Source organism: Oncorhynchus clarkii, unplaced genomic scaffold (assembly GCF_045791955.1).
Source record: "Oncorhynchus clarkii lewisi isolate Uvic-CL-2024 unplaced genomic scaffold, UVic_Ocla_1.0 unplaced_contig_13931_pilon_pilon, whole genome shotgun sequence".
Lineage (NCBI taxonomy): Eukaryota > Metazoa > Chordata > Actinopteri > Salmoniformes > Salmonidae > Oncorhynchus > Oncorhynchus clarkii.
The window spans coordinates 1-132,453 of NW_027261068.1; the positions used below are offsets into that span (position 1 = coordinate 1).

Sequence of the window (132,453 nt, forward strand, 5' to 3'; positions counted from 1 at the left end):
GTAGTGTGGTGGTTTAATATTATAGTGTGGTGGTTTAATATTATAGTCTGTAGTGTGGTGGTTTAATATCATAGTGTGGTGGTTTAATATCATAGTGTGGTGGTTTAATATTATAGTGAATTGTTTTTTTTTTCTTTATAAAGACATCTGATTTACAGAACAGTTCAGAGGGGTGGGACAATACATCTGATTTACAGAACATCAGAGTGGTGGGACATACCATTTGGTAACCTAATAACCTAATTTTACCCTTTTATGATTCCGGTCGGAATAATGTCTGTGTTGTCTGACAAAAATTACAACATATATCTTCAGCACTCCTTTGAAAACCCATCTTTCAGTAATCTAGTTATTTTTCATCAGCGAGAGGACAACATTGTTTAAAAAACAAGGTTAGAAGCTTAGCCACAAGCCTTTTTAAGAGGACAACATTGTTTAGGTTAGAAGCTTAGCCGCAAGCCTTTTTAAGAGGACAACATTGTTTAGGTTAGAAGCTTAGCCACAAGCCTTTTTAAGAGGACAAAAGGAGTAATGTTGACGACTGTACCACTCCCCACAAAAAATTCAAAGTCACTGTTAATATGGATGTGAGCCTGAAAGCCCCTTTCATGATGAGACAGAACTAATCAACATGCTGCTACTCCCAGGGCTCATGTTTTAGACAAGCAAGACTAATCACTGTCAGCCCCTAATCTCCCATCCCATCACAGGGTGAAGTAACAGCAGATGTCTCTGACATGGGAAAACACAGATGTGGGTGCTTTTACATGTTCTGATATCAATTTAAAAAGCAGATTTTTCACAAAAAAAGGGGATTTTATTTGTTATGCACATGAATGGTTACGTTGAAGTGACAAGTGTATTAGGATGTATCAAGTACATGTAGCGTATACATCTATACCTGACCATAACAGTATACACAGTCTATACCTGACCATAACAGTATACAGCTAAGAGTCTATACCTGACCATAACACTATAAGACTAAGAGTCTATACCTGACCACAACACTATACAGCTAAGAGTCTATACCTGACCACAACACTATACAGCTAAGAGTCTATACCTGACCACAACACTATACAGCTAAGAGTCTATACCTGACCATAACACTATACAGCTAAGAGTCTATACCTGCCCACAACACTATACAGCTAAGAGTCTATACCTGACCATAACACTATAAGACTAAGAGTCTATACCTGACCACAACACTATACAGCTAAGAGTCTATACCTGACCACAACACTATACAGCTAAGAGTCTATACCTGACCACAACACTATACAGCTAAGAGTCTATACCTGACCATAACACTATACAGCTAAGAGTCTATACCTGACCAAAACACTATACAGCTAAGAGTCTATACCTGACAACAACACTATACAACTAAGAGTCTATACCTGACCACAACACTATACAGCTAAGAGTCTATACCTGACCATAACACTACACAGCTAAGAGTCTATACCTGACCATAACACTATACAGCTAAGAGTCTATACCTGACCATAACACTATACAGCTAAGAGTCTATACCTGACGATAACACTATACAGCTAAGAGTCTATACCTGTCAACCTGAATACTATACAGCTAAGAGTCTATACCTGACCACAACACTATACAGCTAAGAGTCTATACCTGACCATAACACTATAAGACTAAGAGTCTATACCTGACCACAACACTATACAGCTAAGAGTCTATACCTGACCACAACACTATACAGCTAAGAGTCTATACCTGACCATAACACTATACAGCTAAGAGTCTATACCTGACAACAACACTATACAACTAAGAGTCTATACCTGACCACAACACTATACAGCTAAGAGTCTATACCTGACCATAACACTATACAGCTAAGAGTCTATACCTGACCACAACACTATACAGCTAAGAGTCTATACCTGACCACAACACTATACAGCTAAGAGTCTATACCTGTCAACCTGAATACTCTAACCACTGTATACAGATACAACAAACACTAACTTTTGTCCTCACCCTCTCTCTCTCTCTCTCTGTATTCTCTCTCTCTGTCTTCTCTCTCTGTCTTCTCTCTCTCTCTCTCTCTCTCTCTCTGTCTTCTCTCTCTGTCTTCTCTCTCTCTCTCTCTCTCTCTCTCTCTCCTCTGTCTTCTCTCTCTCTCCCCACCCCTCCTTCTCTATTCCCCTCTCCTCTCTCTCATGTTGCTCAAGCCTCCCTGTGCAGTAGTTACAGTGTTGTTGTTCTCCCCAACACCAGCCCTTCTATAGGTATTCTGTTCCAATTATCCTAAGTGTTAACTCCTACCGCCATGCTGGGGAATATTCATATTTGATATACCTCATTAAACATGGTGAGCTGCTTGCTTCTTCTTCTTCTATGGTTTCTCAGCTGCTTAAGCTCTGCATGAACTCCCACTGACTCCCATTTTCATGCTAAAATAGCAACTCTTTATTGGATTGTCTTCTATGGTCTTTGAATCAAGCTGGCAGAGAGTGATCTTTTTCTCTGTATTCAATAGACTGTGGTGTTACAGGCTTTTGTCCCCAAGGGTTAAAACTAGTGCACTATATAGGGAAAGGTTGCCATTTGGGACACAGACTGAGTCATTTCACAGCAGTGTGCCTTTCTGAGTGAACGTTGGATTCCATCTCAACCGCCTTCAAGGGCTCTGGGAACTTAGGAACAAAAACACAGACGCTGTGATCGAATGAAAGAACGCGATACACTAACAAAATAAAAATGCTTAGGGACAAAAACGATCAACATTCAACCACTAAGAGGATGATTTCTAGCCAGTGAGGGATTGTTGTATTATGAACAAGATGTGGTAGTGTAAAGCTGGTTTAAACACGGTGGTTGTCTGAACAACATGGCTCATACACCAACACGATGCAGCAGTCATAACTGTGTTTTGTGTCGTTTTTCTTTCATCACAATGATAGAAGAGGCTTTAATCAGCAGGTACCAACCTTTACAACTGAACAAGGCTGGCCTGAATGACAGAGGGAATGACAGAGGGCATATCCAACAGATTATTGTCTCGGCTGTGAATCCTCCTCTCTTCTGTCCTTCTCCTCATATGTCCTTCTCTTACAGGTGACAGTACTTTAGTTCATCGTTAGCTCATCAACCAACCTTGTATAATACATGTGTATTAACGTTGCATTGCTAGTTGTCCTTCAGCTGTACAAACAACAATGATAAATGTTCCCTTTCTACATTAAAAAAAAACTCTTAACGATCCAATAATTGGATGATAATTATGGGCTGTGACGATGAAGGCATAATTAATGGAATATTGTCATAGTCATTAGCTGGCCCTAATCTGTCATTAACTCACTATTAGAGACAACAACAAAAAATAACGTTCTCCCATCTCAAGAGGTTACATTGCAAAAAAATACCACAGTAACTGCCTATTAGGTGCAAATAAAGTAACAGGGTTGACCGTAACAGGGTTGACCGTAACAGGGTTGACCATAACAGGGTTGACAATAACAGGGTTGACCGTAACAGGGTTGACCGTACCAGGGTTGACAATTTCTTCTTAAATCAGCCATAAATCCCCTTGTGACAGGGGGAATTGAAGCTTGTTGTGAGCAACAGCGAGGGAGTGGCAATTTAATGCAATTTCTAGCCTGTCTATCTATGGGTAACATGGTTGACGAGTCAGGCTCGACCCACTCAGTTTCCCACCACAAAACTCCAGAAAATGGCTAGAAGCAGTTCAGCTGGTTTTACACTATGATTTGACTATTAGATGTTCAATGTTTCCTTTGAAAAAAACAAACATCTAAAAAGAAATACCTTCAGCATATTAAAATGAGAGTTTAGTTCACGTGACAGGATCTCCTTAAAATGAGAGTTTAGTTCACGTGACAGGATCTCCTTAAAATGAGAGTTTAGCTCACGTGACAGGATCTCCTTAAAATGAGAGTTTAGCTCACGTGACAGGATCTCCTTAAAATGAGAGTTTAGCTCACGTGACAGGATCTCCTTAAAATGAGAGTTTAGTTCACGTGACAGGATCTCCTTAAAATGAGAGTTTAGCTCACGTGACAGGATCTCCTTAAAATGAGGGACACATGTAAATGAATCACTCCATGAAATAAGTCATAATCTTCAGAAGGGACAGGGTTGATGAAGGGACATGTCAAAATGATGAATTTTGGCACTTTAGCAAGCCCAGATTTATTCAATTCTCCACGTGGTCTATATTAAAGGGCACTTCCTTTTATATTACAGGCTTTTAAAATGCAATATTGGTGCACAACTTCTACTGAAAATATCAAAGGGACATAAAAGGCACCCATTTTGTGGAAGGACCCAATTATAACGGATGACATCGGCTTGAAATAAAACAAATCAATTAAATGTATAGATGTAAGGTGTACTCAATGTGATTCATCTCTGTCTCCCATCGCTTATAGAAGGTGACCCAGCAGCACTAACTCTGTGCCCTTATCTGTGGTCATTTCGGATGGTCTCCACCCCGTTAGGTCAGAGTTCAGCTCACACCATGAGAACAAGTCCATCCTAATTGGCTCAGCCACATTCAAGTCTTCAGAGTGTTGTGTTCTCATTATGGAGCCCGTGGATCCTGACCCCTGGACACAGAAAGACAAGCGGGCTGTCACTCTCTATGACAGTCTGAGGTTCCCCGGATAGAAGACTGAAAAAAAACTGTTGAGCCATCTAGCAATTACAGAGAGAGAGAATAGTAATAATCTTCTTGGCGTGGGCTTCGTCTGTGTCCTCATCAGTTCTTTCATGCCCTTTTCACACTACTGAGTCAAGCCGAGCTGAACTCTGCGCTGTCCAGGTCACGAAACTACCATCATTCATATTATATTAGGGTCCCCATTAGCTGTTGCCAAGGCAGCAGCTACTCTTCCTGGGGTCCAAACTGAAATAAAACATTACATCATACAAAAACATTGTGCATCATACACATTTACATTGCTCCATTATTACATTACAATTTTACATTACATTACTAAGAATAATGTGTGTGTGTGTGTGTGTGTGTGTGTGTGTGTGTGTGTGTGTGTGTGTGTGTGTGTGTGTGTGTGTGTGTGTGTGTGTGTGTTGTGCCGCAAGGTGTTGTTTTAGTAGATTTTCAAATCTGATTTTATTGGTAGCTTGAGTTACCTGAGGTGGCAGAGAGTACCATGTAGTCATGGCTCTATATAGTACTGTGCATCTCCCAGGCTCTGTTGAAGAGACCGCTTGTCTTGTGGGGTATTTATGGTTATCTGAGCTGTCTGTTAACCGATTGAACAGACAGTTTGCTACTTTCAATATGTCAATACCTCTCACAAAGGCCTGTAGTGATTGTCAATCTCTCCTCTACTTTGAGCCAGGAGAGACTGACATGCCTGTTGCTGATGTTATCTCTCCTCTACTTTGAGCCAGGAGAGACTGACATGCCTGTTGCTGATGTTATCTCTCCTCTACTTTGAGTCAGGAGAGACTGACATGCCTGTTGCTGATGTTATCTCTCCTCTACTTTGAGCCAGGAGAGACTGACATGCCTGTTGCTGATGTTATCTCTCCTCTACTTTGAGCCAGGAGAGACTGACATGCATGTTGCTGATGTTATCTCTCCTCTACTTTGAGTCATGAGAGACTGACATGCCTGTTGCTGATGTTATCTCTCCTCTACTTTGAGTCAGGAGAGACTGACATGCCTGTTGCTGATGTTATCTCTCCTCTACTTTGAGTCAGGAGAGACTGACATGCCTGTTGCTGATGTTATCTCTCCTCTACTTTGAGCCAGGAGAGACTGACATGCCTGTTGCTGATGTTATATCTCCTCTACTTTGAGTCAGGAGAGACTGACATGCCTGTTGCTGATGTTATCTCTCCTCTACTTTGAGTCAGGGCCTGACATGCATGTTGCGGATGTTATCTCTCCTCTACTTTGAAGGGCCAGACGTGCATGTTGCTGATGTTATCTCTCCTCTACTTTGAAGGGCCAGACGTGCATGTTGCTGATGTTATCTCTCCTCTACTTTGAAGGGCCAGACGTGCTCTGTTATGGCCCAACTGTAATATGTCTATGTTCTCCTTTAGTAGTTTCTGTAACAGCGCTGAAAGGACATTTTGAAGAGAAGATATCAGAGGCAGCACAGTGGGTTTGGGCCGGCACAATAGTATGAAATGAGTTCAGTTCACAGAGCCTTACAACAGAGCCTCCTGTCACAGCGTCCATTTAAACACCTTTTTCAGCTGCATGTGAACCATTCACTTTGCTCTACTGTTCCGTCAGAGGTTCAAAGAGAAGCAGATTAAAGAGAACCACAGCACCAGGGGTTTCATCAGTGTCTGATGGATTCACGGTAGCTAGCTACGTAGTTCAATTCAACTGTTGGAATTTGAGTTTGAATGTGACAGATCTGGGTAAGAAGGGAGACAGAGAAAGGGTGTGAAGAGTCAAATTCACATTTTCAACCCAAATATCCAACTGGGAGTGGGGCCTCACTGTAAGAGCCAATCAGAAGCTGGGAGTAATGGTTAATAATGACCTGTACAGCCGGTCTCTGAGGGTGGGGCCTCACTGTAAGAGCCAATCAGAAGCTGGGAGTAATGGTTAATAATGACCTGTACAGCCGGTCTCTGAGGGTGGGGTCTCGCTGTAAGAGCCAATCAGAAGCTGGGAGTAATGGTTAATAATGACCTGTACAGCCGGTCTCTGAGGGTGGGGTCTCACTGTAAGAGCCAATCAGAAGCTGGGAGTAATGGTTAATAATGACCTGTACAGCCGGTCTCTGGGGGTGGGGCCTCACTGTAAGAGCCAATCAGAAGCTGGGAGTAATGGTTAATAATGACCTGCACAGCCGGTCTCTGAGGGTGGGGCCTCACTGTAAGAGCCAATCAGAAGCTGGGAGTAATGGTTAATAATGACCTGTACAGCCGGTCTCTGAGGGTGGGGTCTCACTGTAAGAGCCAATCAGAAGCTGGGAGTAATGGTTAATAATGACCTGTACAGCCGGTCTCTGAGGGTGGGGCCCTCACTGTAAGAGCCAATCAGAAGCTGGGAGTAATGGTTAATAATGACCTGTACAGCCGGTCTCTGAGGGTGGGGTCTCACTGTAAGAGCCAATCAGAAGCTGGGAGTAATGGTTAATAATGACCTGTACAGCCGGTCTCTGAGGGTGGGGTCTCACTGTAAGAGCCAATCAGAAGCTGGGAGTAATGGTTAATAATGACCTGTACAGCCGGTCTCTGAGGAGTGAGTCGGTAAAAGCTTTCCATATTTTCCATTTCACATTTGTGTAACTGTAGTTAAGTACTGTACCTGGTATATTTAAGTAATAATGTAGGAGGGGTGTGGTTATGGCCAATATACCACGGCTAAGGGCTGTTCTTAGGCATGACCCACAGCCCTTAGCCGTGGTATATTGGCCATATACCACAAACCCCCGAGGTGCCTTATTTCTATTATAAACTGGTTACCAATGTAATTAGAGCAGTAAAAATAAATGTTTTGTCATACCCGTGGTATACAGTCTGATACGGTCTGATAAAGCCAAGGCTAGCTTTTTCAAGCAGAAATTTGCTTCCTGCAACACAAACTCAAAAAAGTTCTGGGACACTGTAAGGTCCTTGGAGAATAAGAACACCTCCTCCCAGCTGCCCACTGCACTGAGGATAGGAAACACTGTCACCACTGATAAATCCACTATAATTGAGAATTTCAATAATAATTTTTCTACGGCTGGCCATGCTTTCCACCTGGCTACCCCTACCCCGGTCAACACCACTGCACCCCCCACAGGAACTCGCCCAAGCCTTCCCCATTTCTCCTTCTCCCAAATCCAGTCAGCTGTTGTTCTGAAAGAGCTGCAAAATCTGGACCCCTACAAATCAGCCGGGCTAGACAATCTGGACCCTTTCTTTCTAAAATTATCTGCCGAAATTGTTACAACCCCTATTACTAGCCTGTTCAACCTCTCTTGGATTGGAAAGCAGCTGCGGTCATCCCCCTCTTCAAAGACACTCTTGACCCAAACTGCTACAGACCTATATCTATCCTACCCTGCCTTTCTAAGGTCTTCGAAAGCCAAGTCAACAAACAGATTACCGACCATTTTGAATCCCACCATACCTTCTCCGCTATGCAATCTGGTTTCACAGCTGGTCATGGGTGCACCTCAGCCACGCTCAAGGTCCTAAACGATATCTTAACAGCCATCGATAATAAACAATACTGTGCAGCCGTATTCATTGACCTTGCCAAGGCTTTCGACTCTGTCAATCACCAGACTCGATAGCCTTGGTTTCTCAAATGATTGCCTCACCTAGTTCATCAACTACTTCTCTGATAGAGTTCAGTGTGTCAAATCGGAGGGCCTGTTGTCTCTATGGGGGTGCCACAGGGTTCAATTCTTGGACCGACTCTCTTCTCTGTATACATCAATGATGTCGCTCTTTCTGCTGGTGAGTCTCTGATCCACCTCTACGCAGACGACACCATTCTGTATACTTCTGGCCCTTCTTCGGACACTGTGTTAACAAACCTCCAGACGAGCTTCAATGCCATACAACTCTCCTTCCGTGGCCTCCAATTGCTCTTAAATACAAGTAAAACTAAATGCATGCTCTTCAACCGATTGCTACCTGCACCTGCCCGACCGGCTAGCATCACTACCCTGGACGGTTCTGACTTAGAATATGTGGACAACTACAAATACCTAGGTGTCTGGCTAGACTGTAAACTCTCCTTCCAGACTCACATCAAACATCTCCAATCCAAAGTTAAATCTAGAATTGGCTTCCTATTTCGCAACAAAGCATCCTTCACTCATGCTGCCAAACACACCCTTGTAAAACTGACCATCCTACCGATCCTCGACTTCGGCGATGTCATTTACAAAATAGCCTCCAATACCCTACTCAATAAATTGGATGCAGTCTATCACATTGCAATCCGTTTTGTCACCAAAGCCCCATATACTACCCACCACTGCGACCTTGGGCCAGTGGTCGCTTCATACTTGTCGCCAAACCCACTGGCTCCAGGTCATCTACAAGACCCTGCTAGGTAAAGTCCCCCCTTATCTCAGCTCGCTGGTCACCATAGCAGCACCCACCTGTAGCATGCGCTCCAGCAGGTGTATCTCTCTGGTCACCCCCAAAACCAATTCTTCCTTTGGCCGCCTCTCCTTCCATTTCTCTGCTGCCAATGACTGGAACGAACTACAAAAATCTCTGAAACTGGAAAAACGTATCTCCCTCACTAGCTTTAAGCACCAGCTGTCAGAGCAGCTCACAGATTATTGCACCTGTACATAGCCCATCTATAATTTAGCCCAAACAACTACCTCTCCCCCTAAAATATATGTATGTATTTATTTTGCTCCTTTGCACCCCATTATTTCTATCTCTACCTTGCACATTCTTCCACTGCAAATCTACCATTCCAGTGTTTTACTTGCTATATTGTATTTACTTTGCCACCATGGCCTTTTTTGCCTTTACCTCCCTTATCTCACCTCATTTGCTCACATTGTATATAGACTTCTTTTTCTACTGTATTATTGACTGTATGTTTGTTTTACTCCATGTGTAACTCTGTGTCGTTGTATGTGTCGAACTGCTTTGCTTTATCTTGGCCAGGTTGCAGTTGTAAATGAGAACTTGTTCTCAACTTGCCTACCTGGTTAATAAATAAAGGTGAAATAAACAAAAATAAAATAATTTACCACGTCTGTCAGCTAATCAGCATTCAGAGCTCGAGCCACCCAGCTTATAAAACAGAATATAATATATAATATTACCATCAGGTAATCATTAACAAACCTTCTTCCTATATGAGGTGTGATAAGTATGACTGTGTGTTTTGACATGTGGAGGCTGATTTCCCGTAGCTAGTCATTTACCTTGTCGACTGTAGTTTTCTCTGTTCATTTGTTCACACACTTCCAATAAATCCTGACAGACAGACTGACAGACAGACTGATAGGCAGATTGACAGACAGACTGATAGGCAGACTGATAGACAGACTAGGTAAAGTGGGATTGGGATGGGGTCGGGAGCGTGGGGATGCCTGTCCATTTAGTGATAGAGAAGATCAAAGGCATCCCATCCAATATTAAAAGCATTAGGAGAGAGAAAGAGATCCCCCCCGTCCCTGTCAATCTCCTCTGTCTGTCTTCAGTTCATGAGAGATACCGGACACACCCCAATGCTGGTCCATTGAACATGACATTACCTCAGGTAAGTACTGCGTCTTCCTCTCCTGCTCTCTCTCTCTCTCTCTCTCTCTCTCTCTCTCTCTCTCTCTCTCTCTCTCTCTCTCTCTCTCACACACACACACTCTCTGTCTTTTTTCTCTCTCTCTCTCTCTCTCTCTCTCTCTCTCACACACACACACTCTCTGTCTTTCTCTCTCTCTCTCTCTCTCTCTCTCTCTCTCTCTCTCTCTCTCTCTCTCTCTCAATTCAGTTTCGATTTAAGTGCTTTATTGACATGGGAAACATATGTTTACATTGCCAAACAAGTGAAATATATAATAAACAAAGTTATATTAACAATACAAAATTAACAGTAAACATTACAAGTTCCAAAATAATAACGACATCTCAAATGTCATATTATGTCTACATATAGTGTTGTTAAAGTACAACATTGTTAAAGTTCAAAATTGAAAATAAATAAACATAAAGGGCTCCCGAGTGGCGCAGCGGTCTAAGGCACTGTATCTCAGTGCAGAGGCTTCACTACAGACCATGGTTCGATTCCAGACTGTATCACAGCGGTCTGAGGCACTGCATCTCAGTGCAGAGGCTTCACTACAGACCATGGTTCGATTCCAGACTGTATCACAGCGGTCTGAGGCACTGCATCTCAGTGCAGAGGCTTCCCTACAGACCATGGTTCAATTCCAGACTGTATCACAGCGGTCTGAGGCACTGCATCTCAGTGCAGAGGCTTCCCTACAGACCATGGTTCGATTCCAGACTGTATCACAGCGGTCTGAGGCACTGCATCTTAGTGCAGAGGCTTCACTACAGACCATGGTTCGATTCCAGACTGTATCACAGCGGTCTGAGGCACTGCATCTCAGTGCAGAGGCTTCACTACAGACCATGGTTCGATTCCAGACTGTATCACAGCGGTCTGAGGCACTGCATCTCAGTGCAGAGGCTTCACTACAGACCATGGTTCGATTCCAGACTGTATCACAACTGGCCGTGATTGGGAATCCCATAGGGTGGCACGCAATTGGCCCAGCGTTGTCCGGGTTAGGGTTTGGCCGGGGTAGGCTGTCATTGTAAATAATAATTCGTTCTTAACTGACTTGCCAAGTTAAATAAAGGTTAAATAAATAAATATAGCTTGTATTTACAATGGTGTTTGTTCTTCACTGGTTGCCCTTTTCTTGTGGCAGCAGATCACAAATCTTCCTGCTGTGATTGTATGCTGTTACTCTCCGTAGCGCAGCCATTAGTAAGTCAGTCTGATTCGGTGGCAGTCAGTGGCAGTGGAAATGTGGAATTATGGCACACAGTATTATTAATGATTCAGCACCAATGTGCTACCAAAGATAATTGAATACATTTGGTCTGTGGATCAGGATCTGTCACAGTCCAGAAGCAACGCCTAGCCAACCATTTACACAGACCAGAAGCAACGCCTAGACCACCATTTACACAGACCAGAAGCAACGCCTAGCCAACCATTTACACAGACCAGAAGCAACGCCTAGCCAACCATTTACACAGTCCAGAAGCAACGCCTAGCCAACCATTTACACAGACCAGAAGCAACGCCTAGCCAACCATTTACACAGACCAGAAGCAACGCCTAGACCACCATTTACACAGACCAGAAGCAACGCCTAGCCAACCATTTACACAGACCAGAAGCAACGCCTAGCCCACCATTTACACAGACCAGAAGCAACGCCTAGCCAACCATTTACACAGACCAGAAGCAACGCCTAGACCACCATTTACACAGACCAGAAGCAACGCCTAGCCAACCATTTACACAGACCAGAAGCAACGCTTAGCCAACCATTTACACAGACCAGAAGCAACGCCTAGCCGACCATTTACACAGACCAGAAGCAACGCCTAGACCACCATTTACACAGACCAGAAGCAACGCCTAGCCAACCATTTACACAGACCAGAAGCAACGCTTAGCCAACCATTTACACAGACCAGAAGCAACGCCTAGCCGACCATTTACACAGACCAGAAGCAACGCCTAGACCACCATTTACACAGACCAGAAGCAACGCCTAGCCAACCGTTTACACAGACCAGAAGCAACGCCTAGACCACCATTTACACAGACCAGAAGCAACGCCTAGCCAACCATTTACACAGTCCAGAAGCAACGCCTAGCCAACCATTTACACAGACCAGAAGCAACGCCAAATGGTTGGACTGTGGCTTCATTCAAATCCTTCTGCTGTCAGTAAATAGGGCCAAATGAATCAGGTGGAGAATTTCCAAATCCAATCTCCTTCAAATCTAATTTGAAATTGAGAAATATATTAAATAAATACAAATTCATCCAAATGAAACAACAACAACAAAAACATTAAGCGCTTAAAATGTCAACGATAATGTGGTGAGAATACTTTGTGACATTTCTAAATGGAAGCAATCTGAGAACAAGAGGTTGAGAGCGTTGGGCTCAGTCATTCTTTCTCCCAATCCTCAACCTCTCATAGAAAGACAGTTTCTATCTAATCTAACCAACATCCACTCCAAGGTGACTGACGGAATGACTCCTCTGTTGCTGACGTTCTCCCCTTCTGGCTCCAATATCTCTGTCAGAATCAGCTGAAGGATGCTGTGACCTGTAGAATCTCTTTAAAGGAGACCAACCACATCAGAAAACCAATGACCTTGTGTTGGACAGCCTGTGTACTCACAGTACGATGCGTCACAAGACAGAGTTCAGACTCTGAGCACTGACGTGAATAAGCATGCCGTTCAGAGCTGGGCGGCGAGTGGCTGTAGCACTACAGAGAAAGAGCGTTGCTCTATTTCAACCGTCAGTGTTCTGTCAACAGAGGATTCAATGAACCTCTTAGAAGCCTTTTACTTGATGCTCTTTCTGTCACGAATTGACTGTGACTTCTGAGTAGTCATTCATCTATAATTCTGTAGATTGTGCCAGAAAGTCTTGGTGTTTACTCTCTAAATGTGTATTTATATCCATGTGCAGTATGTATCATATACAGAATAACTCACTTCTAACAAATAATTGACTTGAATTGATTTGTATCTACGTGAATACAAGAAGCATACACAATGAGGTCACTTCCTGGCATCCTGATCATGAAAGCCATAATATTTTCCTCATGTGTTACTGAAAACCAAACACACACCACCAGAACTGATTCTGAATGCCTTCTATTCTTCCACATGATGTAGGTGTGTTTATCCTTCAGGTGATGTGAGACGCAGCTGCTGCGTTTCAACTGCATAATGAAACAGCTTCCTGGTGCAACAGGGACACTGAGCAGAGATGATAGGGTCATGATATTACTCTGACACTTCCTGGTGCAACAGGGACACTGAGCAGAGATGATAGGGTCATGATATTACTCTGACACTTCCTGGTGCAACAGGGACACTGAGCAGAGATGATAGGGTCATGATATTACTCTGACACTTCCTGGTGCAACAGAGACACTGAGCAGAGATGATAGGGTCATGATATTACTCTGACACTTCCTGGTGCAACAGGGACACTGAGCAGAGATGATAGGGTTGTGATATTACTCTGACACTTCCTGGTGCAACAGGGACACTGAGCAGATATGATAGGGTCATGATATTACTCTGACACTTCCTGGTGCAACAGGGACACTGAGCAGAGATGATAGGGTTGTGATATTACTCTGACACGCATGTCAACCTCCATGTTTCAAACGTGACGAGAACGGGATACATGCCAGTGCTTTTGAGAGCCAGAGGCGTTTGCAGCTGGTGTGGTCTGAGCATCAGGGCTTGATAACTAGAGCTGGTGGAGTTTGTCCCAAAATGGCTGACTGACCTCTCATAGCAACATTATGGATGAAGTAGATGCTGAATGAGATGTGGGAGGATGCTGATTGCCCTCTCATAGCAACGTTATGGATGAAGTAGATGCTGAATGAGATATGGGAGGATGCTGATTGACCTCTCATAGCAACGTTATGGATGAAGTAGATGCTGAATGAGATATGGGACGATGCTGATTGGAATATTATGACGTGTAACCAGGAAATGCATCCAACCAACCACAATACAATAATTTGTTTCATAAAGATAAACAATAATTTATTCACATTTCCTTTGCAAAAATCACAATTAGCACACATTGACCTGCCTATGAAGTTACCAACTACCGATTACTGGAAAGAAGACGATAAACACTGAGCAAAGATAGAAGAGCCGTGTACAATGAAAAGCACCCGTTTGAAGACCCACCAAATGCCAGAAAGGACTGTTAGGTGAAATATAATGCGTTAGAGACAATAACTTGTGTTATTTTTGACAATACAAAGAGATCTTCAGACAGGTCCGAAAATATGCAGAATATACTAATAAATGTACACTAATTGAAAATGAGCAATACAAAATAATAAATATGTTTTGTATTTATAAATTACATTTAATGTATTCGGGGAACAATCAAATCACTTGAATTAATTATTTAATCAGTAAGAAATGCACTTTTTTCATTAGTGATACTGATTTACCATTGATGAGAAACATTGAGATCACTTTTGCAATGAGATGCTGGGGAAAAACTGTTGACTAGTGAACCTTCCCTTCAAGACTGTTTTAAACTGAGAAACTGTTGACTAGTGAAACCTTCCTTCAAGACTGTTTTAAACTGGGAAACTGTTGACTAGTGAACCCCTCCTTCAAGACTGTTTTAAACTGAGAAACTGTTGACTAGTGAACCTTCCCTTCAAGACTGTTTTAAACTGAGAAACTGTTGACTAGTGAACCCTCCTTCAAGACTGTTATAAACTGAGAAACTGTTGACTAGTGAACCCCTCCTTCAAGACTGTTTTAAACTGAGAAACTGTTGACTAGTGAACCCTCCTTCAAGACTGTTTTAAACTGAGAAACTGTTGACTAGTGAACCCTCCTTCAATACTGTTTTAAACTGAGAAACTGTTGACTAGTGAACCCTCCTTCAAGACTGTTATAAACTGAGAAACTGTTGACTAGTGAACCCTCCTTCAAGACTGTTTTAAACTGAGAAACTGTTGACTAGTGAACCCCTCCTTCAATACTGTTTTAAACTGAGAAACTGTTGACTAGTGAACCCTCCTTCAAGACTGTTTTAAACTGAGAAACTGTTGACTAGTGAACCCTCCTTCAAGACTGTTTTAAACTGAGACACTGTTGACTAGTGAACCTTCCTTCAAGACTGTTATAAACTCAGAAACGGTTGACTAGTGAACCCCTCCTTCAAGACTGTTTTAAAAAGAGAAACTGTTGACTAGTGAACCCTCCTTCAAGACTGTTTTAAACTGAGAAACTGTTGACTAGTGAACCTTCCTTCAAGACTGTTATAAACTGAGAAACTGTTGACTAGTGAACCCCTCCTTCAAGACTGTTTTAAACTGAGAAACTGTTGACTAGTGAACCCCTCCTTCAAGACTGTTTTAAACTGAGAAACTGTTGACTAGTGAACCCTTCCTTCAAGACTGTTTTAAACTGAGAAACTGTTGACTAGTGAACCTTCCCTTCAAGACTGTTTTAAACTGAGAAACTGTTGACTAGTGAACTCTCCTTCAAGACTGTTTTAAACTGAGAAACTGTTGACTAGTGAACGTTCCGTTCAAGACTGTTTTAAACTGAGAAACTGTTGACTAATGAACCCTCCTTCAAGACTGTTTTAAACTGAGAAACTGTTGACTAGTGAACCCTTCCTTCAAGAAAGACTGTTATAAACTGAGAAACTGTTGACTAGTGAACCTTTCCTTCAAAATTGTTTTAAACTGAGAAACTGTTGACTAGTGAACCTAGTGAACCCTCCTTCAAGACTTGAGAAACAAGACTGTTTTAAACTGAGAAACTGTTGACTAGTGAACCTTCCCTTCAAGACTGTTTTAAACTGAGAAACTGTTGACTAGTGAACCTTCCCTTCAAGACTGTTTTAAACTGTTTTAAACTGACTGAGAAACTGTTGACTAGTGAACCCCTCCTTCAAGACTGTTTTAAACTGAGAAACTGTTGACTAGTGAACCCTTCCTCCAAGAAAGACTGTTATAAACTGAGAAACTGTTGACTAGTGAACCTTTCCTTCAAAACTGTTTTAAACTGAGAAACTGTTGACTAGTGAACCCTTCCTTCAAGAAAGACTGTTTTAAACTGAGAAACTGTTGACTAGTGAACCCTTCCTTCAAGAAAGACTGTTATAAACTGAGAAACTGTTGACTAGTGAAACTTCCCTTCAAGACTGTTTTAAACTGAGAAACTGTTGACTAGTGAACCCTTCCTTCAAGAAAGACTGTTTTAAACTGAGAAACTGTTGACTAGTGAACCCTTCCTTCAAGAAAGACTGTTTTAAACTGAGAAACTGTTGACTAGTGAAACTTCCCTTCAAGACTGTTTTAAACTGAGAAACTGTTGACTAGTGAACCCTTCCTTCAAGAAAGACTGTTTTAAACTGAGAAACTGTTGACTAGTGAAACTTCCCTTCAAGACTGTTATAAACTGAGAAACTGTTGACTAGTGAAACTTCCCTTCAAGACTGTTATAAACTGAGAAACTGTTGACTAGTGAAACTTCCCTTCAAGACTGTTTTAAACTGAGAAACTGTTGACTAGTGAACCCTTCCTTCAAGAAAGACTGTTTTAAACTGAGAAACTGTTGACTAGTGAAACTTCCCTTCAAGACTGTTATAAACTGAGAAACTGTTGACTAGTGAAACTTCCCTTCAAGACTGTTATAAACTGAGAAACTGTTGACTAGTGAAACTTCCCTTCAAGACTGTTTTAAACTGAGAAACTGTTGACTAGTGAAACTTCCCTTCAAGACTGTTTTAAACTGAGAAACTGTTGACTAGTGAACCCTTCCTTCAAGAAAGACTGTTATAAACTGAGAAACTGTTGACTAGTGAAACTTCCCTTCAAGACTGTTTTAAACTGAGAAACTGTTGACTAGTGAAACTTCCCTTCAAGACTGTTTTAAACTGAGAAACTGTTGACTAGTGAACCCTCCTTCAAGACTGTTTTAAACTGAGAAACTGTTGACTAGTGAAACTTCCCTTCAAGACTGTTTTAAACTGGGAAACTGTTGACTAGTGAACCTTCCTTCAAGACTGTTTTAAACTGAGAAACTGTTGACTGAACCTTTTAAGACTGTTTTAAACTGAGAAACTGTTGACTAGTGAACCTTCCTTCAAGACTGTTTTAAACTGAGAAACTGTTGACTAGTGAACCCTTCCTTCAAGACTGTTTTGACTAAACTGAGAAACTGTTGACTAGTGAAACTTCCCTTCAAGACTGTTTTAAACTGAGAAACTGTTGACTAGTGACTTCCCTTCAAGACTGTTTTAAACTGAGAAACTGTTGACTAGTGAACCCTTCCTTCAAGACTGTTTTAAACTGGGAAACTGTTGACTAGTGAACCTTCCCTTCAAGACTGTTTTAAACTGGGAAACTGTTGACTAGTGAACCTTCCCTTCAAGACTGTTTTAAACTGAGAAACTGTTGACTAGTGAAACTTCCCTTCAAGACTGTTTTAAACTGAGAAACTGTTGACTAGTGAAACTTCCCTTCAAGACTGTTTTAAACTGGGAAACTGTTGACTAGTGAACCTTCCTTCAAGACTGTTTTAAACTGAGAAACTGTTGACTAGTGAACCTTCCCTTCAAGACTGTTTTAAACTGAGAAACTGTTGACTAGTGAAACTTCCCTTCAAGACTGTTTTAAACTGAGAAACTGTTGACTAGTGAAACTTCCCTTCAAGACTGTTTTAAACTGAGAAACTGTTGACTAGTGAACCCTTCCTTCAAGACTGTTTTAAACTGGGAAACTGTTGACTAGTGAACCTTCCCTTCAAGACTGTTTTAAACTGGGAAACTGTTGACTAGTGAACCTTCCCTTCAAGACTGTTTTAAACTGAGAAACTGTTGACTAGTGAACCCTTCCTTCAAGACTGTTTTAAACTGGGAAACTGTTGACTAATGAACCCCTCCTTCAAGACTGTTATAAACTGGGAAACTGTTGACTAGTGAAACTTCCCTTCAAGACTGTTTTAAACTGGGAAACTGTTGACTAGTGAACCTTCCTTCAAGACTGTTTTAAACTGAGAAACTGTTGACTAGTGAACCTTCCCTTCAAGACTGTTTTAAACTGAGAAACTGTTGACTAGTGAAACTTCCCTTCAAGACTGTTTTAAACTGAGAAACTGTTGACTAGTGAAACTTCCCTTCAAGACTGTTTTAAACTGAGAAACTGTTGACTAGTGAACCTTCCCTTCAAGACTGTTTTAAACTGAGAAACTGTTGACTAGTGAAACTTCCCTTCAAGACTGTTTTAAACTGAGAAACTGTTGACTAGTGAAACTTCCCTTCAAGACTGTTTTAAACTGAGAAACTGTTGACTAGTGAAACTTCCCTTCAAGACTGTTTTAAACTGAGAAACTGTTGACTATTGAACCTTCCCTTCAAGACTGTTTTAAACTGAGAAACTGTTGACTAGTGAAACTTCCCTTCAAGACTGTTTTAAACTGAGAAACTGTTGACTAGTGAACCTTCCCTTCAAGACTGTTTTAAACTGAGAAACTGTTGACTAGTGAACCTTCCCTTCAAGACTGTTTTAAACTGGGAAACTGTTGACTAGTGAACCTTCCCTTCAAGAAAGACTGTTATAAACTGAGAAACTGTTGACTAGTGAACCTTCCCTTCAAGACTGTTTTAAACTGAGAAACTGTTGACTAGTGAACCTTCCCTTCAAGACTGTTTTAAACTGAGAAACTGTTGACTAGTGAACCTTCCCTTCAAGACTGTTTTAAACTGAGAAACTGTTGACTAGTGAACCTTCCCTTCAAGCCTGTTTTAAACTGGGAAACTGTTGACTAGTGAACCTTCCCTTCAAGACTGTTTTAAACTGAGAAACTGTTGACTAGTGAACCTTCCCTTCAAGACTGTTTTAAACTGAGAAACTGTTGACTAGTGAAACTTCCCTTCAAGACTGTTTTAAACTGAGAAACTGTTGACTAGTGAACCTTCCCTTCAAGACTGTTTTAAACTGGGAAACTGTTGACTAGTGAACCTTCCCTTCAAGAAAGACTGTTATAAACTGAGAAACTGTTGACTAGTGAACCTTCCCTTCAAGACTGTTTTAAACTGGGAAACTGTTGACTAGTGAACCTTCCCTTCAAGAAAGACTGTTATAAACTGGGAAACTGTTGACTAGTGAACCCTCCTTCAAGACTGTTTTAAACTGAGAAACTGTTGACTAGTGAACCCCTCCTTCAAGACTGTTTTAAACTGAGAAACTGTTGACTAGTGAACCCCTCCTTCAAGACTGTTTTAAACTGAGAAACTGTTGACTAGTGAACCCCTCCTTCAAGACTGTTATAAACTGAGAAACTGTTGACTAGTGAACCCTCCTTCAAGACTGTTATAAACTGGGAAACTGTTGACTAGTGAACCTTCCCTTCAAGAAAGACTGTTATAAACTGAGAAACTGTTGACTAGTGAACCTTCCCTTCAAGACTGTTTTAAACTGGGAAACTGTTGACTAGTGAACCTTCCCTTCAAGAAAGACTGTTATAAACTGGGAAACTGTTGACTAGTGAACCCTCCTTCAAGACTGTTTTAAACTGAGAAACTGTTGACTAGTGAACCCCTCCTTCAAGACTGTTTTAAACTGAGAAACTGTTGACTAGTGAACCCCTCCTTCAAGACTGTTTTAAACTGAGAAACTGTTGACTAGTGAACCCCTCCTTCAAGACTGTTATAAACTGAGAAACTGTTGACTAGTGAACCCTCCTTCAAGACTGTTATAAACTGGGAAACTGTTGACTAGTGAACCTTCCCTTCAAGACTGTTATAAACTGAGAAACTGTTGACTAGTGAACCCTCCTTCAAGACTGTTATAAACTGAGAAACTGAAAGCCTCTGAGACACCACTGAATTATTGACATTCTCAGGACTTCAGAATTCTCCAAGAGAACTCTGAGTTGACATTCTCAGAAATGATGAAAGCTCCTTCAGAGATTTAGTGGTGTCTTGACTCGCAAGGCCAGCTTGGCATATTGAATGGGTCTTAGAGGGTTGTGCAGTTATATGGTCGAACCTCAGTAAAAGAGGAGGAGGATTCTGCACAAGAGTCAAGTGTCTGTTCTCAGGTGTATGGTACATTTCTGACCACTACAGTTAATCACTGCCATGCTGGATAAACAATGCAAACATGATAACGTACCACGATGTCTTTGACTTGATTGATGATGATGTGGTTTACAGATAATTCTGATTTTGATAGAAACATGTTTCATGACATCATAAATGAGCAACTGCAGAAAACATTTCACAGTGCATCGACAACCAGTGTAAAAAAAAGAGTTTACAAAATGTTACTGAGTTTACAAAGTGTGAAAAATATAGGATTTTACCCATTATAAAAAATGCCACATTGAACGAGGCAAGTAAGGTCATACCGCATGGACGCGATGAGAGAGAGAGAGAGATGGGGCAAGGTTGTCCCTAGACACTGCTCTGAGGTCAGTTTTTCATTATCGTCCAAATGGTACTCCTCACAAGCATTTCGCTACACTCGCATTAACATCTGCTAACCATGTGTATGTGACAAATAAAATTTGATTTGATTTGGTTAATGCCCGACCCGGGTAGTTTTAAATGATCCTAGATCTGTGTGTACAGGGTAACTTCTACCCGAAGCTGTGGTCCTATACTGTAGTAACAGACAGGAAGGCATTGTGTACTTGTTTAGTCCCCTGGTCCTCAGGTGCTCTGGCCCCGTGACTCATTAGTTCCTGTATGGTCATCCAGTTATCCAGGATCTTCTTGTTGCGTTTCTTCATCATCTTCTTGTGGCTGAGTTCCAGGATGTTGACCTCTTTACGGCCCTCGGCCCCGCTCCCAGGGCCCTCTCTGAGACACTCCAGCCGGCTCCTCTGCATGTACTCCCTCCTCCTCCTCTGCTCCCTGGCTCTGGCCAGCTGCTGCTTTCTCTCCTCTTTACTCCAGTACCGCCCCATCTTCATCTCGGACATAGTGTCGTCGTCCGTGGTCATCCCTCCACTACGCTCCTCCCTGATCCTCAGCGCCCGTTCTCGTAGAATCCGGTCCCTCGCCGGTCGCCGGGCTACATACTTCGTCCCGTCGGCTCGAACTTTGACCTTCCATTCGAGGCGTGGTTCCCCCGGGCGAGTGGAGCGGTCTCGGCAGACGCTGAGGAGGCTGAGCTGGGACTGGGAGTAGGTCTCCAGACTGGAGGTCTGCTGGAGGAGCTGCTGCATGTAGCTCTGAAGGTGTCTGGCGTGGGCTGGAGAGGCGCCCTGCTGGGGGGCTGTGTGGTAAGGGGACGGGTAGGGAGGGGCCCTGCGTGGCCCCCGGTGGCTCCTGGTGCGGTCGCAGCGCTCGTCGTCTGCAGGCAGGGCCGGGTCTGACTCGGAGGGGGAAGGGTTGGACTGGTCGGGGCTGCTGGAGATGACCGTGGTTCCAGGGCTGGGGTTGGGATCCTGTCGGCTGTGTGTGGTGGTCCCGGTCGAGGTCTCACTCATGAGCTCTCTGAAAAGAAGATTAGAATAATACATTATTATCCATTTTCTAAAATAGAAACGTCAGACCCAGGATTGGAACCGGCAACCCTCCGGCTGCTGGCCCACCTTTCTAAACTCAAGGCTAAAAAGGGCTTAATAAAACACATTTGATTGATTGTCTACATACCTGTCTGGGATGGGGATGGAGATGGACTGGCCGGAGACTGCCATGGTGCTCCGGAGGTTCTTCTGGTTGGTGAGGCTGATGCGTCTCTGTAGAGAGTGGTCTGGGGATCTCTCCATGCCTAGAGGAGTGGACCTGGCGCTCTCAGCCGTGTTATAGGCACTGGAGCTGTCCTTGTCCCCCCTTAGCTTGTCGCTGTCCCACTGCCTCTCCCCTGGATGCTCGTTGATATCGGCCAGCTTGGCATGCTGCTCACGCCCATGTTTGGGGCTTCGTCCTGGGGAGCACATAGGGGTGCAGGGGGGATCCCTTTGGTTCTTACGGAGCTGGTGGGCCTGCATGATGCTCTGACACTCCAGCTCGATACTCCTCAGCTCATCGTTCAACATCCTCAGCTCCTGTTCCATCCCTCCACCACCACTGACCCCCACCCCGCTCTGCTCCGTCAGGCTGCACTCGATGGTGCTTCTCCTGCTATAGTACACACCACACTCCCCGCTGTTACGGATCTGGCACTTGAGCTCCAGGAGCTGCTTGAAGCGGCTGTCACACTCCAGTCCTAACCCCACTCCACCCTCACCCTCCTGGGCTTGGATCAGACCCCTGGGTCCCTGGGTGTCCGAGGGTACCACCACCCTCCTGCCCAGCCCCTGGCCATGCTTGGCCCTCCATCGGTCTCTCAGGCCCTGGGCAGGCCTCCGGTGGACACGGGCTAGGAGGACTTCCTGTTCGGAGCTCTCCTCGTTGCGCCCCGTCCCCAAGCCGCTGTCTTTGTCCTGAGTATTGGAGGAACACGTGGCCGTGTCTGTCATGACGTCATCCTCCTCCAGCTGTTTGGCCTGGAAAGAGAACAAAGAGTTGTGGTAGAGAAGATGGAAGATATTCTACAACACTAGAGCCTATCAACATGCATCAGCCCACATCATAGTACCAGCTCTTAAGCATTTAGAATAGCAATACCTGGATATGTGTACTGTCTAGAATTGCAATATCTGGACATGTGTATTGTCTAGAATATCAATATCTGGACATCTGTACTGTTAGAATATCAATATCTGGACATGTGTATTGTCTAGAATAGCAATATCTGGACATGTGTATTGTCTAGAATAGCAATATCTGGACATCTATACTCTCAACATTGAAATATGATCTATTTGGGAGGAGTGCAACGCAATATTAGGAAAGTGTTCCTAATGTTTTGAACTCTTAAGTATATAATGGACAAATAATATGTCCATCTCATATTATATTCCCCAGGCTGTTCTCACCTGCTCCTCTCCTCCTCCTGTCTTCTGCACCTCCTCGTTCCTCCTCTCCTCAAGGATCTCCATCTTCAGCTCCTCTAGGAGTTCATTGTGCTCCTCATCCAACCACGCCTCCTCTGGTCTGGTCACCAGGAGAACGATACTCCTGGACTCCTCATTGGACAGGAGAGTGAAAGCTTCCTGCCTGTCCTGTACGTCACAGCCATTGATCTGGTAACACGCACGTAAAGAGATGAGAAAATATATAGTCCACACATACTGATTAAGAAAGAGATCCTGTTACACTCACTGACAACTAAACTCCATCACGGAAGAAGAATTAATGAAGAAATGATGTAAAACACATACACAAAGAGATTAGAAAGTACTGTATCTTGTACACAAAGATATTAGAAAGTACTGTATCTTGTACACAAAGAGATTAGAAAGTACTGTATCTTGTACACAAAGATATTAGAAAGTACTGTATCTAGTACACAAAGATGTTAGAAAGTACTGCATCTAGTACACAAAGAGATTAGAAAGTAATGTATCTTGTACACAAAGATATTAGAAAGTACTGTATCTAGTACACAAAGATGTTAGAAAGTACTGCATCTAGTACACAAAGAGATTAGAAAGTACTGCATCTAGTACACAAAGATATTAGAAAGTACTGTATCTAATACACAGAGAGATAAGAAAGTACTGTATCTAGTACACAAAGAGATGAGAAAGTACTGTATCTAGTACACAAAGAGATTAGAAAGTTCTGTATCTAGTATACAAAGAGATTAGAAAGTACTGTCTCCAGTACACACTCACTCACATATTGTACATACAGCGATTAAACTGACTGACGAAACCATCCCCCTTTAAATGACTTCCTTCCGCCTCTATACAGTGCACATCACAGTCATTCACTTAACTCCTCCATCACAGAAGATGGAGTGTTTGAGGAAACCATCCCCCTTTTAATCTCTCCCTCCACCTCTCCGTCTCTCTGAGAAAAGCACCTCCAGTCAATTATGAATTCACACTTTCACAGGCAGGCAGAGGATGTCTGGTCTGCTCTGTGTCCTGTCTTCTCTGCATTGATTAAAGATGGAGGGCAGTGGGGGCCAGCCACGGCCATGGGAGAGAGAGCGAGAGAGAGCGAGAGAGAGCGAGAGAGAGAGAGAGAGAGCTGCACGGTGTTCATGAAAGGCTGGTCTCAGCGGAGCACTGCGCCCATCCAGACATACAATTAACTGTACTGTGACAGGTGGCGTTCATCTTTCCCCTGCAGAGTAATGGGCTTGTCACAGAGAGATAATGGGACCCAGAGAACACCAGGGCTCAGCCCTCCAATCAGAATACAACCGGGGCTTAGCCCTCCAATCAGAAGAGACTGTGCAGTGTTTGGGTCCACCAGTCACCTAACATCATTACTGCTACTACTGGGAGAGTGTAGAAATCACTGACTACTACTTCTAATCTCTGTTCACACCTAACACAGCTAACACACACCGCACACACACACACACACACACGCACGTTTAATTTACTATCCAAGTGGGTACCAAACAATTGATTCCTATTCAAAATTATATTTTCCCTAAACCCTTTACCTAACCCTAAATGTAACCCTAACACTGACTCAAAGTCTAACCCTAATCTTAATTGTAACCCTAACCCTAAACCTAACCCCTAAAACCTAAAATAGCCGTTTTCCTTGTGGGGATCAACGAAATGTCCCTACTTGTCCACATGTTCCTTGATTTACTATCTTTGTGAGGACTTCTGGTCCCCACAAGGATAGTAAAACTAGAAGCACACACACACACACACTCTCACACTCAAACCCACTTCCACACTCCTTTCTCTCCCTCTGATGTGACCCGCCAGGTGGCTCTACAGTTCTCAGAGAGCGAGAGAGACCCGCCAGGTGGCTCTACAGTTCTCAGAGAGAGAGAGAGACCCACCAGGTGGCTCTACAGTTCTAAGGGAGAGAGAGAGAGACCCGCCAGGTGGCTCTACAGTTCTCAGAGAGAGAGAGAGAGACCCGCCAGGTGGCACTATAGTTCTCAGAGAGAGAGTGAGACCCGCCAGGTGGCTCTACCGTTCTCAGAGAGAGAGAGAGAGACCCGCCAGGTGGCTCTACAGTTCTCAGAGAGAGAGAGAGAGACCCACCAGGTGTCTCTACAGTTCTCAGAGAGAGAGAGAGAGAGAGACCCGCCAGGTGGCTCTACAGTTCTCAGAGAGAGAGAGAGAGACCCGCCAGGTGGCTCTACAGTTCTCAGAGAGAGAGAGAGAGACCCACCAGGTGGCTCTACAGTTCTCAGAGAGAGAGAGAGAGAGACCCGCCAGGTGGCTCTACAGTTCTCAGAGAGAGAGAGAGAGAGACCCGCCAGGTGGCTCTACAGTTCTCAGAGAGAGAGAGAGAGACCCACCAGGTGTCTCTACAGTTCTCAGAGAGAGAGAGAGAGAGACCCGCCAGGTGGCTCTACAGTTCTCAGAGAGAGAGAGAGAGACCCACCAGGTGGCTCTACAGTTCTCAGAGAGAGAGAGACCCGCCAGGGAGGATGTGGTGCTGCTGTGTGAAAACAACACTAAGGACTTTCATTTTCCAGCTTAAGTGTAGCCATTAAATATGCATATGATCTGTAGCCCGAAGACAACAACAGCTCTGCTCCTAGAAGAGAGCTTACAGGGAGGGTGCCTTTGAGTGTGTGTGCTTGCGTGTGTGTATGTGTGTGTGAGTGTGTGTGTGTGTGTGAGAGAGTGTGTGTGTGGTTGCGTGTGTGTGTGTGTGTGTGGTTGCGCTCATGTAATTGTTCTTGAGATGAAAATACGTACCTGTAATATTCGATCTCCTTCCCTAATGCGCCCGTCCCTGGCAGCAATGCTGTTGGGTCCAACCTGAACAAACAAAACAACAAATCAATCCAGACGCCATACACACACGTTACTACTGTTGCCATGTCATTGTCTGCTAGAACAGGCAGCTGGATACCCAAGTCACTACTGTTGCCATGTCACTGTCTGCTAGAACAGGCAGCTGGATACCCAAGTCACTACTGTTGCCATGTCACTGTCTGCTAGAACAGGCAGCTGGATACCCAAGTCACTACTGTTGCCATGCCACTGTCTGCTAGAACAGGCAGCTGGATACCCAAGTCACTACTGTTGCCATGCCACTGTCTGCTAGAACAGGCAGCTGGATACCCAAGTCACTACTGTTGCCATGCCACTGTCTGCTAGAACAGGCAGCTGGATACCCAAGTCACTACTGTTGCCATGTCACTGTCTGCTAGAACAGGCAGCTGGATACCCAAGTCACTACTGTTGCCATGCCACTGTCTGGTGGATCATTATCAAACACCTTCATTGCTTTCTCTTCTTGTGAAGATCCCCATCTGAAGATATTAGTTCAACAATACAACGCCGAGCATCCAACCATTCCTCAAAACTTCCATTGAGCTCATATGGTAATAGGATGTGTGTCCCCAATGGCACCCTATTCCCTAAATAGTGCACTACTTTTGAGCATGGTCCATAGGGCTCTAGTAGTGTACTATATAGAGTATAGGGTGCCATTTGGGTCGCAAGATATAGTTTGAAATATGACAGTATGGATTGTAGTTTATTAGTGTGGTAGCTGTCCACCATGATAACACTGATGTTGGTGTCAACAACCATCTTCCCGCCTGGTTTAAGAAAAGGGAATGAATCTTCATGAGAAAACTCATTTCAACATTTATTGATTTTCTCATTATTTTGTTTTCAGTTTTTGGGGAGTGCTTGTATCGAATCTCAAATCGTTCCCTTGACGATATGTGTTCAGAGTTTTTTCTTCCTACCTTTGAATTTCAGTTACAAAAAACAAGCATTTCTTTCATCAAAGAACTGAACATCAAAATAAGGAGCTCAGCAAGAGAGAATTAACATTGGAAGTGTATTAATAAGTCAGGAATGATTCAGCTGAAAATGTGTAGACATTTCTAATTTCAATAATAACATTTCATATTTTTCACAGGCAATCCCTGTGGATACGTTTTTGAGGGAATCTAATCTACTTGGTATGATTTCAGTACCGCTTCCATTTCTCTGCAATTACTTCAAACGCTTTGTAGTTCTCAGAGTCAAGATCAAGAGCCCTACGTAGGTGTTCAAAACCAACCGGGAAAACAGACCTGTGCTTCCATAAGGAAAGTGACACCAACACAGAAATACATTTGAATGAGGCTCATTAGCATGTTCTGGAATGAAAATATATATAGATATGCTGTTTAGGTTTATTACATGATGTTAGAGGGGTATGAGGCAACTGCAGGTGCTGTTCCTACTTTACCTGAGGTAACGCTTCAGCTTATTGAAGAGGAAGCTGGTGTAAGAGCAAGGCAATACCGCACACACACACACACACACACCCCCCCCCCCCCCCCCCCCAGACACCACCAGAATGAGAGCTTTAGCTTTACTTTAGTCTGAGAGACATTATTTCCACTCAGCTGTCTCTCTGCTCTTTGTTTTCATCTTTGGTATGCAGAGGCGGTGGTGGGAATATGTGTCATTTTACACTCTGCAGGAGACGAGAAGGAAGGGTGTCACTCACTGTGGACTAATTAAAATCCTCAATTAGAATATTGAACAGAACGAGGGGAGTATTTCAAACTTCACTTGCTTTCCTCTCCTCTAGCTCCATGCATGGTTCATTTGGAGCAAAATATATGTTATTGGCAAACATTCAAACACCTCCTCATTCCTTAACACCTTCTAATTCAGTTGAAGTCAGTCAATATTCCACAACATTATATGATATCAAATGGGAATTCACAGTTATCTTTTAATTGCTTCTGACTGTAAAAGGTAATTGATATGTGGTGGGATTCCTTGTTTTATTTATTCTAACACACCGTGTCTCTTCCCTTCCTGTTAACCAAGCCCTTCCTGTTAACCAAGCCCTCCCTGTTAACCAAGCCCTTCCTATTAACCAAGCCCTCCCTGTTAACCAAGCCCTTCCTGTTAACCAAGCCCTTCCTGTTAACCAAGCCCTTCCTGTTAACCAAGCCCTTCCTGTTAACCAAGCCCTTCCAGTTAACCAAGCCCTTCCTGTTAACCAAGCCCTTCCTGTTAACCAAGCCCTTCCTGTTAACCAAGCCCTTCCTGTTAACCAAGCCCTTCCAGTTAACCAAGCCCTTCCAGTTAACCAAGCCCTTCCTGTTAACCAAGCCCTTCCTGTTAACCAAGCCCTTCCAGTTAACCAAGCCCTTCCTCTTAACCAAGCCCTTTCTGTTAACCAAGCCCTTCCTGTTAACCAAGCCCTTCCTGTTAACCAAGCCCTTCCAGTTAACCAAGCCCTTCCTGGGGGCATGGATAGATCTGTGTCCCACCAAACAGGACACTTCTCTGGGGAAGATTGAGTCTCCTAACGGGGAATTCCGACCAGAGTTAAGCGCGCATTCATGGAACATAAATTCCCTTTTTTTATGCACTTTTCTCTCCATGCGTATTTAAGCATGAGCATAGCACGCTCTTCATTCGCTATTTGTTCGTGTGTAAGATGAAAGAAATGAAGGTGTAGCGGAGGTGTGTCTACAGATACACCGTATTCTGACCTTGACATAATTCCCTCACAATTCCACCACCCTTATGCACCACGAAATGAATGAATGTGGTCGAGCAACTTGTCAGTTCCAAGTGTAAAAACATCTACTTTCTTTGTTCAGATAGAAATAACACCATTCCCCACGTACGGTCATGTACTACTTGATTAGACCTTTTGATAACACTTATTGAAAAGACCTATTGATAAGACCTATTGATAATATCTATTGATAAGACCTATTGATAAGACCTATTGATAATATCTATTGATAAGACCTATTGATAAGACCTATTGATAATATCTATTGATAAGACCTATTGATAAGACCTATTGATAATATCTATTTATAAGACCTATTGATAAGACCTATTGATAATACCTATTGATAATATCTATTGATAAGACCTATTGATAAGACCTATTGATAATACCTATTGATAATATCTATTGATAAGACCTATTGATAAGACCTATTGATAATATCTATTGATAAGACCTATTGATAAGACCTATTGATAATATCTATTTATAAGACCTATTGATAAGACCTATTGATAATACCTATTGATAATATCTATTGATAAGACCTATTGATAAGACCTATTGATAATACCTATTGATAATATCTATTGATAAGACCTATTGATAAGACCTATTGATAATATCTATTGATAAGACCTATTGATAAGACCTATTGATAATATCTATTGATAAGACCTATTGATCATATCTATTGATACGACCTATTGCCGTTTGGTGTTTCAGGCTGGGTTTCTGTGTAGCACTTTGTGACATCGGCTGATGTAAAAAGGGCTTTATAAATACATTTGATTGATCGGAATTTGATTGATAAGAGCTAGGTCATTTTTTTAAATGTTCATTTATTTTATTTCACCTTTATTTAACCAGGTAGGCTAGTTGAGAACAAGTTCTCATTTACAACTGTGACCTGGCCAAGATAAAGCAAAGCAGTTCGACACAAACAACAACACAGAGTCACACATAAACAAACATACAGTCAATAACACAAAATAATAGAAAAATCTATGTACAGTGTGTGCAAATGTAGAAGAGTAGGGAGGTAGGCAATAAACAGGCTCTAGGGGAGAAAATAATTACAATTTAGCATTAATACTGGAGTGATAGATGTGCAGATGATGATGTGCAAGTAGAGATACTGGGGTGCAAAAGAGCAAGAGGGTAAGTAACAATATGGGGATGAGGTATTTGGGTGGGCTATTTACAGATTGGCTGTGTACAGGTACAGTGATCGGTAAACTGCTCTGACAGCTGATGCTTAAAGTTAGCGAGGGAGATATAAGACTCCAGCTTCAGAGATTTTTGCAATTCGTTCCAGTCATTGGCAGCAGAGACCTGGAAGAAAAGGTGGCCAAAGGAGGTGTTGGCTTTGGTGTATATAGTGAAATATATCTGCTGGAGCGTGTGCTACGGGTGGGTGTTGCTATGGTGACCAGTGAGCTGAGATAAGGTGGGGCTTTACCTAGCAAAGACTTATAGATGACCTGGAGCCAGTGGGTTTGGCGATGGATATGCAGTGAATGAATAAGCCATTTGGAAAAGGGGATTTCAAATATACCATTGTTTTAGTTCTATTTCACCTTATGATCACTGGAGACAAATGTGAAACCAGTCATATGGCAGCAAACTGAAACATAACTACCGAGTTGATTTCTAGAATGTTTTAATTATATGCCTGGACTGTTCACTGTGTTTTTTGCAACTTGTATCATGTTAAATATGAATGACTATCGGTAGTCACCTTCAGGTAAACTCACATTCATTTATAACTGTCCCTTTAGTGTTTGTTTCCTTACATTTTGCATCATTCCACTACGTCGTTAGTTTACCTTCCTCTGTCACATTCATGTGTTTGTTCCTGAGGATTGCTAGCAACAGTAGAGCATATTAGGCTAACGTATTACAAGCTGTGCAGTAATTTAGGACGTAGCCTATTTTAATCAATTCTGGAACTCAGAGCACACGTAGCAGGTTAAACCTGGACCCTGGTGCACGGTTCACCACGACTGGACCGCCGTCATCACGGTTCTATGATCAGTGAGGATTATTACAGTAGATTTATAGGACTACTGTTCCACCCCTGTTGTACACTTTTCTCACCTTTCAATATGTCATGAATTGAACAAGTGAATATGGAAACTTTAAGAATGAATCAAACCACTGTATTTTTGATTCACCAATATATGTTGTGCGTAAAGACTCGCCAAACTTTTATGAAATTATTCATAAATACTTTCCTAACCCTAAATAATATACAAGATCAGAGTATTTTCAAATCAACCAATTGGTGGTGAACAGGACACGAATATGCATGTATTTACAATATATGGTTTTCTTTCATTGATTCCTAATATTCTGAACCGTTCTCTCCATCTATTCTAGTGAGCCTGTCGAGAAAATTATAATATAAGGTACACCAACTTTAAAGGAATGGTTATACATAAATGTACTGAAACCCCTATTAAACGAAAACTCCACAGGAAAATCTGATGGACAGCAAGTGGGAGTTTTTTTCAGCAGTTGAATTAAATGTATTCAGCTAGGAAGCCACGCCTGCAAAGCCTGTTAACACCTGCATGAAGTCTGATTATCAGCTACTGAGAAGTGCGTAGGAAAGCCGTACATTTCCTAAGTCTGAATTGGGCCCATGGCTCCTAAGGATGCTGATGGTGGTGGTGGTTCTTACGTGGCTGACGTAGATAGCTGTATCCTCTTCATCATCAGTCCGATAGCACAGCGTCAGACCCAACTTCTCCTGACTGTTGAGCCGACAGAGCTCTACCTGCTGTAGAGACAGAACAGAGACAGAATTCACAATGGAGAGGAGAGGAGGAGAGCAGAGAAGGAGGAGAGGAGGAGGAGAGCAGAGAAGGAGGAGAGGAGGAGGAGAGCAGAGAAGGAGGAGAGCAGAGAAGGAGGAGAGGAGAGAAGGATGAGAGGAGAAGGAGGAGAGGAGAGGAGAGGGAGGAGAGGAGGAGGAGAGGAGAGGAGGAGGAGAGGAGAGGAGGAGGAGAGTCCAACAGAGATGTGTTACCGGCACAGACTTCATAATGACCTTGTTCTTTTCAAGTTCAAGAGCTGATTCCAAAAACGTCTCAGCGTAGGAGTGCTGATCTAGGATCAGTTTAGGCTTTCAGTTTATAATGAATGGGCAGGGGGGATCTGATCCTAGATCAGCCCTCTCTGAAATGCTTTATGAATACTCTGAGCTTACTCTCTGAGAATTGTCACTGAGCTTGTTGCCAAGAACATACGGTACTGACTTCATTCATCGTATAGGAAGTAGGTTAGTGACACAGAAGGGTGAATTATCCTTTTCAAAAGTGAGATAAGTATGAGATAATTATACAGAAGCACTGAAAATCGGACGCTTTCAACATTAAGGCCTTCTGGTCATTTTTACTGAGGATATTCAGCTTGGAGCCAGTGTAGATCCCCGTTGCTGAGTAGGCTGTGGTTACCACAGTGATGAAATATTCACCATTCACTCTAGTGGGGTTCAGACTCCAGTCCCTTCAAGCCTTGTTCCAGTTGTTCATGAAAGGGGAATGTCACCCTGGACTTGCCATGGCATATAGCCATGACTATATTAACAACATGATGTTTTCATCATAAACATCACAATTATCCAAACCACAAGCTAGAACTCGGGCATTTTCATTTCACTGTTAATATCGGGAAGTTTTGACTTAATGTGTATTGTCTGCTCATAGCGAACTACAAAGTCCAGCATTCATAGCGAATGCTGATACCGCCTGCTAGGTAGAGGGGGCGTGCCCACAAACTTGAATAATGCCATTGTTTACCTCGAATGACCAACACAGAGTAATCTCAGAAGATTACTTTGTAAACTTTTGTTTTTCACTATTGTTTGTCATCATGCCCATGTGGCGTTCTGTGCCTGGCTGTGCTCATTACAACAAACGCAAAAATGTGTTACCTTCACTGTTCTACCTACCAGATATTCACCCTGATTCTCCTAGTGGCTTGCGGCTATCAAGAATGATGCGGTGACCAAAGATTACCAGAGGGATTATCAGACTGGACTGTTAGGAAATCCATTTTGACGCCAGCTGAGACGTGATGAGATACCATTGATTTTTTTCCCTTCACAGCAAAACGGATTATTCTCAATTAGAAGTAAAAATAGAATTGTTGATATAGTATCTTTAAAAAAAAAAACTTATTGGAGGAGGAACAGGAGCCAGACCACGAAGCACCACCCAACACAAGTTGTAGTCTTTACGAGACTGGAAACAATGCTTGTATATTTAACAATGAATCGGACGATAGGAACATCGCTGAAAGACGTCCACTGGCCCTGTCCAACAAGGACAACCACATCTACATCCACAAAAACATACAGTGTGATCAGTTTAACATAGAGCCTTATAGTGTGATCAGTTTAACATAGAGCCTTATAGTGTGATCAGTTTAACACAGAGCCTTATAGTGTGATCAGTTTAACATAGAGCCTTACAGTGTGATCAGTTTAACATAGAGCCTTATAGTGTGATCAGTTTAACATAGAGCCTTATAGTGTGATCAGTTTAACATAGAGCCTTCATGAAACACCACAAAGTAGGATTACATTCATTTTCAGATTTCGCCCCCCCAACCCCCCCCCCGCCCACCATCAATACACCGGAAGCTGTCATAGGGTGTATCATTCAGAGTGTGATGCCCTGACCTGCCTTCCTCCTGGGCAGTTATGTGTGAAACACATATCACTGTCCTAGAAATGCCTCAGACATGATGAAAACAAGCCCAGATTCCCCCAGGGGGAAATCCCCCTTTAACTGACACATACTTTGGTGCCTCAACTTTACCAAGACCAACATGTTGATCAACAGCTCATAGGGAGTAACACACAGTTCTCCAGTAAGTCTCTGCAAAGGGTGAAATAATATGTGTGTGTGTGTGTAACGGATCTCGTCCTCCTCTTCTGAGGAGTGTGTGTGTGTGTGTGTGTGTGTGTGTGTGTGTGTGTGTGTGTGTGTGTGTGTGCGTGCGTGCGTGCGTGCGTGCGTGCGTGCGTGCGTGCGTGCGTGCGTGCGTGCGTGCGTGCGTGCGTGCGTGCGTGCGTGCGTGCGTGTTTAAATGTAAACCAACTGTATCACTCAAACAAATTCAACAAGTAACCCAGTATCACCATGACATGCTGTGACATTGGTACTAAAGCTGCACCATTCCACACCAGTTGAGACTGCAATTGATGTTGAATTATTGTCTGATAAATGACATTCCACCTCCTGTGGTCTTTGCTTATTCTTGTTGTGTGGTTCCTAATCTCTCCTCACCATGGTAACACATGTCCACTGCCCAGAGGGTGGTCTGTACATCAATAGCACTAAAACCTCATATCAAATAAAACACAGATGGGTGTCCCACTGGGGATGTCTTTGATGGTGGCACTGATGGCATTTACTACACAGCGTGTTCCCTTAATGTTGCAGGTGTATTAACCCCTGTCTGTTTGGTCACTGCTGTGTTGGGAAGAAACAGAAAGATATAATTTTACAGTTTGACATTTTGCTCTGCCAAAGTTATTTTACGTGTGGAGTTACAGTTGGATGGCAGGGGGTCAAAAGAAGGGACTATATCAGGGATACCCTAATTAAAGGGATAGCCTCATTAAAGGGATAGCCTAATTAAAGGGATAGCCTAATTAAAGGGATACCCTCATTAAAGGGATACCCTCATTAAAGGGATTCCCTCATTAAAGGGATACCCTCATTAAAGGGATAGCCTAATTAAAGGGATAGCCTAATTAAAGGGATACCCTCATTAAAGGGATACCCTCATTAAAGGGATAGCCTAATTAAAGGGACACCCTCATTAAAGGGATAGCCTAATTAAAGGGATACCCTCATTAAAGATAGAGGCTAATTAAAGGGATACCCTCATTAAAGGGATAGCCTAATTAAAGGGATATCCTAATTAAAGGGATAGCCTAATTTCCAAAGGATTCTGGCTGGCAGTTGGGAAAGATTTTTTTTGAAATATTCATTTCTTTGACATCTAGCTACAACAAACAGAGGACAAACTGAGGAGGGCACTTTTGACTAGGACTCAGCAGTTACTGGCGAGTAGACTCCACACTTCCACACAGTTTAGAACGATTCAGAACGGTTGAGAAAAGTGGTTGACACGAACGCACCATCACTGTTGATTAACTACCATGCACTGAGAGATCAGAGAACACTAGCTCACTACTGTCAGAGGGCATTACCAGAGAGAACAATCCCACTGAGTAGTACAGGACACAACCTTGTAATCTGGAGACGTTTGATCTTAGATTAGAGACTCCCTCCTAGAGTGACAAATCACAGTGTGTCGTGCAGACAATATATTAACTCTTATAGAGCTACAGGACACAACCTTATACTCGTCAGCACGGGACCTAGTAATAATCTGTGGATGTACTGAGGTTAGAGAGACCACGCTAGTCTTGATTAGAAGATCATCTGTATCTGTGTGTTGTTTTTATAGCAGGCCACGGGGAAGAAAAACCTCCCACAGCTGCCCTGTAGCTGTCCTTAAGTTACACTGCAGTAGTGTGAAGCCAGGCTAAACACATCCTTCACAGCTAATGTCCCTGAGCTGCCGGGGCTACTGAGGAGCAAGGGCATTCAGGGTACAGTTAGATACACTTGACTGAACAAAGAGTAACTGAGGGCCAGCTGTGTGAGGGGAAAGAGTAGCCATAACAACAGTAATCAGGTCACGACCTGACACTGACCCTGCCTCAGTTGGGCTGGCCAGACTGTGTGTGTGTGTGTGCGTGTGTGTCCACCTGCCTGCGAGTGTGTGTGCACTTGTGTGTGTGTGTGTGTGTCTGTGAGTGTGTCCTCAAACTTCACGCCGTCTCTCACACAGAGAGACATCCATCCATTTAGTCAGAAGTGGCCGTTAAACCACAGCTGACAGCAGAGGAACACTAATGACCCAGAATCCTGTGCAGCGAACCACGGGCACCCATTATACGAGCAGCACTACTGCACAAACACACACACTACCACGTCACCCATCACCTCACGTCTCCCACGGTCACTGCCTCTCTGACACAAATTACAATCTCCACCCAGCCTCCCAGACAGGCTATTTTTCAACACCAACTGTATCTGAAAAGTGTCATTGTTTATAGGGAAAACATACCAAATTGAGGTAATAAGATTCATACCGGTATTTTAATCTTTATCATTCCGATGACATAATGAGCTATGGGGGAGACGTGTTTGTAATTATCTTTGCAGTGAATAAGTAGGGGACACTGTATTTGACCAAGAGACAGATGACTTGTCAATATAACCGCTGTGGGAGAATTGTCATCGCAGGAACTTGTGTGGCTCCATATTGATTTACCTCATACTCAAACTCCTCTGGCCTGTCCACTTCAGCTGGGGTGTTGGAGAGGTACTCTGGACACTCGTAGAATTCATGCTCCATGGTGTGGATGGAGTGACAGCTGAGGAGAGACAGAATGAGAGGAAGAGAGAGGGGGAAGAGGAGATAGACAGATGTGTGAGTTGCAAGCTGGTTTCAACACCTTTCTCCCTGTGTTGTGCATATTGGTCGCTAACATAAAATCCATTTTCCAGGAAAGCAACTAATGACAGGGATCTATACACACATTGTTTCATTTTAAACATGGACACATTTTAACAAGACCAAAAAACCCATGTAAGTGACAGAAGCTGTGAAAAGACAGCTTTGTCTCCTCTGTAATTGATTGATTAACACCTGGCACCTATACAGAGACATGTCAGCCCTGGTATAACCAGCCCACAGTAACATCTCTGTTGTTTAGAATCACAGCAGCATCCATTCTGCCTCCCCCTTATCAGCCGTATCACAGACCAGGGAACGGATGATTTGTAGTTTATAGGACATAATGTATTTCATTTCTGGCCCAGTAAAGACCTATAAATAGACTGAGAATGAACGGAGCTCTGTATAACAGTCACTCCGTTTGTTTTTAATCACCTTGTAAACTCTTATAGGAAATGGATGCAGCAGTCTGGCTGCACTGCAGACACAATGATTTACATGCCAGTTGGAGAGCATCCTAATGACATTAAAGGGATGTGATCAGCTGTACTGGGGAGGGGGCAGTAATGCTGCTGTCCTCCATGATACAGTAGAGGCTCTGATCAACCACATCAGGTTGATGTAACCCATAATAAAGCATCTCCATCTTGAGGAGAACTATCCAAGGGGCCACTCATACAAATGTAGACATTCACCACAGTAAGTCACTTTGGATAAAAGTGTCTACTAATGGCACATATTATTACATTATCCACATGTCATTCATTCATATTCAAGGGTAACCCACGTTCTTTCTGAATAAAGGGTTTATCTATTAGAAAGTTCCGGCAGAAAATTCAGGCCAAACCCATGAGTCACATACAGGACATGTATTACTCAGACAGAGTTCTACAACAATGGTTCTCAAATCCTGGCTCCCTGTATATTAACCCCTAGTGAGGTTATCTCTATGGCAACATGGCCGACAGCAGGAAGGGGCAGATAACAGGTTAGGGTTAGAGTTGAGGCTAGGGTTACGGTAAGTTTTAAGGCTAGGGTTAGGGTAAGGGATAAGGTTAATGTTAAGGTTAGGGTAAGTTTTAAGGCTAGGGTAAGGGATAAGGTTAATGTTAAGGTTAGGGTAAGTTTTAAGGCTAGGGTAAGGGATAAGGTTAATGTTAAGGTTAGGGTAAGTTTTAAGGCTAGGGTTAGGGTAAGGGATAAGGTTAATGTTAAGGTTAGGGTTAGGATTAGATGCCCCTCACCTGTCTGACAGCAGAAAGGGGCAGATGTCGGGTACAGGTGGAGTAGCAGGCCTCAGCTTAGCCAGGGCCATGATGTGTTCAAAAGTGATGTCCGTCTGCGTGCACACGTCCACCACGTGAACTTCCTGTAATGTCTGATGTGAATGTGCGGGGTTGCCATGGCGACGGACGACCTGCACCACAATGGGGTCTCTTCTGATGACCTCCACCATCTCGTCATGGCTGGCCTTGGAGTAGTCCCTGCCATTCACCTGAACAGGGAAGAGATAGAAGAGTCTTAAACCTATCTACACAGTACAGGAATAACTAGGTGTCTATGGGGTGGGAGACAGCAGAGTCTTAAACCTATGTATACTGTACAGGAATAACTAGGTGTCTATGTGGTGAGTCAGTATCACAAAAGCTAGACTCTTCCCACAGCCAAGTCCCTACCATTCCCAAGTCCCTTCCATTCCCAAGTCCCCACCATTCCCAAATTCCTACCATTCCCAAGTCCCCACCATTCCGAAGTTCCTACCATTCCCAAGTCCCTTCCATTCCCAAGTCCCCACCATTCCAAAGTCACTACCATTCCTAAGTCCCTACCTTTCCGAAGTTCCTACCATTCCCAAGTACCTACCTTTCCGAAGTTCCTACCATTCCCAAGTCCCTACCATTCCCAAGTCCCCACCATTCTCAAGTCCCTACCTTTCAGAAGTCCCTACCATTCCCAAGTCCCTACCATTCCTAAGTCCCTACCATTCCCAAGTCCCTACCATTCCCAAGTCCCTACCTTTCAGAAGTCACTACCATTCCCAAGTCCCTACATTTCCGAAGTTCCTACCATTCCCAAGTTCCTACCATTCCCAAGTCCCTACCATTCCCAAGTCCCTACCATTCCTAAGTCGCTACCATTCCCAAGTCCCTCCCATTCCCAAGTCCCTACCTTTCCGAAGTTCGTACCATTCCAAAGTCCCTACCATTCCCAAGTCCCTACCTTTCAGAAGTTCCTACCATTCCCAAGTCCCTACCATTTCCAAGTCCCTCCCATTCCCAAGTCCCTACCTTTCCGAAGTTTCTACCATTCCCAAGTCCCTACCATTCCTAAGTCCCTACCATTCCCAAGTCCCTCCCATTCCCAAGCCCCTACCTTTCCGAAGTTTCTACCATTCCCAAGTCCCTAGCATTCCCAAGTCCCTTGCATTCCCAAGTCTCTAGCATTTCCAAGTCCCTAGCATTCCCAAGTCCCTCCCATTCCCAAGTCCCTACCTTTCCGAAGTTCGTACCATTCCAAAGTCCCTACCATTCCCAAGTCCCTACCTTTCAGAAGTTCCTACCATTCCCAAGTCCCTACCATTTCCAAGTCCCTCCCATTCCCAAGTCCCTACCTTTCCGAAGTTTCTACCATTCCCAAGTCCCTACCATTCCTAAGTCCCTACCATTCCCAAGTCCCTCCCATTCCCAAGCCCCTACCTTTCCGAAGTTTCTACCATTCCCAAGTCCCTAGCATTCCCAAGTCCCTTGCATTCCCAAGTCTCTAGCATTTCCAAGTCCCTAGCATTCCCAAGTCCCTAGCATTCCCAAGTCCCTAGCATTCCCAAGTCCCTAGCATTCCCAAGTCCCACCAGATAGAGGAGATGGAGGTGTTCTGTTAGTCGTATGTCGGGAGCCCACAGAGAAGCAGCATATGTGATACTGTAGAGTGCACCTAGTGATCCAATTACAGCCTGCTGAGTACCAGTCTGTTTCTGCATCAGCCAACACCTTTGTCATTGTCTTGCCAAGGCAACAACATAAGCCATTTGAAAACACTATTATATACTTGTATTTCAGAGAAGCATTACAATGCTACGATTTCACACACTGATCCTCCTTTCTTCTCCATTCTTATTCATATCCAGTACTGAACTGACTTACTGAGACCTCCTACCCACCACCGAACAGAACAGTGGACCCCTGGGACTAACAGTTCAGTAATGATCCCTGAGAGCCTGGGTGAGCCTGGAGAAGAAAAGCCTGTCAGTTTTAAAGGGCACCTGCTGTCTCTCCAGGGGAGGGGGAGGTGGAGAAGGCCAGGGTGGAGGCCTCTTCCCCTGGGTTGGACTGGTCTGAGCTCTGGGTCTCTGTCTCTGGGTCTGATCATCACAGCACTGTGGGGTTCAAACTAGATGTCTGGGTTTCAGTGGGAGGTACACTCATCATACTGACACCTGCCAAGTAACACCTGAGCTGAGGCTAGCGTTAGGGTTTAGGCTAGGGTTGGGGTTGAGGCTAGGGTTAGGGTTGAGGCTAGGGTTAGAGTTGAGGTAAGGGTTGAGGGTTAGGGTTAGAGTTGAGGGTTTGGGTTGAGAGGATTTCTGTTGGTGTCAAACCTTGGGTTGCACGGGCCTATTGCAACTTCCTTCTCTGTCTGCATATTGCAAGTCAGTCTGGTCTGAAGAGGGTAGAACATTGGGCCGGTTTTTGCCTGAGGGATCGATGAAGGCAGAGAGCTGAGGCTAGGGTTAGGGTTGAGGTAAGGGTTGGATCCCTCATCTGTCTAATGGTCTGCAGTCATCTGTGACCTCAGATACACGGTTTATCCAATTACAGAGCCTCATTACAGTACAGATGTCAAATTCATGTTCAATCAATCACATCCTCAGATTTATTTTCAACACGGATTGTTGAAATGTGTCAGGATGCCAAACTGGGGCGCACACACACACACACACACACACAAACATACGCACATGGATACACATGTACGCACCCACTGATACACACACACACACTTACTTACCTAACCCAGAACTGAATGAATCTATCTATTATTAAATGAGATGCAGAAATAAAGAAATAGATGGTTGCTCTATTCAGCTCTGTAATGAGTTAGAAACCAGCTCTATTCAGCTCTGTAATGAGTTAGAAACCAGCTCTATTCAGCTCTGTAATGAGTTAGAAACCAGCTCTATTCAGCTCTGTAATGAGTTAGAAACTAGCTCAATTTATCTCTGTAATGAGATTGAAACCAGCTCTATTCAGCTCTGTAATGAGTTAGAAACCAGCTCCATTTATCTCTGTAATGAGATTGAAACCAGCTCCATTTATCTCTGTAATGAGTTAGAAACTAGCTCCATTTATCTCTGTAATGAGATTGAAACCAGCTCTGTTTATCTCTGTAATGAGTTAGAAACCAGCTCCATGTATCTCTGTAATGAGATTGAAACCAGCTCCATTTAGCATTGTAATGAGATTGAAACCAGCTCCGTTTATCTCTGTAATGAGATTGAAACCGGCTCCATGTATCTCTGTAATGAGTTAGAAACCAGCTCCATGTATCTCTGTAATGACTTAAAAACCAGCTCCATGTATCTCTGTAATGAAATAGAAACCAGATCCATGTATCTCTGTAATGACTTAAAAACCAGCTCCATGTATCTCTGTAATGAAATAGAAACCAGCTCCATGTATCTCTGTAATGACTTAAAAACCAGCTCCATGTATCTCTGTAATGAAATAGAAACCAGCTCCATTTATCTCTGTAATGAAATAGAAACCAGCTCCATTTATCTCTGTAATGAAATAGAAACCAGCTCAATGTAGGCAAGAGAAGCCATAAGGATGATAGACAGATACAGCACATGGTACATGTAAGGTACATAAGGTGTGTACATGTAAGGTGTGTGTGTGTGTGTGTGTGTGTGTGTGTGTGTGTGTGTGTATGTGTGTGTGTGTGTGTGTGTGTGTGTGTGTGTGTGTGTGTGTGTGTGTGTGTGTGTGTGTGTGTATGTGTGTGTGTGTGTGTGTGTGTGTGTGTGTGTGTGTGTGTGTGTGTGTGTGTGTGTGTGTGATGCATGACAGAGTCTGCCCAGATGAAGCGGGAGCAGATCAGGATATCCCCTGAGTGTCCACAGCTGACCCTGAGGGAGAGGGAGTAGATCAGGATATCCCCTGAGTGTCCACAGCTGACCCAGAGGTAGAGGGAGCAGGTCAGGATATCCCCTGAGTGTCCACAGCTGACCCAGAGGGAGGGGGAGCAGGTCAGGATATCCCCTGAGTGTCCACAGCTGACCCAGCACACAGCACAGAGACGACAAAACTAGCTAGCCACTGACTGATTAAGTACTGTAAAACCATGAAACCTTAGTTGACCTGAACTACCCTCACTATCAGAGTTACTTCCTGGATCAGCACCCAGCAGACACCACACAATGTAGAGAACGTAACTGACAGAATAAAACAACTAGCTGTTAATTTACTGAATCTAAACCCAGAGACCTTGGTGGACCTGAGCTACCCTTACCTGACTGACTATTAGATCTCCTGACTGACTGTTAGATCTCCTGACTGACTGTTAGATCTACTGACTGAGTGTTAGATCTCCTGACTGAGTGTTAGATCTCCTGACTGACTGTTAGATCTCCTGATTGACTGTTAGATCTCCTGATTGACTGTTAGATCTACTGACTGACTGTTAGATCTCCTGACTGACTGTTAGATCTACTGACTGACTGTTAGATCTCCTGACTGACTGTTAGATCTACTGACTGAGTGTTAGATCTACTGACTGACTGATAGATCTCCTGACTGACTGTTAGATCTACTGACTGACTGTTAGATCTACTGACTGACTGTTAGAGCTCTTGCCAATATCAGCATACAGCAAAGACAGAATAAAACAACACCTGGTTAACCACTAATAGAGAAATAACATGTATCTTATTTGACCTGAGCTAGACTCTCAGAGTTACTGCCTGGCTCAGCACACAGCAATACAGCAAAGACCATCTGTGAACTGTGATGTTTTAATCTCTGTGCTCTAACTCAATTACATTTAAGGGGCTTTATTGGCTCTCTCTCTCTCTCTCTCTCTCTCTCCTAAAAGGATGAGGAGCGTTTCTGAAGTTGATATTGTATTAGTTATGTTTACGCATGTAAAGGCCAAACTGTGACGCGTCTGCAGAAATCCTTGTGCTTTTCTCTGGATCATAGAACTTGAGCACTGGCTCTTCTGTGATTGTCTTCTTTAGGTTTTTGAAGCAGTTTTCCTGGTCATGGGACCATTCCCATTCATTTTTCTGTTCCAGAAGACATCTGAGTGGAGCGGACTGTGCTGACAGTTAGGGTATGAACTTTGCAAGGTAGGTGATCATGCTCATGAAGTGTCTCACATCGTCCTTGTTCTTCGGACGCTCCATGTTGTTGATGGCTGATGTTTTCCTCGGGTCTGGTTTGACTCCGTCCTCTGAAAGTACATCTCCCACGAAGGTAAGTGTTTTCACACCAAACTCGCATTTGTCCTTGTTTAGTTTTAGGTTGACTTTCTGTGTCAGATCCAGCACTTGTCTCCCTCTCGCATCGTGTTCTTCTTTTGTGGACCCCCAGATGATGATGTCATCCATCATAGTCTCCACTCCTGGAATGTGCTCGAAGATCATGTGGATTGTCTTGCGGTAGACCTCTGTGCTGCCGTGCTGCTGCTCCAGTTTCAACTGTTCTGCCTTATTATTATTGGACCATGCTGGTCATTTATGAACATTTGAACATCTTGGCCATGTTCTGTTATAATCTCCACCCGGCACAGCCAGAAGAGGAATGCCCACATGGCCTGGTTCCTCTCTAGGTTTCTTCCTAGGTTTTGGCCTTTCTAGGGAGTTTTTCCTAGCCACCGTGCTTCTACACCTGCATTGCTTGCTGTTTGGGGTTTTAGGCTGGATTTCTGTACAGCACTTTGAGATATCAGCTGATGTTCGAAGGGCTATATAAATACATTTGATTTGATTTGATTTGATGAATGTGCATAGCCTTGAGCTTGCATCATCTAGCTTCATTTGCCAGAATCCTAATGAGGCATCAAGCTTAATGAACCACATTGCTCCAGCAAACTGTGACATTATCTCTTCTCTGGTTGGCATCTTGAAATGCTCTCTCTTGATTGCTTTGTTGAGATCTCTCGGGTCTAGACATATCCTGAGATCGCCGTTCTTTTTCACCACAATATCCAGTGAGCTTACCCAGTCTGTAGGTTCATCCATTTTTGTGATGACTTCCATCTTTTCCATGCGTCCGAGTTCCTCTTTGAGCTTTTTCCTCAGTGCAAATGGAACTTTTCTGCATGCATGCACAACTGGAGTCATTTTGTCATCAGTACATATTTTGTGTTCTCCTGGTAAACATCCAAGACCCTCAAACACATCCTCATACTCAGCCAGTAGCGATTCTTGGTCATTTTCAGTCTGTGATGTCACTACACACATTCTTTTCAACAAATTGAGCTTTTCACATGCATTGATTCCTAGAATAGGCTGTACACTCTTTTCCACAATCAGCAGCTGTGCTCTGAACTGCTTTCCTTTGTGCTGTAAAGTTACTATGCAGCTCCCTTTGACTGGTACGTTCTCCCCAGTATAACCAGTAACCTTCATTTCCACCGGGTGTATTTTGCTTGAATGGTATTATAGCTTCATTCACAGTCAATGGCACAATCCATTCAGCATTTACTGCATTGCATATTTCCACAGAATCAACAAAGAATTCTTCCATCTCCTCGACCGTGTGAACCTTTTTCTTTGTAGCCTCAGCTTTGCAGCATTTTGAGAAATTAATATTTTTCCCACAGTTGTTACATGATTTGTCATATGCAGGGCATTTTTTTTGGCTTGTGGATAAATCCACATTTTCCACATGTAGTGTTTTGAGTTCTCTCTTTTGCTTGTTTATGTTTTGTAAGGCGTTGTGTGTGGTGCTCCTCTCTTGTTATTTCATACACTGACGTCTCATCCCTGCTGCTGCACACATATTCACTGCTTCATCCAAAGTTACATCTTGCTCACGCAGAGATCTCTCCTTGAGTCTATTATCAACTATGTCACAGACTATCCTGTCTTTCACTAGTGAGTCTTTCAGATTTTCAAATTCACACGTTTTGCTCAGTGCTTTCAGCTCAGCCAAATACTGGTCAAAACTGACTCCTTGTTTCTGATCATGAGAGAAAAACGTGTATCTCTCAAACGTGACGTTCTGGCTTGGTACAAAGGACTCCTCAAATTTAGCCATTAGCACAGTCAATGTCAAGTTTGCCTCGTCTTGCTGAAAGCGATTGTAAATGTCCAATGCATCCTCTCCAATAACATGCAGAAAAATGGAAGCTTTCAATTTGTCATCATCGCCCCCTGCACCACTGGCTGCTAGGTAGATATTGAATCTCTGCTTGAAACGTTTCCAATTGTCAGCTAAATTGCCTGTTAAATGCATAGGAGTAGGAGGACTAAGGCTATCCATGACGGAGAACAGGAACAGTGTCAATTTCCCTTCCTTCAGCATGTTGCTCATCAACTTGCTCTTCAACAGATTCCAATGCAGTCTCGCTCTCACTGCTGTCGCTCTAGCTGCTGTCCCTCTCGCTGCTGTCGCTCTCGCTGCTGTCACTCTAGCTGCTGTCACTCTCGCTGCTGTCACTCTAGCTGCTGTCCCTCTCGCTGCTGTCGCTCTCGCTGCTGTCACTCTAGCTGCTGTCACTCTCGCTGCTGTCACTCTAGCTGCTGTCACTCTCGCTGCTGTCACTCTCGCTGCTGGCACCGTAGCTGCTGTCACTCTAGCTGCTGTCACTCTAGCTGCTGTCACTCTCGCTGCTGTCACTCTCGCTGCTGTCACTCTAGCTGCTGTCACTCTCGCTGCTGTCACTCTAGCTGCTGTCACTCTCACTGCTGTCACTCTAGCTGCTGTCACTCTCGCTGCTGTCACTCTCGCTGCTGTCACTCTCGCTGCTGTCACTCTAGCTGCTGTCACTCTCGCTGCTGTCCCTCTCGCTGCTGTCGCTCTCGCTGCTGTCACTCTAGCTGCTGTCACTCTCGCTGCTGTCACTCTAGCTGCTGTCACTCTCGCTGCTGGCACCGTAGCTGCTGGCACCGTAGCTGCTGTCACTCTAGCTGCTGTCACTCTAGCTGCTGTCACTCTAGCTGCTGTCACTCTCGCTGCTGTCACTCTAGCTGCTGTCACTCTAGCTGCTGGCACTCTCGCTGCTGTCACTCTCGCTGCTGTCACTCTAGCTGCTGTCACTCTCGCTGCTGTCACTCTCGCTGCTGTTGCTCTAGCTGCTGTCACTCTCGCTGCTGTCACTCTCGCTGCTGTCACTCTAGCTGCTGTCACTCTCGCTGCTGTCACTCTCGCTGCTGTCACTCTAGCTGCTGTCACTCTAGCTGCTGTCACTCTCGCTGCTGTCACTCTAGCTGCTGTCACTCTAGCTGCTGGAACTCTCGCTGCTGTCACTCTCGCTGCTGTCACTCTAGCTGCTGTCACTCTCGCTGCTGTCACTCTCGCTGCTGTCACTCTCGCTGCTGTCACTCTAGCTGCTGTCACTCTCGCTGCTGTCACTCTCGCTGCTGTAACTCTCGCTGCTGTCACTCTAGCTGCTGTCACTCTCGCGGCTGTCACTCTCGCTGCTGTCACTCTAGCTGCTGTCACTCTCGCTGCTGTCACTCTCGCTGCTGTCACTCTAGCTGCTGTCACTCTCGCTGCTGTCACTCTCGCTGCTGTCACTCTAGCTGCTGTCACTCTCGCTGCTGTCACTCTAGCTGCTGTCCCTCTCACTGCTGTCCCTCTCACTGCTGTCCCTCTCGCTGCTGTCCCTCTAGTTGCTGTCACTCTAGCTGCTGTCCCTCTCGCTGCTGTCACTCTCGCTGCTGTCACTCTCGCTGCTGTCACTCTCGCTGCTGTCCCTCTCGCTGCTGTCCCTCTCGCTGCTGTCACTCTAGCTGCTGTCACTCTCGCTGCTGTCACTCTCGCTGCTGTCCCTCTCGCTGCTGTCCCTCTCGCTGCTGTCACTCTAGCTGCTGTCACTCTAGCTGCTGTCTTTCTCGCTGCTGTCCCTCTCGCTGCTGTCGCTCTAGCTGCTGTCGCTCTCGCTGCTATCGCTCTCGCTGCTGTCCCTCTCGTTGCTGTCACTCTCGCTGCTGTCCCTCTCGCTGCTGTCACTCTCGCTGCTGTCACTCTCGCCGCTGTCACTCTCGCCGCTGTCACTCTCGCCGCTGTCACTCTAGCTGCTGTCCCTCTCGCTGCTGTCCCTCTAGCTGCTGTCACTCTAGCTGCCGTCCCTCTAGCTGCCGTCCCTCTAGCTGCCGTCACTAGCTGCCGTCACTCTCGCTGCTGTCGCTCTCGCTGCTGTCCCTCTCGCTGCTGTCACTCTCGCTGCTGTCCCTCTCGCTGCTTTCACTCTCGCTGCTGTCACTCTCGCTGCTGTCACTCTAGCTGCTGTCACTCTAGCTGCTGGAACTCTCGCTGCTGTCACTCTCGCTGCTGTCACTCTAGCTGCTGTCACTCTAGCTGCTGTCACTCTCGCTGCTGTCACTCTAGCTGCTGTCACTCTAGCTGCTGTCTCTCTCGCTGCTGTCCCTCTCGCTGCTGTCGCTCTAGCTGCTGTCGCTCTCGCTGCTGTCGCTCTCGCTGCTGTCCCTCTCGCTGCTGTCACTCTCGCTGCTGTCCCTCTCGCTGCTTTCACTCTCGCTGCTGTCACTCTCGCCGCTGTCACTCTCGCCGCTGTCACTCTCGCTGCTGTCACTCTAGCTGCTGTCCCTCTCGCTGCTGTCCCTCTAGCTGCTGTCACTCTAGCTGCCGTCCCTCTAGCTGCCGTCACTAGCTGCCGTCACTCTAGCTGCCGTCCCTCTCGCTGCTGTCACTCTAGCTGCTGTCACTCTAGCTGCTGTCACTCTCTCTGCTGTCACTTTCGCTGCTGTCACTCTCGCTGCTGTCACTCTCGCTGCTGTCACTCTCGCTGCTGTCAGTCTCTCTGCTGCGGCTCGTTGTCCTCACTCTTGCAAGCTAGCATCTTCGACTACTCACGTCACTTGACTTGTGGTAGAATGTTCAATTTTAGTCACGGAAATTTGCAGAGTTACTCCTTTCTTTTCTCTGTCTCGTCATAGCGACTACCAATCTGACACCATGTTCCTTATATAATGACAAACCGGGGCGTAAGTTTAACTACTTTTAATGAACATATACTTTAGCTAGAAAACTCCATGTTTAGCCATGCAAGGCATTCTTCAACCACCTGCCCCCGCATAGCCTGCTGGGTAACGTAGTCTACATGTTATTAACACATAACAACACAGTATCTATGGTATTGTCAGCGGTTTGACGACTGGATTGATGTCTGAGAGTAATGCTTTTTTGATCGAAGCTTACTTTCTCATAACGTCAACACAGCTTCCTAACGTGTGCAACCTGAAACGTACACACAGACATACTGTATCTCGTCTCATACGGTAAGGAAACATACAGAGAACACCACATGAGGTTCCCTCGAGGTAAAGGTTACTGATGTCAATACAACATGGCCCCCATGGACATGTGTGTGTTTGAAGTGAGAGCTCTTGTCTTCCCCAACCCCAGTCTGTGAAGGTCAGTAGTTATTGTGGTCTACCACAGGGTGTAGGGGTCAGGAAGAGACCCTGACAGGAGACAGGGCTATCAGGGTAGTAGTCCTATATTGATTATAGACCTTAATAATTTCAGGCTACTCAAGTAAAATGTCAAATGATTTCATCAATAGACCTGTTCTGTGTAGCTCTGGTTGAGAGCTAGCCTTGTCTCCAGCCTTTCCTGTTGAGGTCTGTTATCTCAAGATAAGAGCAGAATATGTTAGCCAGTGATGCTCCACTACAGTCTATGAGACTGTATCCTGTTTACAGACATTAAACTATTCATGTGTTGCATAGACTGGTATCCAGTGATGTGGCCCTACAGACAGTAAACTCTTCACGTGTTACATAGACTGGTATTCAGTGATTTGGCCCTACAGACAGTAAACTCTTCACGTGTTACATAGACTACCCTGGAGTGCCAAGTGGACCAGATGATTGAGTAGAAATAGAAATATGTTTGTCAAAAAATGTCTACCCTCTTCAATGACATCACACTTGCAGCACGCGATCTTATCAACTAAGATGGCTAAATGGTGTTGCCTGTTGTCGATATGAACAGGTGAGATAAGTAGATAAGTGTGAGTGTGTGTGTGTGTGTGTGTGTGTGTGTGTGTGTGTGTGTGTGTGTGTGTGTGTGTGTGTGTGTGTGTGTGTGGGGCACATTGAGATAAGAGCTTGATGGAAACCTCTCAACCTCGCAGCTACGGCTGACAGATAGCATGCCTTTGTGAGCTAATGGAAACAATCACGCACGCGCACACGCACACACACACACACACACACACACACACACACAAACACAGTTTAAACCTGCATTACGTCAACCCTAACAGCGTCAAACCGCGGCTGCTGGTTGTTTAGATAGAGACAGTTTCTCTGCATATTGAAAGAGATTACAATAGACTGCAACACAATGAAAACAGCAGGCTGTTTCCTCTAGAGAACCAGACAGTCTATTCAGCAGGGACCATATGCTTCTCCTCTCCTAAAGATACTGTGTTCCAAATGGTCCCCTAGTCCCTATATAGTGCACTTCTTTTGACCAGGCTCTGATGAAATGTAGTGCACTGTAAAGTGAATAGGTTGCTGTTTGGGATTCTCAACAGCATTGGTAAGAGTACAACAATTACCTTGATCTTCGTACCCTCTGATTCAATTGAAGTTCAGATATTTTTTTATAATAATGGATATCCAATGTTGCGATGACGACAGACACAGGATGATGGATTTTATTTCCATGATGATGAACGGAGTGACACTCAGCTGGCCAGGGCAAAACAATCTCCAAACCTAATTTAGTCAACAGCGTATTGAGAATGAGTCCTATCTCATCTGACTGGGGAAGTCTGGAATCTGACATGTCTCGTTTCAATAATAACAGTGTCTTGACACAATATGGCAACCGGTTCCAATATGAGAGAGATGATGGTTTGATGATCAGTTGTTTTTAATCAACTGTGTAGTGCAAGGGCAAAAACCAGACTGATCCTAGTACTGCATGGGGAAAGGAGCCACTACCTAAAACAAACTGATCCTAGTACTGCATCCTCAACCAGACTGATCCTGGTACTGCATCCTCAACCAGACTGATCCTGGTACTGCATGGGGAAAGGAGCCACTACCTAAAACAAACTGATCCTAGTACTGCATCCTCAACCAGACTGATCCTGGTACTGCATCCTCAATCCTCAACCAGACTGATCCTGGTACTGCATCCTCAACCAGACTGATCCTGGTACTGCATCCTCAACCAGACTGATCCTGGTACTGCATCCTCAACCAGACTGATCCTGGTACTGCATCCTCAACCAGACTGATCCTGGTACTGCATCCTCAACCAGACTGATCCTGGTACTGCATCCTCAACCAGACTGATCCTAGTACTGCATGGGGAAAGTAGCCACTACCTAAAACAAACTGATCCTAGTACTGCATCCTCAACCAGACTGATCCTGGTACTGCATCCTCAACCAGACTGATCCTGGTACTGCATCCTCAACCAGACTGATCCTGGTACTGCATGGGGAAAGTAGCCACTACCTAACACAAACTGATCCTAGTACTGCATCCTCAACCAGACTGATCCTGGTACTGCATCCTCAACCAGACTGATCCTGGTACTGCATCCTCAAAAAGACTGATCCTGGTACTGCATCCTCAACCAGACTGATCCTGGTACTGCATCCTCAACCAGACTGATCCTGGTACTGCATCCTCAACCAGACTGATCCTGGTACTGCATCCTCAACCAGACTGATCCTGGTACTGCATCCTCAACCAGACTGATCCTAGTACTGCATCCTCAACCAGACTGATCCAGGTACTGCATCCTCAACCAGACTGATCCTGGTACTGCATCCTCAACCAGACTGATCCTAGTACTGCATGGGGAAAGTAGCCACTACCTAAAACAAACTGATCCTAGTACTGCATCCTCAACCAGACTGATCCTGGTACTGCATCCTCAACCAGACTGATCCTGGTACTGCATCCTCAACCAGACTGATCCTGGTACTGCATGGGGAAAGTAGCCACTACCTAACACAAACTGATCCTAGTACTGCATCCTCAACCAGACTGATCCTGGTACTGCATCCTCAACCAGACTGATCCTGGTACTGCATCCTCAAAAAGACTGATCCTGGTACTGCATCCTCAACCAGACTGATCCTGGTACTGCATCCTCAACCAGACTGATCCTGGTACTGCATCCTCAACCAGACTGATCCTGGTACTGCATCCTCAACCAGACTGATCCTGGTACTGCATCCTCAACCAGACTGATCCTAGTACTGCATCCTCAACCAGACTGATCCAGGTACTGCATCCTCAACCAGACTGATCCTGGTACTGCATCCTCAACCAGACTGATCCTGGTACTGCATCCTCAACCAGACTGATCCTGGTACTGCATGGGGAAAGTAGCCACTATGCAGATCTGACACTGCTTCTACATATACAAGAATTCAATCAAAAGTGAAAATGGGCTAAAGTAATTTGGAAAAATATTTTATTTGAAAACTCTTACATTAGCACCCAACAACTGCAGCTATGTAATGTCTGGGTGAAACTGCTTAAAAAGGTCTGGTATTTGGGCAGTAATACTTTCTTCAAAGTTAATGCTGCTTCTCGTTAGCGTCATTAGAGCGAAATGGATGAAGCAGAGAGCAGAGAGATCCGAGGTGGTTCATATCATTCAGAGTCACTACATCCATGTCAGCAGAGTAGCGTTACTCTGTCGACCTTTCTGAAATCACTATATTTAGCCCCAGTCTCTTCTGCTACATCAGGGATCATCAACTAGGATCAGTTACAGGATGATTTTTGTAGACTGCAAACTGACCACAAGAAGCCAAAACAGATATAATATTTGATTAAAACATAATAATTTACATTTTTATACAATCACTTCTCTCTATTATGCGAGGGAACCCTGCCTTGCATCCTTTATTTACCTCCCCCTCTGTCACGCCCTGATCTGTTTCACCTGTTCCTGTGATTGTCTCCACCCCCTCCAGGTGTTGCTTTTTCCCCCAGTGTATTTATCCCTGTGTTTCCTGTCTCTCTGTGCCAGTGTATTTATCCCTGTGTTTCCCGTCTCTCTGTGCCAGTGTATTTATCCCTGTGTTTCCTGTCTCTCTGTGGCTGTTCGTCTTGTATGTTTAGTCAAGTCAACCAGCGTGTTTTCCCCTGTACTCCTTTTCTATTCTCTTTTGCTAGTCCTCCCGGTTTTGACCACTGCCTGACTCTGGACTACTTTCCCACCTGCCTGATCAGACTGCCTGCCCTGACCTTGAATCTGCCTGTCCTTTGGTACCTATTGGACTCTGAACTGATTTTGATTTTGCCTGTACACAACCATTCTCTTGCCTACCCCTTTTTGTATGAATAAACATTGTAAGACTCCAAACATCTGCCTCCTTTGAGGGAGGATACAGTGTAGTGTTTAATAACTCATGCATCAATTGCATTTCCTGTTACACTTGAAAACATTATTAGTGGGAGACTGCTAAAATCCCCATCAGGAGGCTGAAAAGATCCTACAGTTGCACCATTGAGAGCATTTTGACTGGCTTCATCACCGCCTGATATGGCAAATGCACTGCCCTTGACCGCAAAGTGCTACAGAGGTTTGTGAGGACAGACCAGTACATCACCGGGGACAAGCTACCTGCCATCTAGGACCTCTATATCAGGCGGTGTTAGAGGAAGGCCCGAACAATTGCCAAAGATGCCAGCCACCAAAGCCATAGACTGTTCACATCAAATCAAATTTTATTGGTCACATACCCTTGCAATAACATCTGCTAAATATGTGTATCGAAATGCTTGTGTTTCTAGCTCCAACAGTGCAGTAGTATCGAACAATTCACAACAATACACACAAATCTAAAAGTAAAAGAATGGAATTAAGAACTATATAAATATTGGGACGAGCCATGTCGGAGTGGCATTGACTAAAATAGAATAGAATAGAATACAGTATATACATATAAAGCAGTATGTAAACATTATTAAAGTGACTAGTGTTCCATTGTTAAAGTGACCAGTGATTCCATGTCTATGCAGGGTTGAATAACCGGATGGTAGCCGGTTAGCGATGGCTATTTAACAGTCTGATGGCCTTGAGATAAAAGCTGTTTTTCAGTCTCTCTGTCCCAGCTTTGATGCACCTGTACTGACCTCACCTTCTGGATGGTAGCGTGGTGAAGAGGCAGTGGCTCGGGTGGTTGATCTTTTTGGTCTTCCTGTGACATCGGGTTCTGTAGGTGTCCTGGAGGGTAGGCAGTGTGCCTCCAGTGATGCGTTGGGCAAATCGTACCCCCCTCTGGAGAGCCCTGCAGTTGTGGACGGTGCAGTTGCCTTACCAGGCGGTGATAAAGCCCGACAGGATGCTCTCAATTGTGCATCTGTAAAAGTTTGTGAGGGGCCAAAGCCAATTTCTTCAGCCTCCTGATGTTGTTACACCTTCTTCACCACACTGTCTGTGTGGGTGGACCATTTCAGATTGTCAGTGACCTGTACGCCGAGGAACTTGAAGCTTTTCACCTTCTCCCTCTTCTGTCCATGATCAGCTCCTTTGTTTTGTTGACGTTGAGGGAGGGGTTATTTTCCTGTCACCACTCCTTCAGGGCCCTCATTTCCTCCCTGTAGGCTGTCTCGTCATTGTTGGTAATCAGGCCTACTACTGTTGTGTCGTCTGCAAACTTGATGTTTAAGTTGGAGGCGTGCGTGACCACGCAGTCATGGGTGAACAGGGAGTACAGGAGGGGGCTGAGCACACACGCTTGTGGGGCCCCTGTGTTGATGATCAGCGAAGTGAAGGTGTTGTTTCCTACCTTCACGACCTGGGGGTGGCCCGTAAGGAAGTCCAGGATCCAGTTGCACAGGGCGGGGTTCCGACCCGTGGCCCCAAGCTTAATGATGAGCTTGGAGGGTGCTATGGTGTTGAAGGTTGAGCTATAGTCAATTAACAGCATTTTTACATAGGTATTCCTCTTGTCCATATGGGATAGGGCAGTGTGCAGTGTGATGGCAATTGCATCATTGGGGTGGTATGCAAATTGAAGTGGGTCTAGGACGTCAGGTAAGGTATAGGTAATATGATCCTAGCCTCTCAAAGCACTTCATGATCACAGAAGTGCTACGGGGCAAGATTTATTTAGTTCTGTTACCTTTGCTTTCTTGTGTACAGGAACAATGGTGGACATCTTGAAGCAAGTGAGGACAGCAGACTGGGATAGGGAGAGATTGAATATGTCCATAAACACTCCAGCCAGCTGGTCTGCGCATGCTTTAAGGACGCGGCTAGGGATGCCGTCTGACCGGCAGCCTTGCTAGTGTTAACAGCCTTAAATGTCTTACTCTCGTCGTCCACGGAGAATGAGAGCCCACAGTCCTTGGGAGGGGGCTGCGTTGGGAGGGGGCTGCGTTGGTGTCACTGTGTTATACTCAAAGCGGGCGAAGAATGTGTTTAGCTTGTCTGGGAGCAAGACATCGATCCATGATTGTCTGTTGACCCTGCCACATACGTCTCGTGTCTGAGCCGGTGAATTGCGACTCCTCTTTGTCTCTGTACTGACGTTTTGCCTGTTTGATTGACTTATGGAGGGAATAACTATACTGTTTGTATTCGATCATATTCCCAGTCACCTTGCCAAGGTTAAATGTGGTGGTTCCCGCTTTCAGTTTTGTGTGAATGCTGCCATCTATCCACGGTTTCTGGTTTGGGTAGGTTTTAATAGTCACAGTGGGAGCAACATCCCGATACACTTCCTGATGAACTCAGTCACTGTGTCTTTGTGTCTGTGTATGTGTCAATGTTATTCTCAGAGGCAACCCGGAACATATCCCAGTCCGCGTGATCAAAACAATCTTCAAGCATGGATTCCGATTGGTCAGACCAGCGTTGAATAGTACCTTCCGGCAAACGATACTTGACCATCGGCTCTACCCCCAAGCCAGACTGCTAAATAGTAAATTAATGGTACCCAAACTATCTACACTGACTCTATCTTGCACTGACCCTATGTACACTGACCCTATGTACACTGACCCTATGTACACTGACCCTATGCACACTGACCCTATGTACACTGACCCTATGCACACTGACCCTATGCTATCCTACACTCGCTAGATTATATACATTATACAAACTACATACACACTCCCTCACACACTACATTAATACTCCCTCATTCACTCACACACTACATTGACACTCCACACTGGTACTGGTACTGCTACTGGTACTGGTACAGGTACTGCTACTGCTACTGGTACTCCCTGTATATAGCTCCACATTGATCTGGTACTGGTACTGCTACTGGTACTGCTACTGGTACTGCTACTCCCTGTATATAGCTCCATATTGATCTGTTACTGGTACTGGTACTGGTACTCCCTGTATATAGCTCCACATTGATATGTTACTGGTACTGGTACTCCCTGTATATAGCTCCACATTGATCTGGTACTGGTACTGCAACTGGTACTGGTACTCCCTGTATATAGCTCCACATTGATCTGGTACTGGTACTGGTACTGGTACTCCCTGTATATAGCTCCACATTGATATGTTACTGGTACTGGTACTGGTACTCTCTGTATATAGCTCCACATTGATCTGGTACTGGTACTGCAACTGGTACTAGTACTCCCTGTATATAGCTCCACATTGATCTGATACTGGTACTGGTACTCCCTGTATATAGCTCCACATTGATCTGATACTGGTACTGGTACTGGTACTCCCTGTATATAGCTCCACATTGATCTGGTACTGGTACTGGTACTGGTACTCCCTGTATATAGCTCCACATGGATCTGGTACTGGTACTGGTACTCCTTGTATATAGCTCCACATTGATCTGGTACTGGTACTGGTACTGGTACTCCCTGTATATAGCTCCACATTGATATGTTACTGGTACTGGTACTGGTACTCCCTGTATATAGCTCCACATTGATATGTTACTGTTACTGTTACTGGTACTGGTACTGGTACTCCCTGTATATAGCTCCACATTGATCTGGTACTGGTACTGGTACTGGTACTCCCTGTGTATAGCTCCACATTGATCTGGTACTGGTACTGGTACTCCCTGTATATAGCTCCACATTGATCTGGTACTGGTACTGGTACTGGTACTCCCTGTATATAGCTCCACATTGATCTGGTACTGGTACTGGTACTGGTACTCCCTGTATATAGCGCCACATTGATCTGGTACTGGTACTGGTACTGGTACTCCCTGTATATAGCTCCACATTGATCTGGTACTGGTACTGGTACTCCCTGTATATAGCTCCACATTGATCTGGTACTGGTACTGGTACTGGTACTCCCTGTATATAGCTCCACATTGATCTGGTACTGGTACTGGTACTGGTACTCCCTGTATATAGCTCCACATTGATCTGGTACTGGTACTGGTACTGGTACTCCCTGTATATAGCTCCACATTGATCTGGTACTGGTACTGGTACTCCCTGTATATAGCTCCACATTGATCTGGTACTGGTACTGGTACTCCCTGTATATAGCTCCACATTGATCTGGTACTGGTACTGGTACTGGTACTCCCTGTATATAGCTCCACATTGATCTGGTACTGGTACTGGTACTGGTACTGGTACTGGTACTGGTACTCCCTGTATGTACTGTTGCTCCATTCTTGTGTATTTTATTTTATTCCTCTTGTGTTGCTTTTTTATTTTTAAACTCTGCGTTGTTGGGAAGGGCTCGTAAACATTTTAGGGTAAAGTCTACACCAGTTGTATTTTAGGGTAAAGTCTACACCAGTTGCATTTTAGGGTAAAGTCTACACCAGTTGCATTTTAGGGTAAAGTCTACACCAGTTGTATTTTAGGGTAAAGTCTACACCAGTTGTATTTCAGGGTAAAGTCTACACCAGTTCTATTTCAGGGTAAAGTCTACACCAGTTGCATTTTAGGGTAAAGTCTACACCAGTTGTATTTCAGGGTAAAGTCTACACCAGTTGTATTTCAGGGTAAAGTCTACACCAGTTGTATTTTAGGGTAAAGTCTACACCAGTTGTATTTTAGGGTAAAGTCTACCTACACCTGTTGTATTCGGCGCATGTGACAAATACAATTTGATTTGATTTGACTGTTAATTATTTCCATGATATGCTGTTTTGCACCAATTAATCACAGTGACAAGGTATGCTAATCAGACAGAGGGGGGTAAACTGAGACTGGAGAACCCTAGAGGTGTGTCCAAAATGACAACCTATTCCATAAATAGTGGGGGTCCTAGTCAAAAGTAGTGTGCTATATAGGGAATAGGGTGCGGTTTTAGACACTTTACACTCCATAGAGTATGTCTGCTCTCTGGAACACCTTAAAACACAGCCATCGCTATTCATAGTAATGGTGGTGAGTGTGTGTGTGTGTGTGTGTGTGTGTGTGTGTGTGTGTGTGTGTGTGTGTATGTGTGTGTGTGTGTGTGTGTGTGTGTGTGTGTGTGTGTGTGTGTGTGTGTGTGTGTGTGTGTGTGTGTGTGTGTGTGTGTGTGTGTGTGCAAATCTACGCACAACACAGATACAGACCTCTACTACACCACAGCTGAAAATAATCAATTAGTTCTGCATTACAAAAAAACACATGAAAACATGAAAAAGACAATCTATGTAATTCCTGGACTGATGTAAACCCTCTGGTCAATCCAGCCAACATCACACACTACAATATGTATGGATTAGAGAGGCAGTGTGTTCTGGGAAACACACTGATAACACTCTCTCACTAACCACTTCATCACTCACTCCCTCTCTCACTGGTCTCTTTAGATTGGTCTCTCCCTCTTCTCTTGTTTGCTGTTAGCGAATTTCTCTCTTTCTCACACACACACTCACACACACACACTCGCGCTCTCTCTCTCTTAACAACCCAAACTCCTCAACCCAGTTCCAGGAGCAGCATAGGAGACATCCGGTGAGAAGAGAGGCAGGGTGAGTGAGAGGGAACCAGACAGTCTGATCAGCCTAGTCACCATCACCTCCACCGACCAGGCCTTCTGATGTAACAACAGGAAATCAAAGGTTAGCGTCTGTTGTTGCAGAACACACTACAGATGTCGGCTCTTAATTTGAACGCCCTGTTGTTGCGGGAAGTGTCAATTTTAAAAAGCTTCTAAAGTTTGTAATTTCCACTTTAAAATGTATCATCCCTTTAAAAAAAATCCATTCATTATAATCCACACAATAATTCACATTTCCTGTTGCTGCAGGATCATTTTCTTGCTGTGAGAAACTGGTCAAATTAAGATCCTACATCTGTATGGGTCTCCTCATCAAATTGTCTCTCCCATTATGCCTCTGTGAATAGTAGACAGGAAGGTTTTTTCCTTCACTATAGAAGAAAAGGGTCCTTCTTTCCTTCATTATACACTTCAGAAACCCTCCACGCTCCTGATTCAAGGTAGAATAGGCAACGAGAATCATCTGGGATTTCTCTTCTATTGTGCTTTTCAAGGTGCCATGACTGGAGGCTGTGTTTATGCCTGAGAATCTCCATGTTGCCCGCTACACGCTTAGCACCAATACCGTAATCAAGGAGCAAACACACACACACACACACACACACACACACACACACACACACACACACACACACACACACACACACACACACACACACACACACACACACACACCCTACAGTAGTAGAAGTGACAGTAATTCAGCATTCACATTAGCATGTTCCTACAAACGAATGCAAACTTCACAGTTTTCTTCATGTTTCTATCATGGTGTGAAAAATGTGTTTGCGTTGTGTAGTATCGTAAATCATGGCAGGGCAATGTGTCTGTCTGCCGTATAACTAATGGGGTTATCAGAGCTAGAGGATCACCCGAAGCAGCCACGGATGGTGTGGGTTATGACAAACTGCATCAACAAACCATTAACCAGGCGCCATAGCAACCACAATACAATCACACTAGACGCATACACCCGCACATGTATACACACACACACACACACACACACACACACACACACACACACACACACACACACACACACACACACACACCCGTTATCCACCCAAACAACCATTCACACATCACACCGCCCTGGCGATGCATAAATTACTAGGCTTTTGTCTCAGTGGGGTGTAAAATGTGTTGTTTTTTGGACGAGGTATGTGGTCGTGTGGATACTGGCAACTGGATAGTAATCTCTCCACCACACTACTCTGTTGGCAAGTGAACTCATCAGGGTTTATGTCTCTCTCTCTCTCAATATTGGCTAGCAGAAGAGCGGACACATTCCTTGCTTTACACTAAATCCCTCTGGCTGGTGTCAGTCGTGGTGAAACAAACAAACAGGGTCCGTGAAAAGCCTCTGCATCCATTTCCAGTATGTCTGTGGTATTATTTCTCTAGTGCTTACAACCACATTGAACAGGACTTTGTCTTGTGTTAACACATCTAGCTCTGTTTACCTCATGAAAGACCCCATGTTGGGACTTACATCCAGGAAGTGTGTCACTTCTGTGTCTTTTATACACCCCTCCCTCCCTCCCTCCCTCCCCCTCCCTCCCTCCCTCCCCCTCCTCCCTCCCTCCCTCCCTCCCTCCCTCCCTCCCTCCCTCCCTCCCTACGGCTGGGTTTTATCCCCTCTTTAGATTGATATCCTGATAGAGTAATGGATGTGGTCTGGTCAGTGCCAGGATCTCCGTTGTGTCCTGATCCTCCCACCATCATTACTCCTCCATTCATCTCCCTGCTGCCATTAAAACAACAGCCACACAATATCCCTCCCTGCCAGCCGAAGCCACCACATAACACAGGCAATGTGTTTGAATTAGACCTCAGAGGGTCAGCGATTAGGCCCACATTAATCACCCAGCCTGGGGTTCAGACAGAGGGTAGCTACCCCTCTACCATACTCCTCTGTGATGGAGGGATTGGTGGAGGAGGAGAGGAGAATAGAGGGATACTATGGGAACCCACAGAGTGATGGAGGGGGGTCTGGTTGACTGGACAGAACAAGCGTTCACATCGTATTCATTTTCTTTCTAAATTAAAGTGTTTTATTCAGCCTGCCTGTCTTGGGTTGGGGTTTGCACTTTTGGAACTAGTCCATTAGTTCCTTTGTGCCTGGTAAGCTAAATGAAGAGCAGACAAAGGAGAATGAATCGTAATACTGGTTGAACTTAGGTCTGGCTGGACAGTGCAGGGATAGTAATACTGGTTGAACTCAGGTCTGGCTGGACAGTGCAGGGATAGTAATACTGGTTAAACTCAGGTCTGGCTGGACGGTGCAGGGATAGTAATACTGGTTGAACTCAGGTCTGGCTGGACAGTGCAGGGATAGTAATACTGGTTGAACTCAGGTCTGGCTGGACGGTGCAGGGATAGTAATACTGGTTGAACTCAGGTCTGGCTGGACGGTGCAGGGATAGTAATACTGGTTGAACTCAGGTCTGGCTGGATGGTGCAGGGATAGTAATACTGGTTGAACTCAGGTCTGGCTGGACGGTGCAGGGATAGTAATACTGGTTGAACTCAGGTCTGGCTGGATGGTGCAGAGATAGTAATACTGGTTGAACTCAGGTCTGGCTGGACGGTGCAGGGATAGTAATACTGGTTGAACTCAGGTCTGGCTGGACGGTGCAGGGATAGTAATACTGGTTGAACTCAGGTCTGGCTGGACGGTGCAGGGATAGTAATACTGGTTGAACTCAGGTCTGGCTGGACGGTGCAGGGTGGATGGGGGCACCCTGCTGTTTTATTAGCGAACGAATCGTAGCGAATCGTACCGAACGGACACACACTGGCTCAAGCTGGCAGGCCATTACAGGGTACTTCTAGGGCCTGTAGCGAGCTTGTACTGTGTTTGCTTGTTTGTGTGTTTGTGTGTGTGTGTGTGTGTGTGTGTGTGTGTGTGTGTGTGTGTGTGTGTGTGTGTGTGTGTGTGTGTGTGTGTGTGTGTGTGTGTGTGTGTGTGTGTGTATATGTGTGTGTGTGTGTGTGTGTGTGTGTGTGTATGACCTTTTAATCTGTGTCAAACCTCCCTCTCAGACTTGACCCATGGTGAGGTACTCATGGTGTCAGCCCTGTAGACACCACTATGTCTCATGGTGTCAGCCCTGTAGACACCACTATGTCTCATGGTGTCAGCCCTGTAGACACCACTATGTCTCATGGTGTCAGCCCTGTAGACACCACTATGTCTCATGGTGTCAGCCCTGTAGACACCACTATGTCTCATGGTGTCAGCCCTGTAGACACCACTATGTCTCATGGTGTCATCCCTGTTGCTCTGCCTCTCTATTATTCTCCAGTCTCTCGTTTGAGAGAGAAACAGGTTTGTTTTTAGTTGACAGCAGCTCTGTGACTGAGGCTGAGACAAGCTCTCTACACAGGGTTAATAGAGAGACTCCAGGTGCCAGACACCACTGGAAAGCCAGGGGAGAGTTTTTTAGTTAAGCTTTTTTTTGTTAGCCATCTTGTGTTATTTGGTGGGGAACGGGGGTGGAAGGGGGTGGAAGGGGGTGGAACGGGGTGGAAAGGGGGGGGGGTGTTCCCAAATTTGGTTGGGAGCAAAATAGCTTTGTGTACAAGGGGTGGGGGCATAATTAGAGAACGTGCCAAAAGCTTATAAAGTGAAACATTTTGCTGCTGAGAAAGAGACAAATGTATGCGCATAAAATGATGAAGGTGGAATTCACCTAATAAGGCTGGCTGCCTCAACTATCACATTTCTCCCCACCTCTTTTTATTTTAATGTCATGCATATTTCTACTGGAAGCACCTCTCTCATTAGCATATTCATAACTACTGCTTCCTCCCTTCCTTTAACCCACCCGATAGTTTCCACACTTCAGCGAGCCTGAACGGAAGAGGGGATATGCCCGGAGAGAAAATACCACCGGAAAAGAGCAGTTATTCAACAGCAAAGAAAAAACTGTAGACGAATTGAAACTCTAATTCCGCTCCGTTCAACCACCTCAATCATCACTTAACATTACATTCATACTGCTTTCTTTACTATGGATCAATGTGTGAATGGAGTGAGATAATAAAAAGGATTATTATGTGATGATAAATTATGATAAACGTTGCGTAGGATAGCTTAAACAAAGAACAACACACGCACATATACGCACATACACACACATCTACAGTAACGTGTGTCCTGACTCCCTATAATAACCCATAATAATAACTGTAGCTGGTCTCTGGTTCCAGCAGAGTGAAACCTCTGTTAGTGGATAGAACAGATGGTGGGATGATATTCTATCTGTAAGGCGACACAGAGCCCTGTCCTGAGAGGGACTAAAATCTACTACACACACACACAAACACACACACACGCACCAACATGAAAAAAAACAACAGTTTACTATAGAATACTGCAGTACTTACTATATAATTCTGTAGTAAACTGTAGTATACTGTAGAATACTATACTACACACTGTAGAATCCCTTGAGTATCCTAACTATAGAATGTTGTAGTATACTGTAAAATATTATAGTAGATACTTCAATATTATTCCCCAAAATACTACAGTCCGCAAAAACACTACACTTTTAACTATAGAAAATCCACTGTATTTATCTTGCGTATACCCTAACCATTCCCCTCCCCCATCTCCCAATTTGTGCCACACATAAGTGAGAAACCGACATGCCAAGTATAGACCATATATTGTGTTCCCTATAAGTAGAACAGAGCAGAAGCGCCAACCTACAGTATGTGTTCACACTCCAGTCCTATCTACCTACAGGCTATGGAAAATTAGCTCCTTTAGTATTTCTCCAGTTTCCTCAAGGAGAAAACCTCCACTTCTATGTGGAAGATAATAAAACAAGAAAAACTGCAGTGAATACTACAGTATACTACAGTCTGCAAACACACTACACTACTACAGTATATTCTACACCTTTCTTTTAATAGAGTATTTATAATATAGTTAACTCTCTTTAATGACCCGAACGAGAGGGATTTACTCCAGACACCCGAACAGGCCCTTATCCCCGTCATTCGCAGGAGAATAAAAGGCAAGAGGTATTGCGGAAAGAGATTGGGGTGCCTTGTGGGGATCCCTTACGGATGGCCAATGTACAATGCACAATCGCTGGATAATAAATTGGATGAACTAAAAGCACGTATATCCTACCAACGGGACATTAATATATTCCGGGATATCCTACCAACGGGACATTAATATATTCCGGGATATCCTACCAACGGGACATTAATATATTCCGGGATATCCTACCAACGGGACATTTGTCACGTTCTGACCTTTATTTCCTTTGTTTTGTCGTTATTTAGTATGGTCAGGGCGTGAGTTGGGTGGGCAGTCTATGTTTGATTTTCTATGATTTGGGGATTTGTATGTTTCGGCCTAGTATGGTTCTCAATCAGAGGCAGGTGTCATTAGTTGTCTCTGATTGAGAATCATACTTAGGTAGCCTGGGTTGCACTGTTTGTTTGTGGGTGATTGTCTATGTCAGTGGCTTGTGTCAGCACAGGTCTATTTTGTAGCGTCACGGTCGTCATTTGTTTATTGTTTTGTATGCAGTGTCAGTATTTTCTTTATTAAAGATTGACCATGGACACTTACCACGCCGCATTTTGGTCTTCCGATCCATCTCGCCTCTCCTCTTCAGATGAAGAGGAGGACGACCGTGACAACATTAATATATTCCGGGATATCCTACCAACGGGACATTAATATATTCCGGGATATCCTACCAATGGGACATTAATATATTCCGGGATATCCTACCAACGGGGCATTAATATATTCCGGGATATCCTACCAACGGGACATTAATATATTCCGGGATATCCTACCAACGGGGCATTAATATATTCCGGGATATCCTACCAACGGGACATTAATATATTCCGGGATATCCTACCAATGGGACATTAATATATTCCGGGATATTATCGCCTGAGGTAGAGTATCTCATGATAAGCTGTAGACCACACTATCTACCTAGAGTTTTCATCTGTATTTTTCGTAGCTGTCTACATACCACCACAGACCGATGCTGGCACTAAGACCGCACTCAATGAGCTGTATACGGCCATAAGCAAACAGGAAAACCCTCATCCAGAGGCGACACTCCTAGTGGCCGGCGACTTTAATGCAGGAAAACTTAAATCTGTTTTACCTCATTTCTATCAGCATGTTAAATGTGCAACCAGAGGGGAAAAAAAACTCTAGACCACCTTTTCTCCGCACACAAAGACGCGTACAAAGCTTTCCCTCAGCCTCCATTTGGCAAATCTGACCATAATTCTATCCTCCTGATTCCTGCTTACAAGCAAAAAAAAATAAGCAGGAAGCACCAGTGACTCAGTCAATAAAGAAGTGTTCAGATGAAGCAGATGCTAAACTACAGGACTGTTTTGCTATCACAGACTGCAATATATTCCAGGATTCTTCCGAGTACACCACATCAGTCACTGGCTTTATCAATAAGTGCATCGATGACGTTGTCCCCACACTGACCGTACGTACATACCCCAACCAGAAGTCATGGATTACAGGCAACATCCACACTGAGCTAAAGGGTAGAGGTGCCATTTTCAAGGAGCGGGACTCTAACTCGGAAGCGTATAAGAAATCCTGCTATGCCCTCCGATGAACCATCAAACAGGCAAAGCATTAATACAGGGATAAGATTGAATCGTACTACACCGGTTCTGACACTCAGCGGATGTGGCAGGGCTTGCAGTCTAAATACTACAGTGTTCACTGTAGTGTTTTTGCTAACTTTTGTGAATACTACAGTAAGGTCTGCAAAAACAATACACTAAATACTATAGTAGTTTACCATAGTATACAATAGTAGTTTACCATAGTATACTATAGTAGTTTACCATAGTATACAATAGTATTTTACCATAGTATACAATAGTATTTTTTCATGTGGGCACACACATGCACGCATGCACAAATACACGCTTACGCAAACACATGCGAACACATCAAAACACACACACACACGCACGCGCACACACACACACACACACACACACACACACACACACACACACACACACACACACACACACACACACACACACACTAAAGCACAGTTGGTTAAGTGGGAACCCAACACCAGACTGTACTGTCATGTAATACCTCATTAGTACACTTGGTTAAGCCTCAACTTCACGTGAGCATGTGGACAGGCACGCATGGGCATGAAGTGGGACGTGGTTCGGGCGGCAGAGGCACACACACAGAAACACACACACGTGATGGAAAAGTGACATATGAAGAACCTGCTACCTCTTAATGGAGCATCTGTCCATTTCAACAGACGGAGCCCAGAAGACCAGAAGTGTATCCATGAGCTACAGTATATTATGAGGTTATAGTAGCACAAGGTTAGCTTCAAACTGAATCAGAGACAGACGCCACAGACAGGGGAAGGGGAAATTAGCCCTGTCCTGAGAGGGACTAATATCTATCAGACAGGGGAAGGGGAAAAACTATTACACACACACACACACACACACACACACACACACACACACACACACACACACACACACACACACACACACACACACACACACACACACACACACACACACACACAGGTGCCATCTCCAAGGGTGGCTTGTGTAAATCTGCGTTATTTTGGCACTGACAGGCAGACGGACAGACGGACAGACGGGGGCACCAGAGGGGAACGGACACGAGACGTGGAGTCTGGTTACTGATAAGTGAGGAGCCACACTTCGGGATGTGGGGGTGGTGGGGCTGAAGGGTGAGATGGTAGTAACGGCCTACTGTTGGTCACATCACATCCAGAATAACACAGCAAAGCTTTTGGGTTACATACTATATCAAATAAAGAGGGGATATAGTTCAGACGACCTTACAGCACAAAGGCCTTTTTCAGGACCGTTAGCAACACTAACTGTCTAATTCCCATCACATCCAGTCACTGTGAACAGAAGCACACAGCCACCTCCAACCCCCACAGATTCCACACGGAACAGAGTCAGAAATATCAGTCTCGGGCCGGGATTCGTAAAGCGTCTCAGAATAGGAGTGGTGATTTAGGGCAGGATAATGTTGTCTTTTTACATTATGAATGGACAGGGAAAGACATGATCCGAGATCAGCACTCCTTCTCTGAGATACTTTACAAATACTGTCCCTGCAGTCATTCTGACCAGTCATAAGAGTCCAGCAGTTAGTTAGTTAGTTAGTTAGTTAGTTAGTTAGTTAGTCAGTCAGTCAGTCAGTCAGTCAGTCACATCTCATGGCAGCCGATTTGGCCCTGAGTGACTATGGTAACCACAGAGGTTCTGATAAAGCCTGATAGGACCTCTTCTGTCTGCTGCCTTCGTGTAGGAGTGACAGTTTTACACTGCTGTTAAAAGACGTACGGTGTCATGCTAATGCCTTTCCAATTTCCAGAGGCTGGCTTTGTTGCTTCTACATTCAGAATCCTTATCGTCTCCTCCTCCACTCATAGTCTGTCTAGATGGAGGGATGGAGGGAGGGGAAGGACTGTCCCCATCGTGGCCTGTAAGCTTGGTCTTATCAGGACAGGAGCAGGGGGTCTCTGTAACCGGTGGAGCGAAACGACTTGTGCCCTATCCTGCCCTGACTTCACGACCCCCCTCACACACACACACGCCTTACAACCTCTTTGTGTGTGACCTTTCCCCTATTCTCACTCAAACCTCCCCCTCCTCTAACTCAGTCCTCACACACTCCAGCAGGTCACACCTCAGCGACAGTGTTAGTGTGGGGGTTGAGGTGTGTGTGGCAGGCTTGTGACTTCATGTCTCAGATGTCATCTGGGGATCAACAACATTCAACCCTGCTTTATATTATTCATACTGACGCCTGTATGTTCCAGACTCCCCAGTCTGTCTATTCCCCACGGTCACAACGAAGAAGAAATCAAATAGGTCTTTATGTTGTAACTGGAAGATTCATGTCAGAGGTAGACAAACACACTGACACATTGAACTAACAAGCTGAAGAGTTGCTCTACAGTGTGTCTAGCTGGTTCTCATTTCCAACAGCCATCCTTAGAATCTAGGTTCTACAACATTTCACAATGCAACAAGACTTCACCTGATACACAATATACCAACACTGTGTTATGTGTGTGTCTGAATACATCACAGTGGGAGCATGTTCGAGTTGTGCAGACATTATCTTTGTATATATATACATCATCTTTGTATATATATACATTATCTTTGTATATATATATATATATATATATATATATATATATATATATATATATATATAAATATAACTGAATTCAGCTTATACACACTACACTACTTGGTGTTTAACCCCTGTGTAGTACATTAACCTTGTGTTAACACTGAATAAATGTTCTACTTTCCCCATTTGGCTCCAGCCCAGAGAAGGTGTTACCCCTTGTCGATTGGGCCATATGCACCTCTAAATCCTATGATAATCACCCTGCCGCGCTCCGCTGATCCATCTAACTCTGATGAAACACACTGGAACAGACACACAATGTATGCTGATAAAACCATGTACTTGGAGAGAATTATCCTAGCAGCAAAGCATTATAGTAGTTATATATAACCCACCAGTTAAAATCATCTCAATAACTGGAGTGACGGATTGGATTGATTGAATTGACGTATTAGAGAATCACAATACACATCCACGCACCATTTAAAAGGCAGTGGCATTAATACACACTAATTATATCCTTAACAAAAGAGCATAGGTAAATTCCACCAGTTCACATAATAATGGTCAATCTTGTCCTAAAACAGAAGTTATAATTACAACCATATTACAACCATATTGAAATCATATTACAACCATATTACAACCATATTGAAATCATATTACAACCATGTTACAACCATATTACAACCATATTGAAATCATATTACAACCATATTACAACCATATTGAAATCATATTACAACCATATTACAACCATATTACAACATATTACAATCATATTACAACCATATTACAACATATTACAATCATATTACAACCATATAATAATATTAGAACCATATAACAAATATATATAAACCATATTACAAACATATTAAAATCACATTGAAACCACATGATTTGACACATGGACTGTTTTTCCCATTGATTTCACACCTCGTCTCCAGAGGAGACCACAGGAGAGAAAAGGAGCCACCTCATCTTCCTCTGCTACATACAGTAGTCGATTTAAACCTGCACTGCTGTTGTCTGTTTAGGACCATAATGATGTGTTAATGAGAAGCTTCTTCTGTTTGTCTGTGGATGTGGGACCTGTATAGGGAATAGGGTTAGGGTTAGTACAGGGTTAGGGATAGTACAGGGTTAGGGTTAGTACAGGGTTAGGGTTAGTACAGGGTTAGGGTTAGTACAGGGTTAGGGTTAGTACAGGGATAGGGTTAGTACAGGGTTAGGGTTAGTACAGGGATAGGGTTAGTACAGGGATAGGGTTAGTACAGGGATAGGATTAGTACAGGGTTAGGGTTAGTACAGGGATAGGGTTAGGGTTAGTACAGGGATAGGGTTAGTACAGGGATAGGGTTAGGGTTAGTATAGGGTTAGGGTTAGTACAGGGATAGGATTAGTACAGGGATAGGGTTAGTACAGGGATAGGGTTAGGGTTAGTACAGGGTTAGGGTTAGTACAGGGTTAGGGTTAGTACAGGGATAGGGTTAGTACAGGGATAGGGTTAGTATAGGGTTAGGGTTAGTATAGGGATAGGGTTAGTACAGGGTTAGGGTTAGTATAGGGTTAGGGTTAGTACAGGGATAGGGTTAGGGTTAGTACAGGGATAGGGTTAGGGTTAGTACAGGGATAGGGCTAGTACAGGGTTAGGGTTAGTACAGGGATAGGGTTAGTACAGGGTTCGGGTTAGGGTTAGTACAGTGATAGGGTTAGTACAGGGTTAGGGTTAGTACAGGGATAGGGTTAGGGTTAGTACAGGGTTAGGGTTAGTGCAGGGTTAGGGTTAGTACAGGGTTAGGGTTAGTACAGGGATAGGGTTAGGATTAGTACAGGGTTAGGGTTAGTACAGGGATAGGGTTAGTACAGGGTTAGGGTTAGTACAGGGATAGGGTTAGGGTTAGTACAGGGATAGGGTTAGTACAGGGTTAGGGTTAGTACAGGGATAGGGTTAGTACAGGGTTAGGGTTAGTACAGGGTTAGGGTTAGTACAGGGGTAGGGTTAGTACAGGGATAGGGTTAGGGTTAGTACAGGGTTAGGGTTAGTACAGGGATAGGGTTAGTACAGGGATAGGATTAGTACAGGGTTAGGGTTAGTACAGGGTTAGGGTTAGTACAGGGATAGGGTTAGTACAGGGTTAGGGTTAGTACAGGGTTAGGGTTAGTACAGGGATAGGGTTAGTACAGTGATAGGGTTAGTACAGGGATGGGGTTAGGGTTAGTACAGGGATAGGGTTAGTACAGGGTTAGGGTTAGTGCAGGGATAGGGTTAGGGTTAGGGTTAGGGTTAGTACAGGGATAGGGTTAGTACAGGGTTAGGGTTAGTACAGGGTTAGGGTTAGTACAGGGTTAGGGTTAGGGTTAGTGCAGGGTTAGGGTTAGTACAGGGATAGGGCTAGTACAGGGTTATGGTTAGTATAGGGATAGGGTTAGGGTTAGTGCAGGGTTAGGGTTAGTACAGGGATAGGGCTAGTACAGGGTTAGGGTTAGTATAGGGTTAGGGTTAGTACAGGGATAGGGTTAGTACAGGGTTAGGGTTAGTACAGGGTTAGGGTTAGTACAGGGTTAGGGTTAGTACAGGGTTAGGGTTAGTACAGGGTTAGGGTTAGTACAGGGATAGGGTTAGTACAGGGATAGGGTTAGTACAGGGATAGGGTTAGTACAGGGTTAGGGTTAGGGTTAGTACAGGGTTAGGGTTAGTACAGGGTTAGGGTTAGTACAGGGATAGGGTTAGGGTTAGTACAGGGTTAGGGTTAGTACAGGGGTAGGGTTAGTACAGGGATAGGGATAGTGTTAGTACAGGGTTAGGGTTAGTACAGAGATAGTGTTAGTACAGGGTTAGGGTTAGTACAGGGATAGGGTTAGTACAGGGGTAAGGTTCGTACAGGGATAGGGATAGTGTTAGTACAGGGTTAGGGTTAGTACAGGGATAGTGTTAGTACAGGGATAGTGTTAGTACAGGGTTAGGGTTAGTACGGCCTGGTCCCAGATGGATGGACAGACAGCTACATATGCTTCCTTGTCCCTCTGTTTTTGCTCAATGTTCAAAGTCCCCAAGCCAAGCTGTTCCAAGTCAAGGCGTCATTTTTTCAATACCATGCATTTACTATCTAACTACCCCCCAACACTCACATTCACACACACACACACTGAGACACACACACTGAGACACACACACGTCTGCATGCATGCATGCGTGCACGTGCACACACACACACAGAATACACAGTCACAACACACACTTCAGTTGTTATTAGTGTAAAGATGTGGGCTAGAACAGCCAGAGAGGATGTGTTAACAACAGTTTCTCCCTTCACCACCTCTCTTTCTGTCCTTTTCCCACTAAGACGTCATCAGAAATACAGCAAGTACTTGCAGTGAGATGACAGAGATAGATAAAGGTGGCTGATAAAAACATATTTGGTGAGTACCTCACCATGGGTCAAGTCTGAGAGGGAGGTTTGGCACAGATTAAAAGGTCATACACACACACACACACACACACACACACATACACCCACACACACTCAGTCCTCCAGAGAGTATGGGGATAAAAACAGAGGAAAAAAAATGTAATTTCATCATCAACTCTCTCAGACAGAGGAGGGTGGAGAGGAGAGATGGGTGATGAAGAGGAGAGATGGGTGATGAAGAGGAGAGATGAAAGATGAAGAGGAGAGATGGGTGATGAACAGGAGAGATGGGTGATGAAGAGGAGAGATGGAGGATGAAGAGGAGAGATGGAGGATGAAGAGGAGAGATGAAGGATGAAGAGGAGAGATGAAAGATGAAGAGGAGAGATGGGTGATGAAGAGGAGAGATGGGTGATGAAGAGGATAGATGGGTGATGAAGAGGAGAGATGGGTGAGGAAGAGGAGAGATGGGTGATGAAGAGGAGATATGGGTGATGAAGAGGAGAGATGGGTGAGGAAGAGGAGATATGGGTGATGAAGAGGAGAGATGAAGGATGAAGAGGAGAGATGGGTGATGAAGAGGAGAGATGAAGGATGAAGAGGAGAGATGGGTGATGAAGAGGAGAGATGGGTGATGAAGAGGAGAGATGGGTGAGGAAGAGGAGAGATGGAGGATGAAGAGGAGAGATGGGGGATGAAAAGGAGAGATGGGGGGGATGAGAAGTCAATAAAACTCATCCTCTGTCTCTCTTGTTTTCCTGCACCACTTGAGACTGAGACTCATAACATAAACACAACACATCAAAAAGAGTGAAATGTTATCTTCTCAGTACCAGACCACTCCTAACTTAGGGTCTTCCCAGTACCAGACCACTCCTAACTTAGGGTCTTCCCAGTACCAGACCACTCCTAACTTAGGGTCTTCTCAGTACCAGACCACTCCTTACTTAGGGTCTTCTCAGTACCAGACCACTCCTAACTTAGGGTCTTCCCAGTATCAGACCACTACTAACGTAGGGTCTTCTCAGTACCAGACCACTACTAACTTAGGGTCTTCCCAGTACCAGACCACTCCTAACTTAGGGTCTTCTCAGTACCAGACCACTCCTTACTTAGGGTCTTCTCAGTACCAGACCACTCCTAACTTAGGGTCTTCCCAGTATCAGACCACTACTAACGTAGGGTCTTCTCAGTACCAGACCACTACTAACTTAGGGTCTTCTCAGTACCAGACCACTCCTAACTTAGGGTCTTCTCAGTACCAGACCACTACTAACTTAGGGTCTTCTCAGTACCAGACCACTCCTAACTTAGGGTCTTCCCAGTATCAGACCACTACTAACGTAGGGTCTTCTCAGTACCAGACCACTACTAACTTAGGGTCTTCCCAGTATCAGACCACTCCTAACTTAGGGTCTTCCCAGTATCAGACCACTCCTAACTTAGGGTCTTCTCAGTACCAGACCATTCCTAACTTAGGGTCTTCCCAGTATCAGACCACTCCTAACTTAGGGTCTTCCCAGTATCAGACCACTCCTAACTTAGGATCTTCCCAGTATCAGACCACTCCTAACTTATGGTATTCTCAGTACCAGACCACTCCTAACTTAGGGTCTTCTCAGTACCAGACCACTACTAACTTAGGGTCTTCTCAGTACCAGACCACTCCTAACTTAGGCTCTTCTCAGTACCAGACCACTACTAACTTAGGGTCTTCTCAGTACCAGACCACTACTAACGTAGGGTCTTCTCAGTACCAGACCACTCCTAACTTAGGGTCTTCTCAGTACCAGACCACTCCTAACTTAGGGTCTTCTCAGTACCAGACCACTACTAACTTAGGGTCTTCTCAGTACCAGACCACTCCTTACTTAGGGTCTTCTCAGTACCAGACCACTACTAACTTAGGGTCTTCTCAGTACCAGACCACTACTAACTTAGGGTCTTCTCAGTACCAGACCACTCCTAACTTAGGGTCTTCTCAGTACCAGACCACTACTAACTTAGGGTCTTCTCAGTACCAGACCACTACTAACTTAGGGTCTTCTCAGTACCAGACCACTCCTAACTTAGGGTCTTCTCAGTACCAGACCACTCCTAACTTAGGGTCTTCTCAGTACCAGACCACTACTAACTTAGGGTCTTCTCAGTACCAGACCACTCCTTACTTAGGGTCTTCTCAGTACCAGACCACTACTAACTTAGGGTCTTCTCAGTACCAGACCACTACTAACTTAGGGTCTTCTCAGTACCAGACCACTCCTAACTTAGGGTCTTCTCAGTACCAGACCACTACTAACTTAGGGTTTTCTCAGTACCAGACCACTACTAACTTAGGGTCTTCTCAGTACCAGACCACTCCTAACTTAGGGTCTTCTCAGTACCAGACCACTCCTAACTTAGGGTCTTCTCAGTACCAGACCACTACTAACTTAGGGACTTCTCAGTACCAGACCACTCCTAACTTAGGGTCTTCTCAGTACCAGACCACTCCTAACGTAGGGTCTTCTCAGTACCAGACCACTACTAACTTAGGGTCTTCTCAGTACCAGACCACTACTAACGTAGGGTCTTCTCAGTACCAGACCACTCCTAACTTAGGGTTTTCTCAGTACCAGACCACTACTAACTTAGGGTCTTCTCAGTACCAGACCACTCCTAACTTAGGGTCTTCTCAGTACCAGACCACTCCTAACTTAGGGTCTTCTCAGTACCAGACCACTACTAACTTAGGGACTTCTCAGTACCAGACCACTCCTAACTTAGGGTCTTCTCAGTACCAGACCACTCCTAACGTAGGGTCTTCTCAGTACCAGACCACTACTAACTTAGGGTCTTCTCAGTACCAGACCACTACTAACGTAGGGTCTTCTCAGTACCAGACCACTCCTAACTTAGGGTCTTCTCAGTACCAGACCACTCCTAACTTAGGGTCTTCTCAGTACCAGACCACTCCTAACTTAGGGTCTTCTCAGTACCAGACCACTACTAACTTAGGGTCTTCTCAGTACCAGACCACTACTAACGTAGGGTCTTCTCAGTACCAGACCACTACTAACTTAGGGTCTTCTCAGTACCAGACCACTCCTAACTTAGAGTCTTCTCAGTACCAGACCACTCCTAACTTAGGGTCTTCTCAGTACCAGACCACTCCTAACTTAGGGTCTTCTCAGTACCAGACCACTACTAACGTAAGGTCTTCTCAGTACCAGACCACTACTAACGTAGGGTCTTCTCAGTACCAGACCACTACTAACTTAGGGTCTTCTCAGTACCAGACCACTACTAACTTAGGGTCTTCTCAGTACCAGACCACTACTAACTTAGTCTTACCGCAACTTGCCATTTTAATGTAAATATCCCATTAAAATCAATATTTAGTATTGTCTATGTCAAGTTAGCAGAAAAACATTTAATTGGGCCTTTTCAAATAAAGTTTTACCATGGAAACATATCCAATATGCTCCACGGGTCCTTCACACACACTGCAGTGTGCAGTCTTGTATAACAGATCAACATGGGAAGGATATATGACAAGGGCTCTGCAGAGGTCAGCTGTTCTCTCTCATTCCCTGGTCTGGCTAGGAGGTAAAAGGATCAAATCAGCAGCTACAGGTCAGCTGTTCTCTCTCATTCCCTGGTCTGGCTAGGAGGTAAAAAGATCAAATCAGCAGCTACAGGTCAGCTGTTCTCTCTCATTCCCTGGTCTGGCTAGGAGGTAAAAAGATCAAATCAGCAGCTACAGGCCAGCTGTTCTCTCTCATTCCCTGGTCTGGCTAGGAGGTAAAAGGATCAAATCAGCAGCTACAGGTCAGCTGTTCTCTCTCATTCCCTGGTCTGGCTACGAGGTAAAAATATCAAATCAGCAGCTACAGGCCAGCTGTTCTCTCTCATTCCCTGGTCTGGCTAGGAGATAAAAAGATCAAATCAGCAGCTACAGGTCAGCTGTTCTCTCTCATTCCCTGGTCTGGCTAGGAGGTAAAAAGATCAAATCAGCAGCTACAGGTCAGCTGTTCTCTCTCATTCCCTGGTCTGGCTAGGAGGTAAAAAGATGAAATCAGCAGCTACAGGCCAGCTGTATTCCAGCAGAGCAGAACATTACAACCGTCCAAACGGGAGACATGGTGTGCCTCCCAAACGGCAACCGCGTCTCTACTTCCTAAAGTGGCTGAAGAAATGTGGCCTGCCACCCCGGGTCCTCTTCACATACTAACGCTGCACCATCAAGAGCGTCTTGACCTGCATCACGGCCTGGTACGGGATATTGCTCCGACCAACGACCCAAGGCCCTCTAGCGGGCGGTAGAGATGGCCCAGTACATCACTGGGGCTGTGTTCCCACCCATCCAGGACAGGTACTTGAAACAGTGCCTGAGGAACGCCCGCAACATCATCATACATTGCCATCGGGCTGACGGTATCGGAGCATGAGGTCTGATACCAACAGGCTCAGAGACAGTTTCTATCTATAAGCCATCAGACTGCTGAACACTTGAACTGGACTGACCACCTGCACTGACTCTCTGCACTTTAGCACACATCTGCTGCTACCAGACACTTACTATACTGCTACATTTATACACTTGTGTATGTGTATGTGTCCCTGCGCGTGTGTCGCTGCATGTGTATGTGTGTCCCTGCATGTGTGTGTGTGTTCAAAGCCAGTGGTTACACTCAAGCCAGCAGACAGACAAGTGTTGCCTGTCATGTACCCGTCCCAGTAAATGTGCTTGTCTCTCCGTTTCAGAAATCACTGCTGTGTTTGTCAGGCTGATCTAGCTGCTGGTGGACACCAGATCAATCAAACGGCATGTTTTCCATTCCTCACCTTTCTTCTTGGGCGTCACATTTATTGAGCCAGGGACATCATTCACAGAACTGCTCTGGCAGGGGAAGATGGATGATTACATGTGTGGCTGACAGTTTGGGAGATGGAGAACGCACCAGGGTTCCCAGGTAGAAGAAGAATAGGTTTAGGTGTAGATTAGTACACACACACATGCAGACAGGGAGGGAGGGAGGCAGAAAGGGAGGGAGACAGTGAGACAGAAAGGGAGGGAGACAGTGAGATAGGGAGGCAGAAAGGGAGGGAGACAGTGAGACAGGGAGGGAGACAGGGAGGGAGACAGGGAGGCAGTGAGACAGGGAGGGAGGCAGTGAGACAGGGAGGGAGACAGGGAGGCAGTGAGGAGGCAGTAAGGCAGGGAGGGAGACAGGGAGGCAGTGAGACAGGGAGGGAGGCAGGGAGGGAGACAGGGAGGCAGTGAGACAGGGAGGGTGACAGGGAGGGAGACAGGGAGGCAGTGAGGGAGACAGGGAGACAGTGAGACAGGGAGGGAGGCAGGGAGGGAGACAGGGAGGCAGTGAGCCTTGGAGGCAGTGAGTAGGCAGTAAGGCAGGGAGGGAGGCAGTGAGGAGGCAGGGAGGCAGGGAGGGAGGCAGGGAGGCAGGGAGGGAGGCAGTGATGAGGCAGGGAGGGAGACAGGGAGGCAGTGAGGAGGCAGTGAGGAGGCAGTGAGGAGGCAGGGAGGGTGACAGGGAGGCAGTGAGGAGGCAGTGAGGAGGCAGTGAGGAGGCAGGGAGGGTGACAGGGAGGCAGTGAGGAGGCAGTGAGGAGGCAGTGAGGAGGCAGGGAGGGAGACAGGGAGGCAGTGAGGAGGCAGTGAGGAGGCTGTGAGAAGGCAGGGAGGGAGACAGGGAGGCAGTGAGGAGGCAGTGAGGAGGCAGGGAGGGTGACAGGGAGGCAGTGAGGAGGCAGGGAGGGAGACAGGGAGGCAGTGAGGAGGCAGGGAGGGAGACAGGGAGGCAGTGAGGAGGCAGGGAGGGAGACAGGGAGGCAGTGAGGAGAAAGTGAGACAGGGAGGCAGTGAGGAGGCAGTGAGGTAGGGAGGGAGACAGAGAGGCAATGAGGAGGCAGGGAGGGAGACAGGGAGGCAGTGAGGAGGCAGGGAGGGAGACAGGGAGGCAGTGAGGAGAAAGTGAGACAGGGAGGCAGTGAGGAGGCAGGGAGGGAGACAGGGAGGCAGTGAGGAGGCAGGGAGGGAGACAGAGAGGCGGTGAGGAGGCAGTGAGGTAGGGAGGGAGACAGAGAGGCAGTGCCTATTTAACAAGGCAAGTCAGTTAAGAACAAATTCTTATTTTACAATGACGACCTACCCCGGCCAAACCCTTCCCTAACCTGGACGACGCTGGGCCAATTGTTCACCGCCCTATGGAAATGTGCATGCACATATATACTTTCTCTCTCTCTCTCTCTCTCTCTCTCTCTCTCTCTCTCTCTCTCTCTCTCTCTCTTTCTCTCTCTCAGAAACCCACTGTTGATTGTGATGAGGTAATGCTCCAGCCAGGTTGTGTGACCATATGTGACTGTCTGACCACAGCTTCCCCTGCTCTGTTTGATCCTCTGTGAGCACCGTAGGAGGTGCAGAGGTAGAGTGGCCCCTCCATGCTGTTGACCAGACTAGGCATGTGGCAGAGCATCTGTCTCTATATGGTGACAATATCGATGGACTGGCCTGAACACGCTGGGAGATAGTTAGTCCCTTGCGCTATTCGGTCAGTTACTGTCAGTTCCCCTCAGTTACTATCAGTCAGTCAGTTAGTCAGTCAGTTACTGTCAGTTCCCCTCAGTTACTATCAGTCAGTCAGTTACTGTCAGTTCATCAGTCAGTTACTGTCAGTTCGTCAGTCAGTTACTGTCAGTTCATCAGGCAGTTACTGTCAGTTCATCAGGCAGTTACTATCATTTCGTCAGTCAGTTACTATCAGTCAGTCAGTCAGTTAATGTCAGTTCCCCTCAGTTACTATCAGTCAGTCAGTTACTGTCAGTTTATCAGTCAGTTACTGTCAGTTCATCAGTCGTTTACTATCAGTCAGTCAGTTACTATCAGTCAGCCGGTTACTATCAGTCAGTCAGTTACTATCAGTCAGTCAGTTACTGTCAGTCAGTCAGTTACTATCAGTCAGTCAGTTACTATCAGTCAGTCAGTTACTATCAGCCAGTCAGTTACTGTCAGTTCATCATCCAGTTACTGTCAGTTCGTCGGTCAGTTAAAATCAGTCAGTCAGTTACTGTCAGTTCGTCAGTCAGTTACTATCAGTCAGTCAGTTGCTGTCAGTCAGTCAGTCAGTCAGTCAGTCAGTCAGTCAGTCAGTCAGTCAGTTACTGTCAGTTCCTCAGTCTGTTACTATCAGTCAGTCAGTTCCAGTCAATTAGTCAGTTACTGTCAGTCAGTCAGTCGGTCAGTTACTGTCAGTTTGTCGGTCAGTTGCTGTCGGTCAGTCGGTCAGTTACTGTTAGTTCGTCAGTTGGTTACTGTCAGCCGGTCAGTCAGTTGCTGTCAGTTTGTCGGTCAGTTACTATCAGTTCGTCGGTCGGCTACGGTCAGTATATCGGTCAGTGGCGGTTTGGTGGCCACTTTCTTTTCTTCAGATAAACACTTTCCCATTTCTCTGGGAAAACAGGGGTCAAAGAGAGCCTAGATAAACAGCTGAAACACACCTACAACTATCCCAGTGACTCTGCCAGGTTCTCCTGGAGAAGAAGACTGGGATGGTTTTCTCTAGAGAGGAAGACATGCCAGGCTGGTGGGACAAAAGACAAGGAATACATTTCCAATGCCGGTCCCACTAGGGAGAACCAACAATAAACATTCACACCTCAGTCATGAATCGTCTAGGGCTGGTGAGGCTAGCAGGGTCAGCCAGACAGGAATTGTGTTAAAATGGTTAGAATGTGTGAAAATAACAGAGGGGGGTGGGTGGAGGGTGGACAGTTGAATTAGTCGGGTAAAGGACGATTATTCATGTAACATGAAAGATGTAGAATAGCGGCAGAAGTCTGGTGGTATGAGATTCACACCAGTGTATTATCGGAAACAAAGGATGGAGTGGAAAGAGAGAGAGACAGAGCGAGAGAGATAGAGACAAAGACAGAGACAAAGACAGAGACAGAGAGAGTGTGAAAGAGAGAGAGAGAGAGAGAGAGAGAGAGAGAGAGAGAGAGAGGGGGAGAGAGAGAGAGAATGAGAAAAGAGAGTGAGAGGGGGAGGGGGAGAGAGGGACGAGTGGGACAGGGAGATAGAGACTGAAGGAGTGGGACAGGGAGATAGAGACTGAAGGAGTGGGACAGGGAGATAGAGACTGAAGGAGTGAGACAGGGAGATAGAGACTGAAGGAGTGGGACAGGGAGATAGAGACTGAAGGAGTGGGACAGGGAGATAGAGACTGAAGGAGTGGAACAGGGAGATAGAGACTGAAGGAGTGGGACAGGGAGATAGAGACTGAAGGAGTGGGACAGGGAGATAGAGACTGAAGGAGTGGGACAGGGAGATAGAGACTGAAGGAGTGTGACAGGGAGATAGAGACTGAAGGAGTGGGACAGGGAGATAGAGACTGAAGGAGTGGGACAGGGAGATAGAGACTGAAGGAGTGTGAGAGAATATGTGAGGGAGAGGGAGGCCTATAAAGAGAGAGATTAACAGAAGCCCTCCCTTTCCCTGCTGTGCTCTACCTAACACACAGTAACACTGACACACTTTCAGCCTGCTGTGCTAGGAGCGCTCTCCTCCCTGTTCTCTTTCCCTTCTCTCCCTCCATCCCCCGTCTCCCTCGTTCCTTATCTCCCTGAGGTACCACTGTATAATATCTGAACCCATCTCCTCCTCTAAACAGTGTGAGTAGTAGCACGTTTCTCTATCGCTCTCTCTTCTCTCAGTAAGATGCCTGGTGCTGATGCTCAGAGAACTCCAGGTGATGTTGTGTCTGGATTATAGGTGCTGGGGTATTACCTGGTACTGGATAAACTGTAAATACAGAAATACACACACACACGCACGCACGCAAACACACACACACACACACACACACACACACACACACACACACACACACACACACACACACACACACACACACACACACACACACACACACACAGAGCATTCTCTAATAAAAGTCAATCTTGTCACTCTAGCTATCAGACCCAGGATTCCTCCAGTCTTACATCTGTACTCTTCATCTGAGAACAGTGGAGAGGGACTTCACTGTCATTTTTCAGACAGATGCTGCCAGTTTCCTGGGTCGTACTATAGCCTAGAGATGCCCCAAAGGACCCACCGTGGGCCCTGGCCTGCCTGAGTTTGACAAGGCCAATCTTCCTGTTACCCGACGAGGCAGACAAAAGAGACATTCTCGTCCCAATTAAAGCACAGGAGCGTTTAGTAAAATAGCTTAATGAGCTCGCCGATCAGCGTAGCGTGAAAACAGTCATTAGCAACAGCTTTTAGGTAGCGAGGCTAGCCTAGTGTCTGCCGCACACACTCACTCACACACGCGCATGGCGCAAGCTGCTCTTCTGGTGTAATTATCTTTGATAGAGAGGGGGGGGGGGGGGGGATAGACAGAGGGAGCCAGAGAAGGAGAGAGACAGAGAGAGATACAGATAGAGACAGAGGGAGGGAGAGAAACAGAGAAACAGAGAGAGAAACAGAGAGAGAGAGAGAGAGAGGGAGAGGGAGAAATAGAAATAGAAACAGAGAGAGAGAGAGAGAGAGAGAGAGAGAGAGAGGGAGAGAGAGAGAGAGAAAGAGAAAGAGAAAGAGAAAGAGAGTGAGCATGAGAGTGAACAAGAGAGACAGAGAGAGGCATCTTCCCCTATATTTGGAACAAAGGACTGATAACCCATCCACAAAAGTGGAGACAAATTTGACCCCAATAACTACCGTGGGATTTGCATCAACAGGAATCTTGGGAAAATCCTCTGGATTAACAGCAGACCTGTACATTTCCTCAGTGAACTGAGCAAATGTCAAATGGGCTTTTTACCAAATTACCGTACGACAGACCACGTATTTACCCTGCACACTCTAACTGACAAACAAACAATCCAAAACAAAGGCAAAGTCTTCTCATGTTTTGTTGACTTCAAAAAAGCTTTTGACTGAATTTGGCATGAGGGTCTGCTATACAAATTGATAGAAAGTGGTGTTTGGGGAAAAACATAGGACATTATAAAGTCCATGGGCACAAACAACAAGTGTGCATTTAAAATTGGCACATTTCTTTCCACAGGGCCGTGGGTTGAGACAGGGATGCAGCTTAAGCCCCACCCTCTTCAACACATATATCAATGAATTGGCGAGGGCACTAGAACAGTCTGCAGCACCTGGCCTCATCCTACTAGAATCTGAAGTCAAATGTCTACTGTTTACTGATGATCTGGTGCTTCTGTCCCCAACCAAGGAGGGCCTACAGCAGCACCTAGATCTTCTGCACAGATTCTGCCAGACCTGGGCCCTGACAGACCTGGGCCCTGACAGACCTGGGCTCTGACAGACCTAGGCCCTGACAGACCTTGGCCCTGACAGACCTGGGCCCTGCCATACCTGGGCCCTGACAGACCTGGGCCCTGCCATACCTGGGCCCTGACAGTAAATCTCAGTAAGACAAAATAATGGTGATACAAAAAAGGTCCAGTCGCCAGGACAACGAATACAAATTCCATCTAGACACCGTTGTCCTAGAACACACAACGAACTATACATACCTCGGCCTAAACATCAGCGCCACAGGTATCTTCCACAAAGCTGTAAATGATCTGAGAAACAAGGCAAGAAGGGCCTTCTATGCCATCAAAAGGAACAGAAAATTTGACATACCAATTAGGATCTGGCTAAAAATACTTGAATCCGTTATAGAAGCCATTGCCCTTTATGCTTGTGAGGTCTGGGGTCTGAATTAGGCCAATACTCACTCATTATCAAAATCCAGAAAAGAGCCGTTAAATTGTAGTAGTTAAATTCTACAACCACCTACAAGGAAGCAATTCCCAAACCTTCCACAACAAAGCCATCATCTACAGAGAGATTAACCTAGAGAAGAGTCCCCTAAGCACGCTTGTCTTGTGGATCTGTTCACAAACACAAACAGACCCCACAGACCCCACAGCCCCAGGACAGTTACACAATTAGAGCCAACCAAATCATGACAAAACAAAATAATAATTAATTGACACATTGAAAAGAATTAACACAAAAACTGAGCAAACTAGAATGTTATTTGGCCCTAAACAGAGAGTACACAGTGGCAGAATACCTGAACGCTGTGACTGACCCAAACTTAAGGAAAGCTTTGACGACAGTGTCTTGCAAAAATATTCATCCCCTTTGCATTTTTCCTATTTTGTTGCTTTACAACCAGTAATTTAAAATGATTTTTATTTGGATTTCATGTAAGGGACATACACAAAAGAGTCCAAATTGGTGAAGTGAAATGAAATAAAATACTTGTTTCAAAAAACAAGAAATAAAAAACTGAAAAGTGGTGCGTGTATGTCTTCACCCCCTTTGATATGAAGCCCCCAAATAAGATCTGGTGCAACCAATTAACTTCAGAAGTCACATAATTAGTTAAATATAGTCCACCTGTGTGCAATCTGTGTCACATGATCTGTCACATGATCTCAGTATATAGACACCTGTTCTGAAAGGCCCCAGAGTCTGCAACACTAAGCAAGAGGCACCACCAAGCAAGCGGCACTATGAAGGTCAAGGAGCTCTCCAAACAGGTCAGGAACAAAGTTGTGGAGAAGTACCGATCAGGGTTGGGTTACAATTTTTTTTTTACAAAAAAATAGAACTTTGAGCATTCCACGGAGCACCATTAAATCCATTATTTAAACATTTAAAAAATATGGCACCACAACAAACCTGCCAAGAGAGGGCCACCCACCAAAACTCACGGACCAGGCAAGGAGGGCATTAATCAGAGAGGCAACAAAGAGACCAAAGATAACCCTGAAGGAGCTGCAAAACTCCACAGCGGAGATTGGAGTATCTGTCCATAGGACCACTTTAAGCCGCACACTCCACATATCTGGGCTTTATGGAAGAGTGGCCAGAAAAAAAGCCATTGCTTAAAGAAAAAAATAAGCAAACACGTTTGCTGTTTGCCAAAAGGCATGTGGGAGACTCCCCAAACATATGGAAGAAGGCACTCTGGTCAGATGAGACTAAAATTGAGCTTTTGACCATCAAGAAAAACGCTATGTCTGGCACAAATCCAACACCTCTCATCACCCCGAGAACACCATGTTTTCATCGGCAGGGACTGCGAAACTGGTCAGAATTGAAGGAATGATGGATGACGCTAAATACAGGGAAATTCTTGAGGGACACCTGTTTGTCTTCCAGAGATTTGAGACTGGGACGGAGGTTCACCTTCCAGCAGCACAATGACCCTAAGCATACTGCTAAAGCAACACTTGAGTGGTTTAAGGCGAAGAGAGAGAGAGAGAGAGAGAGAGAGAAAGAGAGAGAGAACGACAGAGAGAGAGAGAGAGAGAGAGAGTGAGAGAGTGAGAGAGAAATAGAGAGAGAGACAGATAGATAGACAGCCAGAGAGAGAGAGAATGACAGAGAGAGAGAGAGAAATAGAAAGAGAGCAACAGAGAGAAAGAGAGAGAGAGACAGAAAGAGAGCAAGAGCGAGACAGAGAGAGACAGAGAGAGAAAGAGAGAGAGATACAGAGTGAGAGTTAGGGAGAGAGAAATAGAGAGAGACAGAGGGAGAGAGAAAGAGAGTGATAGCGAAAGAGAGCAAGAAAGAGACAGAGAAAAAGAGAGAGAGACATTACTGTTACATTTGATTGTTTATTTCACTTGCTTTGGCAATGTTAACATGTGTTTCCCATGCCAATAAAGTAATTGAATTTAAATGTAATGTAATTGAAATTGAATTGAATTGAAACGGAATTGAAATTGAAATGTAATTTAATTGAAATGTTATTGAAATAGAAATGTAATTTAATTGAGAGTGTCACACCTTGATCTGTTTCACCTGTCTTGAGATTGTCTCCAACCCCTCCAGATGTCGCTTATTATCCCTGGTGTGTGTTTCCTGTCACTCTGTGCCAGTTCGTCTTGTATGCTTTTCAAATCAACCAGAGGTTTTCCCATACTCATGCGTTTTTTGACCCTTGCCTGTTTCCGTACCCGCCGGCCTGACTTTTCTGCCTGCCCTGACCTCGAGCCTGTCTGCCACTCTGTACCTCCTGGACTCTGAACTGGTTTTGACCTTTTGCCTGTCCACAATCATTCTCTTGCCTACCCCTTTTGGATTGTTTAATAAATATCAAGACCCAAACCATCTGCCTCCCGTGTCTGCATCTGGGTTTCACCTTGTGCCCTGAAAGAGAGAGAGAGAGAGAGAGAGAGAGAGAGAGAGACAACACCAGGAGCAGCAGACAGTCCATGTCTCAATTGTCTCAAGGCTTAAACATCCTTCTTTAACCCGTCTCCTCCCCTTCATTTACACTGATTGAAGTGGATTTAACAAGTGACATCAATAAGGGATCATAGCTTTCACCTGGATTCACCTGGACAGTCTATGTCATGGAAATAGCAGGTGTTCATAATGGTTTGTATACTTAGTGTATGTCCATGACATAGCTAAGTTTGTCGCTGGTATGGGCTAGTAAATATCCTAAACCAAGCTAAAACCTGGGGAGAGATGGTGGAGAGAATTCACTTTCTGTTTCATCTGCTGCTGGCTGGCTTGCTAATGTTCACTCAAATACGCTTTTCCACATGTAATTTATGAAATGAGATTTTCCTTCCATAAAGACTGGAATTGTGTCAATATGTTGTGAATATTGTCGAAAAATCCTCACAGCCGGAGGAGTGTAACTTGGTGCGCACCAGCTCATCGTGTACAGTGGCCTACAGCCATGTTCCTCCACCATGTACAGTAGCCTACAGCCATGTTCCTCCACCATGTACAGTAGCCTACAGCCATGTTCCTCCACCATGTACAGTAGCCTACAGCCATGTTCCTCCACCATGTACAGTAGCCTACAGCCATGTTCCTCCACCATGTACAGTAGCCTACAGCCATGTTCCTCCATCATGTACAGTAGCCTACAGCCATGTTCCTCCACCATGTACAGTAGCCTACAGCCATGTTCCTCCACCATGTAGAGTAGCCTACAGCCATGTTCCTCCACCATGTACAGTAGCCTACAGCCATGTTCCTCCACCATGTACAGTGGCCTACAGCCATGTTCCTCCACCATGTACAGTAGCCTACAGCCATGTTCCTCCACCATGTACAGTAGCCTACAGCCATGTTCCTCCACCATGTACAGTAGCCTACAGCCATTATGTTCCTCCACCATGTACAGTAGCCTACAGCCGTACGAGTTATAGAAATTGGCATCTTGTGTTCGGGGCTTTTCGGCAGTCTTCGTGTTTTTTATATGCAGGGAGCATAAATTGTACAAATGTAAACTTACAAAGAATTGTTGAAGTTAGAACCCATGTATATTAGTTGATATACAGTCATGGCTAAAAGTTTTGAGAATGACACAAATATTAATTTTCGCAAGTTTGCTGTTTCAGTGTCTTTAGATATTTTTGTCAGATGTTACTATGGAATACTGAAGTATAATTACAAGCATTTCACAAGTGTCAAAGGCTTTTATTGACAATTACATGAAGTTGATGCAAAGAGTCTATTTGCAGTGTTGACCCTTCTTTTTGAAGACCTCTGCCCTGGCATGCTGTCAATTAACTTCTGGGCCACATCCTGACTGATGGCAGCACATTCTTGCATAATCAATGCTTGGAGTTTGTCAGGATTTGTGGGTTTTTGTTAGTCCACCCGCCTCTTGAGGATTGACCACAAGTTCTCAATGGGATTAAGGTCTGAAAGATTGGGCTGACAAGGCTGGAAATTCTCCAGCCTTGTCCTCGTCAACACTCACACCTGTGTTAAATGAGAGAATCACTGACATGATGTCAGCTGGAACTTTTGTGGCAGAGCTGAAATGCAGTGGAAATGTTTTTGAGGGATTCAGCTAATTTGCATGGCAAAGAGGGACTTTGCAATTAATTTCAATTCTTCGGATCACTCTTCATAACATTCTGGAGTATATGCAAATTACCATCATACAAACTGAGGCAGCAGACTTTGTGAAAATTTATATTTGTGTCATTCTCAAAACTTTTGGCCACGACTGTACAGTACAGCAACAACTACATAAATATCTGATAAGGTCCATTATCTGCTACCTGCATTTTAAAACTACAACATTTTCTCTCAGCCTCATCGCAAAGTGTGTAGAATAGCAGGAAATTAGATTTAAAACTACAACATTTTCTCTCAGCCTCATGGCAGAATGTGAACAAAAGCATGAGATGAGCTATAATTATTTTGTTTTCTTTTTTAAATCTCTGCCTCATGGGGGAAAAAAGTGTAGAATTGCAGAAAAGTAGCTTTAAAACTGCAACATTTTCTCTTAGCCTCATGACAAAATGTGTAGAATAACACTGGGGTAGTCCGGCCCTGGGAAAGAATAGGTTTGGACACCTGGTAACCCAAGGTTACTCTTTCTATCAATTAGTGGTTTTGTCTCATGTGCTGTTCTGGGTCTCTGCTGACACAAGCAGACATGAAAACTGAACGAGGAGGGTGGAGTCAAATGCTTCCTCAGGCATATAGTTGTGGCAGACAGTATCAAACTTAGAGGACAAAAACACTGGATACCTGCTACTCAACAATAACATGCACACCCAGGTGGTACCTTCCGTTCCTATTTTATCAACCCATCGAGAGCTTGGAACTATACAGTTCTATGAGGTTATAACAATTCTTACAGAATTGACTCTACAGTCCCAACTTTCATTGGTTTGAATGAAGTCAGTTATTTTTTTACTGAATTCTTTTGAACTTCACAGCCTGCGTTGGGGTATTTAATGTACGGTATAGGTAGAGAACATTGAACAGGACAAGACTGGGTCAATAACTCCATTTTGTAAACAAATGACAATAGAACCGTAGCAGTAGTTCCAAACTCTTGACATTCCATTCAAGCACCATCAAAGAAATGAATCATGCATTCACTAAATTGCTCATTTCCCATTAAAACAGTAAACCAGACGTAAAAATAACCCAAGCCATTAGACATGTTGTGTTGTTGTGAAAAGAAAAGGGCTCAACTCTTAATGCTCCGACACTCATTAGTGGTGCCTACAAGAGACTCTGTTTGATTATAAAGGTTTTATAAATGAAAGAGAAACCACACTGTCACAAACAACACAAAAATCACACTGCCACAAACAGGCAGCGATATTTCATATGTTGTGCTTTGATGTACTCAGTATCCCATCCTCCCATGGAAACAGCATGCAGGGAAAGATGAGCAGCAGTGAGAGCATCATGAACCCCTCTGAAGCCAGCAGAGGACAATTACTGAACTTGTTCCTTACATCTTCTGCTGAGGAGAAATAACTAACTGTCCCTTCTGTGTCTCTTCTCTCTCTCCCTTCTCTCTTCTCTCTCTCCCTTCTCTCTTCTCTCTCTCTCCCTTCTCTCTTCTCTCTCCCTTCTCTCTTCTCTCTCCCTTCTCTCTTCTCTCTCCCTTCTCTCTTCTCTCTCCCTTCTCTCTTCTCTCTCCCTTCTCTCTTCTCTCTCTCTCTCCCTTCTCTCTTCTCTCTCCCTTTTCTCTTTGAAGAGAATACTGCATATTCTGCCTGCCTGACTAACTGTCTCCCTGCTTAGAAGAAATTGTCTCATTTTCTCTCTCATTTGCTTGCCTTCTAATCTAAAAGTATCCTCATTCTCTTTCTCTTCCTCTCTCTTTCTCTTTCTGAAAACACCCTCACACGTTCCCACCAAATCGCAAAGATAGGAACCCTTCCTATCTTCCAGTGTGAAAAACATTTCACATCTAGCACAGTGTCAAGTCTCTCTTACCTGTGAAATCTCATACAGCAGCTTGTAGTGTTCCTCCCGTTTCTGTAAAGAGCACAAATTGCAGCCCATTCTAGTTGTCGTGGAGATGACAGGCGACGGCGGTGCGCGGTGGGTCCCCCAGGGTAGATATGCGGAGGATCACACAGGGGGCTCTGCCTGAAAACCCGGCTCCCTTTTTCATCAGGGTGTCCTTAGAAAGACACTCTTCTCTCACCCTCACACACACAGCGGTACCACAGTACACACACACTCCGATACACCAATACTAAGCTCCAAGCTCCAGGATCCAGCAAAGTGTCTTGTGTTGGGAGTCCTCTCAGAGTGTGTGTGTTGTGTGTTGTGTTGGGAGTCCTCTCAGAGTGTGTGTGTGTGTTGTGTTGGGAGTCCTCTCAGAGTGTGTGTGTGTGTTGTGTGTGTGTTGCATTTGTCAATAGAAGAAGCAATCAGCTCCTCTCTCTCCTCTTTCTCCTCTTTATTTCTCTCTCTCTCTTACACACACTCTCTCTCATTCCCCCTCGTCTCCCTCTCTCTCTCTCTCCTCTCTCTCTCTCTCTCTCTCTCTCTCTGTCTGTCACTATGAGCACACATTCATACACACGCTGGGCTTGTAGAGACACACCCCTCTCTCTGTCAGGCTTGCTGCACATCACCACACCTACTGTGGTTCATGAATAATAATCAAGCTTATTGGCTGTTCTGTTAGGGGGAGGAGTAAGGGGGAGGGGGAGGATTCTCAAAGCTCTGATACAATACTGAGCTGGTACTGTGCTTAATGTGTGTGTGAGTGGGGAGTGGGGGGGATCTCTGGGTATGTGTGTGTCTGCATTTGTGTGTATGTGTGTACGCGTTCCCTTGCATATACAGTATAGTACCTCTAAACAAAGCCATGAAAAGCCTCAACCTTCTTTATTGGACATTCAATGTATTTTACACAATTTAACTGTTACAAAACACAATACATTGACATCTAGATTTCAAACACGGATCAATCTAATTCTAATTCAATCAGATAGCCTTTTCAAAGTGAAAAGTGATAGAAGAGAAGTGGCATTATGTGAAGTGAAATAGATTTCCAGTCGGCCAGTGATTGTAACTAAACAGATCCTCTCAGAGCTAGTAGACAAGGGCACCCTGATTGACACAGGAAGAGACACAGACATTATTGATTGGATCAAATTAGCTTCCACTCCAACTGCCCTCACACTGCAGGAGGGAGGGAGGGAGGGAGGGAGGGAGGGAGGGAGGGAGGGAGGGAGGGAGGGAGGGAGGGAGGGAGGGAGGGAGAAAGTGGGGAGAGAGAGAGAGCGAGAGAGAGGGAGGAAGTGGGGAGAGGGAGGGAGAGAGAGAGGGGGGGGGAAGTGGGGAGAGAAAGGGACAGAGACAAAGAAAGTGGGGAGAGAGAGAGAGAGAGAGAGAGATAGGTAGAGAGGTAGAGTGATAGAGACTAATCCGATGTTCAGTTATACTTCCCAGTCTGGAGAGAGACCAAACATCTGTCTTCACACCATGTTCAGTAAAGGCAGCAGCATCACAGTGACTTTTAAAATGCCCCAGTCCCACCCTTATCCCCCAGAGTGGACGCAGTCAAGGGCATCAGATCACAGGACAGCTCTTATACAGATAACACTGTCCCCATCCGGTGAGGTCACCAACTGACTGACCAACTGTCTCCACTGACCTCTGAAGGTGACTCCTCACTCCTCCCGGGTAACATCACTCTCACTAACTAACGACCTTCAGGGCCAGTTTCCTGGACACAGATTAAGCCTATCTCTGGCCATAAAGCCAATGTCAATGAAGATGATCCATTGAGCGCGCTTTTTAGTCTGGGACGATAGGCTTCATCTGAGTCCGGGAAACAGGCCTCTAGGGTCCACCCCTCCTGAATGGCACTGGATTGGATACACATGGGACAGGACAGATGCCTCGGTGAGAGTAAATCAAATCAATCAAATCAAATAGTATTTGTCAAATGCTTGGTAAACAACAGGTGGAGGCTAACAGTGAAAAGCTTACAGGCCTTCCCAACAATGCAGAGAAGAAAATATAGTAACAAGAGGATTAAATCCACAATGAGTAACGATAACTTGGCTATATACACAGGGCACCAGTACTGAGCCAGTACTGAGATGATGTGCTGCCAGCCAGAGGTTGAAAAAGTATTCAACTGTCATACTTGAGTAAAAGTAAAGAAACTGTCACAGAATACTTAGTATTCTGTGTTTTCTTTATTATGAGTGGTTAGGCCAGGGTGTGACATGGGTGATTTATGTGTCTTGTTTTGTCTAGGGGTTTTGTAGTCTATGGGGTTGTGTTCAGTTGAGTGTTCTAGGTAAGTCTATGGTTGCCTGGAGTGGTTCTCAATCAGATGTTTATTGTTGTCTCTGATTGGGAACCATATTTAGGCAGCCATATTCTTTAGGTATCTTGTGGGTGATTGTTCCTGTCTCTGTGTTTTGCACCAGTTAGGACTGTTTCGTTTTTTCCACGTTTTCTGATTTTGTATAGTGTTCACGTTTTCATCTTTCATTAAAGATGTTTATAAATAACCACGCTGCATTTTGGTCCTCCTCTCCTTCCCAGGAAGAAAACCGTTACAGATACCTTAAAAGAAAACGACTCAAGTAAAAATGAAAGTAACCCACTAAAATACTACGGCAGGTAGCCTAGCGGTTAGAGCGTTGGAGAGAGATCGAATCCCCGAGCTGACAAGATAAAAATCTGTCGTTCTGTCCCTGAACAAGGCAGTTAACCCACTGTTCCCCTGAACAAGGCAGTTAACCCACTGTTCCCCTGAACAAGGCAGTTAACCCACTGTTCCCCTGAACAAGGCAGTTAACCCACTGTTCCCCTGAACGAGGCAGTTAACCCACTGTTCCCCTGAACAAGGCAGTTAACCCACTGTTCCTCTGAACAAGGCAGTTAACCCACTGTTCCCCTGAACAAGGCAGTTAACCCACTGTTCCCCTGAACGAGGCAGTTAACCCACTGTTCCCCTGAACGAGGCAGTTAACCCACTGTTCCCCTGAACAAGGCAGTTAACCCACTGTTCCCCTGAACAAGGCAGTTAACCCACTGTTCCCCTGAACAAGGCAGTTAACCCACTGTTCCCCTGAACAAGGCAGTTAACCCACTGTTCCCCTGAACAAGGCAGTTAACCCACTGTTCATAGGCCGTCATTGAAGATAGGAATTTGTTCTTAACTGACTTGCCTAGTTAAATAAAGGTACACTTTTTTATTATTTTTTATTAAAACTTGAGTATAAGTCTAAAAGTATCTGGTTTTAAATGTACTTAAGGTGGAAAAAGTACTGAATCGTCATACTGGAGTAAAGGTAAATGCTATGCATCAAATTCCTCTATAGTAAGCAAACCAGACGGCACAATTTATATAATTATTTGACAGCTAGGGGCACATTCCAAAACTCAGACATCATTTACAAACAAAGCATTTGTGTTTAGTGAGTCTGTCAGATCAGAGGCAGTAGGGAGGACCAGGGACGTTCTCTTGATAAGTGTGTGAATTGGACCATTTTACTGCTCTGGTAAGCATTCAGAATGTAACGACTACTTTTGGGTGTCAGGGAAAATTAATGAAGTAAAATATACATTATTTGTAGAATGTAGTAAAGTAAAAGTTGTCAAAAATATAAATAGTAAAGTACAGATACCCCAAAAAACAACATAAGTAGTACTTTAAAGTATTCTTCTTAAGTACTTGACACCACTGTGTGCTGGGGTATGAGGTAATTCACTTAGCCATGTACAGTACCAGTCAAAAGTTTGGACACACCTACTCATTCAAGGGTTTTTCTTTATTTTTTACTATTTTCTACATTGTAGAATAATAGTGAAGACATCAAAACTATCCAATAACACATATGGAATCATGTAGATACCAAAAAAGTGTTAAATTAATAAAAAATATATTTCATATTTTAGATCCTTCAAAGTAGCCACCCTTTGCCTTGATGACAGCTTTGCACACTCTTGGCATTCTCTCAACCAGCTTCATAAGGTAGTCACCTGGAATGCATTTCAATGAACTTGTGTGCCTTGTTAAGTTCATTTGTGGAATTTATTTCCTTCTTAATGCTTTCGAGCAAATCAATTGTGTTGTGAGAAGGTAGAGGTGGTATACAGAAGACAGCCCTATTTGGTAAAAGAACAAGTCCATATTATGGCAAGAACAGCTCTAATAAACAAAGAGAAATGACAGTCCATCATTACATTAAGACATGAAGGTCAGTCAATGCGGAACATTTCAAGAACTTTAAAGTTTCTTCAAGTTCAGTCGCAAAAACCATCAACACTATGATGAAACTGGCTCTCATGAGGACCGCCACAGGAAAGGAAGACCCAGAGTTACCTCTGCTGCAGAGGATCAGTTCATTAGAGTTACAGACTCAGATTGCAGCCCAAATGAAAGCTTCACAGAGTTCAAGTAACAGACACGTCTCAACATCAACTGTTCAGAGGAGATTACGTGAATCAGGCCTTCATGGTCAAATTGCTGCAAAGAAACCACTACTAAAGGATTCCAATAAGAAGAAGAGACTTGCTTGGGCCAAAAAAAACATGAGCAATGGACATTAGACTGGTGGAAATCTGTCCTTTGGTCTGATGAGAAATTTGAGATTTTTGGTTCCAACCGCTGTATCTTTGTGAGACGCAGAGTAGGTGAACGGATGATCTCTGCATGTGTGGTTCCCACCGTGAAGCATGGAGGAGGAGGTGTGATGGAGTTGGGTTGCTTTTCTGGTGACACTGTCTGTGATTTATTTACATTCAAGGCACGCTTAACCAGCATGGCTACTACAGCATTCTGCAGCGATATGCCATCCCATCTGGTTTGCGCTTAGTGGGATTATCATTTGTTTTATCAACAGTAGGTACTGGTTAGAGTAGATACAGGTTAGAAACCGGTTATAGTGGGTACAGGTTAGAGTAGATACAGGTTAGAGACAGGTTAGAGCAGGTACAGGTTAGAGTAGGTACAGGTTAGAGACAGGTTAGAGCAGGTACATGTTGGAGTAGGTACAGGTTAGAGACAGGTTAGAGCAGGTACAGGTTAGAGACAGATTAGAGTAGGTACATGTTGGAGTAGGTACAGGTTAGAGACAGGTTAGAGTAGGTACATGTTGGAGTAGGTACAGGTTAGAGACAGGTTAGGTAAGTGCAGGTTAGAGTAGATACAGGTTAGAGTAGGTACAGGTTAGAGTAGGTACAGATTAGAGTAGGTACAGATTAGAGTAGGTACAGGTTAGAGACAGATTACAGTAGGTACAGGTTAGAGACAGGTTAGAGTAGGTACATGTTAGAGACAGATTAGAGTAGGTACAGGTTAGAGACAGATTAGAGTAGATACAGGTTAGAGTAGGTACAGGTTAGATACAGATTAGCGTAGGCACAGGTTAGAGTAGGTACAGATTAGAGACAGATTAGAGTAGATACAGGTTAGAGTAGGTACAGGTTAGAGTAGATACAGGTTAGAGTAGGTACAGGTTAGATACAGATTAGAGTAGATACAGGTTAGTGTAGGTACAGGTTAGATACAGATTAGAGTAGATACAGGTTAGTGTAGGTACAGGTTAGATACAGATTAGAGTAGATACAGGTTAGAGTAGGTACAGGTTAGATACAGATTAGAGTAGATACAGATTAGAGTAGGTACAGGTTAGATACAGGTTAGAGTAGATACAGGTTAGAGACAGATTAGAGTAGATATAGGTTAGAATAGGTACAGGTTAAAGCAGGAACAGGTGAGTTGGACACAGTCTGCTCAGGTGTGACAGAAAGGTAGTTGTGTTTGAAGCTAGAGGTTACAGGTTGAAGGTTAACCAGAAATTACCAAGCTGCAGGGGACATGTGGTGTGTGACTTCAAAGGAAAGCTGACACATTAGAATTACCATAATGTCCTACATAATGCGGTTCACATAAATGGGTCACTTTGTTGGCGAGAAATGACACTGGAGAGGAAAAACGTAGTTGTCTTAAATTTCAGAACATCACAAGTCTGAGGTGTGTGGTGGAATTGTAGGTTGGCAAAACAGAGGCTCAATGGTTCAAAGCCCCCGGTAACCTTGACTACAGACATACCGGTGTGAGAGATGGAGAGAGTGCAACTAATCATGAACAATGATCACGCATCCGGCCTGAAGCAAGCTGCACACTGCCCTGAAGAATATCAAGTACCACCTCACCTTAAATAAGTTACCAATCAAAAGTTGGTAAAGTCTCTCTCTCTTTCTATCAATGTTGCCTTGAAGCTGAACACTACAGTATATCACACTTGGCCTCAGCAGAAAAGACTCATCTCTCTGTCATGTGCGTTACTGAAACACCTTGATGACTCACAGCCCAGCCTTTATGAATGAGACGTGTGTGAAGATCTGAGAACGTTTTTCACACGACCACCAGAATGTCATTCATGAGTTGGACTGTCACAGCGGTTCAGAACAGAACAACACAATGACATGAGTTGGACTGTCACAGTGGTTCAGAACAACACAATGACATGAGTTAGACTGTCACAGCGGTTCAGAACAACACAATGGCTTCACGTCACCGTCTGCCCTTCAGAAGAGGATGCTGCTTCGTGGTGCTTCGTCCTGCTTCGTGCTGCTTCGTGCTGCTTCGTGCTGCGGTGCGATCGTTATGATTATGCTTATTATTGGCTGTGAGTGGTGTGTGAACAACGCACCTTTCACACACCCCTCATTCAGCCGCCATGGTTGTCATACCTACGGTAACAGTATCCATGGTTATGGTCTCCAGGGCATGTACGACGATATAGACAGCTGGGCGTCCCAAAGCCAATGACATTAGAATGGCTGGAGGCTACCGTCTCATTCTCTCTCTCTCTCTCACACACACACACACACACACACACACACACACACACACACACACACACACACACACACACACACACACACACACACACACACACACACACACACACACACACACACACACACACACACACACACACACACTCTCAATGGCCTTGAATGATACATAATTGAACGGTATTGAATGATTAATGTGAGTAAAACATGATTAGGGTCTATTTCTAGTGCAGAGGTAAGTCAGGGGGCGGAGTAATGACAGTCATCATACCACCTCTCCATTTTCTTATTCTGGTAATGATGTAACAATCCTTTCTTCTGTAATTACGTTGTAGCCTGGCAATTCACTGTTGTATAATTGCATTGTAAGGCGTCACAATGGCCCTCTATCCGTCTGTCTCTCAATCCTCCGCAGTAGAAAACAAAGCGGTTGAACGAGGGAAATAAAATGTCAGGGTGACTTTTTACTGATGTAATTATCACATGATGAGCAGAGTGATGTGTGGAACAAGAGACAAGGAGAATGGAACCACAGGAGACAGAAGACTCAAATGAGATCCATTCAACTGTGGACATTTTGTCTGTTCTGCCCAGTAATGAGCGGACTGCAGCGTGTGAGTTAAGCTCATTCATTACGGAAGCTGTTATGGAAGAGGGGAGCGTTGGTTTATCTGCCTCCACACTCGGTTAAACCTTTTGAGCGGTGGAGCGAGGCACACACACACACACACACACACTCCCACACACACGCACGCACGCACGCACGCACGCACGCACGCACGCACGCACGCACGCACACACACACACACACACACACACACACACACACACACACACACACACACACACACACACACACACACACACACACACACACACACACACACACACACACACACACACACACACACACACAATGCAAACCTCCGGTGGTGACTAGCTGGCTGACGACATTCTGGAACGCAACACAGCTGCCCCGCCACGGGCAGTAGAGTGGCTTTAGTCTACAGCCTGAGGCTGAAAGAGCCAGACCAGCCTCATCACAGGTCCAGAAGTCAACCTAATAGGTGTCACACTGACCACAGATCTGACACGTGGTGTTTGAAGCTTAACTATCATAACAACTAACTGTTTACTACCAGACACTAACACGAGGAAGCCCAACGTTACATTCTGGTCATGTTATTTGAGGCAAGAATGATTAAATCATCATTTACAGTATTGAGTAAGGTTGGTCCTTCATTTCTACATAGTCTGACACTAGACTCTGTAAACTGACTCTGGACCAGTTTAACCAAACCGCCACAATCAGAGAGACAGGAGCTCATCTGCCGTGCAGCTGAGTCTCACGTTTCACCCAGACCATGTGTGAGTGTTACAGATGATGTGTGTGTGTAGTGTGTGTCCCAAGACTGTCTGCGTCGTGGCCCGAGGGGGTGCGTGCACACACACACACACACACACACACACACACACACACACACACACACACACACACACACACACACACACACACACACACACACACACACACACACAGCTGGCCCCTGTCCTGTCCCTGATGTGTTAACCCAGTAGTACTGCTCTAATAAAACTGATTAGAGGGCAATCCCCTGCTGCTGCTGGACCTCCTTGACCCTGCTGCTCCTGGACCCTGCTGCTCCTGGACCATACTGCTCCTGGACCCTGCTGCTCCTGGACCCTGCTGCTCCTGGACCCTGCTGATCCTGAATCCTGCTGCTCCTGGACCCTGCTGCTGCTCCTGGACCCTGCTGCTGCTTCTGGACCCTGCTGCTCCTGGACCCTGCTGCTCCTGAACCCTGCTGCTCCTGGACCCTGCTGCTGCTGGACCCTGCTGCTCCTGAACCCTGCTGCTCCTGGACCCTGCTGCTCCTGGACCCTGCTGCTGCTGGACCCTGCTGCTCCTGAACCCTGCTGCTCCTGGACCCTGCTGCTCCTGGACCCTGCTGCTGCTGCTGGGGAAATGGCACAAGTAGTCCTCTTCAACATTCAGCAGCATCTGTGCCAGAACAGCCATTACATAGGCAGGGGTAAGTTCCTCTGATGGTTACCAATCTGTACCACAGCAGGGGGTTGCTGCCTCTCTTTACACCTCTCACTGTTATTCTGTCTGCTTGACCTGCTCTTTCTGTAGTTGGATCATTCTCTTTCTGTAGTTGGATCATTCTCTTTCTGTAGTTGAATCATTCTCTTTCTGTAGTTGAATCATTCTCTTTCTGGATCATTCTCTTTCTGTAGTTGGATCATTCTCTTTCTGTAGTTGAATCATTCTCTTTCTGTAGTTGAATCATTCTCTTTCTGTAGTTGGATCATTCTCTTTCTGTAGTTGAATCATTCTCTTTCTGTAGTTGGATCATTCTCTTTCTGTAGTTGGATCATTCTCTTTCTGTAGTTGAATCATTCTCTTTCTGTAGTTGGATCATTCTCTTTCTGTAGTTGGATCATTCTCTTTCTGTAGTTGAATCATTCTCTTTCTGGATCATTCTCTTTCTGTAGTTGGATCATTCTCTTTCTGTAGTTGAATCATTCTCTTTCTGTAGTTGGATCATTCTCTTTCTGTAGTTGGATCATTCTCTTTCTGTAGTTGAATCATTCTCTTTCTGTAGTTGAATCATTCTCTTTCTGTAGTTGAATCATTCTCTTTCTGTAGTTGAATCATTCTCTTTCTGTAGTTGGATCATTCTCTTTCTGTAGTTGGATCATTCTCTTTCTGTAGTTGGATCATTCTCTTTCTGTAGTTGGATCATTCTCTTTCTGTAGTTGGATCATTCTCTTTCTGAAGTTGGATCATTCTCTTTCTGTAGTTGGATCATTCTCTTTCTGTAGTTGAATCATTCTCTTTCTGTAGTTGGATCATTCTCTTTCTGTAGTTGAATCATTCTCTTTCTGTAGTTGAATCATTCTCTTTCTGTAGTTGAATCATTCTCTTTCTGTAGTTGAATCATTCTCTTTCTGTAGTTGGATCATTCTCTTTCTGTAGTTGAATCATTCTCTTTCTGTAGTTGGATCATTCTCTTTCTGTAGTTGGATCATTCTCTTTCTGTAGTTGGATCATTCTCTTTCTGTAGTTGGATCATTCTCTTTCTGTAGTTGGATCATTCTCTTTCTGTAGTTGAATCATTCTCTTTCTGTAGTTGGATCATTCTCTTTCTGTAGTTGAATCATTCTCTTTCTGTAGTTGAATCATTCTCTTTCTGTAGTTGGATCATTCTCTTTCTGTAGTTGAATCATTCTCTTTCTGTAGTTGGATCATTCTCTTTCTGTAGTTGAATCATTCTCTTTCTGTAGTTGGATCATTCTCTTTCTGTAGTTGAATTATTCTCTTTCTGTAGTTGAATCATTCTCTTTCTGTAGTTGAATCATTCTCTTTCTGTAGTTGGATCATTCTCTCTCTCTCTCTCTCTCTCTCTCTCTCTCTCTCTCTCTCTCTCTCTCTCTCTCTCTCTCTCTCTCTCTCTCTCTCTCTCTCTCTCTCTCTCTCTCTCTCTCTCTCTCTCTCTCTCTCTCTCTCTCTCTCTCTCTCTCTCTCTCTCTCGCTCCCTCTCTTTCTCTCCCTGCCTCCCTGCCTCCCTCCATCTATCCCTCCCTCCTCCACTCCTGTGAGTCTAGCAGGTGTCCAGTTGCTCTCTGTGAGCTGTTTCATTTCTGATGTTGCAGCTTTTTCAGTTCTGTAACGTTGATACTGACCTCGCTAGCATTGTCTAATATGGATTGTGTGTGTGCATGCGCGAGTGTATGCGCTTGAGTGTGTCCGTGTATGTGCATATGTATGTATGCGTGTGTGTGAGCACTGTCAGTGCTGTGCAGAGGAAGGTAACACCAGGTCAGCTGTTGGTCCATTATGCAGGTGTCTACCAGGTCCTATATCAGCTATCGGTCCATTATGCAGGTTGTTAACAGGTCCTATATCAGCTATCGGTCCATTATGCAGGTGTATAACAGGTCCTATATCAGCTATCGGTCCATTATGCAGGTATCTAACAGGTCCTATATCAGCTATCGGTCCATTATGCAAGTAGCTAACAGGTCCTATATCAGCTATCGGTCCATTATGCAGGTGTATAACAGGTGTATAACAGGTCCTATATCAGCTATCGGTCCATTATGCAGGTGTATAACAGGTCCTATATCAGCTATCGGTCCATTATGCAGGTCTCTAACAGGTGCTATATCAGCTATCGGTCCATTATGCAGGTGTATAACAGGTCCTATATCAGCTATCGGTCCATTATGCAGGTATCTAACAGGTCCTATATCAGCTATCGGTCCATTATGCAGGTGTATAACAGGTCCTATATCAGCTATCGGTCCATTATGCAGGTATCTAACAGGTCCTATATCAGCTATCGGTCCATTATGCAGGTGTATAACAGGTGCTATATCAGCTATCGGTCCATTATGCAGGTATCTAACAGGTCCTATATTAGCTATCGGTCCATTATGCAGGTGTATAACAGGTCCTATATCAGCTATCGGTCCATTATGCAGGTCTCTAACAGGTGCTATATCAGCTATCGGTCCATTATGCAGGTGTCTAACAGGTGTATAACAGGTCCTATATCAGCTATCGGTCCATTATGCAGGTCTCTAACAGGTGCTATATCAGCTATCGGTCCATTATGCAGGTATCTAACAGGTCCTATATCAGCTATCAGTCCATTATGCAGGTATCTAACAGGATTATCAAGTCCTATAGCAGATATCCAGGCCAGCTGTTGGTCCGTTATGCAGGTGTGTAACATCCTATAGCTGCTACCATTATGCAGGTCTCTAACAGAATTATAAAGTCCAATAGAAGCCTCTAGTAGACCTCGTAGAGGAACTTAACCTGACAGATCAAATTTAGAGACACAAGGACACATTAGAGCCTCTACCTGAGGTATGTTCAGATGGATTCATTAGAGCCTCTACCTGAGGTATGTTCAGATGGATTCGGACTAAGAGATATTAGACCCTTATATGTTTTATTTATTTAACTTGGCAAATCAGTTAAGAACACATTTTTATTTACAATGACGGCCTACTCCGGCCAAACTCAGACGTTGCTGGGCCAATTGTGTGCCGCCCTATGAGACTCCCAATCACGGTCGGATGTGATACAGCCTGGATTCGAACCAGGTACTATAGTGACACCACTTGCACTGAGATGTAGAACCTTAGACCGCTGCGCCACTCAGGAGCCCGTAGATGGATACGGAGTAAGAGATGCTGGAACCTCCACCTTATGGATGGATAGATGGTTACGGAGTAAGAGATACTGGAACCTCCACCTTATGGATGGATAGATGGATACGGAGTAAGAGATACTGGAACCTCCACCTTATGGATGGATAGATGGATACGGAGTAAGAGATACTGGAACCTCCACCTTATGGATGGATAGATGGAGACGGAGTAAGAGATACTGGAACCTCCACCTTATGGATGGATAGATGGATATGGAGTAAGAGATACTGGAACCTCCACCTTATGGATGGATAGATGGATACGGAGTAAGAGATACTGGAACCTCCACCTTATGGATGGATAGATAGATACGGAGTAAGAGATACTGGAACCTCCACCTTATGGATGAATTGATGGATACGGGGGAAGAGATGAATGGATCTCTCTTCATTCTGTCTCCTTCCGGCTCCGTTCCTGCTCCTTCTGTCTCCTTCTGTCTCCTTCTGTCTCCTTCTGTCTCTTTCTGTCTCCTTCTGTCTCCTTCTGTCTCTTCCTGACTTCCTTCTTTTACCTTTGTCTTTCACGTCCAGCCTTAACCTTACGGATGGACACAGAGCAGCACCTCTCCTTCTGTCCTCCTCTCCTTCAGTTTCTTCCTGTTTGTCATTGCTTTGTGTTTTCACTAGTGTCTGTACTTCAACCCAGCCCTGTGTGATCTCTGTTAGCCTCACTAACACCTTCTGTCCCTTTCTTCCTGTTTATCCCTGGTTTACACTTTTCACTTGTTTTCTGCTTCACTTACTCCGGCCTTGGTTAAGCACAGCCACAGCCTTGGTTAAGAACAGCCACAGCCTTGGTTAAGAACAGCCACAGCCTTGGTTAAGCACAGCCACAGCCTTGGTTAAGAACAGCCACAGCCTTGGTTAAGAACAGCCACAGCCTTGGTTAAGAACAGCCACAGCCTTGGTTAAGAACAGCCACAGCCTTGGTTAAGAACAGCCACAGCCTTGGTTAAGAACAGCCACAGCCTTGGTTAAGCACAGCCACAGCCTTGGTTAAGAACAGCCACAGCCTTGGTTAAGCACAGCCACAGCCTTGGTTAAGCACAGCCACAGCCTTGGTTAAGCACAGCCACAGCCTTGGTTAAGCACAGCCACAGCCTTGGTTAAGCACAGCCACAGCCTTGGTTAAGAACAGCCACAGCCTTGGTTAAGAACAGCCACAGCCTTGGTTAAGCACAGCCACAGCCTTGGTTAAGCACAGCCACAGCCTTGGTTAAGCACAGCCACAGCCTTGGTTAAGCACAGCCACAGCCTTGGTTAAGCACAGCCACAGCCTTGGTTAAGCACAGCCACAGCCTTGGTTAAGAACAGCCACAGCCTTGGTTAAGAACAGCCACAGCCTTGGTTAAGCACAGCCACAGCCTTGGTTAAGAATAGCCACAGCCTTGGTTAAGAACAGCCACAGCCTTGGTTAAGCACAGCCACAGCCTTGGTTAAGAACAGCCACAGCCTTGGTTAAGAACAGCCACAGCCTTGGTTAAGCACAGCCACAGCCTTGGTTAAGAACAGCCACAGCCTTGGTTAAGAACAGCCACAGCCTTGGTTAAGCACAGCCACAGCCTTGGTTAAGCACAGCCACAGCCTTGGTTAAGCACAGCCACAGCCTTGGTTAAGAACAGCCACAGCCTTGGTTAAGAACAGCCACAGCCTTGGTTAAGCACAGCCACAGCCAATTCAGGTTTATCTCCCCACATCTGTTCTTAGTTATTTAAGCAGCGCGGCCTTAATTGATCTCTATCAGTGTGTCGGCTGGGTTGAAAGGCCTCCTGTGGTGGATTAATGTGTCCTAATCTGGCCCCCCACACACTGTGGAAGCCGGTGCTAGAGGGGGAGCGAGTTGTGCCGGAGAGGCCGGATTTGTCACACCCCTCAGAGCCCGGCGCCAGACTCAGAGAAGCCGCGTGAGGTCTCGCTGCTTGGCTCCAGCTGGAGGTTGTTGTAGCATCCTCTACCCTCTTTAACTCCTCATTAGCTCGGTTGTTAATGAATAAGTATTTCCTGTCTGCCATAAGGGTGTCTGTTTTACTCCTGATATAAGCCCGGGAGACCTAAGCTCCATCACTTACTCTGACAATAGCCCTATCTGTCACGACAGGGATGAGATACGTGTTCTGTGCTCTAAAATAGTCTCAACATCTGCTCATGTCTGACCGACAGAGAGCTAATGTTGACTAAGAGTTAACATCTAAAGGGTGACTGAGTTAACTTTACAACTCCCCATCCCTGCTACTAGCGGGGGAGACCAGGCAGAAGACAGACCAGAGAAGGGAGAGCAGACGCCATGGGAGACACGCGGGCAGCATTGATTCTAGCCTGTGTCTGTGTCCAACTGGCTAGGCAGAGGCTGTCTACAACCCAGTCAATGTAGAACAGAGCTGGGCTCCACTAGACCAAGCAAAAACAGATCTATTGGACCCATCTGAACATAGGGCAGAAGGGGCAACCCCTATGGTTTCACACACACGCACACAGTGGATCCCCATGGTCCCGTCAGTAGGTCAGAACACAGTGGATCCCCATAGTCTCGTCAGTAGGTCAGAGCACAGTGGGTTATGAGGGTACTGCTGTCTACTAGTCCCCCAATGACCCATAAAAATTTTACAGTTCCCACAAAGACCATCCTGTATTACGGGGATACGTCTTAACAAAGGCTAGATGACCTATTCAATATCACTCTGAATCCATTTCACAACAGGTACAGTGGTTACTATATAGGAGCACCGATAGACACGAGCTGGACATGAGCAATGCAGCTAACTCTGGTTCAATCAATAGAGATCAAATAGATGGATGATCAAGACATACTGTATATTCAGAGATACAGGCCATGAGATAGAGAGAGAGAGAGAGAGAGAGAGAGAGAGAGGCAGAGAGAGAGAGAGAGGCAGAGAGAGAGAGAGAGAGAGAGAGAGAGGCACAGAGAGAGAGAGGCACAGAGAGAAGCAGAGAGAGGGAGAGAGAGAGAGAGAGAGGCAGAGAGAGAGAGATAGAGAGAGAGGCAGAGAGAGAGAGAGAGAGGCAGAGAGATAATAGTGTGTTGTCTGCTTTCCAGCCGAGTCTGAGCATCGGGTGAAGGTAACGTGATTATGAGAAACACAAATACAATCAGTGTGTGTTAGTTTGAGTTTACATGAAGCCCATAAAACAATGAGGGGATATTTTTGCTGAAATTGAATTGAGGGATTGTATAACAAGATTTACAGAATACGCTCACACCTAGCCAGGTGGAACTGCTATCCCTCCAGTGTACTGCATCTCTGTCATCTACACAATATAGTGAACCAGAATAGTTAATCATATTCTCATTGTGTGTGTGTGCGTGTGTGCGTGTGTGTGTGTGTGTGTGCGTGCGTGCGTGCGTGTGTGCGTGTGTGCGTGTGTGTGTGTGTGTGTGTGTGTGTGTGTGTGTGTGCATGTGTGTGTAGGTGTTTACTGTAGTTCATTATATTCTTTCCCTCTTTTCCAAATTCCATATGTTCTGTTCATCACCTCTCCTTGAGCCTGGGGATTAACCAAAACCTCAAACCTAGCTATCTCCAACAGGGAGAGAACAGAAACCTCCACCTCAGCTATCTCCAACAGGGAGAGAACAGAAACCTCCACCTCAGCTATCTCCAACAAGGAGAGAACAGAAACACAGCAGCTATCTCCAACAGGGAGAGAACAGAAACCTCCACCTCAGCTATCTCCAACAGGGAGAGAACAGAAACACAGCAGCTATCTCCAACAGGGAGAGAACAGAAACCTCCACCTCAGCTATCTCCAACAGGGAGAGATCAGAAACCTCCACCTCAACTATCTCCAACAGGGAGTCAACAGAAACCTCCACCTCAGCTATCTCCAACAGGGAGAGAACAGAAACCTCCACCTCAGCTATCTCCAACAGGGAGAGAACAGAAACACAGCAGCTATCTCCAACAGGGAGAGAACAGAAACCTCCACCTCAGCTATCTCCAACAGGGAGAGATCAGAAACCTCCACCTCAACTATCTCCAACAGGGAGTCAACAGAAACCTCCACCTCAGCTATCTTCAACAGGGAGAGATCAGAAATTTCCACCTCAGTTATCTCCAACAGGGAGAGATCAGAAACCTCCACCTCAGTTATCTCCAACAGGGAGAGATCAGAAACCTCCACCTCAGCTATCTCCAAAGGGAGAGAACAGAAACACAGCAGCTATCTCCAACAGGAAGAGAACAGAAACCTCCACCTCAGCTATCTCCAACAGGGAGAGAACAGAAACACAGCAGCTATCTCCAACAGGGAGAGAACAGAAACCTCCACCTCAGCTATCTCCAACAGGGAGCCAACAGAAACACAGCAGCTATCTCCAACAGGGAGAAAACAGAAACCTCCACCTCAGCTATCTCCAACAGGGAGCCAACAGAAACACAGCAGCTATCTCCAACAGGGAGAGAACAGAAACCTCCACCTCAGCTATCTCCAAAGGGAGAGAACAGAAACACAGCAGCTATCTCCAACAGGAAGAGAACAGAAACCTCCACCTCAGCTATCTCCAACAGGGAGAGAACAGAAACACAGCAGCTATCTCCAACAGGGAGAGAACAGAAACCTCCACCTCAGCTATCTCCAACAGGGAGCCAACAGAAACACAGCAGCTATCTCCAACAGGGAGAAAACAGAAACCTCCACCTCAGCCATCTCCAACAGGGAGTCAACAGAAACACAGCAGCTATCTCCAACAGGGAGAGAACAGAAACCTCCACCTCAGCTATCTCCAACAGGGAGCCAACAGAAACACAGCAGCTATCTCCTCCCCAGTGTACCACAGAGAGATCCGGCTCTTTTTTTTCTCTCTTCTCTCTTTTTCATTTCTCACCAGTGTTAACAAAGGGATTATGTTGGCTTAGAAACAAGCTGATATCCCTCAGGTGAGGATTGTCATTTAATTTCCTCACCTGATATGATAAAGCAATATAGCTGAAACGTTATATGAGTCGCTTATAGGTGTTTCAACTTCGCTGTCAAATTTGGTCGGCATACACTGTAAAAAACAAAAAACAAAACACAAATGTACTTGTTTCAACTAATTACTATTAACAGCCTTTTTTTGGTTTACTCAACTTTTCGGTCAAAGTGTTAACTGAACTTTATATTTTTAGTTGGCCCAAACATAGCTCCAACATGAGAAAGCGCTTGCAAAAAACTTAAAATTATGTGTTTGCTCAATGTTGAATCAACTAGCAATTATTATTTTTGACATCTTAATTTAAAAAAAGTGATAGATGTACAGATGAGGATGTGCAAGTAGAAATACTGGTGTTCAAAAGAGCAGAAAAACTAAAACAAATATGGGGATGAGGTAGGTAGTTGGATGGATGGGCTATTTACAGATGGGCTGTGTACAGCTGCAGGAATCGGTAAGCTGCTCTGACAGCTGACGCTTAAAGTTAGTGAGGGAGATGTAAGTCTACGAACTTCAGGGATTTTTGCAATCCGTTCCAGTCATTGGCAGCAGAGAACTGGAAGGAAAGGTGGCCAAAGGAGGTGTTGGCTTTGGGGATGACCAGGGAAATATACCTGCTGGAGCGCGTGCTACGGGTGGGTGTTGTTATGGTGACCAGTGAGCTGAGATAAGGCGGAGCTTAACCTAGCAAAGACTTATAGATGACCTGGAGCCAGGGGTTTGGCGACAAATATGTAGTGAGGACCAGCCAATGAGAGCGTACAGGTCGCAGTGGTGAGTAGTATATGGGGCTTTGGTGACAAAACGGATGGCACTGTGATAGGCCGGGTATGGTTCACATCCAATTTGCTGAGTAGAGTGTTGGAGGCTATTTTGTAAATTACATCGCCGAAGTCGAGGATCGGTAGGATAGTTGGTTTTAAAAGGGTATGTTCGGCAGCATGAGTGAAGGTGGCTTTGTTGCGATATAAGAAGCCGATTGTAGATTTAACTTTTGATTAGAGATGCTTAATGTGAGTCTGGAAGGAAAGTTTACAGTCTAGCCAGACACCTAGATATTTATATGAACCTCTTGGTTCATGTGATTTCTATCATCCTGCTACACCACCATGTCTGTATCAATTATCAGTTCATTTGACTATTCTCTCATCATTGATTTGATTACTTATTTAGTAAATGTTTGTTAATCACTATAAATCACTATAATAAATAAAATTGTTTTTTCTTGTGAACTAGGAGGTTGTGAGTTTAAACCCCAGGTGAGGACACGTTGAATACTAATTACTGCATAAGTAAACATGCATGTAATCATGGTTGTTAAATATGTAAGTTGAAAACTGTGTATGTTAAAAGCACTGTGTGTGTGTAACTAGTCTGTCATGCCCTGATCTTAGAGAGCTTTTTATGCCTCTATTTTGGTTTGGTCAGGGTGTGATTTGGGTGGGCATTCCAAGTTTTTTTTCCCATGTTTTTGTATTTCTTTGTTTTGGCCGGGTGTGGTTCTCAATCAGGGACAGCTGACTATCGTTGTCTCTAATTGGGAACCATATTTAGGTAGCGTTTTCCCACATGGTTTTTGTGGGTAGTTGTTTTCTGTTTAGTGTTTTGCACCTGATAGGACTGTTTCGGTTTCGTTTATTCACTTTGTTAGTTTTCACCACGCTGCGCTTTGGTCCGATTCCTCTTCTTCAGACGACGACTCCCGTTACTTAGTCCCACATTCGCTGTCTTTTGTTGTCAAAATGCCCAAAATAATATTTTCTCTTTGAATGAACATATTAGACAAATTAAGAAAACGTCATTTTAAATTCACACGTTTTTTCCTACGTTTTCTTATGTTGAGCTAAGTTCAGGCCACCAAAAAAGGCTTTCCAACCAGTTTCTTAATAATATTTAGCTGAAATAAGATTTTTTTGTACAGTGCATTTGTGTATTTGTAAATGTTGTATTGTTGAACATTTCTTGTACAATGCTTGTTTTACTTGTGGTAAAATCATTAAGTAAAAAGAAAAAGATCTATTACATTTAAAAAGTCACCACTGTAAAATATAGCTTCTGTATCTACTAATGTGGCTGCAAATCTTGGCTGCTCTGTTCAGTGTCAACCAATAGGGCACTTTGTATAGATTGATCTTGTAAATGCGTTAAACAATCTGAACGGGGCCTGTTCTGAGAACGAACGTAAGGTTGTGACATCGGATGTAGCTTGACCTTTAACCCTGGAGCCAGGGGCCAAGAGGGGTCGGGTGACCCTGCTCTTTACTATGCTAATGAAATGGAAGGTATCTGCTCACTTACAGAACTCTATACACACACACACACACACACACACACACACACACACACACACACACACACACACACACACACACACACACACACACACACACACACACACACACACACACACACACACACACACACACACACACATACACCCACACACACACACACACACACAACTCACTGTCATTCACTAAGCCCTACACACGGTGGTGGTTCATTCAATTACAACACAACACATCCTCTCAGTGGAATTCCTTTGTGAGTATTTTCTTTGCCGCACAAAATGAGCCTAAAGGACTTTGGTTCACCGGTGAGCGAGCAAAGAAAGACCAGAATGTTTTGAAGAGGTAGCAGGAACGTTATTTTAAAGACCTTCAAGAGCAACTCCACCCCTTGTCATCCTCATGTTCATTATCTCCAGCACCATACCGGTGTCCATGTGACAACGACGTGTTTCTCTGATCTGTGGTTAAAAAGAAAAGAAGGTGCTAGTTGCCATGGTGCCATAGTAGCAGCCGAAGCAGAGAGCTCCTGTAAGTGTAAATATGTACACATTGAGTCGTTTTTAAGTGTTTTTAATTGCTTTTTAATCACCTGTTTTGTTTTTGATAACGTTGAGCTCTTATTGCATATGATGGTTTTGACCCACAGATTTTCAGATTGACTAGCATGTCTGTTTTTAGCTAGATAGCTAGCTGGCTAATGTTTTTGTTTACATGATGCATCGAGACACTGCTCCAGCTTTTTGTTTCACCTGGTTGCTGGTTCCTGATCTTCTGGACACATCATTTGAGGAGTCACCTGGAGCTTGAGAGGAATGGGAGATGCAGTAGTGGAATGCAGTGCTGAGGCAGAGGGCTCGTAGTGAGGACGACTTGGTACTACCATGAACTGTGTGTGGTGAGCTTTCTGGTGCCCAGAGCTGCTGAGGCATCACCCAAGTGGGTGCCACACATTGTGAAGGAGGAGAAGTCCCGTGGCTACACGATTCAAATCAAATCAAATGTTATTGGTCACATACACATGGTTAGCAGATGTTAATGTGAGTGTAGTGAAATGCTTGTGCTTCTAGTTCCGACAGTGCAGTATGATCTAACAAGTAATCTAACAAATTCACAATGACTACCTTATATACACAAATGTAAAGGGATGAATGAGAAAATGTACATACGGAATAAATATATGGATGAGAGGTGGCCATGAGGCAAGAAGCAGTAGACGGTATAGAAAACAATATATACAGTTGAAGCTTACATACAGCTTAGCCAAATACATTTAAACTCAGTTTTTCACAATTCCTGACATTTAATCACAGTAAAAATTCCCTGCCTTAGGTCAGTTAGGATCACCACTTTATTTTAAGATTGCGAAATGTCAGAATAATAGTAGAGAATGATTTATTTCAGCTTTTATTTATTTCATCACATTCCCAGTGGGTCAGAATTAGTATGGTAGCATTGCCTTTAAATTGTTTATTGTTCAATCGTTTCGGGTAGCCTTCCACAAGCTTCCCACAATAAGTTGGGTGAATTTTGTCCCATTCCTCCTGACAGAGCTGGTGTAACTGAGTCAGGTTTGTAGGCCTCCTTGCTAGCCCTCGCTTTTTCAGTTCTGCCCACAAATTGTCTGTAGGATTGAGGTCAGGGTTTGTGATGGCCACTCCAATACCTTGACTTTGTTGTTCTTATGCATTTTGCTACAACTTTGGAAGTATGCTTGGGGTCATTATCCATTTGGAAGACCCATTTGCGACCAAGCTTTAACTTCCTGACTGATGTCTTGAGATGTTGCTTCAATATATCCACATAATTTTCCTTCCTCATGATGCCATCTATTTTGTGAAGTGCACCAGTCCCTCCTGCAGCAAAGCACCCACACAACATAATGCTGCCACCCCCGTGCCTCACGGTTGGGATGGTGTTCTTCGGTTTGCAAGCCTCCCCCTCCAAACATAACGATGGTCATTATGGTCAAACAGTTCTATTTTTCTTTTATCAGACCAGAGGATATTTCTCCAAAAAAGTACAATCTTTGTCCCCATGTGCAGTTGCAAACAAAAGTCTTGCTTTTTTTATGGCGGTTTTGAAGTAGTGGCTTCTTCCTTGCTGTACGGCCTTTCAGGTTATGTCGATATAGGACTCGTTTTTAATGTGGACATAGATACTTTTGTACCTGTTTCCTCCAGCATCTTCACAAGGCCCTTTGCTGTTGTTCTGGGATTGATTTGCACTTTTCTCAACAAAGTAAGTTCATCTCTAGGAGACAGAACGCATCTCCTTCCTGAGCGGTATGACGACTGCGTGGTCCCATGGTGTTTATACTTGCGTACTATTGTTTGTACAGATGAACATGGTACCTTCAACCATTTGGAAATTGCTCCCAAGGATGAACCAGACTTGTGGAGGTCTGCAATTTTTTTCTGAGGTCTTGGCTGATTTCTTTTGATTTTCCCATGATGTCAAGTAATGAGGCACAAAGTTTGAAGGTAGGCCTTGAAATACATCCACAGGTACAACTCCAATTGACTTAAATGATGTCAGAACTTCTAAAGCCATGACATCATTTTCTGGAATTTTCCAAACTGCTTAAAAGCACAGTCAACTTAGTGTATGTAAACTTCTGACCCACTGGAATTGTGATACAGTGAATTATAAGTGAAATAATCTGTCTGTAAACAATTGCTGGAAAAATTACTTGTGTCATGCACGAAGTAGATGTCCTAACCGACTTGCCGAAACTATAGTTTGTTAACAAGAAATTTGTGGAGTGGTTGAAATGTAAATGTAATGATATGTAAACATTATTAAAGTGGCGTTATTTAAAGTGACTAGTGATACCTTTATTAAATCCATTTATTGAAGTGGCTAGAGATTTGAGTCTGTATGTTGGCAGCAGCCACTCTAAGTTAGTGATGGCTGTTTAACAGTCTGATGGCCTTGAGATAGAAGCTGTTTTTCAGTCTCTTGGTCCCTGCTTTGATGCACCTGTACTGACCTCTGCTCTCCCTCTGCTGTTTCCTGAAGTCCACGATCATCCCCTTTGTTTTGTTGACATTGAGTGAGAGGTTATTTTCCTGACACCACACTCAGAGGGCCCTCATCTCCTCCCTGTAGGCTGTCTCGTCGTTGTTGGTAATCAAGCCTACCACTGTAGTGTCGTCTGCAAACTTGATGATTGAGTTGTGGCATGGCATGTGGCATGGCATGTGGCATGGCCACAGTCATGGGTGAACAGGGAGTACAGGAGAGGGCTGAGAATGCAGCCTTATGGGGCCCCAGTGTTGAGGATCAGCGGGGGGAGATGTTGTTTCCTACCTTCACCACCTGGGGGCAGCCCGTAAAAAGGTAGAGGACCCAGTTGGGGGGGTACTATGGTGTTAAACGCTGAGCTGTAGTCAATAAACAGCATTCTTACATAGGTATTCCTCTTGTCCAGATGGGCTCAGGCTGATTCCCAGAGTAGCCCTCTGCAAGATCGTCACCAGACTCTTCATCAATAATCTCCCTGACCACCTTCCTCTGATCAAGCCATGAACTGTCCCTCTCCATCTTTGGAGGATGCATGCACTCAAAGACTTGGCCACTAATGGTTAACCTAGCTAGCTACAGCTAGGCTACTCATGATGATGTATTGGTTAACCTAGCTAGCTACAGCTAGGCTACTCATGATGATGTATTGGTTAACCTAGCTAGCTACAGCTAGGCTACTCATGATGATGTATTGGTTGCGCTAGCTAGCTACAGCTAGGCTACTCATGATGATGTATGATGCTTCTCTGTGACACAACGTAAGATTAAACGTAATAAAAATGGTGATTTTCAAAACCTGCAATGAGTTTCTAGCCAGAGGAGGGTATTTTCTTGTTCCCCACATCACCGCGAATCTCAGAGTGTTTGAAAATCACTGTTTTTAAAATGTTTTCACTTTTGACGATGTTTTAATGTTTTAACTTTATATTTTTTTTTCTACAAAATGTAGAAATGCATCGCTGTCACACATCACACTAGTATTGTGCTGGAGATAATGAAAATGAGTTTGAAAAGTGGTGGACTTTCCCTTTAAGAAATTCTGTTTTATTTGTCCTCCCACAGGATATGGTTTGGAAAACAGTTTATAGTCACACACAAATCACCTGGTTTACTGTTTACTGCTCTCTATGGAACTCCTCAAATGATGATTTAATGTTTTATATTTAACCATCCTGGTCTGTTGAGTTTATGACCCAAAACCAGACATGGTTTAATATGCTGCTTTACAGCCAGACTGACTGTAAAATAAGGTGAGTTCAGCCTATAGGTTTTATCTGTACAGGCTGATGTCAACAGAGACACAACAACAGTCCTATATACCATAAACCATAAACGCTGCCTGCACTGGCAGTTAGCCAGGTCGTCAACCTGATGGGACGCAAATATCAATCAAGTCAAAATGTATTGGTCACATACACATATTTAGCAGATGTTAATGTGGGTGTAGCAAAATACTTGTGTTCCTAGCGCCAATAGTGCAGCAGTATCTAACAGTGCAGTAGTATCTGAAATAATTCACAACAATACATACAAATCTAAAAGTAAAAGAATGCAATTAAGAAATATATAAATATTAGGATGAGCAATGTCGGAGTGGCATAGACTAAACTACAGTAGAATAGAATACAGTAAATACTGTACATGATGAGTAAAGCCATATGTAAACATTATTTAAACATGATTAAAGTGACTAGTGTTCCATTATTAAAGTGGCCAGTGATTCCAAGTCTATGTATAGTCGGACGGGGCCACAGTGTCTCCCGACCCCTCCTGTCTCAGCCTCCAATAATTATGCTGCAATAGTTTATGTGTCGGGGGGCAGTCTGTTATATCTGGAGTATTTCTCATGTCTTATCCGGTGTCCTGTGTGAATTTAAGTAGACTCCCTCTAATTCTTTCTCTTTCTCTCTCTCGGAGGACCTGAGCCCCAGGACCATGCCGCAGGACTACCTGGCCTGATGACTCCTTGCTATCCCCAGTCCACCTGGTCATGCTGCTGCTCCAGTTTCAACTGTTCTGCCTGCGGCTATGGAACCCTTACCTGTTCACCGGACGTGCTACCTTGTCCCGGACCTGCTGTTTTCGACTCGGTCTCTCTCTCTACCGCACCTGCTCTCTCTAACGCTGAATGGTCAGCTATGAAAAGCCAACTGACATTTACTCCTGAGGTGCTAACCTGTTGCACCCTCTACAACCACTGTGATTATTATTATTTGACCCTGCTGGTTATCTACTAACGTTTGAACATCTTGGCCATGTACTGTTATAATCTCCACCCGGCACAGCCAGAAGAGGACTGGCCACCCCTCAGAGTCCTCTAGGTTTCTTCCTGTGTTCCTGCCTCTCTAGGGAGTTTTTCCTAGCCACCGTGCTTCTACATCTGCATTGCTTGCTGTTTGGGATTTTAGGCTGGGTTTCTGTATAGCACTTTGTGACATCAGCTGATGTAAGAAGGGCTTTATAAATACATTTGATTGATTGATTGATATGTATATAGGGCAGCAGCCCTATAAGGTGCAGGGTTGTGTAACCGGGTGGAAGCCGGCTGGTGGCTACCATGGTGTGATGTGTTTTTAAAAGCCCACTAAGTCCTGACTCTCACCAACCATCTATCTGGGGAAGCCTAAACATTGGTTTTCTAGTTAAAAAGAGAACCCCATACTCTACACTCGATGATAGAGTGTTTGGGTGCTACCATCGCACTCTCACTCTCTCCCCTTCTCTGGAGGACTCATCGCCGTTGCCGTGGAAACCAGAAACTGATGACAGAGACCTCCTCTGCACTAGATTCATCTCTGGAAGGGCTGCAGTGGCGTTACAGCTACTCACAGAGCAGCCATGTGTAGCAGCATAACTCACTGTTCTGCCGGTTACGCAGAAAGACAGACACCCACTCAACCAACTGCCAACATGACACAGGACATGTTTCAGTATCTTCAGATCTAGTGTCACAATCAGGGTTGGAAGGGAAAGAAAGGACAACGGTTGGTTTCAAGCACTTTTAACAATGAGTAGAAAAGGAAAGACAGGTGACTGGCAGGAAGCTTGTTGTGCTAAACAAGAACCCTTGGAAAGATCAGCGCAATTTGGTCTTGGCTATTGCTGCATTGACTTTGACCACCTTTTCCACCTTTGCGGTCAGCTTATTCCCAAACTGATTTGTCCGAAGAGAAAAACTTGAATCAACTCCAACTAACACTACAATGCAAGTGATGAAGTGACTCTGAAAAGGAGCCAACAGGTCATAGCTTCTTCATTGTTGCCCCCCTCCCTGGTCCAACACAACCTCTGAGATACAAAGAGAGTCATTCCTCTGATGTTGGCATTGGTGGTGACCCCACCAGGCTATCCATCAGTGTACTCCTTGAGGCCATTTTGGGGTCAAAGTATGTCCCTGTGGGGGTCCCCCGGTCAGAGGGAAAAAAACTTGAAAACTGAATAACCTAAACATGTTCCCGAGCACCCAGCGTGTGACAGGGTCAGTTAGGGGTTAGCTAATGGTCAGAGTTCACCTCTCAGCCAATGAGAGCATACCGTGAAGCCTCCAGGCGGGACAAGGTTATTGGACAGCAGGGCAATAGATGGATACTCATGGGAGTGTACTCTCGGGGGATGTGTTCTAGCCCAGTGCACACTGGAGATTAACCTGGAGGAGACCCAGAGGAAAGGGGCAGTGGTCACAAATCAGACATGGTTAGAGAACCACGGACAGACTACAGCTCTCCTCAGAACAGCACCTTGCTGAAAGGGAGCCAGAGACACGTTTCAGCTCCTTCATCCAACAACGATCGTATCACAGCCCTCTACAGCCATTGAGAAGTACAAGAAAACAGATTTCTCTTCACTGAAAAGAGAAAAACTACAAACTTTTTGCCCCCAACAATCTCTATTCCTCACTCCTAAACTCACATCAACATCAGCCTCCAGATGTAACCCTGGAGGCGTCCTGAGACAGTAAAGCCCTGGGCTTTGGCTAAAGCCATCAGCCAACAGACAGCAGCCAGGAGAAAGATTAATACCTGTTGCTTAGTGCTTCATCGCAGGGTCTGATGCTGGGCTCACCCAGGCTCACCCTGCCCACTCTACCCATGATTTAGTGTCTGTCTCTGGGCTGGTGGTTGGAGGTTGGCTAGGGCGCGGGGCGCGGGGGGCTGGAGCTGGGGGTCACTGGAAGTTGTAGGAGTACTGAGCCTACTGGCTTAGAGCCAAAGCAGGGAGAAGTTTATCAAACGAATAGCGGTGGGCACTCACTCACATCTCAATGGGAGACGGTCTGGCAGCCGATGCAGTTATCCAGCATCATAGTACTATGTATTAGGAGGGGGTTCTCAATGGCAAACGATACTCATAGTTCTGCAGATATCCTGTTCATAAATAAGTCAATTATCTGATATTAGGCCTCAAGGCAATTATCCCATATACAGAATGCCATTAGAACATCTCTGTTCTTCTCTAATACTAGATACTAGAAGGGATAATATAAACCTAGACCCTCTTGGCAGTAAAAGTCATCCATTTCTCCATTTAACATAAACCTGCAATGAAGCTCATCCAAAACTATTACAACATGTTGAAGCATCAAAAACGTGCCTTTAAAGGTTTTGGACTTCCGACTACAGCAAGCCTAACACGGCTTCAGTCTTTTCTACTACTTGCAGTCCCTTAATGACAGCCCATTATGACCAGTTAACAGACCACTCCAGACCTCCGAGCAGGTCTCTGTCCTGATCATCAGTCCCACTCTTCCATCTCTCCTCGCTCTCCTCCATCTTTCCATTGCTCCAAATACCCGTCCGTGCAAAGCCATCAACCATCACTCCATCCCTCTACCACTACCTCGCTCTAACCCAACCACGGCTGTAATGACAGCCATTGTTCTCATTAAATAGAGAGTGAGGGATGGGGGGAGAAAAAGAGAGTGACAGAGACAGCGACAGAGAGGGAGAGGGAGAGAGAGAGCGCAAAAGGAAGAACATAAGTGTCAGACATGGAATGTGTGACGCTTCCGGAACATACAAGTGCTCTAACCTCTTATGTAAATAATGATGTCACATCTTTGCTGATCTCTGAATACTGACAGGTGTTCCCACTTTAGCTTCTTCATCTACCATCAACAACACTGGGTATTCACATCCTATATGAGAACGATTTGAATTCTTTATAAGTAAGATTTTAATGGGCCAGGCATTCTTTATAAGTAAGATTTTAATGGGCTGGGCATTCTTTATAAGTAAGATTTTAATGGGCCGGGCATTCTTTATAAGTAAGATTTTAATTGGCCGGGCATTCTTTATAAATACGATTTTAATGGGCCGGGCATTCTTTATAAGTAAGATTTTAATGGGCCAGGCATTCTTTATAAGTAAGATTTTAATGGGCCGGGCATTCTTTATAAATACGATTTTAATGGGCCGGGCATTCTTTATAAGTAAGATTTTAATGGGCCAGGCATTCTTTATAAGTAAGATTTGAATGGGCCAGGCATTCTTTATAAGTAAGATTTTAATGGGCCGGGCAATCAACATAAGTCAGATTTTAATGGGCCAGGCATTCTTTATAAATACGATTTTAATGGGCCGGGCATTCTTTATAAATACGATTTTAATGGGCCAGGCATTCTTTATAAGTAAGATTTTAATGGGCCGGGCAATCAACATAAGTTAGATTTTAATGGGCCAGGCATTCTTTATAAATACGATTTTAATGGGCCGGGCAATCAACATAAGTCAGATTTTAATGGGCCAGGCATTCTTTATAAACACGATTTTAATGGGCTGGGCATTCTTTATAAATACGATTTTAATGGGTCAGGCATGAATGCAAGTGAGCCTTCCATGGTGTCTTTACCAAGCATGCTATTACCATATTCTAAGAATGTTATATTCCACACGGAAGCTAATTGCTTTATCTGAACCGTGGACACCAGCTGTGCACTCATATACAATCACAGCAAGGTATGGAAAAATGATCAATTTCACCAGTTATTTAATCTAGCACATTTTACCCCATGTTTCTCTATTAGCTGTAAGTACTCTCACATTTAGATACATTATTGCACAGAGTGAGTGCATTCTACCTTCACGACAAGTGTCGTGGGGAGGGCTCTGTGGCTAAGGAAACGGCTTTGACCGCCGGCTGTGAGCGCATGTGTATAACTATACATACGTTTCTATAGACCATGAACAAAACACTCCATGTTTGGTAGATTTCTTATTCATGCTGAATCTTTATGAAAACATGAATGTATCAAAGACATGTGGTTTAGAAATGTAGTACATTGAGTCTATCATATAAGTACAACGAGTCTATCAATGTACAGTAGATAGGAGCTTAGCTAGCACATTCTGTATGGAAAACTCCCCCATCTGAAAACAGCTGTACTGTCTGTCTGCCAGAGACACAGTGAGACAAATGATAACAGGTCCCGACAGCATGTGAAGTATACACCATGTTTATCTCCCTCTGTCATGGTCCCCTGCTTCCAACGTATGACAATATCCTGGTGGTGGTGTCCTACAACAGCTGTACTATCAGCCCTAGAACATGAGGGTTTCACTATACCAGTAAGGGATCCTTACAGACATGAAACACATGCTATCAGTCATACTGGTCGAGGTCCCCAGTCAACCAAAACAATGTTTTCCATCTCTAGCACGTTTAGAGTCAGGGAGCAGCTTTTTAGCGGCTCAGCAATGGAATACATTGACAACTCTCATTATAAAAAAGACAACCTAGAGATCTTTGGAATGAGACTTTTTTCTGTTATGTCCTAGACAGGTTCTAATTGGTGGATTTCTAGCCCATGGTGGCCTGATGGTTGACCCTGTGTCTCTGAACAGCATCATGCTGTGGCTCATAAAGTGGGAGTCAATGGAGATCAGCAGAGGACTACTATAAGAACACTGCTGTGGCCCTGAGAGAAGTAGATTCCTGTCTCTCCAGCAGACCTGGATTCAAATACTATTTGAAATCATTCCATTCCTTGGTCTGCCTAGATTGCTACATGGCCGATGTTTGCACTGCTGTGACTATTCAAATGGTTCTCAATCAAACCCAGCTAAAGTTTCTGAAATTATTTCAAATAGTATTTCATCCCAGGTCTGCTCTCCAACCAATCCCTCTTCTCTGATTACAGTGATCAGGCCATATCAAACCCTCTCCTCTGATTACAGTGATCAGACCATATCAACCCCTCTCCTCTGATTACAGTGATCAGACCATATCAACCCCTCTCTTCTGATTACAGTGATCAGACCATATCAACCCCTCTCCTATGATTACAGTGATCAGACCATATCAACCCCTCTCCTCTGATTACAGTGATCAGACCATATCAATCCGTCTCCTCCTCTGTGATCCAACCAGCCGAGGAACAGATGTTGGTGGTAAAGATCCATAATGAACCAACACATGTCCTGTCATCACACACACACACACACACACACACACACACACACACACACACACACACACACACACACACACACACACACACACACACACACACACACACACACAACTCACTGTCATTCACTAAGCCCTACACACTGTGATCCATTCAATTACAACACAACACATCCTCTCAGTGGAATTCCTTTGTGAGTATTTTCTTTGCCGCAAAAAATGAACCTAAAGGACTTTAGTTCACCGGTGAGCGAGCAAGCAAAGGTCACACAGGTCCTGTCCCATCACCTCATAGTCACAGAGTCCCATCAGAGTCCCATAGCAGCCATTTGCTCATTGGCCTGTTGCGGCCAATAGACCCAGCAGTAATTGACTATTTCACACCAGTGAGGCTGGAGGTGGTCGATGGGGAAAGGGCCGAGAGTGAGTCCATCAGTGTCTTGTACCGAGCACATCCATCAATTAAACAGTGCAGAAGGGGAGTGTGTGTGTGTGTGTGTGTGTGTGTGTGTGTGTGTGTGTGTGTTGGGGATTGACTGTATCATATGGCATAACAGACAAAGTTGCCAGCTCACACACTATTTTTGTGTGGCAAAAGATTGATCAATGAATCAATGTACATGCAAAACACAGATATTTACCTGCAGTAGAGCATGCTGGGAAATATGTTGAATATAATGATTGTATACATTTTCCATTTTAGGGTACCACCTCAGTGACAAAGCCCTTACATCCTTTTAGGAGGTAATTCCTCATTGTACCTTACAGTGTATATTAAGGGTTGGTTTGTATCCTAGGAAACAGAAACACACCTTCACATTGTACCTTACAGTGGATATTAAGGGTTGGTTTGTATCCTAGGAAACAGAAACACACCTTCACATTGTACCTTACAGTGGATATTAAGGGTTGGTTTGTATCCTAGGAAACAGAAACACACCTTCACATTGTACCTTACAGTGGATATTAAGGGTTGGTTTGTATCCTAGGAAACAGAAACACACCTTTACATTGTACCTTACAGTGGATATTAAGGGTTGGTTTGTATCCTAGGAAACAGAAACACACCTTTACATTGTACCTTACAGTGGATATTAAGGGTTGGTTTGTATCCTAGGAAACAGAAACACACCTTCACATTGTACCTTACAGTGGATATTAAGGGTTGGTTTGTATCCTAGGAAACAGAAACACACCTTCACATTGTACCTTACAGTGGATATTAAGGGTTGGTTTGTATCCTAGGAAACAGAAACACACCTTCACATTGTACCTTACAGTGGATATTAAGGGTTGGTTTGTATCCTAGGAAACAGAAACACACCTTCACATTGTACCTTACAGTGGATATTAAGGGTTGGTTTGTATCCTAGGAAACAGAAACACACCTTCACATTGTACCTTACAGTGGATATTAAGGGTTGGTTTGTATCCTAGGAAACAGAAACACACCTTCACATTGTACCTTACAGTGGATATTAAGGGTTGGTTTGTATCCTAGGAAACAGAAACACACCTTCACATTGTACCTTACAGTGGATATTAAGGATACGTTTGTACCAAGCAATACCCCGTGACATCATCATGTTTATCTCTAGAAGGTACAGGACATGTATTCTGATCTTTTTTCTGATCTTTTTGTAACCCAGGGAACAATACCATACCCTCATTACTGTGTAACCCAGGGAACAATACCGTACCCTCATTACTGTGTAACAGAGAACAATACCATACCCTCATTACTGTGTAACAGAGAACAATACCGTACCCTCATTACTGTGTAACAGAGAACAATACCGTACCCTCATTACTGTGTAACAGAGAACAATACCATACCCTCATTACTGTGTAACAGAGAACAATACCATACCCTCATTACTGTGTAACCCAGGGAACAATACCGCACCCTCATTAAATCAAATCTAATTTTATTGGTCTGATACATATGGTTAGCAGATGTTAATGTGAGTGTAGCGAAATGCTTGTGCTTCTAGTTCCGACCATGCAGTAATATCTAACAAGTAGTCTAACCTAACAATTTCACAACTACCTTATACACACAAGTGTAAAGGAATGAATAAGAATATGTACATAAAAAAAATAGGAATTAGCGATGGCCGAACGGCATAGGCAAGATGCAGTAGATGGTATAGAGTAGATGGTATTGTTCCCATTACTGTGTAACAGGGAAGCCATCCACAACTATCCAGCCTCATGAATATTAATCCCATTCACAGACTATAGAACCTGAATTCACCTGTGGTCACCAGACCAGCTCAGTAACATACCGCCGCTTGTATGTCCTGTGTTGAATGAAAAAGCCAATAAACTACACTGCCTTTACATCAATTAAAGGATAGATCACTTCCATGCGTTATCTCTGTGTTAACGATGCACACTACATTTATGAATTTTCCCAGAAGTTGTAAAAAGCTTTTCTTACCAAAGTGGCTAGTTTTAGTTGGATACAAATGCTGAATCCCAAATTGCAACCTGTTCCCTATGGGCCCTGGTCGAACGTAGTGCACCATGTCGGGAATAGGGTGCTATTTGGGATGCATGCAAACAATGTCCATTTATCTTTTTAATGGGCCAGATAAATTATGTAGAGTTGAATTGTAGTGGCAAAATAAATGTAAATTACTGACTCAAATTAGCTGAAATTGGATTCCGCCCCACACTGACAACAACACACACATGCACACACACACACACACACACACGCACACACACACACATATCCATGCATTGCTTGGATGTGGTCAACGTTCTTGTTAGTAGATTCCCTAATCAAATCAATACTATGCTATGAAGGCCAGTCTGTCTTACCAGTTTATCTAATTGATATCAATGTTGATGGACATAGTACAATTGTGCGCACACACTCTCTCTCTCCTCTCTCTCTCTCTCTCTCTCTCTCTCTCTCTCTCTCTCTCTCTCTCTCTCTCTCTCTCTCTCTCTCTCTCTCTCTCTCTCTCTCTCTCTCTCTCTCTCTCTCTCTCTCTCTCTCTCTCTCTCTCTCTCTCTCTCTCTCTCTCTCTCTCTCACACACACACACAGCTAGTATTGTCTGGTGAGGTTCTTCAAATGGTGCTGTCCTCCTTTTCAATCTGTACCCAAAGAGGGGTGTTATATAGTACCCAAAGAGGGATGTTATATAGTACCCAAAGAGGGATGTTATATAGTACCCAAAGAGGATGTTATATAGTACCCAAAGAGGATGTTATATAGTCCCCAAAGAGGATGTTATATAGTAGCCAAAGATGGGTGTTATATAGTCCCCAAAGAGGGATGTTATATAGTACCCAAAGAGGATGTTATATAGTACCCAAAGAGGGATGTTATATAGTCCCCAAAGAGGGGTGTTATATAGTACCCAAAGAGGATGTTATATAGTACCCAAAGAGGATGTTATATAGTACCCAAAGAGGGGTGTTATATAGTACCCAAAGAGGGATGTTATATAGTCCCCAAAGAGGGGTGTTATATAGTACCCAAAGAGGATGTTATATAGTACCCAAAGAGGATGTTATATAGTCCCCAAAGAGGGGTGTTATATAGTACCCAAAGAGGATGTTATATAGTACCCAAAGAGGGGTGTAAACAATTAACCTGAACACAATGTTCTATATTTGGAGAAGACAAATTAATCTCCACAAAGAATGTCATTATAGAGAGAATTATTATGTTTAATGAAGCAGCAGACCACAGTGACCTCAAAGTCCTTCACAAACAAAGCACTGCACACTGTGATTGGTGGCTCACCCAAAATGCTATAAAAAATACAAATAAATGGAATATGACTGTGCCTTTCTATAGACCAATCAAACGCATGTCCTTGGTCCTACACATCAGACGAATAAAGTGCCGCCCAAACCTCAACAAATAAATATTTATCTAAATGAATTTGTATTAGACACTGAGGCCAGACTCTTACAGTATATCTACAACATAATTTGTCTATTCATTTAATCATTCAAGGAGACCCCAACCCTAAAAAACCCTGAGAGCTGTGAACTGAGTAATCCATCCTGACTGATCCATGTTAACTCTTTAAACCAGTCTTTAGTCTAAACCAGGCTTTAGTCTAAACCAGTCTTTAGTCTAAACCAGTCTTTAGTCCAAACCAGTCTTTAATCCAAACCAGTCTTTAGTCCAAACCAGCCTTTAATCTAAACCAGTCTTTAGTCTAAACCAGTCTTTAATCTAAACCAGTCTAAACCAGTCTTTAGTCTAAAACAGTCTTTAGTCTAAACCAGTCTTTAGTCTAAACCAGTTTAAACCAGTCTTTAATCTAAACCAGTCTAAATCAGTCTTTAGTCTAAAACAGTCTTTAGTCCAAACCAGTCTTTAGTCTAAACCAGTCTTTAGTCTAAACCAGTCTTTAGTCCAAACCAGTCTTTAATCCACACCAGTCTTTCGTCTAAACCAGCCTTTAATCTAAACCAGTCTTTAGTCTAAACCAGTCTTTAATCTAAACCAGTCTAAACCAGTCTTTAGTCTAAAACAGTCTTTAGTCCAAACCAGTCTTTAGTCTAAACCAGTCTTTAGTCTAAGCCAGTCTTTAGTCCAAACCAGTCTTTAGTCCAAACCAGTCTTTAATCTAAACCAGTCTTAACCAGTCTTTAGTCTAATCTAAACCAGTCTAAACCAGTCTTTAGTCTAAACCCGTCTTTAATCTAAACCAGTCTAAACCAGTCTTTAGTTTAAACTAGTCTAAACCAATCATTAATCTAAACCAGTATTTAGTCTAAACCAGTCTAAACCAGTCTAAATTACCTTACCTCTCTATTGCCTTACCTCCCTAATCTTACTTCATTTGCACACACATGTCTATTGTGTTATTGACTGTACGTTTGTTTATTCCATGTGTAACTGTTGTTTGAGTCGCACCACTTTGCTTTATCTTGGCCAGGTCGCAGATGTAAATGACAACTTCTTCTCAACTGGCCAACATGGTTAAATAAAAGTGAATAAAAAAATATATATTTTTATTTTTATCAGTCTTTAGGGGATCCAAAGAATCAGAGGCTAAGAAACAGACAGGATTTACACCAATAAGTAACGAAACCAGATTGATTAACTATCAGCCAAATCAAATCTAACGAGCTTAATCAACAAAATGAAGCCGATAACTAAATTGCAACCATAAAGTATGTTTTGTAGTGCTAAATAATATGTCTCAGACGATGACAGAACATTTGGAAATCAACAAGATAGTGTGAGACAACACTTACATAATAACCATGTTCCTCCCTCTTAACTAGCTAGTGTGAGACAAGACTTACATAATAACCTGTTCCTCCCTCTTAACTAACTAGTGTGAGACAACACTTACATAATAACCTGTTCCTCCCTCTTAACTAACTAGTGTGAGACAACACTTACATAATAACCTGTTCCTCCCTCTTAACTAGCTAGTGTGAGACAACACTTACATAATAACCTGTTCCTCCCTCTTAACTAACTAGTGTGAGACAACACTTACATAATAACCTGTTCCTCCCTCTTAACCAACTAGTGTGAGACAACACTTACATAATAACCTGTTCCTCCCTCTTAACCAACTAGTGTGAGACAACACTTACATAATAACCTGTTCCTCCCTCTTAACTAGCTAGTGTGAGACAACACTTACATAATAACCTGTTCCTCCCTCTTAACTAGCTAGTGTAAGACAACACTTACATAATAACCTGTTCCTCCCTCTTAACTAACTAGTGTGAGACAACACTTACATAATAACCTGTTCCTCCCTCTTAACTAGCTAGTGTGAGACAACACTTACATAATAACCTGTTCCTCCCTCTTAACTAGCTAGTGTGAGACAACACTTACATAATAACCTGTTCCTCCCTCTTAACTAACTAGTGTGAGACAACACTTACATAATAACCTGTTCCTCCCTCTTAACTAACTAGTGTAAGACATCACTTACATAATAACCTGTTCCTCCCTCTTAACTAGCTAGTGTGAGACAACACTTACATAATAACCTGTTCCTCCCTCCTAACTAACTAGTGTGAGACAACACTTACATAATAACCTGTTCCTCCCTCTTAACTAACTAGTGTGAGACAACACTTACATAATAACCTGTTCCTCCCTCTTAACTAGCTTTAACAAGTGTTGACAGCTTCTCTAGTCAAGAAGGATGCACCAAGTATGGGACAGACTATGGGAGGGGCACAGTACTACATAGAACCATGACTACATGGAACTATATTCCACATCAGGGAACTGATGCAAGCAGTAGAATCAAATTTCAGAAACAGGTAAAAATGCACCTTATGGAACAACGGGGACTGTGAAGAGACACACACAAAGGTACAGACACACGCACTCTACACACACGTACATTGTAATATTGCTGTATTATACATTTTGTATTGTAGATATATAGTGGTGTAATAATGTTATGTGATGTATTGTTTTATATTTTGTTTTATATGTAATGTAAGTGTCTTTATGCGTTTGGACCCGAGGAAGAGTAGCTGCCGCCTTTGCAGAACTAATGGGGATCCCTTAATGAATACCAGTCATTCAGCAAGCACTCCTTGACCACTCCTCATTCAGAGGACAATATGCTGAGTAAGAACCCACCAGATGTTGGTACTCCCTGAAACAGATTCCCTCTCCTCTCTAAAGACATTTCACCCAGGAGGGGTCAGCTAACAGCCATGTGTTCAGGGTCACCCAGGTGTCAAAGGTTATAGGATAATCCCCTTATACACACCATCTGCATTTCTGGATTTCTGCTTCCTGCTCAAGGGAATTATGGGAAGGGACTAAGTGATGCCAAAATGTCACATAGTGATAAAGATGATTTCACTATAGCTATATGATAAGATATAGGATCTATGAAAGCAAACTCTATCTCTCTCTATCTTGTGTATCAGTAAGACACACCCTGTTACGTCTGTCGCTGGAGGAAGACAAAGGTGCAGCGTGGTAGGCGTACATTTTACTTTGATTTAAAATGACACCAAAAAAAAATAAAAAATACAAACAAACTCTGGGGAACGCTCTGTAGCGCTAGACAGCAACTACACAAAGACAAGATCCCACAACTGAAGGTGGGAAAAAGGGCTGCCTAAGTATGATCCCCAATCAGAGACAACGATAGACAGCTGCCTCTGATTGGGGAACCATATCCGGCCAACAACGAAATAGACAAACTATACTGCCCACTCATATCACACCCTGACCTAACCAAATAGAGAAATAAAACGGCTCTCTAAGGTCAGGGTCTGACACACCCGACTATTGTCCTACAGAGTCCAGTTGAGTTAGAGGGCAGTGTAATGCATCGCTGTCTGACCCTACTACCCTGACACAGACCCCTTGACCTCCTCCGGATGTTCCCACACACAGAGGTGATGACCTTCGTACCCTACTGTAATCCCTCCCAACATGGGAGAAAGTAGAAACATTACAGATCAAAGGAATGCATAGAGGTATTTGTGTTTTAGCTCACAAGTGTAGCTTGTCTTGCTAGTTCATTCAGTCTGTAGTCTTTAGACGTTCCTCTACTGAGACAGCGAACGACGGGAGGAATTTGACCAATAGAGTGAAAGCTTGTGGATTTAATGTTCCATGACACGTGTATTTCTATTCAGTTCGTTCTGTTTTTTCTGACAGAACCACGCTCACTATCAAACGGGAAGCAATTAGCACCGCTAACTAACCTGCTTTCACACCACTGCCCAGTGACAGGGGACTAGGCAGGGGGATCTGGCTGAGCTAGTTTGTGTAATGTTCAGGAACAATAGGAATGAGGGGCTACCGCTCCACCATCGCATCACAATGTCATCCAGCACACACTAACCAGGCTGTAGGATCACACAGCCTGTACTGAGTGGGGCTAGCGCTACGCCACCACATCACAATGTCATCCAGCACAGACTAACCAGGCTGTAGGATCACACAGCCTGTACTGAGTGGGGCTAGCGCTACGCCACCACATCACAATGTCATCCAGCACACACTAACCAGGCTGTAGGATCACACAGCCTGTACTGAGTGGGGCTAGCGCTACGCCACCACATCACAATGTCATCCAGCACACACTAACCAGGCTGTAGGATCACACAGCCTGTACTGAGTGGGGCTAGCGCTACGCCACCACATCACAATGTCATCCAGCACAGACTAACCAGGCTGTAGGATCACACATGTCATCCAATGTCACAGACTAACCAGGCTGTAGGATCACACAGCCTGTACTGAGTGGGGCTAGCGCTACGCCACCACATCACAATGTCATCCAGCACACACTAACCAGGCTGTAGGATCACACAGCCTGTACTGAGTGAGGCTAGCGCTCCACCACCACATCACAATGTGATCCAGCACAGACTAACCAGGCTGTAGGATCACACAGCCTGTACTGAGTGGGGCTAGCGCTACGCCACCACATCACAATGTCATCCAGCACAGACTAACCAGGCTGTAGGATCACACAGCCTGTACTGAGTAACCAGGCTGTAGGCTAGCTGTAGGATCACACAGCCTGTACTGAGTGGGGCTACGCCACCACATCACAATGTCATCCAGCACACACTAACCAGGCTGTAGGATCACACAGCCTGTACTGAGTCCAGCACACACTAACCAGGCTAGCGCTACGCCACCACATCACAATGTCATCCAGCACAGACTAACCAGGCTGTAGGATCACACAGCCTGTACTGAGTGGGGCTAGCGCTACGCCACCACATCACAATGTCATCCAGCACAGACTAACCAGGCTGTAGGATCACACAGCCTGTACTGAGTGGGGCTAGCGCTACGCCACCACATCACAATGTCATCCAGCACACACTAACCAGGCTGTAGGATCACACAGCCTGTACTGAGTGGGGCTAGCGCTACGCCACCACATCACAATGTCATCCAGCACACACTAACCAGGCTGTAGGATCACACAGCCTGTACTGAGTGGGGCTAGCGCTACGCCACCACATCACAATGTCATCCAACACAGACTAACCAGGCTGTAGGATCACACAGCCTGTACTGAGTGGGGCTAGCGCTACGCCACCACATCACAATGTCATCCAACACAGACTAACCAGGCTGTAGGATCACACAGCCTGTACTGAGTGGGGCTAGCGCTACGCCACCACATCACAATGTCATCCAGCACACACTAACCAGGCTGTAGGATCACACAGCCTGTACTGAGTGGGGCTAGCGCTACGCCACCACATCACAATGTCATCCAGCACAGACTAACCAGGCTGTAGGATCACACAGCCTGTACACATCACAATGTCATCCAGCACACACTAACCAGGCTGTAGGATCACACAGCCTGTACTGAGTGGGGCTAGCGCTCCACCACCACATCACAATGTCATCCAGCACAGACTAACCAGGCTGTAGGATCACACAGCCTGTACTGAGTGGGGCTACTGCTCATTGGCCTCTTTTGCCTGACCAATTTGTGCTTGTCGTGGCTTCAACATGTGGAGAACTATCTCCAACCCATCCTCACCAATGATAGAGACTACTATCAATATCTGCATGCAGATTGACACCCAAACTGTCATTTGCTGGTTTTTATACTTTTCTTTCACATTGTAATTTCCAGAATGATTCCAGCTGCAATAATGGATGAATAAACAGGCCAGCATGATTTTACTCAGCTTGGCTTTACTCGGCTTGGCTTTACCTTGGCTTTACTCAGCTTGGCTTTACCTTGGCTTTACCTTGGCTTTACTCGGCTTGGCTTTACCTTGGCTTTACTCGGCTTGGCTTTACTCGGCTTGGCTTTACCTTGGCTTTACTCGGCTTGGCTTTACCTTGGCTTTACTCGGCTTGGCTTTACTCGGCTTGGCTTTACCTTGGCTTTACTCGGCTTGGCTTTACCTTGGCTTTACTCGGCTTGGCTTTACTCGGCTTGGCTTTACCTTGGCTTTACTCGGCTTGGCTTTACTCGGCTTGGCTTTACCTTGGCTTTACTCGGCTTGGCTTTACTCGGCTTGGCTTTACCTTGGCTTTACTCGGCTTGGCTTTACTCGGCTTGGCTTTACCTTGGCTTTACTCGGCTTGGCTTTACTCGGTTTGACTTTACTCAGCTTGGCTTTACTCGGCTTGGCTTTACTCGGTTTGGCTTTACTCGGCTTGGCTTTACTCGGCTTGGCTTTACACGGCTTGGCTTTACTCGGCTTGGCTTTACTCGGCTTGGATTTACTCGGCTTGGATTTACTCGGCTTGGCTTTACTCGGCTTGGCTTTACTCGGTTTGGCTTTACTCGGCTTGGCTTTACTCGGCTTGGCTTTACCTTGGCTTTACTCAGCTTGGCCTTACCTTGGCTTTACTCAGCTTGGCTTTACTCAGCTTGGCTTTATTCAGCTTGGCTTTACTCGATTTGGCTTTACTCAGCTTGGCTTTACTCAGCTTGGCTTTACTCAGCTTGGCTTTACTCGGCTTGGCTTTACCTTGGCTTTACTCAGCTTGGCTTTACCTTGGCTTTACTCAGCTTGGCTTTACTCAGCTTGGCTTTACTCGGTTTGGCTTTACTCTGCTTGGCTTTACTCAGCTTGGCTTTACTCAGCTTGGCTTTACTCGGTTTGGCCTTACTCAGCTTGGCTTTACTCAGCTTGGCTTTACTCAGCTTGGCTTTACTCGGCTTGGCTTTACCTTGGCTTTACCTTGGCTTTACTCGGGGCGGCAGGTAGCCTAGTGGTTAGAGGGTTGGGCCAGTAACTGAAAGGTTGCTGGATTCGATCCCTAGCTGACAAAGTACAAATCTGTCATTCTACCCTTGAACAAGTCAGTTAACCCACTGTTCCCCAGTAGGCCGTCATAGTAAATAATAATTTGTTCTTAACTGACTAGCCTAGTTAAATAAAGGTTTTAAAAAACTACTAGGCTTGGCCTGGTTCATCAGTGTGAAAAGATAATGTCTAATGACCTTCCACTGTGCTCTGCATACATTCACCTCAGCATCCTGTATCAGCCTCCATTCAGATGACTCTTCAGGAATAATTACAAAGAGATCAGATTAATATTGATTGGTTTACTCTTGCTTTCTGTCTCTCTCTCATTTCTCTCCTCTCTCTTTCCCCCTCTCTCCCTCTCTGGCTCATTCATTCTCTCAATCTTTCTCTCTCGCACTCTTTCCGTCTCTTATGGGAAGGAACTAAGTGATGCCAAAACATCACATAGTGATAAAGATGATTTTACTATAGCTATACAGTATGAAAAGATGGAATCTGATCTATGAAAGCAAGCTCTCTCTCTCGCTCGCTCTCTCTCGCTCTCTCTCTCGCACTCTCTCTCGCACTCTCTCTCACTCTACCTCTCACTCTGTCTAGATCTAAAATGAAGCATTATGGATCACAGGAACATTTACTCCTACACATAGAGACAGAGACAGATACAATTACTTACAGTCTGCAGGGCCAATCACCTCCCTGATTTATCATCCATGCACAACATAGTAGATTACCCACACAGCACTGTGTTTCTATACATGGTTATACAGTACAACATGGTATATTACCCACAAAGCACTGTGTTTCTATACATGGTTATACAGTACAACATGGTATATTACCCACAAAGCACTGTGTTTCTATACATGGTTATACATTACAACATGGTATATTACCCACACAGCACTGTGTTTCTATACATGGTTATACAGTACAACATGGTATATTACCCACACAGCACTGTGTTTCTATACATGGTTATACAGTACAACATGGTATATTACCCACACAGCACTGTGTTTCTATACATGGTTATACAGTACAACATGGTATATTACCCACACAGCACTGTGTTTCTATACATGGTTATACAGTACAACATGGTATATTACCCACACAGCACTGTGTTTCTATACATGGTTATACAGTACAACATGGTATATTACCCACACAGCACTGTGTTTCTATACAGGGTTATACAGTACAACATGGTATATTACCCACACAGCACTGTGTTTCTATACATGGTTATACAGTACAACATGGTATATTACCCACAAAGCACTGTGTTTCTATACATGGTTATACAGTACAACATGGTATATTACCCACACAGCACTGTGTTTATATACATGGTTATACAGTACAACATGGTATATTACCCACACAGCACTGTGTTTCTATACATGGTTATACAGTACAACATGGTATATTACCCACACAGCACTGTGTTTCTATACATGGTTATACAGTACAACATGGTATATTACCCACACAGCACTGTGTTTCTATACATGGTTATACAGTACAACATGGTATATTACCCACACAGCACTGTGTTTCTATACATGGTTATACAGTACAACATGGTATATTACCCACACAGCACTGTGTTTCTATACATGGTTATACAGTACAACATGGTATATTACCCACACAGCACTGTGTTTCTATACATGGTTATACAGTACAACATGGTATATTACCCACAAAGCACTGTGTTTCTATACATGGTTATACAGTACAACATGGTATATTACCCACACAGCACTGTGTTAATATACATGGTTATACAGTACAACATGGTATATTACCCACACAGCACTGTGTTTCTATACATGGTTATACAGTACAACATGGTATATTACCCACACAGCACTGTGTTTCTATACATGGTTATACAGTACAACATGGTATATTACCCACACAGCACTGTGTTTCTATACATGGTTATACAGTACAACATGGTATATTACCCACACAGCACTGTGTTTCTATACATGGTTATACAGTACAACATGGTATATTACCCACACAGCACTGTGTTTCTATACATGGTTATACAGTACAACATGGTATATTACCCACACAGCACTGTGTTTCTATACATGGTTATACAGTACAACATGGTATACTACCCACAAAGCACTGTGTTTCTATACATGGTTATACAGTACAACATGGTATATTACCCACACAGCACTGTGTTTCTATACATGGTTATACAGTACAACATGGTATATTACCCACACAGCACTGTGTTTCTATACATGGTTATACAGTACAACATGGTATATTACCCACACAGCACTGTGTTTCTATACATGGTTATACAGTACAACATGGTATATTACCCACACAGCACTGTGTTTCTATACATGGTTATACAGTACAACATTTACCCACACAGCACTGTGTTTCTATACATGGTTATACAGTACAACATTTACCCACACAGCACTGTGTTTCTATACATGGTTATACAGTACAACATGGTATATTACCCACACAGCACTGTGTGTCTATACATGGTTATACAGTACAACATGGTATATTACCCACACAGCACTGTGTTTCTATACATGGTTATACAGTACAACATGGTATATTACCCACACAGCACTGTGTTTCTATACATGGTTATACAGTACAACATGGTATATTACCCACACAGCACTGTGTTTCTATACATGGTTATACAGTACAACATGGTATATTACCCACACAGCACTGTGTTTCTATACATGGTTATACAGTACAACATGGTATATTACCCACACAGCACTGTGTTTCTATACATGGTTATACAGTACAACATGGTATATTACCCACACAGCACTGTGTTTCTATACATGGTTATACAGTACAACATGGTATATTACCCACACAGCACTGTGTTTCTATACATGGTTATACAGTACAACATGGTATATTACCCACACAGCACTGTGTTTCTATACATGGTTATACAGTACAACATGGTATATTACCCACACAGCACTGTGTTTCTATACATGGTTATACAGTACAACATGGTATATTACCCACACAGCACTGTGTTACTATACATGGTTATACAGTACAACATGGTATATTACCCACACAGCACTGTGTTTCTATACATGGTTATACAGTACAACATGGTATATTACCCACACAGCACTGTGTTTCTATACATGGTTATACAGTACAACATGGTATATTACCCACACAGCACTGTGTTTCTATACATGGTTATACAGTACAACATGGTATATTACCCACACAGCACTGTGTGTTTTACAACTATACATGGTTATACAGTACAACATGGTATATTACCCACACAGCACTGTGTTTCTATACATGGTTATACAGTACAACATGGTATATTACCCACACAGCACTGTGTTTCTATACATGGTTATACAGTACAACATGGTATATTACCCACACAGCACTGTGTTTCTATACATGGTTATACAGTACAACATGGTATATTACCCACACAGCACTGTGTTTCTATACATGGTTATACAGTACAACATGGTATATTACCCACACAGCACTGTGTTTCTATACATGGTTATACAGTACAACATGGTATATTACCCACACAGCACTGTGTTTCTATACAGGGTTATACAGTACAACATGGTATATTACCCACACAGCACTGTGTTTCTATACATGGTTATACAGTACAACATGGTATATTACCCACACAGCACTGTGTTTCTATACAGGGTTATACAGTACAACATGGTATATTACCCACACAGCACTGTGTTTCTATACATGGTTATACAGTACAACATGGTATATTACCCACACAGCACTGTGTGTTATACAGTACAACATGGTATATACCCACACAGCACTGTGTTTCTATACAGTACAACATGGTATATTACCCACACAGCACTGTGTTTCTATACATGGTTATACAGTACAACATGGTATATTACCCACACAGCACTGTGTTTCTATACATGGTTATACAGTACAACATGGTATATTACCCACACAGCACTGTGTTTCTATACATGGTTATACAGTACAACATGGTATATTACCCACACAGCACTGTGTTTCTATACATGGTTATACAGTACAACATGGTATATTACCCACACAGCACTGTGTTTCTATACATGGTTATACAGTACAACATGGTATATTACCCACACAGCACTGTGTTTCTATACATGGTTATACAGTACAACATGGTATATTACCCACACAGCACTGTGTTTCTATACATGGTTATACATTACAACATGGTATATTACCCACACAGCACTGTGTTTCTATACATGGTTATACAGTACAACATGGTATATTACCCACACAGCACTGTGTTTCTATACATGGTTATACAGTACAACATGGTATATTACCCACACAGCACTGTGTTTCTATACATGGTTATACAGTACAACATGGTATATTACCCACACAGCACTGTGTTTCTATACATGGTTATACAGTACAACATGGTATATTACCCACACAGCACTGTGTTTCTATACATGGTTATACAGTACAACATGGTATATTACCCACACAGCACTGTGTTTCTATACATGGTTATACAGTACAACATGGTATATTACCCACACAGCACTGTGTTTCTATACATGGTTATACAGTACAACATGGTATATTACCCACACAGCACTGTGTTTACTATACATGGTTATACAGTACAACATGGTATATTACCCACACAGCACTGTGTTTCTATACATGGTTATACAGTACAACATGGTATATTACCCACACAGCACTGTGTTTCTATACATGGTTATACAGTACAACATGGTATATTACCCACACAGCACTGTGTTTCTATACATGGTTATACAGTACAACATGGTATATTACCCACACAGCACTGTGTTTCTATACATGGTTATACAGTACAACATGGTATATTACCCACACAGCACTGTGTTTCTATACATGGTTATACAGTACAACATGGTATATTACCCACACAGCACTGTGTTACTATACATGGTTATACAGTACAACATGGTATATTACCCACACAGCACTGTGTTTCTATACATGGTTATACAGTACAACATGGTATATTACCCACACAGCACTGTGTTTCTATACATGGTTATACAGTACAACATGGTATATTACCCACACAGCACTGTGTTTCTATACA

General features: G+C 44.3%; 1 protein-coding gene across 1 annotated transcript; it reads right to left on the minus strand.

Moving 5' to 3' along the window:
• Nucleotides 1–20,892: 20,892 nt before the first annotated feature.
• Nucleotides 20,893–86,890, minus strand: LOC139404536 (PDZ domain-containing RING finger protein 4-like). The gene is made up of 9 exons (XM_071147238.1): nt 86,822–86,890; nt 37,564–37,814; nt 36,134–36,236; nt 31,455–31,553; nt 25,978–26,040; nt 23,164–23,370; nt 22,215–22,731; nt 21,896–22,169; nt 20,893–21,694 (listed from the first exon to the last, which is right to left on the minus strand). The coding sequence occupies exons 1-9, from the start codon at nt 86,888–86,890 to the stop codon at nt 20,893–20,895; spliced, it is 2,385 nt and encodes a 794-aa protein (XP_071003339.1).
• Between the last annotated feature and the right edge of the window lie 45,563 nt (nt 86,891–132,453).

Bases quoted from the DNA above. Each gene is read 5' to 3' on its own strand.
- LOC139404536 (XM_071147238.1), bottom strand. From the start codon at position 86,890: ATGGGCTGCAATTTGTGCTCTTTACAGAAACGGGAGGAACACTACAAG. The intron at 37,815-86,821 runs GTAAGAGAGACT...TTCCCTGTTCAG, and splicing joins TGCTGTATGAGATTTCACAG to GTGAATGGCAGGGACTACTC. The intron at 36,237-37,563 runs GTGAGGGGCATC...GTCTCTCCTCAG, and splicing joins CCCTTTCTGCTGTCAGACAG to CTGTCACTCCATCCACACCA.